The sequence below is a fragment of the Myotis nattereri genome, assembly GCF_964212035.1.
Source record: "Myotis nattereri genome assembly, chromosome: 11".
Taxonomy (NCBI): Eukaryota; Metazoa; Chordata; class Mammalia; order Chiroptera; family Vespertilionidae; genus Myotis; species Myotis nattereri.
Genome location: NC_138086.1, coordinates 9,204,072 through 9,348,250, shown reverse-complemented (window position 1 = coordinate 9,348,250; position 144,179 = coordinate 9,204,072). Strand labels below are relative to the sequence as shown.

Here is a 144,179-nt window from a genome sequence, read left to right as displayed (position 1 = left end):
CAAAAATCCATTGCCTTCCAGTATACTAACAATAAAATTTCAGAAAAAAAAATGTAAAAAATAATTCCTTTTATAATTGCAACCAAAAGAACCCAATACCTAGGAATAAACTTAACAAAGAATGTGAAAGATGTATATACAAAGCATTATTAAAAGATACTGAAAAAATATACAACAAAATGGAAAAATATCCTGTGTTCAAGGATTGGAATAATCAACAGAATTAAAATGGCCATATTACTCAAAGCAATATACAAATTTAATGCAATCCCTATCAAAATCCCAATGGCATTTTTTAAAGAAATAGAATGATAAATCATCAGATTTTTAACGAATCACAAAAGACCCCAAATAACAATAGCAATCCTGAGGAAAAGGAATGAAGCTGGAGGTATCATACTACCTGACTTCAAATTATACTAAAAGCCATACAATAATCAAAAGAGCATGGTATTGGCAAAGAAACAGACATGCAGACCAAGGGAAGAGAATAGAGAGCCCAGCTATAAAACCACATGTATACGGACAGATAATTTTTGATAATAGAGCCAGAACACACACATTGGAGTAAAGATAAGTTTATTCAATAAATGGTACTGGGAAAACTGAAAAGCCACATTGAAAATTAGGATACTGCATTACAGTTTATCCCCATGTACACAAATTAATTTAAAATGGATTAAAGACCTAATCATAAGATCTAAAACAATATATATACATATGTGTGTGTGTGTGTGTGTGTGTGTGTGTGTGTGTGTATATATATATATATATATATATATATATATATATATATATCCTATCTAATAAAAGAGAAACATGGTAATTAGTGTACGACTGCTACCCTTCCCATTGGCTAATCAGGGTGATATGCAAATTAACTGCCAGCCAAGATGGCGGCCGGCAGCCAGGCAGCTTAAAGCGAACATGAGGCTTGCTTGCTTTAGTGACGGAGGACTCCAACGTTCCCCGCCTGCTGCTGCCGGCCTCTGAGCTGCAATTCTAAGCAACTATGTTACAAATATAGAAGCTAAACAAAACCCCAGAAACCTGCTTTAGTCGCTGGGCTTCAGCCAGCAGGATCGCAACATTGTTTCAAATACAGAAGGTAAACAAAGGCCAGAGAGCTGGAGCCTCAGAGCTAAAGCTGGCCCAGAATTAAAAAAAAAAAAAGAAAAGAAAAAAAGGAGCGGTTGGGAGCTTCAGTCACTCGCCAGCCTGAAAACAGCCTTCAGCCCCTCACCCAGACTGGCCAGGCACCCCAGTGGGGACCCCCACCCTGAAGGGGGTGTGACCAGCTGCAAACAGCCATCATCCCCTCATCCAGGCTGGCCAGGACCCCAGTGGGGACCCCCACCCTGATCCAGGACACCCTTCAGGGCAAACCAGCCGGCCCCCACCCATGCACCAGGCCTCTATCCTATATAGTAAAAGGGTAATATGCCTCCCAGCACTGGGATCAGTGGAGCCACAAGACCTCCCGGCACCGGGATCAGCGTGACAGGGGGCAGCGCCCAAACCCCCTGATCGCCCTGCAGCTCTGTGTGTAACAGGGGGCGGGGCCACAACCTTCCTATCCGCCCTGCTCTGTTCATGACAGGGGAAGGTGCCCCATCCCCCTGATCAACCCTGCTTTGTGCATGACAGGGTACGGAGCCCCAACCCCCCTGATGGGCCCTGCTCTGTGAGTGGCAGGGGGCAGCGCCCCAACCCCCTGATTGGCCCTGCTCTGTGCATGACAGGAGATGGTGCCGCAACCTGCCCATCAACCCTGCCTTGAGTGTGACAGGGGGCGTTGCCCCAACCCCCCAATCAGCCCTACCCTGAGCGTGACTGATGGTGGCATCGCAACCTCCCAATCCTCCCTGCTCTGTGCATGACAGGGGCGGCACCCCAACTCCCCAATCAGCCCTGCTCTGAGCCCGACCAGGGGCTGTACCTAGGGATTGGGCCTGCCCTCTGCCACCCGGGAGCAGGCCTAAGCCAGCAGGTCATTATCTCCTGAGGGGTCCCACACTGCAAGAGGGCCCAGACTGGGCTGAGGGACCCCCCTCCCCCCAGAATGCACAAGTTTTTGTGCGCCAGGCCTCTAGCATATATATAAAAGCCCTGGGACTGAATGGCAGAATGAACAGTTGATCAGTCGCTATGAGGTGCACTGACTCTCAGGGGCAGACCCTCAATGCAGGAGCTTCACCTTGGTGGTCAGTGTGCTCCCATAGTGGGAGCGCCGCTCAGCTGACTGGGATGAGCGGCACTCCCACAGCGGGCTAATCCCCACAGGCCACCCCCCACCAGTGCACGAATCCATGAACTAGGCCTCTAATAGATTACATAAAAGAAAATATGGACCTTGGTCATAGAGAGCATTTTATGAACGTGATCCCAAAGGCAAGGTAAGCAAAGGCAATAATAAATGAATCTGACAATATCAAACTAAAAATTGTCTGCACAATGAAAGAAACTGACGATAAAACAAAGAGGCAGCCAACGAGATGGGAGATGATATTTGAAAACAGTAGCTCTGACAAAGGTTTAATTTCCAAAATATATAAAGAACTTGTAAAAGTCAACACCAAACAAATAATCCAATGAAAAAGTGGGCAGAGGACCTGAAAATACATATCTCCCAAGAATACAGGTGTACAGACAATAGATACATGAAAAGAAGTTCAACCTCACTGGCAATCAGGGAAATGCAAATCGAAACTACAATGATATACCACCTCACATTGTTAAAGTGGCCATTATCAACAAGACAAGCAATGACAAGTGTTAGAGAGGTTATGGGAAAAAATGAACCCTCATTCACTGCTGGTGAGAATTTAGACTGTTACAACCATTATGGAAAGCAGTCTGGCAATTCCTCAAAAAATTGACAATAGACTTACCATATGACCCAGCAATCCCACTCCTGGGTATATACCTGAAAAACTGTATTCACAAAGATATATGCATCCTATGCTCTTTGCAGTATTATTCACAGTAGTCATAGTGAATAAACCAAAGTGTCCTGTGGTAGGGGATTGGATAAAGAAGATGTGGTACATATACGCAATGGAATAGTACTCAGCCATAAGAAAGGATGAAATACTGCCATTTGCAACAACATGGATGGACCTTGAGAACATTTTGCTAAGTGAAATAAGGCAGTCAGAAAAAGCTAAGAATTATATGATTTTACTCATATGTGGGCTTATAACTGAAACTTATTTACACAGTCAGCAGTGTGGTGGTTGCCAGCTGGAAGGGGGTGGGGGAAGAAGGATGCCCTAATATAAGGTGACAGAAGATTTGACTTTGGGTGGGCACAGGGTGCATTATACAGATCTTGTAACACTGAAACCCTCACAGGAAAGCTATATGTTCATGTTGACCAATGTCACTGCAATCAAATTAATAAATAAAAAATGGATCTATATACCAATTTCTAATATCCCTGCCACCCCCTCCCCCCAAAAAACCTGTGATTATTGAATAGACATTGGATGAATGTTATATATTTTAAAAGCACTGTTCAAACTATTTTCATATTAGATAGTTTGGATTGACTTCAGAATTTCTAAATGTCTGCCATTCAAGCTGCCTAAAATAGTACCAAAAGATATGTAGGCTTAAACTATACAAACTACTCATAGTCCTACACGACTTATAGTATGAGATCAAGGGTTGGTTTGTTCTGAGGCTGCTCTCCTTGGCTTGTAGATGGCCACCTTCTTGTTGTAGTCTTACATGGACACCTCTTGGTCTGAGTATTTGTCCAACTTTCTTCTTCTTGTAAGGACACCAGTCACATTGGATTAGGGCATCCATAGGACTTCATTTTATATTATCACTCCTTTATATTTTTTTCTTTGGAAAAAAAAAACAAAACCAAACATTTATTTTTCTGTACATTTTCTCAGGCTATTTTCTGCATTGAATGATCTTATTTTCCTGTCTCTTTCATGTTGTTAGTTTCTTATTGTTATTTTTTTTTGGGGGGGGGATTTTGTTTGTTTTTATCAAGAAAGCATTTTATTCTTGCTTAAATATTTTTAATTAAATTTATTGGGTGTGATATTAGTTAAAATTATATAGGTTCCAAATGTATAACTCTATAATACGTCATCTGTATATTGTATTGTGTGCACACCACCCAAAGTTGAATCCCCTTTTCTCATCATATGTTTGACCCCCTTTACCCTTTACTACCCCCACATCCCTTTTCTCTTTGGTAACCACCACACAGTTGTCTGTATCTATGAGTTTTTGTTTGCTTGTCTTGTTTGTTCTTTGGCGCTTTCAGTTTTATATCCATATATGAGTGAAATCATATGATTCCTCACTTTTTCCATCTGACTTATTTTTCACTTCACAATATTCCCAAGATCTATCCGTGTTGTCACAAACTGCAGTATTTCAACTTTCCCTATGGTTGAGTAGTATTCCATTATATATCTCATGTCTTCTTTAGCCAGTCACCCATTGAAGGATACTTTTGTGGTCTCCATGTCTTGGCCACTGTGAATAATGCTGCAATAAGTATGTCTTTAAGAATAAATGTGTGTACTTTTTTTAATTTGGGAGGTAGATACCCAAAACAGGGATTGCTGGGTTACATGGTAATTCTAGTCTAAATTGTTTAAGGAACTTCTATACTTTTTCCGTAGTGGCTGTACCAGTTTATATTCCCACCACCAATTTATCAGGGTTTGTTCATTTCACTTCCTCAGCATTTGTTATTTCTTGTCTTGTTGATAATAGCCATTCAAACAGGTGTGAGTTGGTATCTCATTGTAGCTTTGAATTGTATTTTCCTATATAGCTAGTGAAGTTGAGCATCTTTTCATAGATCTGTTGGCCATTTGTATGTCTTCTTGGAAGAAGCGTCTCTGTTTAGATCCTCTGCCCATTTTTTAATGGGACTTTTTTTTTTTCTTGTTGAGATGTATGAGTTCTTCAGACAATTTGGATATTGATCCCTTATCAAGAGAGTTGTCTGCAAATATCTTCTCCCACTTGGTTGGCTGGTTTTGTGGATTTTTAATATTCTTTTTTACTGTGCAGGATATTTTTAGTTGGATATATAGTCCCATTCATTTATCTTTGCCATTACTTCCCTTGCCTTTGGGGTGAAACTCATAAATTCCTCTGCAAGACCAACTTCCATAAGTATTTTACTTTTGTTTTCTTCTATGTAATTTATTGTTTCTGGTCTTATATTTAGGTTTTTGATCCATTTTGAGTTAATTTTAGTGTGTGGTAATAAATAACAGTTTAGTTTTATACTTTTGTATATGGCTTTCCAATTTTCCCAGCACCATTTACTGAAGTGGCTTTCTTTTCTCCAATGGTCCTTTTTGGCTCCTTTGTTGAAAAATTTTAGCACATATACATGTAGGTTTATTTCTGGGCTCTCAATTTTGCTCCATTGGTCTCTGTGTCTGTTATTCTGCCAATACCATGCTGTTTTGATTATTGTCACTTTGTAGTATAATTTGAAGTCAGGAAGTGTGATACTTCTGGCTTTGTTCTTTCTCAAGAGTGCTTTGGCTATTTGAAGTCTTTTGTATTTCCATACAATCTGATTATTGATTTCATTTTTTAAAAATGAGATTGGGATTTTGATGGAGATTGCATTAAATCTGTATATTGCTTTGGGCAATACAGCTATCTTCTTTTTTTATGTTTTTTATTGATTTTTTTACAGAGAGGAAGGGAGAGGGATAGAGAGTTAGAAACATCAATGAGAGAGAAACATCGATCAGCTGCCTCCTGCACACTCCCTACTGGGGATGTGCCCGTAACCGAGGTACATGCCCTTGATCGGAATAGAAACTGGGACCTTTCAGTCCACAAGCCGATGCTCTCTCCACTGAGCCAAACCAGTTAGGGCAATACTGCTATCTTAACTATGTTGCTTCTACCAATCCACGAACACAGAGTATCTTTCCATTTATTTTTTTCTTCTTCAACCTATTTTAACAATGACTTGTGTTTTTCAGTGTACAGTTCCTTCACATCTTTGTTAAGTTTATTTCTATATATTTTATTTTTTTGTTTCCATTGTAAATTAATTTTTTATTTCTATTTCTGAAATTTAATTGTGATATATAGAAATGCAATGGATTTTTGTAAATTGTTTTTGTATCCTGCAAGTTTACTGTATTCATTTATTATTTCTAATAATTTTCTGGTGGAGTTTTTCAGGTTTTCTATATAAAGAATTATGTCATCTGCAAAAAGTGACAATTTTACTTCTTCATTCCCAGCTGGATGCCTTTTATTTCTTTCTCTTGCCTTATTGCTCTGGCCATGACTTCCAGCACTATGTTGAATAAGAGGGATGAGAGTAGGCATCTTTGTCTTATTCCTGATCTTAGAGGAAAAACTTTTAGTTTTTCACCATTGAGTATTATATTAGCTGAGGTTTTGTCACATATGGCCTTTGTAAAGTTGAGGTACTTTCCTTCAATCCCATTTTATTGAGTGTTTTAATCTTAAACAAATCTTATTTCCTATCAAATTTTTTTTTGCATCTATCAATATGATCATATGAAATTTATCCTTTATCTTGTTGGTGTGGTGTATCACAATGATCAAATTGCATATTTGAGCCATCCTGTTATCTCTGGAATGAACCCCAAATGATATATGAAATTGATATATCCTTAATGTATTATTGTATTTGATTTGCTAGTGTTTTGTTTAGGATTTTTGCATTTTATTCTTCAGAGTTATTGGTCTGTAGATCTCTCTCTTCCTCTCTCTCTCTGTGTGTGTGTAGGTGTGTGTGTGTGTGTGTATGTGTGTGTGTGTGTGTGTGTTAATCTTGCCAAATTTCAGTATGAGGGTAATTGTTGAAAAGTGCTAAATACTTGAAAGAAGCATCAAAAAATCTATAATTATTGATGATCATAGGAAATTGTGTACCATCACAATTAATCAATTTTAACTGTTGTACTCAAATAATTTTACAATTTCAGAATGATTTTTGTTTTGCACAGTTAAGAATATCATTATTCATTAGTTTTAAAAGAGTTTTAAAATATTTTTAAAACTGACCTTTAAACATTGCTTACAATATTTCCCCTTTCATAAAAAGTAGAAATTGGGAAAAACAAATGACAAAAGAACAACAGAAATCATGAAAAGTATCCTAATTTCACCTATTAGAGACAACCGCTGCTAACTGTTAATATAGTTCCCTGAGAGAGAGAGAGAAGAAGTGTGAGCAGGAGCAAGAAAGAGGATTGTTTTTAAATTGGCAATGACTGAAGAAAAAACAATGTATTGACATGTAAAAGGTATTGATATTTTGCCTATAATATTTATTGTAACAATTTTCCTAGTCAGCCATTTTTCTTCTTGATTATGTATTTGTGCTATAGTCATTTAACTTTTTCTGAATTCACATCAGTTCTTTTTCTTAATAATTTCTTCCATTGCTTTTACCTAAAGTCACAAAAGATTTTGGTACCTTGATTAGAACTGTCCTTTGGAGCAACAATTCTCTAATGTTAAGTTTCAGGATCTCTTTATTGTCTTAAGAATTATTGAGGACTCCAAAGATTTTTATTTATGTAAATTATAGCTGTCAGTCGTTTCTATGTTAGACATTAAAACCAAGGATTTTTAAAATATGTTTTTATTTATTCATTCAATAAAGTGACCATAAACCCATCTATAATAATAAAAGCATAATATGCTAACTAGACCCAACAGCCGACGACCTTCCAAACCTTATTCTGTACATCTTTCTGGACAAAGCCACAGTGGCAGGGGCCGAGGCAGAGGAAGTTAGGGGTGATCAGGCAGGCAGGCAGAGAGGTTAGGGGCAATCAGGCAGGCAGGCAAGTGGTTAGAGGTGATCAGACAGGCAAGCAGAGGGGTTAGGGACGATCAGGCAGGCAGGCTAGTGGTTAGGGGCAATCAGGGAAGCAGGCGAGCTGTTAGGAGACAGTGGTCCCGGAGTGCAAGAGGGATGTCTGGCTGCCAGTTTAGGCCTGATCTCACAGGGACCCCTGCAGGATTGGGTGTAAACTGGCAGTCAGACCTCCCCCAAGGGATCCCAGATTTTGAGAGGGTGCAGGCCGAGCTGAGGGACCCCCTCCCCATGCACGAATTTTGTGCACCAGGCCTCTAGTAATATATTAAAACAAGAAGCATTTTTTTGTGTGTGTGTGAAAAAATAACATTTTTTAAGATAAAAGTATTCAGGAAGAAAAGTTTCATTATTTTATATTTTTGCAAATCTCCTCTTTGTCTGCCTTAATAGAAAGTAACCAGAATCTAATATTTTATTTTGTAATCAGTCGGTTGCAATATGATGTTTTGGTTGATATATGGGAAGAAAATTTGCCTCATGTAAATATCTCAACGAAAGAAAAAGAGTATTATAATAGAATTAGAGGCCCAGTGCACTCGGTGGGGGGCGGTGGGGGGGGGGGGTCCCTCAGCCCGGCCTGCACCCTCTCAAAGTCTGGAAGCCCTCAGAGGATATTTGACTGACGGCTTAGGCCCTCTATCTTTGGGAAGCCAGCCTAAGCCATCAGTTAGACATCCTTAGTGCTGCCACAGAGGTGGGAGAAGCTGCCGCCACCATCGCTGTGTTCGGCAGCCTTGAACCTGACTTCTGGCTGAGCGGCGCTCCCCCTATGGGAGCGCACTGACCACCAGGGAGCAGCTCCTGCATTTATCACCTGCCCCTCGGTGGTCAGAGCGTGTCATAGTGACTGGTCATTCTGCCTTTTGGTCGATTTGTATATTAGCCTTTTATTATATAGGACTAGGGTCCCAGTGCACGAAATTCGAAATTCGTGCACAGCGGGTGTGGTCTCTCAGCCTGGCCTACACCCTCTCCAATCTGGGATCCCTCTCCCAATCCAGAACCACTGGCTCCTAAGCACTCACCATCCTGCCAGTCTGATGGCCCTAACTGCTCTCCCCTCCTGGCCTGATCCCCCTAACTACCTAACTGCTCTCCCCTCCTGGCCTGATCCCCCTAACTACCTAACTGCTGTCCCCTCCTGGCCTAAACCCCGTAAGTGCCCATCTGCTCTCCCTTCCTCTCCATGACTTCAGACCCCTGCGCAGAAGTGCTGAGAGCTCTCTGCCAAGGCCCTGCCCCCATCCTGAAGCCCCTCTCCCGGCAGGAGGCATGGCAGGCCTGCACACACCTCCTCGGGGGGGGGGGGGGCACTGTGGCCCGTCCTGAAGCCCCCCTTTGGGCCGGGCTGTGCAGTGGGCCTGCAGGCACTTCTGCCGGAGAGGCTGCCGCCAGCAGCAGCCTCATGTCCCAGTGGCTCAAGTCCCCACCCCCATCCCTGCCCACCAGCTCCTGTGCACACGCAGCCTGTTGAACAGTCGTAACTGGGGCACCATTAGGACCAATTAGCATATTACCTCTTTATATATATAGATTTTCAAATAATTATGGATTTTTTTTTTGATGATTCAACTACACAGATATGCAAAAAATACCAGTAGTAGTTTCTTAAAGGTTAGTTGAAATGAGAAATCAGAAGCCGTATCAGTAAATTCTGTGCACTGTTGCATCAAAACCCATATTGACCCCTCTGGCACTTACCACAGTCTTTTACTCAGACATGAGTTTTTAACATTACTCATTAGTTTTTGAAAAACGTGGTTTCCTAAGTTTCACAGATCTTCCAAATGTTGACACACTGTATTGTAAAATATTTTTTAAATCGCATTCATTGCTGTATTGGCCAATTTAATTTTAAAAACAAACAGATTTTGAGTACAGGATACAAGCTTTTAAAAACTCTAAAATCTGTTTACAAGCTCAAATGTTATTATTGGCAACAAATACCAACAGCTGTGTTACTTGAAGTGATAGACTTACTTCATCCATTTTCAATATAATGCCTGCCAGATACTCAAATCTGAGTAATCATAGTTTGTCTATTAGTAATTCCTTCAAGTAACAAATGGTGCACCATGAAAAAAAGTGGCTTTTACAGCTCATAGCTCAATCACACAGTGTTTTTCCTCAAGATAATCATTTTATTGCAGCAGGTAGTATTCTAATTTTGTCAGTTTGTTTTAAAATACCTGTACCTAAGGGTTGAGATTTAATACTATTAATAATTATTACTGCTTCATCAAAGAAATTCTCAAGTGAAAATGGCACCATCTTGTCATTTATATGGGGGTTCATTCCAGGCAACCACACTGCAGGCAACTCTCTGTTTATGGCATCAGCCTTCCAACTGTCTCCTTGCTTCTACTCATTTCTCACAATAGCAATAGTCATCAGAATGATCCTTTTAAAATGTAAATAAAACTTCCAAAGCATTGGCTATGCAAAAGCAGAATAGGAACGTTAAGTGGGAGAATGTGGCAAACACTACCATATCGTCACCAATGAGGCCACATGTGAATATCATACACGCTCTGATATGACATGACAGGATGGCCACTTCACTTTTATGACATTACTTGCCAAAAATTGTATCTTCAGTCTAATCAAAAGCAAAACATCAGATGAACCTAAAATGGGTAGCATTGTACAGGATAACCAGGCCTCTACTTCTCAAGATTGTCAAGATTTTGAAAATAAGGAAGACAGAGAAATTGTCATAGACCAGAGGAGACTGGGTAGCTATGCCAACTCAAAGTGATGTGGTTCCTTGGACTAGGTCATCGAACACACTATTAAAAAAGAGTGTTAATGGAAAAACTGATGAAATCCAAATAAGTCTGGAATGTGCTTAATAGTAATGAAGCAGTGTTGGGTTATTTACTTTTGACAAAGATACCATGTAAAAAGATATTTATAATGAGAAAAACCGAGTGAGGTCTATATGGGAACTCTCACTGTTATATCTAAAACATTTCAGTAAATTTAAAATTATTTCAGAATAAGTGTTTATCGGGGGTGGGGAGGGAGAGTAAGGTTGATCATTTTACTCTTCTGTTCAAAATATTCCATTTTGCTACTCCTCTCACTTAGAGGTAAAACCAAAGCATTTAACAAATCCTCCATAATCTGGCAACCCACGAACTTTCGATCTTTTTGTACATAACCTCTCCCTAGCTCACTTTGATTCGGAAATTCAAGGCTCTGTGCTGTTTTTCTAACACAGTAAGCATGTTATCTTCCTTAGGACATTTTCACTTTCTTTTTTTCTTCTTCTTCTGTCGGAAACATCCCTCTCCCGGAGAGCAGCATGGTTTATGTCCTGGCTCCCTTCAGGTCTCTGCACAGATTTCCCCCAACAACAAATGTCTTCTTTGACCCTTATCCATAAAATAATAGCCATGTGCCCCACTCTGACATTCTTTATTCCATCTACTCTGCCTTATTTTTTATATGCTATAGCATCAACGGCTCATATATTTACTTATCCACTTGTTTATTATTCCCTCCCCCTGGAAGGCAATCTTTTTTATTGATTAATTGATTTCAGAGAGGAAGGAGGAAGAAGAGAAAGATAAAAACATCAATGATGAGAGAGAATCATCGATCGGCTGCCTCCCACACGCCCTTCACTGGGGATCTAGCCCACAACCCAGACATGTGCCCCCAACCGGAATCAAACCCGGGAACCCCTTCAGTCCACATACCAACACTCTATCCACTGAGCCAAACCGGCTAGGGCCCCTGGAAGGCAATCTTTATGAAAGTAGGGACTTGGTTTTGTTCACTGCTGTTCCTCAGCATCTAGAACAGAACCTAACACACGGTTACTTGTTATTCAAAATAAATAAATACACGTATTTAAGATGCATTTTGAATAACAAGTCAGCAATGACGTGTTCATAATTTCGCTTCCAAATAAGAAATGCAAATAATATATACTTGTTTTGCCATAAAGCTGACAATCATTATTTCCTGGGAAAACCTGTAACTTATTCTGACATTGTATCTTTAATTTTGTATGTTAAAATTTTTATGATATTAACTAGTAGGTTTTTTTTAATGTGTTTTCTTAGCAAAACAAAAATAGTCTAAATAAAATCTTATGTTTGTTTTCAAAGCTGTTCCTGGAAATTTCACTGGTCTAAGAAAACCAAACATTTGATTTTAACTTCTACATAGTACAAGGTTCTAGAGAGGTTCAGGAAAAAATATACTGCTAAATGTCAGTCTGGGACTGCATTTCAATAGATATAAACATTAATTTAAATATTGCTGATGTGAAATAGCAAGTTGTATATATTGTAATTCTGGTAGCTTCTCTCAAGAATCAGGTAAAAAAAAACAAAAAACCTTTCAATGAATCTTATCTTCTTCAAGGACATATTATTTTTATCTATCTATAGAAGAGGAAAAATAATCTAGAATTTTTTCCTAATACAATAATTTAGTTGAAATACATGTTTGTTATGTTTACCTAATTTTCCCTATATGAATATGTAGGTCTGCTGTTTTAAATATATATATATATATATATATATATATATATATATACACACATATATATATATAATCTTATTTTAATTCACATTATCACTAGATAAATGATAATCTAAGTAAAAAGTTCACTATATTGGAGAAAAAAAGTCCTTCAAGGTCTGATTGCATTGTCCTTTACTAATTATGTCTAACAATTTATTCAAATATTGAACACTTTTTTAAAAAAACTAAGCTTTACAACATTTATAAATAACAATAGAAAATGAAAAGCTATGTTATTGCATTTTGAATTACCATATTTCTTTTGTTTTTCATGCCTCCAAGCTTTTTTGTTTTCAATTACAGTTTACATTTAATATTATTTTGTACTAGTTTCAGGTGTAGAATATAGTGATTAGACAATCATATTCTTTACAAAGATTCACCCTGATATTTCCAGGACCCACCTGGGACCATTCAGATTTAATATAATATTATTGACTACATGTCCTATGCTTTACTTTACATTCCCATGACTATTTTGTAACGACCAGTCTACACTTCTCATTCCCATCAGCTTTTTCACTCTGTCCCCCAACCACCCTCCCCTCTGTCTGTTCTCTGTATCTATGAGTCTATTTCTGTTTTGTTTGATCTTTTACATTGTTCTTTAGATTCAATGAGCAAAACCATATGGAATTTGTCTTTCTCTGATGTACTTCACTTAGCATAATATTCTCTAGGCACATCCGTGCTGTCACAAGTTGTAAGATTGTATTATTTCTTATGGCCGGATAATAATCTATTGCAAATAAGGACCACCACTTTCTTTTATTAATCCTCACCCAAGAATATTGTTTTTATTGCTTTTAAGAGAGAGAAGAAGGGAGACAGAGTGTGAGAAAAAAATCATTGATCGGTTGCCTCCCATATGTGACATGAACAGGGTTTGAACACACATACTAGGTATATGCCCTGAACAGGAATCCAACCCACAACCTTTTGGTGTATGGGATGATGTTCCAACCAATTGAGCCGCCCAGCCAGAGCAGAACCACCATGTTCTTCTCCATTCCTCTGCTGATGGGAGCCTGGGGTGCTTCTATATCTCGGCTATAATAAATAATGCTGCAATGAATATGGGGATGCATATATTCTACAAACTAATGTTTTGCATTTCTTCAGATGTATATACCCAGGTGTGGAATGACTGGATCATAGGCAGTTCCATTCTAAATTGTTTTGAGGACCTCCATACTGTTTCCATAGTGGCTACACGAAACTGCATTCCCACCAGCAGGGCACGAGGGTTCCTGTTTCTCCACATCCTTGCTGATACTTGTAGTTTGCTGATTTATGCATGACAGCCATACTGACAGGCGGGAGGTGATATCTCGCTGTGTTTTTTTCTAATCCTTCTTGTTGAAAGTATTACAGGTGTCTCCTGTGGTGTGTGTGTGTGTGTGTGTGTGTGTGTGTGTGTGTGTGTTTTCCCTATTGACCCCCTCCACCACATCCCCACTCCTCCCAGGCCTTCACCACTCTATTGTCTGTGTCCATGGGTTATGCATGTATGCCTACCAGTTTCCCGATTAATCACTACCCTCCCACTCTTCACCCCCACCTTCCCTCTGTAATTTGTCAGTCTGTTCCATGCTTCTATGTCTCTGGCTCTATTTTATTCATCAGTTTATTTTGTTCATTAGATTCCACAAATGAGTGAGATCATGTGATACTCATCTTTCTCTGAATGGCTTATTTTGCTTAGCATAATGCTCTCCAGGTCCATCCATGCTGTTGCAAATGCTAAGAGTTCTTTCTTTTTTTTACAGAAGCATGGGAGTCCATTGTGGAAATGTACCCAGTTTTTTTATTCACTCATCTGCTGATGGGCACTTGGGCTGTTTCCAAATCTTAGCTATGGTGAATTGTGCTGCTATGAACATATGGGTGCATATATTCTTTCTGATTGGTGTTTCAGCTTTCTTAGGATATGTTCCTAGAATAGGATCACAGAGTCCAATGGGAGTTCTATTTATAATTTTTTTAGGAAACTCCATATTGTTTCCCACAGTGGCTGCACCAGTCTGCATTCTCTTTTTTCCACATCCTCGCCAACACTTGTCTTTTGTTGATTTGTTGATGATAACCATTCTGACAGGTATGAGGTGATACCTCATTGTTGTTTTAATTTGTACTTTTTTGTGATTAGTGATTTTGAGCACTTTTTTATATGTCCCTTGGCCTTCTGTATGTCCACTTTGGAGAATTGTCTATTTAGGTCCTTTGCCCCTTTTTCAATTGGATTGTTTATCTTCCTTTTGTTAAGTTGTATAAGTTCCCTATATATTTTGGAAATTAACCCCTTATCGGATATATCATTGGCAAATACCTTCTCCCATGAAGTGGGCTTCCTTTTCATTTTGTTGATGGTTTCTTTTGCTGTGCAGAAGCTTTTTATTTTGATGTAGTCCCATTTCTTTATTTTCTCCTTATTTCCTTTGCCCTAGGAGATGTATCGGTAAACATATTGCTACAAGAGATGTCTGAGATTTTGCTGCCTATGGTTTCTTCTAGGATTTTTATGGTCTCATGACTTACATTTAAGTCTTTTATCCATTTTGAGTTTATTCTTGTTTATGGTGGGCATCAGCAGCAGGCGGCAGAACACAGAACATGGCAGGCATCAGCTGCAGTGGGATGGTGGAGCAGGTGAATGGGGGCGCCAGACCAAGGCAGGGCGCAGGTTGCTGTCATCAGGACAAGCCTCTGAGGGTTACTGAAAATTCTTTTCTCCTGCACGCCGCGGTTTCACCCAGCGCTCTCACCTGCTGGCGGCGCTGGCCCCACTCGCACCCGATGCCAGCACCAGAGACGCCACTCGCACTTGCTGCTGGCGCCGATCACTCGATGCCATTAGTGGATGCGAACAGCGGCTGCTGGTCCCTATGCCCCTCAGGGTTTCTCCACCTCTCCCTGCCCCTGAGGGGTAATCAGGACCAGCAGCTGCCTCTCACACCCGTTGCTGGTGACGGCCCTACTCCTACCCTCTGCCAGCTCTGGATCTGCCACTCATACCCACTGCTGGTGCCAGAGCGCCCACCATTCCTTTTAAGGTGCACGAATTTGTGCACTGAGCCCCTAGTAAATGATAAAAAGCCTTCACTGGATGCTGAGCTTTATTCAAATGTTATTTTTTATTTTTTATTGTTTTATTTGTAATCCACAGGTAGTTATGATTGAGCTAAAAGGATATAATGTTCATTTTTATAGAACCCATACACTTAAAAACAAAGCATATTGATTTCCTATCATTCCTGTTTCCACTATCCCCACTTCCCAGATAGTTGGATCTAGACTCTGGGTAATTGTGACTTGGTAGACCTGACAGTACTATTTTATATATGGAATGCATATGTGTTTTAATGAAATAAAATTATTAGGGCATTGAAGAAAGTTCTGAGGTTGGAAAAACAATCAATAAATGCTCTCCTATAGAATAACTCTATTGATACAACCTAGCTCATAACAAATCCTCAACTTTACATGTCAATGTAAAAGCTTGTGAAAGAATTACATCATATAATTTTATATGAATTTCCACAATTCTCTGTAAATTAACTGTTTTTTAAGTGGAAGTTTGTATCTTTTGACCACTTTCACCTCTTTTTGCCCAATCTCCTACCTCAGACCAATCTGTTCTCTATATTTATGAGTTTAAGGTATATGTCACAAATAGCAGGATTTCCTTCTTTGTAATAGCTGAATATCTCTCTCGTGTGTGTGTATGTGTGTGTTCACTAATTTATCAATAAAAACTTGGGTTGCTTCTATGTCTTGGCTATTATAAAAGGCCTGCAATGAACATTGGGGTGCAGATACTTTGGTGTTAGTGTTTTTATTTCCTAAGGTAGACACTCAAAAGTGGAATTGCTGGATCATATGGTAGTTTTATTATTATTATTATTTTGAGGAACTTTTATATTGTTTTTTACAGTGGCTACACCTATTTTTATTCCCACCAACAGTGCACTGAACTTGCTTGTTCTCCACTTGTTATTTCCTGGTGTGTGTGTGTGTGTGTGTGTGTGTGTGTGTGTGTTATAATTGCCATTTTAACAGGTGTGAGATAATATCTCATTGTGGTTATGATTTGCAGTTCCCTGATGATTAGTGATGTTGAGCATCTTTTAAAGTACCTTTTGGCCATTTGTATGTCTTCTTTAGAAAAATATCTATTCAGATCCTCTGCCTATTTTTCAATCAGTTTAGGGGTTTTGTGTTTTTTTGTTTTGCTAATGACTTGTAAAAATTAACTTTTATACTGTTGTATTTGCCTCCAATCAATGTAGCATCTTAAATTTAACATTTTAGATCTTCCTTTGCTCAAGACAAGCTAAGTGACTCTGCAGAATAGACCAGAACATAGAATGGTTATACAAAGTTGTATGTGAATCTGGGGCTGTGGGTTCATTTGGTTCCAGCCTTAGATCAAGATTGCGGGAAGTTCATTTGCTGGGATGTAATGCATATTATATCATCCTCAGTTCTTAAAACAAAGGTCTGAGGTATTGTTTTCTATCCCCTGTCCTATGTCCCCACTGTTGTTTGAGAATAGAATAAAAATAGCTGTTTTGAATCACTAAGGATTGTAGTTTAAATTATGACACATGACTTCAGAGCCATAAAGGAGGGAACTCAGATTTGAAGCCAAGCCAGAACCCAAACTAGATATTTGCTGAGTGAATCAATCTGAAATATCTCCAATCAGGAGCCACTAGATATCAATATAAGCCCTAATTATGAGAAGGTAGCTTTAGGAGACCAGGTGGAACAATTCAACAATTTCTAAACATTAGAAAGTGAGAATTGGAATTATGAGAGGAAGACAAATAGGCACTCAAGAGAGAGAGATAGAATAAGAATTAATAGCACATGATAAAGACTATATTAAGAAAGATAGCCAATAAAATAAAAATGCAGAACATGAGTTCCCATCAAAGAAAATAAAAATAATTAAACAAATTGACAATGACTTTAAATGTTTGGTTTACTCAATCATTACCCTGGGAAAATATTTAATTATTTGAGAAAAAAGAATTTGTTCAACTTTAACTATTAATGACCATTAATAGGAGATTGGTTAAATAATGCCCAAACCATGAAATTGTTTAAAAGTGTTTGTTGGAAGACAATCCTCCGGTATCGTTTATGTTTCTGCATGTCTTGCAGGAATGTTTGTGTAATGAATATCCTGGGAAGATAGAGGTCGTATCTTCCTCTGGTGCATAGGCCATGCTTCTTTATTCTTGGGTATATTAAACATGAAATATTACTGAGCAAAACACACACACACAAAAAAAACAAAAACAGGTGTGCTTACTGGCAAATAAAAATGATTTGGGTTCTCTAAGCTTGGGACACTCAGCCTTCTGCATATGCAGCCATTTGCCTATTCTTCTTTGTGTTACCTGTGGGGACAGAAACACAGGGAGTTGATATAAATGCTAATAGCATGGATATTGCTATTGCTGTTAGTTAGAAAATTATTTGTCTCTAACCCAGGAGTTAAATATGTTCTACCAGCATCCATGACTTTGTGGTAGGCTAGCTTTTAACTTGCAAATAGAATAAAATATCAATCCCTTCATAGTTGTGGACATTGTTAAAAAGTTAAAGTAAGTTTCTATGATATGACATGGGAAGATCCCCAAGACACTTCTAAGGAAAAATATGTATATATGAATGCACACATGTATCTCACACAGTATAAACCCATATTTGAAAGAAAATTCTGGAAGGACATACATCAAATAATGAAAAGTGAATATTTATCCATTGGAAGGGAAATATCATTGGTCATTGGAGTTAGAAGTGGGTGGGACAATGAGTAGGGTACTGAGTAGAAGAGTTCAAGCAGTTGTCTCATGATCCATTCAGTCTCCTTGGGGGTGAGTGAAAGAAAATACAGAAAAGTGAATAGATCTAATCTCCTTGTCACTGGGCTTACATGTATAATAATATTGCTAGGAGAAAGAAAACTTATCCGCAGAATTGTCTTGGCAGAATGTTTCTGAGAAAAAGGATTACTACAGTAAATAAATCCAGAATGTATAGATTTATAAGACATAAATCCTTGGATAATGTGCCATAAATTATAGAACTCTCCTGGGTATAAAATTGATAATGCTACTGACTAGTCAGGTAACTCTTCAAAACCTTATTTGGAGGCCTCATATATTATTTTGGGCCAGAGAGAGCATGTCAATGTGGAAAGAAGGGCCTAGGAAGTCACGTGGAATCCCAGCCTTCTCTATTCAATCTGTGCTTTGATTTAGGGTATCCTTAAAATTATCTGTAAAGCTCGATATTGGATAACTGATTTGTATGAGTCCATTTTGTTAATCAATACTTTACTCCTCAGTCTACTACTCTCCTCCCCTCCTCTACCCAACCATTGTACTTTTATTATTTTGGCAAAAGTCACCAAAAATCCAATGAATTATTTCCAGTGTCCTCTCATATAATTGCCTAGTGAAAACTATCACTTGCTTCTTTTCAAAGTTATTCCTTGGATTCAATTCATTGGAATTTTTCTACTTTTCTGATAACTCATCATTTCATTAGCATTTACCTTATCTAAGATACTTTGCATATATTTTCTATATAATACTCATAACACCCATGTAATCTAAGTGTTGTCTACTTTATTATCTGTTTTGCAGAGCAGCAAAATGAGGATTAAAGAATGCAATAACCTGCTCAAATTCAAAGAGAGTCTAGATTGAACTCCAGTCTTTATGGTTCCAATGCTTGGGCATTTAACACTTCTTTCCCACCTTCTCCTCTCTGACCTTTAAATGTAGTTTTTCTAGTGGTTAGGGTTGATTTCTGGGTTCTCTATTCTATTTCATTGGTCTTCATGTTTGTTCTTGTGTCAGTACCAGGCAGTTTTGAGAATAGTGGCTTTGTAATACAGCTTGATATCTGGTATTGAGATCCCTCCTACTTTGTTCTTTCTCAGGATTGCTGCAGCTATTCAGGGTCTTTTTCCACTATGCTCAATTAATATTTGACAAAGGAGACAAGAACATACAATGGAGCCAAGACAGTCTTGTCAATAAATGGTGTTGGGAAAATTGGGCAGATACATGCAAAAAAAAATGAAACTAGACCACCAACTTACACCATACACAAAAATAAACTCAAAATGGATAAAGGACTTAAACATAAGACAGGAAACCATAAAAATATAAGAAAAATATGCAGGCAGTAAAATCTCAGACATACTAGTATGCCAAAGCAATATCTTCACTGATACAGCTCTCTAGAGCAATGGAAACTAAAGAGAAAGTAAACAAATGGGACTACATCAAAATAAAAAGCTTATGTACAGCAAAAGAAACCATCAACAAAAGAACAAGAAAGCCCACTGCATGGGAGAACATATTTGCCAATGTTATCACCAATAAAGGTTTAATCTCCAACATACACAGGGAACTCATACAACTTAACAAAAGGAAGATAAACAACCAAATTAAAAAATGGGCAATGGACCTAAATAGTTACTTTTTGAAAGAGGACAAAAGGAAGGCCAAGAGACATATGAAAACATGCTCAAAGTCACTAATCATCCAAGAGATGCAAATCAAAATGACAATGTGGTACCACCTCACACCTGTCAGACTGGCTATCATCAACAAATGACAAGTGCTGGCGAGGATGCGGAGAAAAAGGAACACTGGTGGGAATGCAGACTGGTGCAGCCACTACAGAGAACAGTATGAGTTTCCTCCAAAAACTGGAAATGGATCTCACTTCTAGGAAGATATCCCACGAAACTAGAAACACCAATCAGAAAGGATATATGCACCCTTATGTTTATAGCAGCACAATTAACCATAGATAAGATTTAGAAACAGCCTAAGTGCCCATCAGCAGATGAGTGGATTAGAAAACTGTGGTACATCTACATAATGGAATACTACACTGCAGTAAAAAAGAAGGGATTCTTATTATTTGCAACAGCGTGGATGGAACTGGAGAGCGTTATGCTAAGTGAAATAAGCCAGTCAGAGAAAGATATATATCACATGATCTCACTCATTTGTAAAATATAATGAACAACATAAACTGATGGGAAAAAAAACAGATCTAGAGACAGAGAAGCATTGATCAGACCCTCAAACCTCAGAGTGAAGGTAGAGGAGGGTGGGGGTAAGGGGGAGAGATCAACCAAAGGACTTGTATGCATGCATAGAAGCGTAACCAATGGACACAGACACCAGGAGGGTGAGGGTATGACTGGGGGGTGAGGGGCAATGGGGGGATAAGGACACGTATGTAATACCTTAGTGAATAAAGAGAGGAAAAAAATAAATAAATGTAGTTTTCCTAAAATGTATTTTCTTGCACTTCCATTATTGCTCCATGTTTGTGTTTCTCAAACGTTTCTGGATCAAGAAGCATTTTGAGAGTTTGCTGAAAACTTTGGACTTATTTCTTAGAAAGGTGCATATAGAACTAAATACATATTTCACACTTTCTATGGGTTTACGCTAAAATCTGGCCATGTGAAGAGGTGCATGTCTACATAGTCACTCTGGTGATCTCATCCAGTTGGGTAGCTTCCCCTCAGACCTATTTGTGGCGACCTTTTTCAGTGAGCACATCCAGTGCCCTGACTTATGTCCTCTAAGTTCCACCTCTGTTCTCAGCAGTGAATGGGGTAGATAATTCCATGTGGGCTCCTACCTATCTCATGCTGACCAAATCCAACATCAAGTAATCCCTCACTAGCTTTCTGCACCAGGGTTTCGAGCAAGAGCAGCTTGGAAGTGTAGGGTGTTGACACCTTCGAGGGCAGCGTCAGCCAATGGAGTAAGAGTTCATAGTTTAACGTTCCTGCCCATTCTCCTTCAGGGGTACATTTCTGAGAAGCATCCTGTGACATTTTTCTGCTGGTATTAGCATAATTGAGTCCTACTGCCAACAGTGACAACCTCAACAGCACTCTCAAATTGGCTTTTCCTCCTTGCCCATCTCCCTCTCCCTGATCCCTCAGTCCTGCTCTCTATATCATCTCCCAAATAAACTAAATATTAATTCTTGCTTCAGACCCTACATTCAGGGCAATGCTATCCAAATTAAAACGATGCTCAAATTACTTCTTTTAGTACTGAGCTCTTTTTTTGAGAACCCATCTCTCACGTCAATCTGTCAATATTTTCATTTCCATGGGTATGGGGCCCTCATTCTTAGCACATTCTGTCCATCTAGTGTTCTTTATTTTAGTGACATTATCATAAAGCAGTTCTTCAAAATAAAAACGTTGGTATAATCTTTGACTCACCTCTTCCTCATTCTCATATCTATTACTGAGTTCCACCTGTTTGATCATGACTATGTCTCCTGAATTGTTCATTCCCATTATTTTTAACCCCACTGCCAAAGACTTGCGGTCTTAGCTATTAGACAGCCCTTCGCGAATCTAAAACAATAGCATTATATCAGGCCTCACTTTCTCCCTGCCCTCTCTCATTTCCAACATATGATTTTCCCAAATGACTTCTCTAAAACATAACTCTAAAATGACCTTTTTTTCTCTAAATTATTGTGCAGAGAGTAAAATCAAAGTTACTTGGCATGGCACCAAAAAAAAAAAGAAAAAAATCCAGAATTTTGCCACAGTTTATCTTCACACTTTCTACCCTGCTTCTATTATATAAATTATTTTTCAGACACAGTGTTTGCTCCTCACAGCTTCATATATTTGTAGATGCTATTCCTTCATCTTAAACTACCTTTTCTTCTCCCTTGTCTTCCAGGGAGACTTGAAATCATCCTTTGGAAACTGGCTCAAATATTTCCATCACAATTCTTTTCCCTGCTAAACCTCAGTCATTTATAATCCCACACCATTTTCACATTTCCCCAAGGCTGCTCACAATGCATTTTCATAATTGGTTCATATATTTAGTTCCCTCAGTCTACTGTGTGCTCTAGAAATGCAACAGTCAACTCTGATTTACTTGGTCATCCCATTGCCTAGAAGAAAGTTGCCACTTAGAAATGTGTACCAAACTTAACTGAAAGGTACTGCGAATGTCAAGAGGGAATTAGACGTTGAAGAAAAGCACCGGGCAAAGAGAATGATGAACTTAGGAGAGGATATTCATAAACAGGCAATTTGAGAGATGTGACGAGTGATGAATGAAAATGGAGCTCAATGAAAGGAAAGCCAGAGACATAAGAGGAAAAATGTCCTCAGATAGAATTCAAAGAGAGGAAAGATACAGATGATGCAGACAGATGTTCAGGTCCAGGGATGTTGCTACAGTTAAAAGAATGTGTAGCCCACAGGTTAATAGTGTTAAATTTTCTAAGTACTGTTGCTGTTTATACATACTTCTGTATTATTGGGATTAATTTAACATTTCAAATTATTCTTTAAAAATTATTGTGTATGTGAAGGTAACATGTATACAATAATGTCAAGTGATTTAAATGATAATTTCTACTTTGAAAATATTTCACAACTGGAATTTTCCTTTTGAGGATCTTGATTCTCCAGCCTTATATCTAAGAGAAGCTGTTGAGCATTAGTTTCTGAATAACTCATATTTTACGTGATCTAAGAGCCAGAAATGGAGCTCTACTAGTATGAGCAGGTATCTGGCTGCCAAAAAGTCCCTGAAACTTTCACAATTAAAAAATCTCAACATGCTTCATCATACAAGTAACTTCAGAGGAAATAAATTTGATTTATAGTATTAATTTCCTTTTCTAGACTATAGCAGGCAAGTAGAAAAGATTTGAAACTTTTAAAAATTTTAATAAAGAAGATATGTAGGAGAGATAACAGGTCTCTTATGCTATTCAAACTTCCTGAATTCATATGAAAAAGGACTTCCCAGGGTTCTAATAAAAAGAACCTTTTCCCTATGAGTGCAGTGTTCTTTTTCACCGCCCTGAAGTGATATGTTAGTCTATGTGTCACAATTTGAAGTCCTATGAATTCTTTTTTTTATATATGCTGCCAATATTTTCTTGTGTGGTGTAATTATACTCATCTATGCTCTACCTAACCATGTCTTCTGTCTATCTGGGCTATTTTGCTATGGGTTTCTCATCTTAGAAGAAGACAACTAGGATTCTCATACCTACATAATAGTGATATTTTGCTAGGGAAGTGTCAGCAAACCTCCTTTATTCTGGATGTTCTTCAAGGATATAGAGAGTTAAAACCAACAGGATTTTCCTTGTTTTTATCAAAATACCATAACAATTTATTGTTTTCTGGGATCTTTTTGTACTAGGTCTTACCTTTGTATGTGTAGCTTACCCAAATATGATAGAAATTTGTGTTTCTAGCTGAATTGGAAGCAACCGGAATATATAAAAGGAAATTGGAAAATGATATCAACACAGCCTTTAGGCTAAGTAGATGCTGTTGATGTGCTGGATATAAACTTAGAAAGATATTGTATGATTTTTATTATTCTCCCTTGATGAAGTTCAATATAGATTATTAATATTTCTCCTGTCAGAACTTTTTTATATAAATACCAGTTTTTTCCCTATTACCTTGTAAGAGTTCCTAGACCATAAACTACCTCAGTGAATCGATTCCACACTTTCTCAAATATGACATTTCATAAGCCAACTCCTTTAAAAATACAACACTTCATATATTTCTCAGACTACATGTCAAATCAGTATCATGCAAACATAATACTTTCACTACTTTCATGGTGTTGAGAGGAAAAAATTTAATATATCTGTGCTACATCTACATTAATGCAATGGCGCATATTGAACCTGCTTTTATCTGCCACATTTCTCAAATGAAAGCAGCGGCTGAATTTTATGCTAGTTAAACTATGAACCTTGCACACAATCTTGCCTAGGTGGATGTGGCCGTTTGGTACTATTATGGCAGAAGTCTTTATTCTGCACTTTAGACTTGAAAACTCGCCATGGATATAGCAAGCCTATCATGTGGTCATGTGCATTCCATAAAGTCTTTTGAAAGTGTGCAGCATATTTTTGATAGAATTCATAGGTCTTCCAAGAAATTAGAGTAACATTCCCCTGGCATTTTCAAAGCAGGCTGTAGAGGAGACTGTGGTCTACCAAAGGTAATGGATATGAACTTGTCAATGGTACTTATGTGGTTTTGGAACAATCTCCCAATTGTTGGCATCTCCTGATGTAAACTTAGACATCACACACTAGGAAAATGTAAATTGCACTACTTGTTTTAGGGTAAATATGACCTCTATTAGTTAGATTTCAGGTAAATATTCAGGGAGGTTTGCCATTAAGAAAAAAAAAAATGGGCCGCAGATAAACAACTTTCCATCCAAAATGTGTGGATGGAAAGGAATTATGTAGCTTAGAAAGGAATTATGTTTGAAATATCCTTATATTTTTTATATTTTATGCTAGAATCCTTGCTGTGATGATTATAAACTCCTTGTATCACCCACAGTCAACAGCATCTTTTCCTTAGCTGTTCTGATGAACTGAGTGACATTCATATTGGCAAATCCCCCATGGAGTAAGCTGAGCTCACGTGTGCCTAACCACAATACCAGTAATGACATGATTCTGAGGGGATTTGAAACTCTACCTCAACAAATTTATTTCTGTTTTTCAACATATATTCAAAGCAATACTTTGGCATTGTAATGTGATTTTTGACAGGGCTAAGGTAAATTCATCATGCTAAACTGAAATGTTTCTGGCAGATGTCTGCTCTGTAGCAGTCAAATTGTGTGTACTGTATTGTATGACAACCACAGTGCTACTTCTAGTTGTAAACCTTATTACTGTAATACTTTATTAATGTGAACTCGGAATGTAATTATGCAATGTATCATCCTACTGTATTTTTTCATGTAGAAAAACTTTTTGAAGACAATCTCTAAATTCCAAATAATGAGAATTTTTAGTGAATATGGAAAGAATATAACTTTTTCATCACAAAGCTATGCAGACATTTTGATACCTTTCAAAATCATATATTTTTTAAATTTAAGAAGGCATAAATTTAAAATGTTTTTTTCTTATTCAATATTAACTTTGCTACCCATGGAGATAGTCATTTGTCCTAGAAAGAGGCATTTTTTTTTAAATTTAGGTATAATTAACAATATACTATTATATTAGTTTCAGGGGTACAACATAGTAATTCAACCTTTCTGTGCATTAGAAAATGACCACCATAATGTCTACTTTCTATCTGTCACCATACACGTTGATACAATACTATTGTCTGTATTCCCTGCGCTGTATGTTACATCTCCATGACTTGTTCATCTTATAACTGGAAGTTGTGCCTCTGGTACCCTTCACTTACTTTGCCCATCTTCAAACTCCTTCTCCCCGGGTAACTATCAGTTTGTTCTATTTGTCTATCAGTCTGGTTTTATTTTGTTTTTTTCAGGATTTATTGTCTGTTTTTTACATCCCACATATTAGAGAAATCATATGGTACTTCTCTTGAACGTTCCTCTTTAAAGAAGAAATGATCAAAATACCAGCACTGCACATTGAAATGTTTAAAACAGGTAGGTTTGGGGATAATCTCTGTCTAATTATCTGTACCATCTATATACTTCACTACAATTGTCATCATTTAGGTCAAAGAAACTAAAAAAGTGTTTTAAAAGAAAATGTAATCCAGATGAATGGCAACCTTTTGATTTCATAATATAGGAAAACCTCAGCACGTGACTTCTTTATTCTAAGACATGTTCATTCACTAAAAACAAAATGCTCAAGGAATCAGAACAGACAACATTTTAAAAATCTGGCCAATTTAAGTTTTCATATTATGCTTTGAATTTCCATTGCCTTGTCCTCCATACTTTCAACAATTAAGAAATAGTTTCATGATCAGATAAAAGCCCTCAGCTCATATTTTATGATTCAGTTGCCAGATGCAAATCAGAGTTCTGTCTGGGCAGTTGCATTGCACCAGCCTCTACCAGGAGGAACAAAAAGAACCCATGTGGCTTCCTTTTGCCCTGGTGGCTCCCCTTCTTCCTTATTATTCTTGCTGTGAACAGATATTTTAAAGACCTCTTTAAAATTTTATTAGTACTTGCAATGTGAATTTAAATATTTATATTTTAACATAAATATTTTTTAAGAAAATAGAATTTCATTCTATAATCCTTTTGCTTTTTAAAAAAAATAAAATAAAATTGTTAAAGTAGGATTGGGTCATTTTATTAGAACCAAAGAAGCATGATGTGTGATGCACAGAATTTAAGACAAATTAGGCAGCCTCTTGGGACCAGTAAACACCCTCCCAGACTAACGCACACCTGGAAGCATGCCCAATTGAAAATTTGAATCAGGTGGAGCAAAAAGACAAAGGCTGACAAAATATAACTTCGTAACATTTACTCAGTATTTTAGAGCTGCTGGAGGCCAACCAAAGAGATTTAGGTCATACATTACCCAAGACTTATGACTGGACTCCACTTGCTTATTAAGCCAATTAGAAAATAACTCAGTAATCAGTAACTGGCTAGTGATCTCTCCATTTTCTTAAAAATGATCAAACCATTGTGATTATAGTGCAGTGGAGATGGCTCTTCTCTTTTAGTTATTATGCTAATTGTTAACTACTGTGTTGTAGTAATACTTCTCTAATTTTACACATTAAGTTTTTCATTATATGTATGCATATATGTACATATTCATTCATCTTTATATCCGTGTATTAATTCAACAAATATACAAATGAACATCTTTTATATGCCAGATACTCCGGAAATCCTTTGTCTATGTTTTTTTTCCTCCTGTTTTCCCTGGGTTCTTTCCCCCACCCCCTGACTTAAATATATTAGCATACTTCCCTAGCTTAGTAGAGAACTAGGAGATTTTACTCTGCATGCATCTTACTAGTTTTCTTACCTGAACACCATGTATACTATTACCCCCACCATGTAAGTCCTAAATAGAACTCTGATGAGGTTTCCTAATATTGGTGAAACTGTTTACACGCTCTTTCAAATTCATTATCTTGCTTAATAAAACCATGACATTTGTAGCCTGAAACATGAATGTACTCAAAAATTTCTCTAAACTTTACTTTTATTTAACATACATACAGTTTGTTTTGTGTGAAAACACTAGGCATATTTAACACGCCCATTCTCCTAGGTCATTTGTCTGTTTTCTTCCAGAAATAGGTTTAATTTACTTCTCCCTCCTCCATCTGCCCTTATAGTCAGTGCCTTAGTTTAGGTCCTCACAATTTTTTTTAATTTAACTTATCAACTTATATGTTTATTTTGCTCCACTTCTTTTTTTATTTCCTTTATCTGTGTGACATTGTTTAATGAATTTATATAGGTTTTAGTAGTACAATTCTATCAAACATTTGCATATTGTATCCTGTGTTCACCACCCCAAATACATGGTAAGAAATACATGGTCATCTCCTTCCATCACCATCTTTTGTGTAAATGAATGCACAATCTTTCTACTGCCTGCCCAAGTTCATTCTTAATCCCCGCTAGTCTGTCATTCATACCACTGCCCCATCAAGATGTAAATTTGATCTCACCACTTCCTTGATGATAATACTCAGAAGGCTTCGCACTGCCTACAGGTGAGAGCTCAGAAGCTGTCAGCAAGGCCCTCATGGTGCCGCCTTGTTGTACTCAGTTCTGCTTCTTCCCATCACCCTCTACTCTCTGTGCTTCCCCAGATACTGCAACTTCGGAATGTACAAATCAATATTATTCTTTTCCAAAACCCAGATTGACTGTATAGTTCTTCTGGGAAACCTTCCTGCATCTCCTAGGAAGCCTTGTTTACTCTCACCTCTTTGTTCTCATAACAAGTATACCTGTCTCTACTACAACTCTTTAATTCTTAATTCTATCAAACCAGTGTGCTCTCTCTCTCTCTCTCTCTCTCTCTCTCTCTCTCTCTCTCTCTCTCTCCTCTCCTCTCCCTCCCTTCCCTGTAAAATGAGAACTCATCAATGGACACCTTGATGTCACTATTCCCAGCATATAGTATGACACAAAAAGGTGACTAGTAAATGCTCATTGACTAACTGATTGAATATTTGAGGTGTCAATTAAAATAGTGTCAGTTTACTAACTTAGAGTTGAACTGGATGTCTAAGGTTGATACTGGACTTACTTAAGTCTAGAACTATTTAACTCTAAAGGCATATAGATGTCATAATAAATTGTTTTATTTCTACTGGTTATATTCATACAGGGTCACCAAATAGACATTTCCAGAAGGATTAATATCCAGGCTCAATTTTCTACTATGGGACTGCTTATGGGGATTACGATGGTTGAATCATTTCAGGTTATAGAGAGCAAAGAAAAACCTCATCATCTCTAAGGATCCCAAAGCTTTGTAAACTCAGTCATAAACTTTGGATACCCTCTTTCCTTCCCTCTCCCAACCCCAGCTTGTTATAGTGTTAAATCTTAGCATAGAAATGTGTGAGCATCAAAACTAATGGCTAAGCAAATTTCTGGAGTGTCTAATGTAGTTCTTGTGATACTAAATTTGACTAACTGTTCATGTTATAGAGACAAACATCTAGGAGACCACCAGGATTTCCATTATTTTAATAAATCTTAGAAATACAGGGTAAGATGATTGATTCGGACATTTACATTTGTGTACACACAAACTCAGCTTTCTTACTACCTCGTCATTAATCAGAGTAATGGCAGGAAACAAAGGGCTTGATTGAAGAGCATGTAATGAAAAGGACTGCTTACAGAGGAACAATCAACCGTAAGGTAGCCAAAAGGGGATATGGAGTGCGGGGAACCAGCCACAGTGGGAAACTTCTCTGTGCCTGAAGGGGCCAGAGCAGGAGCTGTGGCTGTGGGAGAGGGCCCACTGAGCAGGAGCACCTCACATGCAGGAACGGAGCTGTGAAAAGTCACTGCCTGGCAGGGAGTGGGGTAGGAAGCAATACTTAGATGTCGCTCTATCCTCCCACCTCTGGTTTCCTGTCAGGACTTGCCATCAGCCAAAGCCACCTGGAACTCAGAACGCACAGGAGCCTGGCACTAAGCAGGAGAGACAGAGGACTGGCCTGGAGGGAGAAGTGGAGCATGATCAGCAAACAGTCTTGGGAAGAATCTCTAACTCCACATCCAGCTTGAAAACAAAACAACAGCAGCAACAAGCAAACAGGTCATTGATAAATACGCATAGGGCAGAGAGAGATTGTGGGTTAGCTGACTTTGGAATCAGCGCATGCAATGAGATAAGCAGCACAGTAGCTCTGATTTTAGTCTCCCTAAGAACCCACAGCAGGATACCCACTCTAGGTAGGAGAGATGGGAGGTGAGACTTTAGATCCACATGCCCCCACCCCAGCTTCAAGGTGAGCAGATGTGACTAAATCTATCTATTATATTAAGTTATATGTGAGATAACTTAAGAAGTATACTATTCCAATGGAAAGATGTGAGAATAAAAATCAGGTTTCTCGGGCCTATCAGGAACTGTGTTACTTTAGGAAATGGACTCAACACAATCTGTCCCAGTTTTTTCATCTGTAAAATGGAAGTAAAATATATATATATCCTAGATGAATCATAGGGTTGTGAAGCTCAAATAAGAAAATGGATATAGTTTCCTTTTGAAAAGTTAAACAAGCTCTACAACCGTCAAGCACTATCACTTTTGGATGCTATCTTACAAAGCTGGTCTCGGAGTATGTTTGCCAATCACCACATCCTCTCTTTTTAGCTATCTTTCCTCTACACATGGAGCACTTCACTTAACTCCAGCTTAAACATCACATACAAAGAGGAGATAAGCAGTAAGAAAATCCCAATGTGTTGCAATATCGCTGCATATTAAAAAGAAAGAACTAGATTCTACTGAACTCTGTTTGCGTGGTGCATATTCCCCTTTCCATAGGTCCTATTAACTTCAAAGGGACCTTCGTGCATGTAAATGATTATATTTATTGGATGTGCCAACTCCTTTTTATCCTCTGGGCACAATTAGAAATATCATAGGAAATTGAATGTTAGAGACTTGGACCCATATTTGATATTCTATAAGAAATGTCCCATAGTTACAGATGTTGAAAATCTTGCCCAATGGTACAGTTGTGAATTTCTAGTATTTCTTCTTCTATAACCCTTCAAATTATTTTTTCTTGGCTTTTAGAAGATTCCTTTTTATGTTGAAGGAAAATATCTTTAGGTCCAGTTAAACTAGTGATAAAGTATATATACTTGTCATACAACTTGGTATAGTCATAACAATTTAGACTGCATAGCTCTCTCTTTCACAAAATCATTCATGCTTCCCTGAGATTATATCTATAGTACTTACGGCAATTTTGTCCCTACTTCAAGTTAACTCTGGGAAGTGCTGGTAGAGTCTGTTTCTAGGAACTAAGTATCTGGTGGCCCAGTTTAATATCCACTAACCCACACTGTGATTTCAGTGTTCATTGTACATTCGGGCCACTATCAATATTCTTGTTAGGGTAACTATAGACTGAGATTTTCTCCAGTTGAAATCACCATAATCAATGGAAACAGATAATAGGTGTATGGAGAGCTACACTTTCACACTGATTTGTTGCCTATTCTCTTTATTTTTAAAAAATGTATTTTTCAGCCAGACTGGTGTGGCTCAGCAGTTGAGCACTGACCTATGAACCAAGAGGTCACTGGTTTGATTCCAGTCAGGGCACATGCCCAGGTTGCAGGCTTGATCCCTAGTAGGGGGCGAGCAGGAGGGAGCTGATGAATGATGTTTCTACTAGTATCTCTCTCTTCCTCTCCCTTTCTCTCTCTCTAAAAATCAATAAAAACATATTTTTAAAAAAAATTTATTTTTCAGTTACAGTTGACATCTGATATTAGTTTCAGGCGTATAACATAGACATTTATATATCCTACTAGAGGCCTGTGCACAAAAATTTGTGCACTTGCGGGGGGGGGGGGGCAGTCCTCAGCCTGGCCTGTGCCCTCTTGCAGTCTGGGACCCATCTGGGGATGACCACCTGCTGGCTTAGGCCCGCTCTCCAGGGTATTGGGTTCAAGCTGGCAGTCAGACATCCCTCTGGCAGCCCAGGAGCCCTCGGGTGATATCCACTTGCCAGCAGGGAGCAGGCCTAAGCTTCAGTCGGACATCCTTAGCACTGCTGAGGAGGCAGGAGAGGCTCCCACCACCACCGCTGTACTGGCAGCCATCAGCCTGGCTTGTGGCTGAGCAGAGCTCCCCCTGTGGGAGCACACTGACCACCAGGGGGCAGCTCCTGCATTGAGCGTCTGCCTTCTGGTGGTCAGTGTGTGTCATAGTGACCAGTCATTCCCAGTCATTCTGCTGTTAGGGTCAATTTGCATATTACCCTTTTATTATATAGGATAGAGGCCTGGTGCATGGGTGGAGGCTGGCTGGTTTGCCCTGAATGGTGTCCCGGATCAGGGTGGGGGTCCCGCTGGTGTGCCTGGCCAGCCTGGGTGAGGGACTGATGGCTATTTTCAGGCCAGCCAAGCCCCCCCAGCGGGGACCCTCACCCCATGAAGGTGTGGTCATCCTGAATGAGGGGCTGATGGCAGTTTGCAGGCTTGCCACAGCCCCCAGCCACCCAAGCTCCCAGTGGAGGCTGGCTGGAAGCAGGTATCTGGGATTTATTTATCTTTTATAATTGAAACTTTGTTGCCTTGAGCGGAGGCCACAGCCGGCCAGGGCAGGTGGGAAGCTTTGCTTCCTCCATTGCTGGGGCAACCAAGCCTTCTGCTTGCTCCAGCGCTATGGCTGCCAGCTGCCATCTTGGTTGGGTTAATTTGAATATAGTTGCACTGATTGGCTGGTGGGTGTGGCTTGGGGTGTAGCAGAGGTGTGGTCAATTTGCATGTTTCTTTTTTATTAGATTAGATGAAGTGATCACCCCAATAAGTCCAGTTGTTTGTGCTTTTTAAATTCAGTTGTATCAAGGCATTTGATGGAATTGTCTTTAGAACTAATTCTGACGATCATCTTAATTTCATTATCCCTTCTTATCAGTGCATATAAAGACCTTACAAGTGTTATAGACATGGCTCCTTAGCAATATTATATATACGTGCAAGAGAACAGCTTAGCTCTTTGTTTTTTAAAGGGACAGACATGAAAAGGGAAAAATGAGAGAAGCCTCTTGAATGAAGTATTTAGAAATATCATGAAAGAAAATGTATGCTGTTAAATGATGAAAACCTTTACTGGAAATGTACCTGTGTGCGATGGGTGGTGTGAAGAATAAAATGATTTTTATAATATTTTGATAGTATGACTTACAAAAGATTCATTTCAACTAGCCTTGTAGACAAACAAATAAAACTATTTCAAATTAATTTGGATCCACTTTACAGTATTTGTAAAAGTAAAGAAGGAGTCTAATTTTAGTAAATATTTAGAGAGCAAAACAATACAAAGCATATATATATATATACATATATATATATATATATATATATATATATATATGTATATATATATATATAAAATTTCTAGTGAAAATGTGTGTAAGTAGGTTTATTTTGAAAGGAAAAGTTTTACTCCCAGTGTCATAACCAATTAAATTCTCCAGGTAATGATCCCATTTGCATAGTGAGCGAAACCCACAAGTGGGAATTTTAATGGGCATACCACCTGAGTACAGTAATTGAGAGTGACACAACTTGAACTAGTTTTGTGCTTACCCCACTGAAAATTCTACTCATATTATTTTTAATGTCAACCTACAAGTCAAATTTCAATATGATGGATTTGTTCTTTTTTTAAGCACTGAGTTTGAATAAAAGAAAAGCTTTAATTCTGTTATGCATTGCATATCTTTGCTTTAACTAATCTGTAGTTCTGATTCTCATCATTGCTTCATTTTCTTAATTGTATTCATTAATGCCTGAATAATTAGGTTAAAAAGTCCTTAGCAGCCAAATGGTTTCCGGGTGGCAATTTAACATCCTTTTACCAGAATATGTATTACAGTTAAGTTGGTATATTCATTTACTGGAGTGTAATTGTGTAAATATGCTCAATTATTCTTTTTGAGGATCTAACAAAATCTAGTACAACATGTATTCATGGGTATTTCCCTCCTTCGCTTCAAGAGCAGTGAAACACAGTTCCCGCAGAGCTGATCACAGACTCCTTGTCATCTGCAGTTGTTACTTTTGAAAGGTTTTCTCCTTACCTCTCACTCACTGTTCACATCCTTGAAAGAACTGCATTCTGATTGAGGGATCCACATTAAATTATGTAATAAAGGTGATCTCAGGACTCTGAGAGTCAGAAACACAGTGTGCACTGTGCTTTCGAGGTTTTGAGATGACATTTTAAAACTTTTGTTTCACTCCAGAGTGCTTGAGAGACCAACTATTTGTAGGTGTTTGACACCACTCAACCATGTCTGTAATTGGCATAGCAACAAGCAGACAGGCTCTGTACATCTTTACACAGCAACCTACCAGGTTAAGAAATGTATTGGTTCAATATGAAACAGCAGGCTGTTTTTAGACATAGTTACTAGTGCACAAGCTTTAATATGGCTTTGCTTCATCCTATAATGAGATCTTTTGGTTCCCTGCTCAACAGGCTTTTATTCCTTCGCAAAAAGCTATGAACTATGTCAAGTGAGTCAGCTGCCTTTGTACACTCTCTTTCTTGGCTTTGGAGCGCAATTCCTTTGCTTCCTATCCCTTTATGCATCAGACAGAACTTAAGAACCTTTTCAGTTTCCAAGCTAAACTTAGAATTTGTTTGAGTTTGCTTTTCACCATTTTCCTAAAAATTACATTCTCAACCGAAACTCACACAAAGATCTTCCTGGAAGTGAACACTTGATTACAGAGTTATACTTGTTCTTTAACACATGTATCAAGACTCATTAGTAATGTGCCAAAGGATGGTTGTCTAAAGTTATTTCTTCATGGTCACCTCACAACCAAATCAGGAATCCTATAGTGAGCACCAAGGTAAGTAAGGGATAGAGGGCGTAACAGCCAAACAGACAATGGGACTAGAACTAGTCGCCAAAGTCAGCTGGAAGCTACTCTTGTGGACACCTGACAGCTGAGGCTGTAGCCCTTGTGGAAGATGTCATACTATTGTCCCAGTTCAACAGAGAACGGGCCAGCACAGATTTCTGCTTGCCTGAAGATCCTGCTTGCTAGATGGGGCTGGGCTATAGCTTTTCTTACATTCCTTTCACCTCCAGATTAGCTACTGCCTTCATCAAAATTTGGTCATTTATACAATACTTTCATTCCCAGTCCTTTAAAGTAGAGCAGTGGTTCTCAACCTCCCTAATGCCATGATCCTTTAATACAGTTCCTCATGTGGTGGTGACCCCCAACCATTAAATTATTTTTGTTGCTACTTCATAACTGTTATTTTGCTACTGTCATGAATCCTAACATAAATATCTGATATGCAGGATGTATTTTCATTGTTACAAATTGAAGATAATTAAAGCATAGTGATTAATCACAAAACAATATGTAATTATATATGTGTTTTCCGATGGTCTTAGGCGACCCCTGTGAAAGTGTTGTTTGACCCCCAAAGGAGTCGCGACCCACAGGTTGAGAACCGCTGAAGTAGAGAGAGCAGCCGTTGTCCATTTGGGGGTTTTCTGATGTGAAGATACATGGTAGATTTAGTCACCAGTGATAGTTTTTGGAGAGAGAAAGAAAAACCCTCCACATTAGGGCTGATCAAAATGTTATCCCTCCTCCACAACCCCTTCCATTTTAACCAAAATCTCTACAAGTAATTTTAAATAAGCAAGTAAATATTAGTAGCGTCACTGTTGAAACTAAGAATTTTCTCATGGGATGTGCCAAACTTCTTCCATGGTGTGAAACCTCCTGAGGGAGATAGGACTCTCCTGAGATGCCTGGAGAAAAGTCGCTAAAAAGTTCCCGCTTATAGTGGGCCATGGAAATGGTTAAAAAAACCCTCCTTGTAGTAACTAATCTTAGGTTTATTCCACACTGTATTTATATTGTTAAACCAATCAATATATTTGCTGCCTTTGAAAACAAAAACGGTATGCTTAATTACATTAGTGCAAAGGAAGAGAAAAATTGCTATTTTAGTATTTGATGAAATTTTATCACGCATGACAGGTTAGATGTAACAAAGCTACAGACCTACAAATCACAAGTAATTGTATAGGACATAAAGTTCTTGAATAACTTGAAAATTAATATTATTAATAAACTTATTCATCAGGTGGTTGGGTACATCTAAGCATTTCAACTGAAATTCAAGAGAGTAAGCCACGAATCCTCTGGACTTGAGTCTTATTTGTTTTAGGCAGTGACTCTGACATTTATAGCATTAGAATCTAAGGCACTGATAAAATTTGTATGGATGAAAAATGGGATGCTATTTCATAAGTTTTCCTTGGTTACTCCTTAAACTGTTCAGAGAAACCACTTCTTCAGGTAAAGAAAATGAATACAGTTGCTATACTGTCAGGACACACAAATAAAGTTATTATATTTCTAAATGAAAAGCCTTCTCCTGCGTAATTTTGGAGAGGTTAAATACTACCTGTAAAAAAATTCTTATTTAAAAATTGTGACAACTGAAACCCCTAAATGAGAATATTTCTGATGATTTACTTTTGGGTAAAATTCATTAAATCTAATACCTAACTTCATAGAACTTTCATGTTTAATCTAAGCAATGTAAAAAAATTACCACGCCCTAGCTGGTTTAGTTTAGTGGCTAGAGCATCAGCCTGAGGACTGAAGGGTCCTGGGTTTGATTCGGGTCAAGGGTATGAACCTCAGTTGCAGGCTCCTCAGGGCTCATGCAGGAGGCAACCAACTGATGTGTTTCTCTCACATCAATATTTCTCTCTGTCTTTCCCTCTCTCTTAACAATCAATGGAAAAATATCCTTGGGTAAGGATTAAAAAACAAAAACAACACCTTAATTTTTATAAGTTGAGAGATAATTCCAAAACAAATATATAAAAACAAGTTACTAAAAAAGGTACAAAACTTGCATTTTGACCTATTATGGAATACTGTTTTGAAATCAATATGTCAACTGTGATTTGCAGTATAAGCTTAAATGATATTTTTCATAGTTCATGATGGGTGTGATTTACATAAGGAGACTAGAAAATCTTCAAAAAGGGAATGAACATGATAAAAGCCTCAGGTTTTAAAATTACAGTTGAATTTTTTTAAATAGCAATTAACATATCAATTACATAGGACAGAACATATCTACAAAATATTCTAAAGCACAAGAGAGAGGTCATATTTTTATTTCAAAGTAATGTATTCAGGATAATACAGGTCAAGTGTAAAAATGAGATTGCTTCTACATTTAAAAGGAGACTGAGTCTATAACTGTAAACTATATCACTTAGTCACAATGGCCATATAATTCAACAAAACATTTTACATACAGAAATTCTAAAACATATTGAAATTATTTTCACAATTTGTTTCCAATTTATTATTTAAAAAGTAATACAAGTGATACCATTATAATTATTTAATAGGAAAGGAGTTAAGGGAAGACTAGATAATATAGGCATGCCATTTATACAGCTTTGCTAGAACGCTGTCGTTTAACCCTCTCCCAGCCTGTTCCCCAATGACCAATGGGGGGAGGGACTGAACAAAGGCAGTTTGGATGCATGCCCAGCCAGGTCTGGGTGACATGGGAAGGTGCTTAGCTGTCAGTCACACCTGGAAGCGAGTCAGTGGCCGGAACAGGCATGGCCACAGCAAAGGCGTGAGACCTGAATAGCTAAACTCCTAGACAAGAGGAGTTTCCTCTCGTGGCTCCCTTGCCTGATGTTTGTGCCTGACCCTTGTGCAAAGGGCCATGTCCCTGCACTCACCCACGTGGTCCACGGCCATGTGGGCTCCCCATGGAATAACGGACTCTAACCAGCCTGATGCTCTGCCAGAACCAGCTGCAACACGGTCGTTCCGCACGCTGGCTTTGCTTCTGGCTCTATTGGGACCCCAGCGGCACCTTTCTCAGGACTGGCTGAAGGACATGGGAACTGTGGAGCCCAAGGAAGGTAACTCCCTGCAAACAGAGCCTTTTTCCGCACCCCGTTTTTCTGTGGGGGCTCCTGACAATGCTTATTGCAGAAGTACCCCAAGAACCCCATTCCCACGCGTGACAGGGCAATCTGGCCCACTAATTTCCCTGGGAACACCAGGTACTTTATGGAATGACTGCAAAGTACACAACAGAGGAAAAGGGCTATGGGTATAAATATGAAAAAAAATTCTATTAGTGTTCCCTGTTACAGAGAAACATTATTTTAAAAGTGCTCATATTTTTACTGCAAATTATAGCAGAATATATTTAAGTATTAGACAAACCACTTAGTTGAAAAATTTTGCAGGATAACAAGTGAAATATTTTAATAATTTTAGATCATTAGAATGCTCTATAGGTAAATACACAGATGACATACATCCTAATATATATATACCTAAGGTAACTCTGGGTACATGTAAATATTCAGATTCTGGTTACTTATATTTGACATAACAACTAAAATACAAGGAATAGAAAGATAAGGAAGAGAAAGACAGATTTTTACTAGAATTCTATTTAAACCAGGCACTTTAAAGTTGTGAGTGTGTGCATGTGTGTAAACGGGGGCGTCAACTATTTTTTAAGTACTTTAGGTAAAGATATAAGTAGAAACTAGGTTTCATCTCAACAACAACAACAAAAAAACATAGGTAGCATTGCTGTGCTTTAGATTTAAAATTTCTCTTAAAAGGCTAGGTTTGCTAAAAAGCTTCCTAAAAATATGCACTTGTTTTTACTCTTAATTTGATATTCAACCAGAAAAATTAAAAAACTATTAATCCAAAGTATATTTTCAAAATTTCTACAAGAAATTACATTACATCAAACCAAACTACAACTTCAAGAAGATCAAATTTAGGAGACCACGTAGTGTGAAAATTTCCTCTTCCTCTTATCTGCCCAACACAGTCTCTATCTCAAGAGCAATATACTCAGTCATATAATTGACTTATTTCAGTACACTTAAGGTTTCATAACCTGCCATGTTAGTTCAATTTTACATAAAATCGCAATACTGAAATTGGTCACAGTAGTGGATGTCAAGACTCCCACTGTACTAGAAGAATGGCTTACTGTTTATAAAATACAACAATGCTTAAGAAACAAACCAAAAAAAACTCCATGAACCCCCTTAGAAAACAACACAATTCTCAAGTAAAAAAAAAAAAAAGAAAAGAAAGCTTTTGAATTAATCAAAACAAAAATACTGGGAGTTTAATATTAAAAAATCTCCTAATTTAAATGCAATTTGTCAAAAGTATTTCACATTCTTTAGAAAACATGGTTTTTAAATAAGGCCTTCTGTTTTTATCCAAAACTTTATCATAACTTTTAAATTATGTGTAAAAAATGTATATTTTAAATTTTATAGTGTTTTTTTAAAGCTATAGGTTTTACAACTAAAGAGAATACATACTTAAGGTCTTTTTTTCTTTAACTGCTTAAAAACACACACAGTTCAGGCTATTCACCTAAAACTTTGCCCTAAATCCAAATAATTCATTCCAGCAGCAGATGAATCACTCATTCTAAGAGGTTTCCTCAAATGTCACATTCTCCTTGAAACTTCCTGGACATTCCAGCAGATATTAGTTGTTCTTTTCTGTGTATTGCACTCCTATATCCTTTTGAGTTTCTCTCTCTCATCATCCCCACAGTATGCCTCGTGGTTCATTTTTTACTGGTCTCGTTCCTCCGCTAAACTCTATTCTCTCGTGGGTGGAAGTTGAATGACAGCCATCTCTGCATCTCGGCAGATGACACACAGTAGGCACTTGATGCCTGTTGAACAAATGGCGAAAGGGGAGAACAGGGCATAAAGGTAAACTGGGGGCGCCCAACTGCTATTTGGATTTGTTTCCCAAAGTTTACTCTAAAGTAAAAATGTTTACTGTTAACCATTAATAGATACACATGAAAATTAGTCTGCTTGTAATACCCACGAAGAAATAATACATTTGGAGCAAAAGCCTTCTGATAATGATGAAAAGAAATAGAAATATGTATGAAAAGGAGGAAATATTTAGTTTTGTTTTTGTTGTTGTTGTTTTTTGGGGGAGGGGGGTTTGGTCAAAATGTCCCTTAGTCATTGAATCCTATTAAAGAGCTTCAAAGTAGTTAAAATTTCACATATTAAACCAAGCAGATTTGGTTAGAGGGGAAAAAAGGCTTTCAGAGATTACTAAAATGAGTTAACAGTGCAAATACTAGGTTGCTTATTTCATGAAATCTTACCATGTGCTTTTTTTCTTCCTTAAAAGGAAAATTTTAAAACACTCTCCAGTTTTAACGCAAACAAAAGATAAATATTTATGAAGGAAAACAGATTCCACAGCATTCCATACAGATTTCCAAACAGTCTGATGATTCACAACAGGCGTCCATGATGCCACAGTCCATGTCACAAGGGCAGTTGCAGTCATCCCCTACTTCATCTCCGCAGCAACAGCAGCAGGCCTCTGAGGTACAGATGCCACAGGAAGCTTGTCCCAGGACGATGTTGCAGAGGGTCAGGAATTCACAGAACAAGCAGGCGAGGATGCAGTGGACACAGCAATCTTCATTTTCAATCGGGAAGAGGCCGCAGAGTGGGAAAAAGGAACACAAAATACAGAAATCATCAAGAGGCTGAATAATAAGTTGGTCAAAATAAGTAATCCAGAACCCAATGATATGCTTTCCTGGAAAGCTCAAAAATAAACTTAAGTTAAATTCTAGATGAACGAACTTTAGAACTAAGACTCCATATGAGAAAAAAAAAAAGGTTGTAGCTGTCTATACATGCACGAATGGATGTGGGTGAGATTATTACTGTCAGACACTATGCAACAACCCTTGGTACTAGATTCCCCCCTTCTGTACATCCATCTTCCCTGTATCCTACTGCTCTCTATAACAGAGGCTAAAATGATTCCATGACATTGAAGTCTTTCAGAAATAAAAAATTCCTTCAACTGCTCCACTGACCTGCTCCAAAAATTGAGGGAAAAAAAGGCAGATTCAGTATATTATTGGATAATGGAATCAATAGTTAAATTGGAATCTATTCAACTGGGATCAGCATGTTTTACTGGCCAATAAAACTGACTCAATTTCATGGTATCAAATATTTTTAGTTTCACAAGAACTGAAGAAAAACTGAGACTTCTGTGTAGGTCCAACCATTGTTCCTGGAATCCAAGTTCTTCTGCCCATTTCTAACAAAGGATTTGTCCCTTAACAACTGTGAATGATGACACAGGGACGCCGCTTTCCCGCTGCCAGTGTGGCAAAGTCTTTGCATTTCTATTATTTCCTGAGACATCTCTAATGATCCCTCTTTAAAACAATCTCTAGCAAATTTCACCAACTGATATAAAAAGGCCAGATATCAAAGAGATCATAATCTAGAGATTTCATACCCCATATTCTAAACTTCTTTCCTTTAGAATAGTGATTTTCAATCTTTTTCATGTCATCGCTTACATAAACTACTTACTAAAATTCTGCCGCACACCAACAAATACATTCTTTTGCTGATCTGATTAAAAAGTAGGTATGATTTTGATTCATTCACACTGGACTGCAATTGTTGTGTTGGTTGTTGTCATTTTTTTTTTTTTTATACAACCTAGGGGAAGAAAAGTCAGTGCCTCTGACTAGTCAGGTATTGCATGTTTTAAAAATCCCTGCAGCGCACTGGTTGGAAATCACTGCTTTAGAGTTTTGTGGCAAGTGAGAGAAGCAGCTGAAGAAATTTCTATTTCTGGGGGACTTTAACATGCGTCATAAAATTATTTAAGACCAATGTTATAGGACCTTTTTCCAATTTCAGAAATACTTGTGCATTTTTACCAGGACTATTTCTGGGTTTGTGTGTTGTTGTTGGTTGGTATTTTGTTTCGCTTTTTCTGCATTTTATACAATGAGAGCTTGAGGAGGGGATTCTGCTTCCAGCAGCAGCCATGCGGAGCCGCCCCGCCCCATCCCAGTCACATCCATTATGTTTCAGTACTGGCTTGAAAATTGGGTGCCGCTGAAGGAGTTTCAGGAAATTGTGTGACCATCCCATAATAAGCTCCCCAACTCCTTGAATATGCCCGTTCCTCTGTAGTCTCTCACTTCAGAGTCTCTAACTTTGTAAAAGTGGGGAATGTGCAAACACAAGGTCATATTCTAAATGCCAGGTGGCAAAGCAGGGAGGGTCCGAAAAGAATTCAAAAGAGAAACTCCAGAGCTGTTTGTAGAATTTAAGGCTTCAAATAACGCCACAACCTTTCCTTTCATTCCTGGGCCCACTCTGACATACAATGGTCTGTACAACAACAGGAAAAAAGATCACAGAGTTGTGAGGGTGTGCAAGTTTCTCTCCGTCTTCCCTAAGGTTTTAGTAGTAGCCGATCCTATCAGGAGAACGTGGAGAGCACCCACATGAATCCACATTCATAACCTTGGAAAGTACTGGGTTTCTACAGCGTGGCTGTGGTTTATCTCTTTATAAACTTTTATCCTAATATCTAAAGTTATATGTCTCTGTACATTTGAGCTTTTATAGGAATCATATTATTATTATTATTATCATTTGTAAAATATTTGAAATGTTATAAAGAGCTAGCTTTATTATCATTATTATTATTATGAAAATAATGTTGAATTGGCAGTAAGCCACACTTGTGATCTTAACCTTCTTTTCCTCTGCTGGATGCTGTATTTCAAGACTGAAAGAAAGAAGCTATAAAAACTCACTTGAGCCCTAACCGGTTTGGCTCAGTGGATCAGCCTGTGGACTGAAGGGTCCCAGGTTCGATTCCAGTCAAGGGCATGTACCTTAGTTGCGGGCACATCCCCAGTAGGAAGTGTGCAGGAGGCAGCTGATCAATGTTTCTCTCTCATTGATGGTTCTAACTCTCTATCCCTTTCCCTTCCTCTCTGTAAAAAAAATCAATAAAATATATTTTTAAAAAAACTCACTTGACACTGAAGAACCTTTAATTGAGTAATTTTAAAACAACACCATAGAATTCCTGTGAATAGCATTTTTGTTCAAAAGTATGTGTTTCAGATTTACCCTTTTTTAATGTAGCTACAGTCCACCTATTTTCCAGGTGTATAGTATTCCATTGTTCTAATGTATCATCATTTATTTATCCATCATACTATTTATGAATACTTGGTCACTGCCAGTGTTTTGGTATTCTAAACATGACTGTTTGAAATAATTCTGTGCAAATCTCTTAGAGCACAAATGCTAAGTAAGTAGCAGAATAATGGCTGGGTTACAGGGTGTGCATATGTTTAATCTTATTAGGTAATTCCAAATTTGTTTCCAAATGACTGCTTCAAAATGTATTCCCACCAATCAAGTATGAAAATGCTCACGGTTCCATCTCCTTGACAATACTTGACACTGGCATAATCTCATACATGCCAATTAGTTGAGTAGGAACGGGTGTCCCACTGTGGTTTTACTTATGCACTAAGTTTGGACACCTTTTCATGTGTCCGTGCCATTCGTGTTTCCTCTGCTTTGAAACGGATGTTCAGCGTGTTCATGCTTTCCACTCACTTTTCTATTGATTTGCCTCTTTTTTTTCCGCATTGATCTGTAAAGTTTTTAATAATCAAGATATCAGGCCTTTGTCAAATATAATTGTCCTTTCTCAGTATGTGGCTTTCTCAGATGACAAGAAACAGATGAGTTAATTTTTAGACCATAAGAAATTGAAGTTATCAATAGAAATCCAAATTGTTTTGTAATTAGCTGGAGATATGGGGCTGGATGGCTGAGGAAGTGAAGGGGCAAATGGACAAGTCTGACAAATTAGTGAGAAGAAGAGGAGGCATTACGAAGATTTGGGAGCATAAATAAATAAACAGTTTCTGTGTCTGATTCCGAACAAGGGAGCCAGCCACGCCTATATACAGAAAGGAAGAAGACACCAGTAAGTAATCAGGAGGAACAAACTGAGTGTTATTGGTGTGAAATCAACAGTCTTGGATGAAGAGAGGTGGAACTGGCATTCCAAACTAAACAACTCATTCCATTCATAGGATATATTACTTAGAAAATTAAAATATCTTCCAGATTGTAGACAATAATGACAGCTGTCATACAGAAATCAGAAGTCCTAAGCCAAGAATAAAATCTCTCCAAATTCCTACATTTAGCCAACAGATCTACAAGTTAATTTAGTCTGTTACTGTCTTTGTATTTTTAGTAAACAAAGAAATGTTTTAAAAAGTTCTTAGCTCTATATAGATCAAACACTCCTTTTCTAGCCTGTCTTCTATAACACATGATTTCTATAACTAATAGGTTTGAGTGTGGTTTTACATACACAGGAAGCCTAGCATTAATGAAGAAAAAGTATTTATTGGCTGTTGTCAGAATTAAAATAGGTGTTATCTTGGGACAGTGTTTTCATCACTCTTTCATTAAAAAAAACCCACAAAACTATTTAAGAAACTTACTTTATACTGAACTCTTGTTTTAAGGTCTTTATAAATATTAATTCATTCAATTCCAATAATATTCCTAAGCAGCAGTTATCCCCATTTTATCAATACAGAGAAAGATTTATAGGAAATTTATGAAATTTATCCAAGTCATAGAGGCAATAAGTAGCAGCTGCCTCTCGTAGGGCTGGGTCACTCCTAACATTCACTTAATCTTCCTGGGGGGGACATCAGTTATAAATCCAAAACATTCTGCTGATTTGTCTTGTTGATTTGTTTTTGGCCTTGAGTCAAGTCCCTTTTCCTTTCTAAAGATGATTCTGAATTTCAGTTTTAATGAAGAGTTGATAGTAAATGTTAACCTTCACCAAGTAAGAGTAAAGTTGATGAATTGCTGCCAGTCACATTGTCAAAACAGACATAAGAAAGAGATGTCACAATCAAAAGAAAGAACACTGTCTAATTAAAATATAAAAATTAAGGCCTAAGTTATATGAACAAGAACAATGTTGCTATTACATAGGAACTCTAGTGGAAAAACTAGAGTGGTAAAAACGACAGAGGTCTCAAAATAATAAGCTCTTTATGTAAATATTAAAACTTACAAAAAATAGACAACTTATCTAAACACACCTCCTATATAATTACTGGAAAAGCGCTTGGGCTACTGTGAAAAACCAAATCTATTAACAGGTCCCTGAAAAAAAAAAAAAACACAAACCAAAATGCATTCTAGAGATTAAAGTGATACGAAACAAAGTGAATTTACAGAGACATCTACCATAGACTTTTATTTCCTGTACTTTATAAGTAGAAAACACCAACTATAACAACCAAAAGGAAAAAAATGAATCCCTAATATTATCAAATCAATTAATAATCTGACTTTGCATTCCTTGCCAGAAACATCTTTCTTTTCATCGGTGTTCTAGAAAGAGTTTATTTGTGACTTGGGGTAATAAAAGTTAAATAAACTAAGAAAAAAATAGTTGTTACAGTTTCTACCACCTCCATCCCCACCAACCCCAGCAGAATCAAAAATCATAAAAGGCATTAAGATGTTGGTTTTATTTGAAGCAAAGAGAGGATTATAAGAATTATCAAACTAAGACTTAAATAGAAAAACAAACTATAAAAAAGATGATTCCTCCACATCCATGAAGTTCACTGTTTGAAATAATTCTTTGCCCCATTACTGAGGTTTTCAGTTTTTATGGTTTTATTCAGTCATATGTGCAGTTTAACCTCTGAGAAACCAGCTAGGTTTTAGGAAAAGGTCCCTGTCCCAAATCGGGCCAACCAAGAACTGCACAATTTAGTGGACGACTGAGAAGAGATGGACAGCTACTGCAAATTTAGAGGGGAAAAATTCATACCAGCAGCCAAGTAGCTAAAAAAAAAAAAAAAAAAGGATGAAAGGAAATCTTCAGCACAATGTTTTATTGTTTAAAAAAGTTATGAATCACTGCAGACACAAACCCAAACAAAATCTTTACGTTTTATAAAAGGTCATCAGTGTTAAAGCCACGTAGCTGGTCTATCTGGAAATAAGCTACTAGCTTCCCAATACCAATGAAGGCAACCACTGAGACCTAAGCAGCATCTCAGATGACAGACGAACATATCTGTGACTAATCCAAGGGGCTTTGTTGTGTTTAAAAATGAGAGTGAAGATTCATTTCTTTAAGAGCATGTTCATTTAATAACAAAATGATCCCTAACTGATGCACCCAATCGTATATGGCCCAAACTGGGAAAATATGAGGAAAACAGTTTGTTACAGTAAAAGAAACCCCGACCTCGAGCCACCAGAAAACTATCTGAACAGAAAACTATCAGCTCTAGTCTAAACAAGCCTCTAGCCCTAGCTAGTCTGGCTCAGTGGATAGAGTGTTGGCCTGTGGACTGAAGGGTCCCAGGTTCGAATCCGGTCAAGGGCATGTGCCTGGGTTGCCGGCTCGATCCCCAGTAGGGGTGTGCAGGAGGCAGCCAATCAATGATTCTCTCTCATCATTGATGTTTCTATCTCTCTCTCTCCCTCTCCCTTCCTCTCTGAAATCAATAAAAACATGTTTAAAACAAGTCTATATTTCGTTAGTTTCCTTCTTTCAAGATGTGGTATGACTTGCTCTTAGATTTCTTTGAACAAAGACACTAAACAATGGAATACAGGGAAGTCAAAGAGCAGTGAGTTCTGAGAATAACCAACAGTCCCTTTTTGAGCAAAAAGAAAAAAAAATATATGCAGATTTGCATGTGTCTTATCTTGACTAATCTCAAGTAGCATTTCCGAAGACTTAGAATGCTTGAAAACACACTCAATCAGATCCCTGTCACGTAAACTATATATGGAGACACAGGTTCATTCTCCTTTTGAAGAGGCCAACAGTATGCCAAAAAGCAGTACAGAGTAGACCATGAAGTCATTAGGAAATGCGTAATTAGTAATTTAGGAAACTGCACTGAGAAAAAAACCTGACTCTGTAGCTTCAAAACTACAGAGAACCTTTGGGCGTTCCCATGGCTTTAGTTGCTAAGGCTCCCATCTGTCTGGTCAGGGGGCAGGGGACTCTGGTGCAGAGAAGCCCAACTGGGTGAGGCATTCTTCCTCCCAGATATTGCTCCATGGTGACTGTTATTGCTCAACACAAATAGAAAAGCAGGCGAGGGGTAGGTTTCTGTGGTCCTGAACCCCAAACAGAATGGCTAAGTTGTGTATGGCCTCTAGGAAGAGCCAGCTGTGAGGAACGAGACAGACATCTCCAGGGAGTTCTGCTTCTCAAGTGTTCGTGGGGGCAGGAAATAGTTCCTAAGACAGCACAGTAGCTCAGCTCCAAGTAGCTCCCTGTCTCTAAGCCAGAGGACGCCCAGCATCTGGCACCGGCCCTAGCATGACCTGCTGCCTGCATAACTGGAAATGCACCTTCCACACAGAACCCTCTGGCACACTGCTTGTTAGTCAGAAAGCCATCACCACTTACCTGCTGAGGAAAGTGAGTTAGGTCAGGAAGTAAAATAAAGAGAGCTACATTTTACACTGCAAAACAAAGATGGCCACACCTGGCCCTCGACGGTTTGGCTCAGTGGATAGAGCATTGGCCCGGAAACTGAAGGGTGCAGGGTTTGATTATGGTCAAAGAGCACATAGCTAGCTCAGTTGCAGGTTCCCCCGCCCCGGTCAGGGTGCGTGAAGAAGGCAACCAATCAGTGTGTCTCTCTCACATCGGTGTTTCTCTCTGTCTCTTCCTCTCCCTTCCACTCTCTCTAAAAATCAATGGAAAAATATCCTCGGGTGAGGATCAATTTTAAAAAAAAGAAAAGATGACCACACTTGGAAAAAACAATAATCTTTACTATTATATTTCATCTCCACAAACTCAAAAGAACCTTGGGAAAAAACTGCACCATCCTCCAAGGCCCCGCCAAATGACTCCTCAGTCAATTTCCTATCACTTGTCCAAATTGTAGAACCCATCCTCCTCCTACGCAAGGTGCACTTGCATTTTAAATTACAGGAAGTGGACAGCACAGCTTCTTTGTTTCTCTTATTCGTTTTTCCTGCTGCCTGACCGGCAGCTGATTCATTAAATATTCCAGACTCCCAAAGAGTTTGGTCCAGTAACTGGGGCATGACCTAACTAGAGCACTGATTCAAGCAGTCTTATCTGAAGAGATGCATTTTACAAAGTCTAGGAAAATGACATCTATACCAAGATACCTTGTGTTTCCCAGGTGCTTTACACAGAAATCTGAACAGGAGCAAAAGCTCAGTTAGTAGAGATGTTTATGTAAAACACTCTACAGACCAGCCGCCGTGACTCCGTGGCTGCGTGTCCTCCTGTGAACCAGGAGATCACAGTGTGATTCCAGGTCGAGGCACATGCTCAATCCCCAGTAGGGGGCACGCAGGAGGCAGCTGATCAATGCATCTCTCATCATGAATCTTTCTCTCTCTCTCTCTCCCTTCCTCTCTGAAATCAATAAAAATATATTAAAAATAAATAAAACACTTTACATGCTGAGAGGGGGTAGACAAGAGGGAAAAGAAAAGCTAAAAATATCAATGGTACAAATAATCCCTACATTTGTTGAACCTCTGCAATACTTTATGATTACAAATTTAATAGCTGGTAATAGAACTGTTCTCATAGTGTTATGGTGAGGATTACAAGACACAACACATATAAAATTCTCAATAAAATATTTATCATGTAAGTACTTACTAAATGTTATTACTGTGATAGCAACAAGAAAACTACCAATGTTTCTTTCATTCACTCTGATTACCACAACAAAATAGGGCCATTCTGTCTTAACCTAAGGAGGGTTATAAAAGGCTTGAACCTAAAAGGAGAGAGCCATGAGGCCACTCTAAGAGAATGTGCAGCTCAGTGGAGGAGAAATCTGCTCAGAAGGAACTAGTAAGTCTTGTGTCTGGCTACAGAATATTTAAAAATAATAATTTGTTTCCATATTTAAATTATTACACAATTATCTTCTCAGGAAGCTAGAAAGCAAAATAGTAAGACCATACTTTACTTGAACCTATTCAATGCTGACGGTATTAAAGTTGGCTAGTTGAAGTATCTCTAATCCAAAAAGTTTTATTAATAACAAGGTTAAATATAATTTTGGATAAAAAAAATACTTTAGATATTGAAAGCATTTTCCTAGGAAGAATAAATGTCTAACAGTCTACTAAAGTTGGTCAAAATACCATCTATGGCTAGGACAACATATAATAGGTGAATCCTTTACTTTTAGTGAAAATATATATATGTATAAAAATGATCTAAGCAATATTTCCCAGAAGCTTAGTTTAATATTTTTCCTATTTTTATTTTTGCAACCATGTTTATTTCACAAATCACATTTTAGTTTCACCTCTTAATTGTTATTGTTTAAATACTGTGCAAGTGTACATTATAAAAATAAATCAGCTTTTAAAAAAGACGTATAGTAAGCACTAGGGTAATCCTGCAAAAGGTGGTGATAATGATAATTATAAGTTAACAACCCTTCCATATTGGACACTATTTATTTATTTATTTTTTATTGAGTTGTAACTAACCAATAACATTATATTAGTTTCAGGTATACAGAATCATGATTTGATATTTGTAAACACTGAAATGATTACCACAATGTTTAGTTAACATTCGTCATCATATATAGTTACAACTGTTTTTTTCCTGTGATGCAAACCTTTAAGATCTACTCTCTTAAAAATTTTAAAATGTATAATAAAGTACTATTTACTATACTCACAATGCTGTAAGCTATATCTCCATTGCTTGTTTTATAATGGAAAGTTTTTATCTTTTGAAGTTTGCTAATTTTGCCCACCTCCAACCCCCACTTCTGGCCACTACCAATAATCTATTTATATCTATGAGCTCATAGTTGTGTTTCCTTTTAAAAAAATCCTATGTATAGGTAAGATCATATGATATATGTCTTACTCTTTCTGACTTATTTCACTAAGGATAATGACACCTCAAGGTCTATCTATGTTATTGTAAATAGAATTTCCTCATTTTGTTTGTTTGTTTTATGGCTGACTAACTATTGTACATATGTACCACTTCTTGTTCATTCATCCATTGATGAACATTTAGGCTGCTTCCCTATTTTAGTTATTGTAAATAATGCTGCAGTGAGAACGGGGGTGCACATATCTATGAGAAATACAAATAATTATAGGACAATATTATGAACAACTGAAGTCTGGAAAAAAATGGATACATTCCTAGAAATGTATAATCTTCAAAAACTGAATCAAGAAGAAACAGAAAATCTGAACACACTGATTACAAGCAATAAAAGCAAAGAAGAATTTTACCAAACATTCTTGAAATATATCTGAAGAAACTCAAAACACTAATTTCAAAGAATAAATGCACTCCTATATTCATTGCAGCACAATTTATAATACTAGTAGCTAAGCTATGGAAGCAACCCCAGTATTCGATACAGACGAGTGGATAAAAAAGCTGTGGTACATATACAACATGACATACTAGTTGGTCATAAAAAATAAAATAAAACGTTTCCTTTTATGACAGCATGGATGGATCTAGAATAGTAGTAAGCTGAGTGAAATAAATGAGACAGAAAAACACCAATGTCTTATGATTTCAATGTCTTTTAAGTCCACCTGATTAAGACAGATGTTTCCTAATTGGTTTTCTGTCTGGATGATCTATCCATAAATTAAAGTGTGATATTAAAGTTTGCTATTATTCTATTGCTGCCTATTTCTCCCTTTAAGTCTGTTAATATTCTGCTTTATGTAAGTAGGAGCTCTTATGTTGGGTGCATAAATATTTACAAATGTTATATCCTCTTGTTGGTCTGACTCCTTTATCATTATGTAATGGTCTTCTTTGTCCCTTCTTGTAGTCTTTGTTTTAAAGTCTGTTTTGCTTGATGTAAGTATTGCTATACCAGCTTTCTTTTGGTTCCCATTTGCATGGTATATCTTTTTCCTTCCCTTCACTATCAGTCTGTGTGATCCTTATAGCTGAAGTGGACCTGTTGTAGGCAGCTTATAGATGGGGCTTGTTTTTTGTTTCTTTGTGTGTGTTTTTGTTGACCGCTTTACAGATGGCCCCCCTTTTTAATCTCTTTACCCACTCTGTCTGTTAACTGGAGGGTTCAGTCCATTTTCATTTAAAATATTTATTGATCGGTATGTTTAGATTCCTCTCTATGTGTCTACTTCTATGCATCTACTACAAGTTTTTGCTGTGTGGTCAGCATAAGGCTTACATATAACAACAGTCTATTAACACTATTTGATTTCTTTAAGGCACCATCACAAGCCTCAGATAAACAGGACAGTGTGACATTGAAATTATAAGGTATGAATACCTCCATCTTAATTTACTGTACAAACCATTTCAGAGCTAAGAAAAATCTATGAACATGCTGTTTGCAAGTACTCTAAAACTGACAAAAGCAGATAAACAGCTTTCTCAGAGAATAAACATTTTTTGGCCTAACTATATTATTTTAAATTACAGAAAACAAGATAAAAATAAAAACCCTCCACCGAGCTGTTTCCCAACCCTCTTCACTGCATCAGGGCCACCCCCCATTGGGGTCTTCCTGAGTCACACAGCTCATCACTTATGGTGGCAATTCAGACAAGCCAATGCTAGAATACCCGGCTCCCCTCAACGCACAGAATCCTATAAGTGCCTGTGGTGGTTGTTGCTGTCCATATATTTGGTTTCGGTGAGGCTTCTAACAACAGAAAAACAGCATTCTTGAGGGCACAAAAACAAAGATGTTTGAATTCATGTCACCCTGCCATCTTCATAAGTGGCATGACAGCCAAGTATTATCTTACTTCTTAGGATCTAGAAAATTAAAACCTGTTTCTAGCCTTGACTGTGTCACGAACTGGCTAAGTAACTTTGAACAAGTTCCTTGACTCAGTGTCCATATGTATATAATGAAGGGACAAATGATCTCCAAGTTCACTTCAAGCACTAAGTTTTTATGATGATATAATTTAATTTCTATAAACAGATTTTCAAGTCTGGGTAAGGCTCTTTTTTTTACCTTGAATAGAACCATTAGTTGTCTTAACACAACATTCAAAGCACAATTTAGAAGTTAATTAATGCTGTGCAAGCTGGTGTGGCTCAGTTGGTTGCACTGAAAGGTTGTAGGCTCAATCCCTGGTAGCGGGTATACAGGAGGCAGCTGGATCAATGTTTCTCTCTCTCTCCCTCTCCCTCTATCTCTCTCTCCTTCCCTATCTCTCTCTCTCTCTACCTTACTCTCTCTCTAAAAATCAATAAAAAAATTTTTTAGAAAATGGTTAATTAATGCTAAATACAAGATGACTTCAAGTTGGCTTAACCCTATGAGCAAATGATGAAATGGCATGTGTCAGGTGAAGAGAAAGCAAAGGTGGTCCCAGGCACTGAGGTAACTGTGCAAAGGCAAAAAGGAAGAATATGATTGTTTTTTGTTGAGGCAGAAAAAAACAGGTACAAAGCCTGAAATCTGATATTTCGGAAACGAGGGGGCAGGGACACATTAGGGATGATATGGTGTCAGTGGGTCAGGCGGGATGACTCTGGGAAATATAAAGGAGGTAGTGTTACCGGGAGTTGATAAGACACTGGATGAGGCAGTGGTGGGAAGAGTAAAGTGTAATGCCCTGATTTCTGGAGCCACTTACCACACAAGACATAGAGAAACAAAAAGAGTTTGGTTTAAATTTGTTTAACATAAGACATAGTAAATCCGAGGGTTCTCAAATGGAGATGTCCAAGATGTGGCTGGAGACAGCGGTCTGGAGCTCGGGAGATAGACCTTAACAAGGGCATTGGAGGTAGCTCAGATTCTCACAAGGGACTAAAACGATTAAGTTACCCAGGTAGAACGTACCAAGTGAAAAGAGAAGAGAATGCAAGGGGACGACACATTTAAGGGAAAGACTGAGGAAGAGAGGTAGGCCGGGGAAAAGGAGTACACCACAGGTAAAGGAGGAGCATGGAAGTCAGAGAGAAAAACAGTTCAGGCAGATTATGTCAAACACTGTTTAGCCAGAGAAATTTTAGTGATGTGATAGGGATGCAAATGAATAACAGAGAGATGAAGAGTGATGGGAAACGGGGGAAGTAGAGACTGCTAAGGCAGATATACTTTTAAGAAATATGTGAAGGCCGAAACCGGTTTGGCTCAGTGGATAGAGCGTCGGCCTGCGGACTGAAAGGTCCTAGGTTCGATTTCGGTCAAGGGCATGTACCTTGGTTGCGGGCACATCCCCAGTGGGGAGTGTGCAGGAGGCAGCTGGTCGATGTTTCTCTCTCATCGATGTTTCTAACTCTCTATCTCTCTCCTTTCCTCTCTGTAAAAACTCAATAAAATAAAAAAAAAAAAAAGAAAGAAATATGTGAAGAGAAAGCAAAGCCCGAAGAAAAACTACTAGGGATGCCGAATCAAGGTAGACATGCGCACAAACACTTACACACTCTCAGCACGGACACTGCTAGATAGGAAAGACTTGTGTACGTGTGCTGTTCTCTGGAAGAGAGTTAAAACGGGAGATGAAAAGGGCTACTCCACAGAATGAGTGGATGATAGGACCTGCAGTAACAGGATGCTGCTACAACAAGAAAGCAGGCATCTCTTCCTTCGAAATGGGAGGTAAAAACAAGTTCAGATTTAGGTAAGTTTGTAGGTGGAGCCCGAGGTTGAGAGACCCTGAAACATGGCTACATGGCCTCTTCTCTCTGTGGAAGAGTGCAAGCTTTGGAGAGCTTCGGATTTTTGTTTGTCATTGTTTTTAAATACTGTGTTGCTCTTTAGAGAGAAAAGAAGGGAGAGGGGAAGAGAGAAATATCGATGTAAGAGTGAAACATCGATTGGCTGCCTTCTGCACAGCCCCTACCGAGGATCCAGCCCACAACCCAGGCAAGTGCCCTGACCCGGAATCCAAGAGGCAACCTTGCATGGGATGACGCCCAAACAAATGAGCCACACCGGCCTGGAATCGGGGAGCCTCGTTTTAAATAGAGTAGCAACAAAATGCAATAGGCACTGTGGAAAATGGGAGAGGGTAGGTCTGCTTGCCTGCACAGTTCACAGATCAGCCCAGTACCCCAAAGAGAACCTGCCACAGAGCAAGCTCAATAATGATTTGCTGAATGTGTAAGGGAGTCTGAGCATCTAGCTCAGACCTGAGACCTGAGAGCACATATCGTAAGTGATAGTGATTTTCATGGACATCAAGGTTTCTTCAGTAGTGCTTAGCTGCTTGGTACAGACACAAGTTGAAAAGACAGACAATCTAGATTTTTGGTTCTGAAAGGTAGGTATGCCATAATGCAGGTCTCGGCACATTAGGAGATTCATCAATAAATCCAAATATGAATAAGAAAGAAAATGTATGGGAGGACAGATGCATATTAAACTGTATATATACTAGTGCCCCAGTGCACAGATTCATGCACAATGAAAGGAAAGTAATTAGAAGGTGGCCGGTGGGGTGGGACTGGGCAAGATGGGCTGGACATACACTGGAGCCAACCTCCCACAGTCCCTCCCCAGCAGGCCGCAACTGGGGCAGCGCCACGGCTCAAAGAGTGTCTGTGAAGTGAGCAGGGTCCCTCTGGCAGGTGAGGTCCCTCAGCCTGGCTTGTGGGGATCAGGCCAAAACCAGCTCTCCGACGACATCCCCCAAGGGGTCCTGGATTGCGAGAGGGCAGTTCTTGGGTGATGCACCCCAAAATCAGTCTCCCTCCTCTCTGGTTTCAAGTTGTGTCACCCAAGAACCACCACTGCCAAGTCACTGCAACTAGGCAGCTCCTGCGTTGAGGGTCTGCCCCTTGGTGGTCAGTGCGTGTCATACCTACTGGCCCATCAATGGTCAGATGCTCACTTAGCCTTTTATATACAGTATATAGATATTCAATTGAGATTCAAGAGCCAGTATGTTCATATTTATTTATGACTAAAAGTGTATTCTTTTTTTTAAATATATTTTTATTGATTAAGATATTACATATGTGTCCTTGTCCCCACATTGCCCTCTACCCCCACCCCCCCGCTCATGCCCTCACCCACCCCCCCGTTGTCCATGTCCATTGGTTAGGCCTATATGCCTGCATGTAAGTCCTTTGGTTGATCTTTCCCCTTTACCCCCACTCTCCCCTACCCTCCCTCCAAAGCCCGACAGTCCAATCAATGCCTCTCCGTCTCTGGATCAGTCCTTGTTCATCAGTTTATGTTGTTCATTATATTCCACAAATGAGTGAGATCATGTGGTATTTATCTGCTCTCCAGTTCCATCCATGCTGTGGCAAATGGTAAGAGTTCCTTTTTCTTCTTCCTCTTCTTAAAGAATACCTTTCAGCATTTCATATAATGCTGGTTTGGTGGTGATGAACTACTTTAGCTTTTTCTTATCTGTGAAGCTCTTTATCTGACCTTCTATTCTGAATGATAGCTTTGCTGGATAAAGTAATCTTGGTTGTAGGTTCTTGCTATTCATCACTTTGAATATTTCTTGCCACTCTCTTCTGGCCTGCATGGTTTCTGTTGAGAAATCAGCTGACAGTCGTATGGGTACTCCCTTGTAGGTAACTGACTGTCTTTCTCTTGCTGCTTTTAAGATTCTCTCTTTGTCTTTTACTCTTGGCATTTTAATTATGATGTGTCTTGGTGTGGTCCTCTTTGGATTCCTTTTGTTTGGGGTTCTCTGCGCTTCCTGGACTTGTAAGTCTATTTCTTTCACCAGGTAGGGGAAGTTTTCTGTCATTATTTCTTCAAATAGGTTTTAAATATCTTGCCCTCTCTCTTCTTCTGGTACCCCTATAATTCTGATGTTGGTACGCTTGAAGTTGTCCCAGAGGCTCCTTACACTATCTTCATATTTTTGGAATCTCTTTTCTTTTTTCTTTTTCAGTTGGGTATTTTTTGTTTCTTTGTATTTCAAATCTTTGACTTGATTCTTGGGATCCTCTTGTCTGCTGTTGGATCTCTGTAGATTATTCTTTATTTCAGTCAGTGTATGCTTAATTTCTAGTTGGCCCTTTTTCATGTCCTCCGTGGTCTCACTATACTTATTGAGGGACTCATTAAATTTATCGGCTGTTTCCATAAAATTCTTGAAAAACCTTATAAACGTGGCCTTGAACTCTATATCCAGTCGTTTGCTTTCCTCCATTTCTGCCATTTGTGACCTGTTTCTTTGTCTCCGCATTTTGGCTGCTTCCCTGTGTTGATGGAGTGGCTTTGTGTGCTAGGTGTCCTGTAGGGCCCAGTGGCTCAGCCTCCCCAGTTACCTGAGGTGGACACTCTTGGTGAACCCCCTTGTGGGCTTTGCGCACAGTCTTGTTGTAGCTATGCCTTGGTTGTTGTAGGATCACTGGGAGGAATTGACCTCCAGGCCAATTGGCAGTGAGAATCAGCTGTGTCTGCACTGGGAGAACTTCTGTGCTGGAGACACCCTTCTGGGGCAAGACTTGCTTCAGTGGGGCTTTGGTGCTCACTGAGACTGCACCCTGAGTGTGTCCCTTATGGATCTGAGGAGTTGTGATCTGGATGGCCCCCCTCTGACCACTGGGCACAGTGGCTCTTGGATCTAAGGAGGTGCTAATTTAGCCTCTGCCTGAGGTTACACAGCAGGAGCTATGAAGAGAACTGCAGATTCCCCTTCCTTTTTTGAAGTTTGGAGGTGCCCTGATGAGGCTCAGCTGTGAAGCAATGCAAGCCGCTGTTGGGCCTTGGGCCTTCTCTTGGAAGTTCTAGGTCTGTCTTGCCCAGCTGCAGTTTGTTAGGTAATTACAGGTTGCAAATGGCCAGGGCATTCATATGCAAAAGCCTCTGCGGCAGCCTGGGCGGGGCGGGGCCTCAAGGAATCAAAGGGCGGAGAGAGCAGCTATTGCGGAGCCTCAGCCCTGCCCTGAGGAGTCGCGAGTCCCAGTGTCCCGGCAATGGTTGCAAGCACCTCTGAGGGAAAGCCACTCTCAAGCTCGCCCGCTGCCAGACAGTCCAGTTTCTCCCCGTATGAGTCCTGGGTTCCCAGAGACTTCCCGGAACCGGATTTCAGAGCCATCGGGAGCTTGTGTCTCCCTCTGGATTCAAAAAGACAGCCGCGTCCTCAGGTGCCAGCCCCTTTCTGCGCGCGCGAGCCCCCCGTACCTCTGCACTCCACCTCTGCAGCTCCTCTGGCTCTCAGTGTGCTTTTCTTTTCTTCTAGTTGTAGAATTTACACTCAGCCAGCTCCCCTGTAGTTCTGGATGATGTCCACCTTGTGTTTTTGATGCATTTATCAATTGTTGCGGGAAGCAGCAATTTCCTGGTGTTTATCTATGCTGCCATCTTAGTTTCTCCAAAAGTGTATTCTTTAAAAAATAACAAAAAATGGCTCAGCTGGTGTGGCTCAGTGGATTGAGCATTGTCCCATAGACCAAGAGGTTCTGGGTTCGATTCCCAGTCAGGGCACATGCCTGGGTTGCAGGCTTCATCCCCAGTAGAGGGTGTGCAGGAGGCAGCTGATCGATGTGTCTCTTTCATTAATGTTTCTATCTCTCTCCTCCTCTCCCTTTTTCTCTATCTAAAAATCAATAAAAACATATTTTTTAAAAAAAATAAATAAAAGGTAACAAAGAATGAAATGCAATGGTATTGCTCTACAGAATCTAGTACACTGGTCTGGGCACATGGCAAACCCCTTAATTAACACCTGTTGACTTGATGAAATTCATTTGTATGGCCTGAGGCGAAGACTACTTTTGGCTTCACTTTTATGTCTCCTGTCACTCCACAGGACACAGTTTCTAGGAGATATCGACCACAGATGTTGAAAAGTTCTTTCTAGAATAACTACTCTTCTGTCATTCCAAAATGCAATTTCTGCATCTCTCACTGAGCATAATTATTATAAAAAAATAAATTTTGACTTCTAGTGTTAGCTTTAAATTACGTTGTATTACCCAGGAGATCCAGTTCCTCCAGTTTGATGTCCCAATAGAAGTTAGAGCAGAAATTTCAGCAGGTTTAATATGTCTTTGGAAAACTTCATATTAATCCATTTTGCTGTTTTCTTCACCTTCCCCTCCTCCCAAATCTTGGATTTCTCAGTCCTCTCGGAGACAGTTATTGTTTATCTGTATGAATAATTTCCCATCAAAAACTGGGAATATGATTCATTTCCCTGAGCAAACTGTTTTATACTTACTCAATTTTCTTCTTCTAATTGCCTCTTATATCCACTGAGGGAATGTCTACCCCCTTCTATTTTCCCTTTGATCAAGAGTAAAGAAGTAGAAAAGCCAGGAAAAATTGCCAGGTCCCTGGGCTGAGAAGGGGTCCTTAGGCCACAGCATGTTGCTCACATCAGTTAAAATCCCTTTGGAAGACTTGCCTGAGAGCTCTGAAACAATTTCTCACCAGGCAGAGGGCTTCTGATACAGTTCCTCAGTTTACTCCGGGGCCTACTTATGGAGAGTTAGAAGATTACCCACATTGTGGCAGTTAAAAGCCATGAAGGTAATTTTCTCCATGTCTCTGCATCTATGCTTTGGTAAAAGCACATCATTAAAATGTAAACATGACAACAAGAGTTAGTAATTTGCTATTTAGCATAGTTGTTTTTCTCCGTTAAGGTGCAAAATTGGATATGGCCTTTATTCTTATTTCAATTTCACATGAGAGAAAAGTTATTTAAAAAAACTGTGTTCTTTGCATTATGAAAACCACACACAGAATGTAAGTTTATAAAACAATTACATTACAAAAGATACTACTTACACTCTAAAGCAGGGCTAGAGCAGGTATTTTTGTTTTGTGTGTGTGTGTGTAGCACACACACAAAAATATTATTTGTAAATGCATAAAATAAAACAAAAATAATTTCAAGGGAAACTAAATTATGTTGAAATAGCTTTCATAATATGAAAAGCTGAGGTAGAATAAGTATGTGCTTTTTAAAAACACATTAACAACAAGATCTGTGGTGATCTGATAACTACTATAATTTTAAAGTAGTGATTAGCATAAAGGGTATTTCATGTTTTCTTCAATAACTGTAACATGATAGGAGAGAATCGGTGACAAAGTAACAGGTACTACTAATGCAACTGAAGGTTATGGCTTACACTTAAAATTGAGGAAAATGTTACATTTCATTTAAAGTGTAGGCGTTAATAGAATTAAGTTGTTGTTTTTTTCTCATCAAAGTCACAAACCCCTCCCAAACCTAAAACCCGCTGACTAGAGGATCATATACGAATCTTTCATAGTATGCGCAAACCTCCTATATAAAACATTTCATCTTGCAAGAGGGTTTCAGAAATATGGCTACTTTATACCAAAAGCTCCTCTATCCTAATTTATTCTATACTAGCTGAGATTTAAACAAATTAATTATAAAATATTTTCAAAAGTGTAATAGTTTAATACTATAATATATAAGTATTAAAATTAGTAAAAACATTTCTCAGTGACATTAATATTTCTCTTTCACTTCAATTATTTTTAGAAGTCAGGCAGGTTCATTTTTATTTTTTTTTGTTAATCCTTACCAGGGGATATTTTCCTTTTTTTTTTTTAAGATTGAGAGAGAGAGAGAGAGAGAGAGAGAGAGAGAGAGAGAATATAAGGGTAGAAGGGATGGGAAGAGACACAGAGAGAGAAACACCGATATGAGAGAGACACATCAATTGGTTGCCTCCCGCACGTACCCTGCCAGGGATCGTGCCTGCAACAGAGACATGTGCCCTTGACTGGAATCACACCCACAGCCTCTCAGTCCATCAGCCAATGCTCTAACCTCTGAGCAAAACCCACTGGGACAAAAATAACTTTTAAAAACCAAGTAATGAAGAAAACATACGTATTCTGAAAGAAAAGAAATCAACTCTAGTACGATGACAATATAATTCAATCTAGAAAAAAATAATTATTCAAAAAGTCTTCCATATTAGAGATTTTTGGAGCTATTTCTTTTAAGCTATGTCATACTCTCAAACACACAAACTCAAATAAATCTACCTGAAAACATTATTATTGAAAATGTCATGAATCACTACCATTTGGGTTCTCCTAAATTGTAATAAACTGTTCAATGAAATCAGGCAAAATATCTAACTGAAATGAATCAGGATGGAGAGAAAGTATGAAAAAGAGAGAAATGAGAGGAGGGAGAAGTGGGAGTGGGGGTAGATGAGGAAGGGGGGAGAGAGACAGACAGATGGATAGACATACAGAAGGTATACTTGGAGTAGCAACTAGGCTTGGAGGCTAGATCTTCAAAGATGAAAGCTTCTCCGAATAGCGCACAAAACATAGTCCTAGACGTGCAGGGCGCCCTTTTGTTCCTTCTCCTTCAGAATCTTTTTTAAGACTCTATGTTCAAAGTTAATTTTTCCCTAATTATCTATTCTTAAACATTTTTGTGCTATTTCGCCAGTTTGAATATATCGAGACAACGGAAGGGACACACACACAAAAGGAATTGAAATAATGTTGAAGGAAAACACTGGAGGTAAAGTAAGAAATGTATGAAGGCACTGAAGACAATTATTTAAAAAGTATAAAATATAATATTACCAAAATAGTTTTAGTAAAAGACAAAGGAACATGAATATAATCCTGTTACGCTTATTTTGAATTTTCTCTTTCCTACCATCCATGGGCTGAACACATGGCATTTGGACAGGAATTACAGTATGGATGACACAACAGCATTTTTTCAGTTCATCAGCTGATGTCAGCATTTATATTCTTCTATCCTCAAAAAGGGAACTAATTCTTTCAAAGGTAAGACACGTTAGCTAAAGTGATAAAATGTAGGTAAAGTAAAATACGAAACATAAAGAAGATGTTCTGATTTATTGTGAGCATCTGAGATAAAGTTTTACTGTGACTGGTCACCTCAAATATTTGAAGACAAAAATTATACTCTGAACAATACTCTGATACTATTTTCCGTGTGTACACGCTTGGTCAACTACAAGAGACTCATGAGTCATCAGCCAGTTTTTGTCAGAACATTCAAAACATCCTGAGTATCCTGTAGCTCGTTTTCAAAACTTCCTTCTTTGAGAAGTATAGTATTAAGCAATGCCTCATGCCATTATTGTAACTATGAAGTAACTTTTTGAAAACCGTCTAAAACACAAAGAAACTTTCATATATTTAACATCATTTCAAATCAATAACTACAACAGAGAGCACTTTATAAGATATCTCCGTCCCTCTCGCCTACTCAAGGACATCTTCTCCTGTATCATCAATATCTTCCCTTCATGAGCTCATTACCAGCAACACTCAGCCAATAAAATCCTATCCCTAAAAGCATCCCCCTGTAGCTCGCAGCCCTTCACTATTCTTCAGGAAAACTTCTTGAACAGAGTAGCTTACACTTGTAACCTTCCACTGCTCTCTGTTCCTTCTCTCTGGAACCCACTTCAATCAGGCTTTTGTCCCCATCACAAAAACGAAAAGTATGAAGGTCACCAATGATCTTCATAGGACAATGTCACTGGTCACTTCTCATTTATCTTATTGGACTTCTCATTTGCATTTGATACATGATCATTCCCTCCATCTTGAAACACTTTTTTTCTAAGCTGTCCCTTTTGTTGGTTCCTTCTCCATTGTGGCTTACTCATCCTCATTTTTTTCATGGTTCTTCCTTATTTTCTGACCTCTACGTATGGGAGTAGTTCCAGGCTCTGTTCTTGGAATACTTACCTTTACCTACTTCCTAGACAGTTCTTAACTCTGAGTACATATTAGAGTGAATCACGTGGGTAGCTTCTAAAGGAAGCTGATGCCTTGGCCCCATTCCAGTGCATTCTGGGGACAAAACCCAGAAGTTCTTATTAAAATATGCAGGATGCCAGGGTTGAGAACCCCAGTGCCAGGTGACCCCATCCACTGGACATTCTGTACTCTGAGGATTCACAAAATGTGCTGCAGATTTTTCCTCTAAACCTCAGACTCCTCTATCCAACCACCAGTTCCACACCATCACTTGAGTAGATCGAAATGGGCAACGCAAATCCAACATGTTCCAAACCAAACTCCTGATCTTCCTCCCAAGCCCTGTTCTTCCCACAGTCTCCCTTTCTCTGTTAATGGCAACTCCATACTTTCAGCTGCTCAGGCCAAAGAAGTTGGAGTCATCTTTAACCCCTGACTTTCTCTCACACTGCAATCTCATCCTTCAGTTGATCTTACTCTGCCTTTAAAGAACATCCATGTGCAACAACATCTCGCCACTGACAGCTGGTCCAACCCTATCATCTCCCATCTGAATTCCTTCCTGCAAGTCACGGAGCAAGGCCTCCCTTCTTTTGCCTTTGTGCGCCTGTACAAAAAGCAGGTGACGCTCAAAAATGGTAAGTCCGATCAGGTAAGTTATCTTCTCAAAAGCTGCCTTTGCCTTCCTACTTCACTCAGATCAAAATCAAAACCTTGACTCATTAGCCCCCCTATTATCTGCTCCCTTTTCAGTGTTCAGTTCTTAGAGATATTTGACTTTAGAATAAGATATCAAAGGTAACCAATGTCTGTGGTTATTTCCAGAAACAACAGAAGAGGAGCAGTATTCTGTCACCATCTTTCTTAAAAACTCTTGTCAGATTCTCAAAGAAGCCCATGAACCAAAAATGATAAAATCGCTGCATAAGACACAACCACAATTAATCAAAATTCCAATTTATTACAGGCTGTCTTAACCCTTTCAAGCTTTTTAATGTGGCTTATTCTTCACTTCACAAGCAAGCATAAATTTGCTTTAAATACATTTTTAAATTAAGCTATAGTTTTCTATTTCTCTAAATTATGCAGTTATGTACTAATTCATCTTTCCTATACTTGTTTTTTCTAACCCTTAAAGTGCTTGTTTACTTATTTATGTTTTATTTCCTTCCTAATACTACACTATGTGTAAAAGCTATTTTTAAATTCAATTAGGGGCCCTAACAATCTAAAGCATGAGACGCTATCAATTTCCATCTACTTGTGGTCCAAAACAAAGTCAGAAATTTGGAACTCAGAATCATAAACGGCTGCCCTGTCAATGCCTTCCATTCAAATGCAATTACTGCTCCTGGAATGAGGTGGGAGTAGGACGTGAGATAGGCTTTTAAATCATTTTAAAGGTTACATTTCCTCATACAAAGTTATTCCACAGAAGTTACTCAAAGGCTTCTAAGATTAATCAACCACTCAACCCACACAGAGTGGAGTCATCTAGGTTAACCATTCAGTAAAGACTTCCCTGGTTGCTCAGTTCTCTTGCTTTGATAATAGCTGTGCATTCACATAATTCAGTATATTGAACTCTGTATCTAAACTCTAAAGAAAGAAAATGCTGGCTTGTCAAGAAAATATATTATTACCTTCTTAAAAATCTTCAAATGTTCAAATGTTCTCTCTTTCCTGAATTCCTTCTTAAACACACTCAAACCTTTCCCATGTTAAAACAAAATAATACAAAACAACCTCCCTGACCTGGACTTTGGCCTTTCTGGAGCTATTGTGTTTCCACACGTTCCACCACCCATATTATTCTGGATTCTCCATGAAAATAGCTCTTAACTAGGTAGCAGAATGACATCCACACTGTTAAATCCAATAGAATTATTTCAGTACTCACCCTACTGAAACTGTCAATAATATCTGGTGCAGTATCTGGTACAGTCCTTTTTTTAAAAATATATTTTTATTGATTTCAGAGAGGACGGGAGAGGGAAAGAAATATAGAAACATCAACGATGAGAGAGAATCATTGATCCACTGCCTCCTGCATGCCTCACACTGGTGATCGAGCCCGAAACCAGGTCATGTGCCCTTGACCGGAATCGAAACTGGGACCATTCAGCTCGAAGGCCGGTGCTCTATCCACTGAGCCAAACCAGCTAGGGCCAGTCCTTCTTAAAACACTTTTCCCTGGCATCCATGACATCCCTGACCTTTTCAATTTGTTTCTTCTCTCACCCTGATAATCGTCCTACTCTCTTTGCCCTTTGACCTCTCCCCTAGACGGTCTTATTAGTGACATGGCCTCACTCTGACTTACTCTGACATCATCTGAGGAGAAAAGTCTACTCAAGCTGAATGCACATTCCCACCCCACCAGACTGGCTAGCCTCCAGTGATCCCTGAGTCATGCCCTTTTCATCCATCTGACCTTTCCTCTTAAATCTCTATTCAGGAAAGCGCATTCAGATTACATTTCAACATCCCTTCTCTGAAAACAAATAAAAATTAGTATGCTTGCTTCTAACTCCCTTGTTCAAGCTCCAGTGTATATTTTTATTTTCAAATGGTCTTGGATTGTGTATCACACTTGAAATTGAACAGGTTTAAAATGCCAACTCATGGTCAGCCTCAAACTATATTCAGCTATTCCCCATAATTTCCTAATTTCTATATTTTCCCAACTAATTGAGCTTGAAAATTAATGACAGTCCTGTTCAGATGCATGTCTGACTGCTGCTCCACTTCTCCTCAGAGTTAGCCCTGGGCTCAGACCCTTCACTCAACCCTGAAACTCTAAAAAAAGCCTTCAGAATCTCCATTACCCACACTTGGCACAGCTCTTTGTATTGAAAACAAACTTTCATTCTACAGAAGCGTGACTGCCCTAACTACCTATTACTATTTGGCCTAATAAAAACATCATCTCAACCTTTCATCACTGTACAAAGAAAAAATTAAAATCTTAGAGTATTAATAGGGTCATAGGATTTGTTCCATTCTTTCCATTTAGCCTACTGTTCTGAGGCTGGGTTTCTAAACAGTCTCTTCACTCTGATGCCCCACACCCCAAAGCTTCCTGGCCAATCTATCTGTAGCTCCATTGTTCTATTTCTTCCCCACCCATCTCCTGAGTGAACGCTCAGCTAATATAAATACTTTTGGGCACTGGCCTAAAACAGCTTGTCTACAAAACCATAAAACCAAAGGTGGAGTCCCGACATAACTGATAGCATCTATCTCTTCTTCAACATGGCCTGCAAAACTGTCGGCTATGATCAGAGAAGCACTCAGATTTGAGGCAGATTGGGAGGTGTTGCTGTGTTACAGATGTTAAATTGTATGTATTTCAGAACCTTAAAACATCTTTTCTTTGCTCCTCATCAAGTGAACAGGTATAACAATAATTTACTGTCAGGAATAAATTATATAGTTAACCTATTTTCCTAAAGGATGTGCTTTTAAATATTTACTTCCAACCCTAAATTAACACTTACCACTTATACATACTTTGGATAGAAAATTGTTTATTTTTTAAGAACAGATGATTAAATGTTTCAAATAAATATGATTTATAATTGCAGAATGAATATAATCTGACATATTCAACTTTGACCATGCCTGCTCTTCCTACACATACACACACCCTACTCTTTGTATTACTGTTGTTCCATGTAGTTTGTTGGCTGAGCAGTGAAATGTATTAAAATCCTAGTTTCCAATGAACTGGCAAATATTGCATCAGAAAACAGAATTCTAAAGATATTCTAACATGGAATAGAAGACACTGTGCCTCAGAAAACACAACAAAACAGAACAACATCCAAGCAAAATAAGTATTTTGAGGAATGCAGCAACATTATCTTGCAAAGTCCCAGAAAATTGGTTTCTGGGACATCAGATTATTATACAATGGTCATATGATAAAGTCCTATTTATCCTTCTACTAAGATACTAATACTTGTACAGTTACAGGCAAAACTGAGAAGTTTGTTTGTTTTTTTATTTGTTTCTTTGTTTATATTTTTATTGGAGGGAGAGGGAGAGAAACATCAATTGGCTGGCTGCTTCCTGCACGGCCCCTACCTGGGATCAAGCCTGCAACCAGGCATGTGCCTTGACCTGGAATCTAGCCAGCAGCCTCTCAGTGCATGAGATCACACTCAACCAACTGGGTCACAGGGGCCAGGGCAACACTGAGAAGTTTTTATGGGGAAAAATGAGTAATATTTTGTAATACTACTAAAACTAAGAATGGATCATTCAATTTCAATTTTCTAGTTTTTTTTTAGGATTTGGGAATGCATATTTGAAAAACATACAGAATAATGAGAACACTTAATGGGGTAGTAGGCAGGAGTTCTGAGTTTTAATCCTGCCTCATTTGAGTTTCTCCCTTCCTTAAGCTCAAATATTAACACTCCCCTTTACCTCTCTTTGAGGATTTCAGCTCTTCTGAGGTTTCAAACATAACATCAAAGAAGAAGTATAGATGTTGTCCAATTTATATTCCTTTCTTACTTCGGCATTTACTGGACACTCACTATAAACCAGGTACTAGGCTGTGTGCTGGAAATGAAGAGATGAATAAGACAAAGTCTTTGCCTTCAATGAGATTTTTAGTGCAGGAAGACCAAAAAAACAGGTCAACTTTGGTATTATTTTGTATGTGGCACGTACTATAGGGACCCAAAAGAGGGACAATTAGTCTAAAATTGGGGCATCAGGATATGATGCCTGAGTTGAGGTCTGAAAAAAATGTGCACAGATCAAGAAGGCAAAGAAAGCTATGAGAACATTCCGGTCTAAAAAGAAGCAAAGGCACTCAGCTGTGTCACTTAACCATGTGTGCAGGGACCTCTACGCCTTGCAGCAAAGGCACAATTTCAAGTTCAAGGAGTTAGGTCAGAGTTTGTAGATGATGCGGAAAGAAAAGGAAGCCGTTAGGTCAAAAATATATATTTTTACCATTTTATACCAGTGATTCTCAAGGAAGGAGGGGGCGGGACATGTGTGAACTACCTAGTGGGCTTTTCAAACTGTCCTGCTCCATTGTGGTCCATCCCTTTGATGGCTGTGCACCCCATCTGGATTGTCTCCCATAGAGTCACGGCTGTCCTCCTCCTTACTGAGGGTATGAGGCCTGTCCCCATGGTATGTTGTGAAAAACAGCTACACTATGAACACAAGGGTAAATATGCTGAAAAGAAGGGAGAGAGAAGTCTAAAAAGGAGACAGAGAAAGATCACAGAGATTAGAAGCCAAGAGAATAGTTTAAAGAAAGGGAAGGAGAAAGAACCAGTAAAATCAAAGGACTGGGCTTAAGTCTCCCCATATGTCCAAAGACTTCCTAAAGAGCTTGTTAGCATCACAAAGTCAACACGTCTAAAATCAATTCATCAGCTTTATCTATGGTAATAATTCTTACATAATTGAGCTTAAGAATTTCTGCGGTATGGAGAGAATAGAAAGTATAAGCAATGGTTCTCAACCTTCCTAATGCTGCGACCCTTTAATACAGTTCCTCATGTTGTGGTGACCCCCAACTATAAAATTATTTTCGTTGCTACTTCATAACTGTAATTTTGCTACTGTTATGAATCGTAATGTAAATATCTGATATGTAGGATGTATTTAGGCGACCCCTGTGAAGGGTCGTTCGACCCCCAAAGGGGTCACGATCCACAGGTTGAGAACCACTGGAATGTTTCAAAAAAATATACTGTATACTAGATATAAAATGGTGGCCCTCGAAGAAGTCATATATATCTAGCTATATAGCTTCCAAATACAGGGCATCCCAGGCTGCCTGTCACTGTCTTTCTTACCTTTCCAGTCTCATTTCTCCTAATTTAGCTTCTTAGCAACAACAAATGGTTTATGGTTCTCTGAACAAAATTCATGATGTCATAAACTCCTTCAGCCTTGAATGCCTCCCTCAAATCCCTAACCTAATCGTATCTTTCAGGTCTCTATGGAGGCATTGCCTTCTCAAGGAAGCGAACATTCCTGACCCCTCCCAGTGTGCTCCTTAATGATGATGATGAAAACAGAAGCTAACATTCCAAGGATTTCCTCTGGGCCAGGCTGTGTTTTAACTCCACTAAATGCAATATCAACTAAACTCCTCTTCACAGCAATCCTATGAAGTAGGTACTAACAATATCCCCAGTTTATAGATAAGACACTGACACATAAAGAGGTTAAGAAACCTACCCTAGGACATATCACCAGTCAGTAGTAAAGCCAATTTCTGCACCCAAGCAGCCTGGTTCCAGAGCCTGTACTCTAATCACTAGGGTATACTGCCTCTATGTGATTCGGTATTGCTATGTATACGATATTCCTGATTCTCTTGTTCAGCATCTGTGGGCAATGAGCTGCTGGGACTGGCTATGCATTTCTTTATAAATACTAAATCTGTCAACATGAAGGGTCTATTATCCAAGATTCCTGAAAAGCATAAAATCTCTTCTAAAAATATCTTTGTTGAAATTGAATTTTTATGAAACTGTATAGCTATAGCTGGGACACACCTAAAATGTGTTAGGATTTGTCATTCCTATGATAAGTAGCTTAGAATCTAATGAAAACCCTTGGTCATTTCAATGTCATATACTATTAATTATTTCAAAGGTCAAGAATCTTAAAACATTTAATCTTAAAACTACATCTGGGTGATACAATCAGAAAAGTAAAGTATTTTGAAAATATTTAATTAAACAAAACAAGAAGAAATCTACTAATTAAAAAAAACCTTTAAATAAAATGTGTATTTTCCCACATGGTACTATTTTTCTACTATATATGAAGTACTTTTTTAAAATAACATTTTTTTAAATGAACATGTGCACACATTCTATTTTTCAGTGCTAATTTCACAGAAGAGTAGGATAAAGTGATTTGGAATAAAAATTTTATCACTTACTAACTCCTGGGAAACTCTTTGAAGCTAATGTAATGGGCATCGCTGTAAATTAACAACAACAACAAAAAATTCAGACACAGTCCAGTCTTTCAATAATTTAGAGTCTTATAGGGAAGAAAACAAAAACCAGGTATAGGTGTGAGAATTGTTTTAAAAATTTAGTAGGTAGTGCTTCAAAACAAATCTATATAGTAATAAGAAGACCCCTGTCTCACGCACAGTTGTAATACCAATATCTGATGTGGTGGTGGAATAGCCAGTAAACTCGCTTTCTCTGAGGATTTTATAAGCAAAAATATGAGTAGTTAGTAGCACAGGCTATGGAGCCAGAATTGTCTGGGTTTACATCTCAATTCTATCACACACCAATGGACTTTGGTGGCTTCACTTAACCTCTCTGTGCCTCAGTTTCCTTATTCACAAGTTGATAATTATGTATTGTTCACAGAATTACAGTGCTGTTGGGAGGATTAAATGACTTCATGTGAGCAAAGCAGGTAGAACAATACCTGGTACACAGAATGAATCTAAGTAACTAACTACATAAATCAAGACAACTTAAAAAGGAGAATCTGATGGAGCACATGTCAGTCTATGTGTACTCAAGCCTTAGTGTACCCACAGTGAAAGACAGATTAAAACATGTCACCAACCCACTATCTCAATCATGGGGCTGGGCCAATCCTTACCTTTGTATAAGCAATGGACCGCCATATCTTAGCGGTCTTTTCCAAACTCGATCAGCAAGTTTAGTGCTCTTACTAAAACACTGTGAAATGATTAAATATGTAATTCCATCAACGGAACCACAAAATGCCCCTTTACTTGTCAATAGTATTTATGTGCAATACATACAAAGTCGCAACCAGGAACACCATTTATTCTGAAAAAAACACATGATCAAACTGGGCATGGTTAGCTAATTTTGAAGTTCCCAGTTAATATTATTTTGCTACTCATTTGCTCATTTTACTGTAAGAAGAAGAGACATAAGTGATGAAGACTAAAGAAAAACGTAAAAAAAGAAAAACATAGAACTGAGAAAATTTTAGCTATTAAATCTCCCCATTGTTATTGTATTTTATTGACAATATTACAGGTGTCTCGCATTCTCCCCTTTCGCCCCCCTCCAACCTGCCCCCACCCCACCCCACCTTAGACCTTCACCACATTAATGTCTGTGTCCATGGGCTATACATATATGTTCTTTTTGTCTAATCTCTTCCCGAACCCCACCCCCAACCACCTCCTCTCTGAGACTGTAAGTCTGTTCCATGTATCCACACCTCTGGAGCCCGTTCAGGACTTGCTGTCCTGGAATCCAGATGCTATGTCTGTTCATCAAAACCCTTCCTGGTATTGCCCTATTCTATTCCAAGTTATGAGATTTCTTCTCAACCAAGGACCCCAAACGTTCTATACAGCAAGAGACCTGTGTGTAGAGTTTATGAGGCAGCATTGCTGAAAGAACTGAATCATAGAATCTTGGAACTGAAACTTACTTTGGGAATTCCTAATTCACACCTTTCACACCATTTTATAGAAAAAGCATCCCCCAGGAAACCCAAGTCCCCTAGCTAGCTGGCAGCAGAGCTGAGGCTGTTTTCCTTTGAATTTGCCATCTACCAGTCTTATGCTTGTTTGTTTAACTACAGTGCACTGCCAAGGAAACAGACTTAAATTTAAAACTAAAAATCAGAAAAAAAACAACACAATTTCAGGTCACAACCTTAAATAGTAGCAAAGAAAATGAAAACACCAAACTCTGAGTAAAGATGTACCTGGACAATGGCATTTTCATCTAGATCAAGCAATCAAAATAAAATAAACTTACAACTGGCTAAAAGCTATAGCTTAACAGCAAAGCTATAAGTAGGACACTGTACAATATATTTAGTCATCTTCATTTGTGCTTCATACTTCTCATGCCCCCAAGCCCCGTCTGGGACAGAACTTGTGAAAATGTCAGGATTACGAGGGACTCACCATCCATATATCTGTGGTGAACCATAAGCGTGAGTGTATATGTAAGAGGGAGACACAAAGATGGAAAAAGGAAGAGGGTTTATAGAACTATATATCATTTATACATATTGATTTTCCTCTTTCTTCATATGTTGCTTATGAAGCTGCATTCTTACATCAGAAATAGATTCACACATGATATTAAAAGTAAGCAAATAATAAAAACTTTTATTAAAATGCCATAAGCAATTTCAAGTGGGATTGATATGCAAATATTACTATTCTTTATAATAAGTAAATAGCAAATGGAAAATAAGAGGTTTGGGACATAATAAGCAAATTCAAATGCAAAAAAACAAGTGGATTTCAATTGCATCCAATTATTTCACCCAATCACCTAAAAATGAAGATCTTCTCAAGAAAATTGCATTGCCTTTCCAACTCCTTGGAGATCCAGTTTAGTTAACAGCCTAACTATGCTTCAGAGATGACCATGTAGCTAACATGTCAAACTAATTTTAAAGTGTCAATCATGTTCCCTTCAATCTAATTAGTTTGGAAAGTAGTGTCACTGACCTGGAACCATGCAGACCCTTTATTATCATATTATTTGATCAACCTAACACTTTACCTCAGTTGAATTTGAGACACCTGTAACCAAAATGTAATATCCTTTCTCCCATACATTACTGGTAACTCTCTGTACAATTTTCTATTTACAACTCAATTTATCTCTATAAATAAGCACGGCCAATTTCACAGAGACATCCGCAGAATTTCCCTTATTTAAGATTTCCTGGCAATTAAAATACAAATGTAAAGGGAATAGCAAAAATATATACGTGTCAGGTGGGATATTTGAGATTTTTTGAAGCTCAAGAACGGCTAAAAGTGGGAAAGAGGAAGAATGGAATAACTCAGATATGCCAGGAGAAATCTGGAACCTTCAATGTGGGAGACGACTATTCCTTTATTACTATAATACAGCAAGCCATTTTTATATTTAAAAAAAAGTCTGTACGTTATAAACCCAATGTCGTCACATGGGTTTATGTTATAATAAAGAAAAGGTTTCTCAGGTTCATCATATTTAACCCGACTTTAATCTGACCAAGTGCAGGATGAGGCCCAGTTGAAGGAGGTAATAACTAGTTCCTGAGAGGAGCTAAAGGCCAGACCACAGTGAGCCTGGAATGGGGTGGGCGGCTGGAGGATGCTAGTTAGTCAAGCAACAGAGATCACCTGGCCCTCTCTCTGGCAAGAAAATAAAATGACCAAATCTTTTTCCAGCTTTGTTTTGCATATCTAGGAACTGATTTGCAAGCAGGTGATCTTACCTCTGAACCACAGAATGACATATTAAGCCAGGAACAGAAAAAATCATCACAGACGTTTGTGTGCCACCACAACGTCGTGTTCATATTTTTAAATGTGGTATGAAAAAAGTACGGAACAGGGGTTCCCAACCTTATTTGGCCACGCCCCACCTAAGCATCTCTAAAATCCTGATGCCCACCCCTCCCCCCCCCCACACACACACACTGTAACATATCATTCACGTGAAGGAAGCCTAGCAGGCCATTCACTTGGTCTAAACAAGCTTCCAAAGAACATGGCATCCATGAAAGAGAAAAAGAAAAGAACGAAAGGACAGCTGAAGTACTGAGGAAGAAATCACTAAGCAATTATTTTAAAAAATATCATAATATGAAGTGATGTGAAGAAATAGCAAATAAAGTTTCAAAACATATAATAGAGAACTTAAATACATAAATATGTCACAAATATATATTTATATCCTGTATATGAGGCCCCTAGAACCATAAGAAATGCAAAAAAATCAGTTAATATCTCATTCTTGAATTGCCCCTTTTAAAATCAAATTGCCCCCCTGTGGGGCATGGGTCCCACCTTGGGAACTACTGGTCTAGAAGTTATATTTAAAGTAATGACCATTCCCTCTAGCAGACAATAAGCAGGATGTCAGCTGCCCAGGCTTCCTTTCACAGCCTGTGTTCTCCTTTGGGGACTGAGGTTGCATTTTACCAAAATCCCCATTTGTCTTACAGATAAGCGAGATTCTTCTTGTATGCTTGCTCGAAAACATAATAATTAGTGAATATGATTTCACACATGGTCAAGCAAAATATGTATGTATCTCAAACTTACCTTCAGGTGAGGAGCCTGGCTTTTGGGAAAAGACTGCATTCACTTTACTCTTCTTATTGATATCACTATTTACAGACAAGCTGGACTGAATTTTTCTATGCATTTTTTGGGAAACAGGTGCTGAAAGTCTTCGATTCTCCACAGACACATGTTTGGCTCCATGGTGAATTCCATTTCCGTTGCTCAGACTTTTGTGGCAGTTCTTTGTCTTGTCTATGTCCTCCTCACTTGGTTCTTGTGCTGAAGTTTGAAGCTGAGGCAGGCGCTGAGGTTGGGCTAAGTTAAAAAGTAGGAAAAGTTTATCAGGTAAAAAAAGAAATTAATATTTTTAAATAATCCAAATACACTCAGTAACAGACTGTTTTAAATTTTATCCATGATACTAAAAATGAAAGCAAAAATAAAGTAAAATACTAATACATATGGGTATAATAATGATTGGAAAACATCCTATCCTATATAATAAAAGGCTAATCTGCAAATCGACTGAACAGCGGAACAACCGGTCGCTATGACGTGCACTGACTACCAGGGGGCAGAAGTTCAATGCAGGAACTGACCCCTGGTGGGTCAGTGTGCTCCCACAGGGGGAGCACCACTCAGCCAGAAGCCGGGCTCACGGCTGGTGAGCACAGCGGCAGTGACAGGAGCCTCTCCAGCTTCTGCGACAGCGCTAAGAATGTCAGACTGATGGCTTAGGCCCGCAGGGAGCACAGGCCAGGCTGAGGGACACCCCTCACCCCTGAGTGCACGAATTTCGTGCACCAGGCCTCTAGTATAACAGAAATAATAAAGAATAAATGTAGAGAAAATATCCTTACTAAAGGGGAAAATGAGAAAGGGAGTCATCAAAAGTGACTTTATGAAAGAGGCATAAAAACAGAAGGGAAAAATGTTTTGTTTTTAAGAAAATTGAAGTTAGAAATCTGAAAAAACAATTTGACACTCATTCAGAAAAAGTGGATTCTTGACTGGCTTATTTCACTTAGCATAATGCTCTCCAGTTCCATCCATGCTGTTGCAAATGGTAAGAACTCCTTCTTTTTTACCACAGCGTAGTATTCCATTGTGTAGATGTACCACAGTTTTTTAATCCACTCATCTGCTGATGGGCACTTAGGCTGTTTCCAAATCTTAGCTATGGTGAATTGTGAAATAAGCCAGTCAGAGAAAGATAAATATCACATGATCTCACTCATTTATGGAATATAATGAACAACATAAACTAATGAACAAAAATGGATCCAGAGACAGAGAAACATTGATCGGACCATCAAACCATAGAGGGAAAGTAGGGGAGGGTGGGGTTAAGGGTGAGAGAGCAACCAAAGGATGTGTATGCATGCATATAAGCCTAACCAGTGGACACAGACAACAGGGGGGCGAGGGCATGAGTGGCGGGGATGGGGAGGTAATGGGAGGATAAGGACACATATGTAATACCTTAATCAATAAAGACATTTTTTAAAAAATTGAATTATTTTCTATGTACCAGGTCTTCTTTCTGGTGCCAAGGACACAGAAGTATTATCTTGCCATCCCTGATAATGGTTAACTACTCCATTACCTTTTGAAATAAAAGGAAAAGAACAATGGATTCGGGTATGAAAGCTGGACAGTATAGAGAAATACTGTGGGGTGCAGCGTTCGATGCCCACTTCCCAGCAGACCATGGGGCCAACAGTGCAGCAGTGAGGTTTTCATTAGAGAAGCCCCTCTGAACGTACAGGCACAACCCTTAGCTGGGTAACTCTTGGGAGGATCTCTGTGCTGACAATAGATTTTTCATTTAAATTAGCCAAAATGGATTCTGGGTGTTGAAGCTTAGAGCTCTGATCTCCCCCCAAAAAAGCTATCTGTTTACACTGGTTAAATAATGAAATTATTTACTAATATTCTTAAGCAATGCTATCAATGAAAGCATTTCTTCAGTTAAAAACAACAGCAACAGCAAAAACATTCATTGTCAAAATTTACTTTTATAATTTCCTGGAATTTCAGATTCTAAAACTGCTGTTATAATTAGTCTTTTTAACTTATGATTATGAACAGTTAAAAAATATAAATTAAGTCTGAATACTAAGAATTCTTCAACTTAGAAAACATAATGTATGAAAGCCACAAAATATACTGGTACATGGCATTGATCATGTCTAAAGGGGACTGATTATCTGTGATCTAGGGACTAGCTAAGACTTGGTATATATTTTTGACAAAGAGGACAGTTTGCATTTGAGTAGGACTTTAGCACACATTGTTTACTTCTGTCTTTGTTCAATATCAAAATATTCTATTTATGAATGTACAGATTTCAAGAAAAAGACAAATTTCTTTTACTTAATAAGCATGGTTTCACATCAAGTCTATTAACATTAATACCTGATTTATAAAACTAATATATGAATCCCTCTTACCATTTTTCAGTTATTTAGTAAAGAACAAAGGAGAATAATTGTCAAAAATTAAATATCTGTGAATATCACAAATTAATAGTAAGATATATCAAAATATTTTTTTTCTCCTAACTTCTGATGAAAAGAAGAGGTTACTTCTCTACGTAAAAGCTCTACACACCCTTCTTCTAACTAAAATTGGCAGTCCAGGCATCTGCAAAAGGAGAGCTATTTCTTATGGGTGAGTAACCATTTGATCTAGAGATTAATTTGCTGCTCCTGTAACTCCTTGTATCAAGGAGAATGACATCCTAATGACTGCTATTGAACAGAAAGCTAGTTATACATATTTATTTAAAGGGATGCCAAAGAAGACAGTTAAAGAGAGTTAAAACTAATTTGGTGTTCTTTTCAGAGCACTTTCCAGTAATCTCGCCAATAAATGGAATGTGTTGGGCCACTTTTTCTCTGAAAATAACTCAAGCAATCTGAGAGCTCAGTTAAGTTGAAATGTCATTGACCAATGCTGGGGAGACTTCTTATCAATCAAACATGTACTGTCATATTCCATACTCTAAGATAAATTTAAAATCACTATGTACTGGTAATAGTTAAACGTTCTCAATAATTAAAAATGAAGATGGTAAAAGAGAACTATATCTTGCCACCAAATTCTAAAATGGACAGATCCTGTCTTTTTCTATGAAAACTGACAATATGCAAATTACTGGATATGGCTGGAGTGATATTCTAACACATCCTTAATGATTTGCCTACATTTCAGTTTTCAAGATGATACCTATTTTGGTTGGCAGATAAAGAATAGTACTTTAATTTTTGTTTCACTGTCACCAGTTATTTTTACTATAGTTTGTATTATGATCTAGTAACCAAGTATTATCTCTTCATTTTAATTTTTTCACATTAAAACTTTCTTAGTTTTATGATTTTCTCAGATGCATGCACTATATAAGTCAGATTAAAACTGGATAAATCCTAGATATATTAGATATCTCAACAGACATTTATTTTCACTTCCATTGATAATTTTTCATGGATGTCATTTGAATCTTACAGTAAAATTCACCTGAAAGTCAGAAACATGGTTTTATTCTTGGATAAAGAACAAAAACATCTGATTAAAAAAAAAACATAACTACTTGGCTTTAGACAGATTTCTTTTTCTTATTGTGTATAAGTTGTGTATGGCTTTAAAAAAAAAAAGCAACATGCTAATATGGGAACGACAACACAATGCCTCTTAAAACACTAGTGATGCCTAGGGACCCGCGCTCTCCCTTTAACGATCCACTGCTCTCATTCAGCTGTCTTTCTTTTTTCAAATCTTTACATATGTGACAGCTCTCAAAAGTAGACCATAGACCATCTGGCATTGTCAGAGGTGTAACTTGTGCAAATTCAGCTCTATTGGGAGCGCACTGCTATCTTCTGCCTGCGTTATAAAGGGACAATAGAATGTAGAACTTAAGATTTGTTTTGAATTATTCATTTTTAGCCTGTATATTCAAGAAATTTTACAAACTCTGCATTTTGTACTACATAATCGCATGCGTTAAAGGTACAAAGAAACTTTTTGACACCTTTTTTCTACAGAAAGCTGGCATTTTGTTTGATATGTGAACATTCGGGCATCGGTTATATCATTCTAAACAGGCTGGAGGCTTCTACAAAAGACCCCATTTTAAACTTACTCTATATGGGCAAAAAAATGTATTCTTGATATTCAGTAACAAATGCAAAACACATCAAAAATTTAAATACCAGTTATATGAACATTCAGCATCTTCAAACCTTGATAGCATTGGTAACCCGATTATCATATGTATTGTAAAGAATTTTTTTAAATCATTGCTCATACAATGCAGCATGATTGTAAGTTTAAGATCCATAATGAATAGTTACAAATGTCTTAAGAAACCTGTGCTTTCTAGGTTCAAATGTTTTCAATCAGGAAGGAAGCCAATAGAATTAGATCTACTGATTTTCAATAATAATAATAAATATGGGAGTAATGAGTCAATAGCATGAAATTCTTTTGATAATTTTTTTTAAATGTGTGATAGTGTAGCTTAGTAATAACTATACTTGGAACTGTGCCTACTGGAGAAGCAACAAAAGCAACATTTTTCCATGGCATATAATCTATTACCATGTGCAAATCATCTGCAGTTGCTGGTCTCTTTACATAAAATTTAATAAAACTACAAAGAATTATGCCATTTATTTCAAAAGGTCGTTGTACAAAAAAAGTAAAAATTAAAACCTTAGAATTTAAAATCATCAGGAACAAAATGATCTAAATAGAATATTTGGGGGAAGGGGAGTAAAAATGACTTGATGCAAATTGAAATTATTTTTCCCAAAGATGGTTATAAGCTTTTACTGGGTACCCAGTAACTCTGCTACTCTGAAGTCACTATGAGACAGAGACAAACACAAACACACACATAAACACACACACAATGGTAGAGATTTTATTTATATACACACATATATAAAACAAAACTTTTATTATGTATATATATAATGCATGTATGTACAACAATATGCACAAATATAATAAAACTATATTACTGTATTTAATATTGTAATGTAAATTTAGGCTAAAATAAATGTGTTAATGCACAACCCTGCTCATCAGCTTGTTGCAAACCTTTCTCAGTGGGCAGATGCTGAGTGGCCTCTGCATCCTAACACCTACACAGTCCGGAAGCTCCTGGCATTTTTCTACCTCCGTCTCCTTAGTTCCACTCCAAGGGCTTCCAGAAATTTTGTATTCACCTCTTGAACTTCTGAACTTTCATCAGAGACTGTATCCCATATTCATTTTATTTACTGTATATATTAATATATGAAAAATATTTTGGAATTGTGACTTTTTGGGAACGTTAACCAATTTGAGAATACCAGTCCAATTCTGTGACTGTATGACTGGGAATGTGCAGGATGGAGGGGATTGTCTTATGATGACATCATACATCTAATAGTACTTCAACAGTAATTCAATTTTCACTATTGCAGACTAAATCACTGGTGGCAGGGGTAGGAGATACTTCTTCCCAAAACAAGACAATAAAACTTAAGAACTTGTTTGGAGAATCAATCATTTTTCTGCATGTGAAAAAAAAAAGTATTTAAGCATGTTTAAGTCAAACCTGGAAGGGGGAGACTACTAGCTTTCCCACAAATCTATTCTCCCCAGTGTTCTGGGCTCTCGGCTAACCCGTCCCCGCTTTCCTTGCATTTGGTTCAGTCATGTATCCGTGTGAGCTCTAAGTAATGAAAGCAGAAATTACTTCTGCCACTCCTAGTCCTTGGCCTTCCGACTTGAGTGTGCTCTGTCTATGCACTCTTTCTTACCCTTGGCAGCAGCCCAGCTGTGACCTTACCTGAGGGCAATGTCTTAAGGGATGCTGGAGAAACCAGACAGCAGGCATCTGCCCGTCAGCGGGAAGGAGAGCCTCTCACGGACGAGGAATGATCACCTCGTACTATCACATAAGAAAGAAACCCTTCTTTAGCCATGAGATGAATGTGGGGATTCACTGTGAGCACACTTTGATAGCTTCCACCCAGGCCTTCTAACAACTATGCATGGTCTCTATACGTATACTTAAACTACCCCAGCCCAAGTGACCCAGAAACACCACAATCACTAGAAAAAAAGAAACAACACAATATATTAGTAGCAGAATGAAGGCCACCACCAAATCCAAGACTGTGGTGGAACTCAGCACGCAGCAGCTCCGCTGTACAATGTAGGAGCTGATTACCACTGCAGGAGGCTAAAGCAGCATGGAGTTTGGAGGAAAGGTACTCAGCCCTCCTGAGTTAGAAAGTTTGAAGACAACTTTCTAACTCCCTCAAATTTCTCTCCTCGCCATGGCTGGGAGGAAGCCAGGCAGGTGGCCAACCACCCCGTTTGCTTAGGACAAAGGGAGGCGCTGGGACGCAGAACTTTCGGTTTCAAAGCGAGGACAGTCCCAACCAAAATGGACGAGTTGGTCACATATCAGGACCAAATGTACACAACTGCTTTCCGCAAACAACAGACGGTGGGACACGCATAGGCTCTGAACAGGACTTATTATGGTTTGAATTCTAGGACCAGTGATTCCTGGTTCTGTGAACTTGAGAAATTTACTTCATCACTCTGGTCATTTGGATCAGCACTGGCAAATGAGAGCAAATGCCAGAGCCTTGTGTGAATGGGTTAGTTTCACTTCCCAGTTTCATACCATGTTTTTGCCCTTTCCTACTTTTCTGCCATTTATTTCTGATTTACTATTTGGCTTTCATTTTTTATTCTATGTTATCAGGGTTTTTTTAAATGTTTTTTTCTATACAGCAACCCAAACCTTCTTGTAAATGAACAAGTGTCAAATAAATACACAAACATTACCTTCATTTTTTTTCAGAAAAAAATCATGACTTGATAGAAAAATAAAATCAAAAGATTAAGAAATTCAGTCAGACTTTTTCTTTTAAGATTTGCATGTGTTACTGAAAAGTCCCTGTACAGTAAACCAATGATAACAAAAATCTTTATTTTATCTTCTCCAAGTGTAACTTTAATGCTTGTTTTTTTTTAATTTATCTTATTGTTGAAAGTATTACAGATGTCCCCTTTTGTTCCCCATCGACCCCTTTTAGCCTAGCCTGCACTTTCCCACTCCCCCCCGCCCCCAGCCTTTACCATGCTATTTTCTGTGTCCATAGGTTATGCATGTGTATTTAAGTTCTTTGATTAATCTCTTCCCACCCACCCAACCCCGCCTTCCCTCTGAGACTCATCAGACTGTTACATGTTTCTATGTCTCTGGATCTATTTTGTTCATCAGTTTATTTTGTTCCTTAGATTTCACATATGAGTGAGATCATGTGATACTTGTCTTTCTCTGACTGGCTTATTTCACTTAGCATAATGCTCTCCAGGTCCCTCCATGCTGTCTCAAAGGGTGAGAGATCCTTCGTTGGTCGTAAATGTACCGCAGCATTTTATCCACTCATCTACTGATGGGCACTTGGGCTGTATCCAGATCTTAGCTATTGTAGATTGTGCTGCTATGAACCCAGCAGTGCATACACTCTTTCTGATTGGTGTTTTAGGTTTCTTAGGATATATTCCTAGAAGTGGGACTTAATGCTTGCTTTTATCCTCAAATGAATGACAAGTTTGGCCTTATTTAATGTCAGCTACTGTATATTATAGCTTCTAGTTAATTTATCAGAATTACATGAGTCATATATTTGAGAATAGAATATTGTCAGTTTACGTTAGCAGATTTTATTATGGATTGCTGTCTGCAAGTTTTATTTATATATTAAAAGATCATACCAGGATTTGTATTTGCTACAATATCCTTTGTTCTTTGACTTAACTGTCAAAGTTGCCCTCTGCTTAGATTTATAGCTCTATAATAATTATATCTAAATGAATGTAGTATATATACCTATATTTTACAGAAAATAAATAGCCTAAAGAGTGTTTTTGTATGACAGAAAATGGATTAATTCAATAAAAAGAGAGCACAAAGAAATAATCTTCCAGCAACCTGTTGTACATACTGAAAAGTTTATAACTTGGTAACTTTACAAGGGATAACATCTCAATCATCTTTTGAAGAATCGCTCCTGAGTTTTCTCATAGGTAATAATGGGCATATTCAGGACATCTATTTTTTAAGATATAAAAGGCATTTCTTTTGTTTTTGAATGAATCCATTCGTGGGCAAGCAAAGTGTGAAAAGTACTTAGTGAAAATCAGCGGCCATCAGTCCTTGGGCCACAGGTCCCATGTATGATAAGGAAGACCGGAGCTTTAGGGTAACTGTAGAAAGCTACTCACATGTCAGTCTACTGGACTTCCTATGGCTTTCAGTAGCTGCTACAATAACACAACAAACGCCATTCTAGCTTGCCAAGGTAAAAGCCCACTGAAGAAAATAGGCAACTTTTAGTACAGAAAGCTGTTTTTATCTGCAAGCAGCATAGCCCTAACCAGCAACAGTCAAATAAGTAAATTGAAGAAGGTACTGCCCTCTGTGCTGACAAACTTCAAAAAGCGTTCCTTGCCTGCGAGCAGGCCTTGGTGAGCAGAGCAAGGGCTGAATTGCCTCTCTGCCATTCACAGATACACAAGCAGAAGCAACAGCCCTGGCCAGTGACATGGAACCATGAAAGTTCATATCATTGTATATGTTAGCTGAGTTTCAGCAGCCACATTTTTTCTCACTGATTAGTAAATGTGAAGAGCTGAAAAATGGAATAGGGAATATTAGGGAGGTGCAAGACCTGTAGAAGCCTAATGTTCCAGGCTCTCTCAAGTGCCTCACCCGCCCACTGCCCATCGGTGTTCATACAACTCATTCACAAGGGATACAGCCTGAGGTAGGAGTCGCCATCCTTGGGTCAAGCTTGATCACTCACAGAGGTAGATCTAGTGACAGGAAGCCATTAAATTGAGACTAAAGGAGGTGCAGGGAGCTCAGAGCTCAAAAACCAATGTGGCAAGCAATGGACTACAGTCAAAGATCATTATTTGCCACAACTTTTGGTGGCAGTTACCAGAAAATGAAGTCCTCTACCACCATGTCCAAAAAAAAAAAAAGAAGGATATTGATGCTAATAAAGATGTTAAAGAAATTATAGTGCTAGAAAAATCCCTAGCTTAGCAAATAAAGGCTCGTGACTTCCACCCTAAAGCAATCCCTGAATCTAAGTCCATATTACCAACAAGAAAAGAACCATTAAAACCCCTGCGAGAGAATCCTCCTGAAGCCCTCTCAGAGATGGCTGTGAAGTACACCCAGCAAGAGAAATCTTAGCAGATAATCCTGGCCAAGTTTAAGGAAGAAACTCAGTAAAGAGATGCTGATGGTAGTTCATGGCCACATCATCTTTCACACTGTCCTTACCCAGGGAATATGGATATTCCTTAGACCAGCACTACACTTGAGAAGTTACAGTGCGACTACCTACTCTATACTTCCTTCACCATTGTCAATCCGATATGTTTTACGCCATAAGTTGCAGGATCATAAAGAGCTACATTCAAAATTGATCAAGATCAGATTTTTCAATCATTTCAGGAGAAGAATACCATCACCCAGAGTCTGGAACAATGACTGCATAACACTAGCTCTAGATGGGTCATCTGGATGTGGCTTTGATTTGTCTCTCATTAGGGAGAGGCAAAGTATACATATGTTTGTTGGAAGGATAACTTGGACTCATTAGGCAGGAATATTTTAAAAGTATATGTACAGACACAAAAAGTGTCTATGCAAACACACACACAAAAATCAGTGCTGGTTAGCCAAGAACTGGACCATAATAAACACCTACTCTTCATTCATCCAACATCGTACCCTTTATTCTGGTAGCAGTATAAATTTAGTGACAACAACTCTTCAAAAAATAAAGTGCTTTTAGTTACATACATTTTGTACAGAGAGCTTAACAACACTGGGGATTTGCTGACTTGCCTTTGTTATATAGCGAGCGCCTTAAGGACAAGATTCCGTCTTCTTAGAGTTCCATCAACCTTATCAGGCACATACCTGCTGACAAAGAACCTTGTGCAATGTTCAGCACCCAGTGGACACCCAGTGAAAATTAACTGATGATGATGAATTATACCAGCTTTTAAGCTGTCATTTGATCCCACTATATAACAACCTTCCTGAATAAATCAAGCAACAGTTTGGTATTCAATACCATTATAAACTTCATCCTTCACCTTCATGAGCCTAGGGAATTGCTGTAAAAGCATAATATGTGGATAGTGGAGTTACAGAAAGGATTCAAAAAAATTCTTTCTGTTATAGCAAGGGAATTAAAGATTAAGTTATAGATAGCACCGTATGTATAGGGAAATTCACCAAAAATACTAGTTAAGTGATATTTTTGTAAATAGCAGGGGAAAAAAAGCCAGTACCATATTATATATTTAAAAGTCCCCCCCCCCCCCCCGAATAAAAGTAAATCCAACTTCATGCATAAGTAAAACTGGTATCTCCTTGAGGTTAGAGCAGGGGAAATGCAGATGAAACCTCAGAAGATATGGAATCAGACAGAGGAAAGTATGAATTGCTACCTTAACAGTTAGAAAGTAAATTTATTTCCAGTAGCTTATTCAAGGTAAATCAGAAGAAAAGTAAATTTTGTTCTTATGAATTCCCCAGAGCTTTAGTATAGCTCACAACCTTCAAAGTTCATTGGTGAGTATTTGTTATTAGAATAGCTTTTCACTCTTCAATAAATTCCTTTAAGATATGGTCTGACACTAAGAAACCTTTGTGCTTTAGTCCTAATAGCAATTCTCATTATAGATGAAATTTTTCTGACATAATTTGAAAATTTACGATTCCAAGCAAAGCTTTAAGAATTGACTCTAAGACAGGGATGGTCGTAATTATCATGTCCAACCTTGATAGGTAATTCTGACACCTTTCCAGCATAAGGAAGTAATGAATAAGCTGCTTATCGGATATAATAACAATATCCAGAAAACTGGTGCAATAAAGTTTTCCAAACCTGCAGAGATATAGTCACATATAAATATATTAAATTATTTTATTATAAATTGCAGCTTAAAGATAATAGAAAGCTTTGCAATATATAAGTAAGTAATAATAACACTATTTGCTCATTATTCTCATCTTGTCTTTTCCTGAGATGAAATCTCTCCCTCTTGCCTCATTACAGGGCTGCTTTAAAATCTGAGGAATGTGAATTTTAGATTGTCTTCATCACTGTATCATGGCTATTTTAACCTCTGTGGGAATAAAATGTTACCCAAACTTCAACACCAGGAAGTGGCTAACCACAAAGGAACAAACTCATTAACCATATTTAAATATTAATATGAGTGAGACTATTTGTACAAACATTTCTTCTTCTAATTTTGCATTAAAACCCACTAAATCTATGGGGGTAAGTTTGTCTGCTAACGAAAGTCATTATTAAATACTAACGGCTTGGTGCACAAATACGTGCATGGATGGGGTCCAGCCAGCCCTCCCGATGGTGGCCAATCAGGCCAGGCCGGTGGAGGGAGGGGCCACGGACAGTTGGCCAGCAGGCCCTGCCCCCAATCAGGGTGTTGGGAGCCTATTGGGTGCGGGGCTGGCCATGGGGAGGGGCCGATCAGGGCCCAGATCAGGCTGGTTGGCTGCAGCAGTGTGTGTCATAGCCACCGGTTGTTCCAGTCACTGGGCTTTTACATAGATAGATTTGTTGAGTATATGCTATAGTGCTGGCCACTATTCCTCCCGTAAAGGATATTACAGTGAACAATATTTACAAACACCTTGCCCTCACAGAGCTTACAGATATTTATTATCTCACATAACAAGAAATCCAAAGACAGGCCATCTCTAGTATGATTAATTTTGCAGGTTCAATGTCTTCACTGTCATCCTTGGCATGTCAACTCTCCCATCTGACTACTCTCTCATAGCTATAAGACTCTCTGACACAACTCCAGATATCACATCTAGAGATGATTAGAGCCTTGATAAATGAAGGTACGCTTTCTAACCATCTCTGTAAGAATACAAAAATTCCTTTTCCAGAAAGCCTCTAGGAGACATCCCATTGGTCAGCACTGGGTCACATGCTGACCTCAAAGCTCCTCCTTCTCTGCCCCTAGAACAAAAATTGTGCCAAGATCTGCCCTCTCCGCAGGGCTATATGCTCCTCTGTAGCGAGAAGCATGTCATTCACTCATTTGTATCGTCACTCAATGAGCATTCAAGTGTTATATCCAAGTGCCCAGCACTTTTGAATATCTGCTTCAGCACCTAGAACAGTGGTCACTTAGAAAAATCAATAAAGGAACAATAGGAGGAAACAATACTATTCAACAGCTTGCCATTTCAATCGTTTAAATACATCCTAATAAGTACAAATCACTAACCTAGAAAAGTAAAAAGGGAAATACACACACAATTGCCTTTTCCCACACCTCCCGGTAATGGCTTCTGTTTAACCTAGATGATTTTTAGAAGCTCTAGACAAGTATCTTCATCCTCCAAACCCCAACAACTCTCCCACACACACTGTGCAATTAAAAAGCCAGTTATTATTTGGAATTCAACTGAATTGGAAAAATGATAATGTCATATTTATTCATCACCACAGATCTTGTTTATTTCATCAACATTTAGAAGATTATTACTCTATTTGCAACAGTAGACAAAAAGTTAGAAATAACTGGAACCAATAAAAGACCAACAACCAAAACTATAAGAGATCTTAGCAGTTGAAGAAAAAGAGTAGGTAGAAAGGTTCATTATAAATGAAATACGTTTGTATGTGTTACTCATTCTTTTATCAAATATTTATTGAACATCTACTGTGTATCAGACATAGTGCTAAGACTAGTTAAATAGAATAAAAACATTAAATATGTACTAACCAAACAGTAAACAGGATATACAATCTGAAATAATGGTAATGCTATAAAAGTGCAACTATCACAAAGAATAGCAAGGCCAGCTATGTTGGTCTGGATAGCTAGGAATGGCATTTCAACAGAGACCTGAGGGGAAGAGGCCTTCAAAGAGAATGAGTAACAGGTTTCAGGCCAGACTAACAACACCAGCCATGCCCTGAAGCAGACCAGGTCAGCATATTTATTGAACCTGTTGTAAAGCCAGTGTGGCTACAGAATACTTACATGACCATACATTTACTGCCCAATTAAAATGATAACTATTAACAAATATATTAGAAAAGCATGAAATGTGCTCCTGTAATCCCTTCTTGTCAATATTCTTCCAAATACTGTGCTTCTTTACCATATAAACTACTACTATAATAAGTTATTTACTTACAAGACCACTCTCGGATAACTGACCAGAAATCAGCTTAAATAAATACAGTCAATCAAGGCACTCCCAATAAAAGAGTTCTTAGGAAGTTACATAAAAGGGCCATCAGTAGCATACAAATGTAAACTATAATCACAATTTGCAATATTAAGAAACATTTATAGAAATCTTATCCCTTAATTACTTTCAAAAAGAGAAACGCATCCATTTCTCTGCAATGTACAAATCTATTGATATTGAAATTGGGTAAAAATTGTTCTGAAGCTAGAGAAAATAGCATGAATTATTTGATGTTCTTTAACAGTAAAATGAATGGTTATGAGGGAATCTTGCTATTATTCTTATGAATCTGCTCCGATTTTAGAAGTGAGACTATCACTCTGTTTCATATTTATCTTCACATTTTTTAATTCCAATGTCCTAAATCAGATTCCTTTATTAATTTAAAACACAATTCTCTACCAGTAGCTCTCAACCTTGTTCCAACTCCACAGGATTTATTTGAACAACACACACTCTTTAGTGATACCTTGTGTAGTTTCAAAAAATATACTCCCTCTCCGGGGATTACCTTATCTCTTGCCTTGTGCACTACCCTGGAGAATCATAATTCTAATACTGGAACTACAGATGGATAGAATGCTGACCAAGAGCAATTTTTATCATAAAGGCAAATACTTAGGGGAGAACAAAATGAGCAATTAGACAGTGAATTGAATAAGTCTGTCTACCTGGGGCTTTAAAAATTCCTATTAATTTCTAGTAACTATTTTCTATTAATATAGCTTTTCCATTACCACACAAACCACATTGTGATTCACAAATTGCAAGTGAGAACTACATGTTCTCATTGATAATCAAAGACCATTTTCAAAAATATAGCCCTGTTTCTGCCACTAACTACCTGGAATCTTCAGAAAAACTATTTACCTGTTTCTGCTTCAATTTGTCAACTAAAAAAACACAGAGGTTGCCTTGACCGGTTTGGCTCACTGGATAGAGCGTTGGCCTGCGGACTGAAGGGTCCCAGGTTCGATTCCGGTCAAGGGCATGTTCCTTGGTTGTGGGCACATCCCCAGTAGGGAGTGTGCAGGAAGCAGCTGATCGATGTTTCTCTCTCATCGATGTTTCTAACTCTCTATCCCTCTCCTTCCCTCTTCCTCTCTGTAAAAAATCAATAAAATATATTTAAAAAAAAAACAAAAACAAAAAAAACACAGAGGTTGAACACACTGATCTCTAAGGCAGCTTCCCCAACTTTAATATTGCAAGAGGATAGGTCCATGATTCATTGCCAACATGTGGAAAATAATCTGCAAGGAATCGACGTAAGCACCCACCTGGTTGGGGTCTTGTAAATTAGAATCTAAGCCATCTAGATAAAAATCTATTGACATAATTATCAAAATTTTCTTCTTCTAGAGCAAGAAGTATAAGAGGGTGGAAGGTGTGACACTTTAGATAGGAACATTCATTGGGAAAAAAGATTAACCAGAAGGAGTGATAACAGTGATTGAGCACGTTTCTGTCCACCCGCAGACAACAATTACTCATTTAACAAGGTTCATAGCCCCTGTGCTCTTAGCCAGGTGTCAGGGGCGGAGGGCTGCTACTAGTGACAATGGCAACCTGTAGGGAGTAAGATTAAATAGGTTCCATTTTTTTTTCAAAACAGGAATATTGGTGAACAAAAGAGAATATGAAAATAAATATTGTTCTCTATTGGTTGGCGATGTCTGGATCATGACCATCAATGCTTAAGGGGAAAGAGGACGGGACTGTGTATGTGTCTCATCATTCAGGCAGTCGATTTCACTGAGCACCCTGTGGTCAGCGTGCCTCTCGCTCCCATGCTCTGCTATGCCAGGTGCCCAGGGTCTGAGCCTCTCTGGATTAAATTCTCCAGAGCATCACTTTCTTGTGCCTTGTGAGGGTCGGTGTAAGAGTAACATGGCTGCTCAGATTGGGGGCAGGAGGTGAACCAATGTTCTAAGTCTTCTTGCACCCAGACTTTCAAATGACATATTTCTCTAATCTTAAATTCATCCCAGTTTCCACATGCCTTATGCCTCTAGATTTGAGCCTTTTGGTACAGTACCATAGTGTGTCACATTAACAGTTAGGTTCGGACTTCTGCTACAAAGTCAGTTATTATTTCTCCATCTACTTTCCATCTTTCAGAAAATACTTAACATTTATGATTCGCCATTGCTTCATTTTCTATTCTCTCTCTCCTTAAATTTAAGTATTTTAAAAATTATTATTAACCTACTATCATTTAAGTGTGATTTCTGAAAAGAATGGAATATATTCAATCTTCCATGGTGAAGAAAAATGTTTCTTTCTTCAAAAACAAACAAGAAAACTCAAGAAAATTTGGCAAGATGTTACTTATTAAATGAGTGGTTGATACACTGATGTTTGCAATGTTCTTTTTAATATTTTAATATTTAACATTTTATTATATTAAAATTGGAAATTAATTTTCAATTAAAGAAAGGTCACCCTGACCAGTGTGCTAAGTGGTTAGAGCGTCAGCCTCCGCACCTAAGGGTCAAGGGCACGGACCTTGGTGCAGGTTCCCCACCACCAGGGCATATGCAGGAGGCAACCAATCGATGTGACTCTCTCACATCAATGTCTCGCTCTCTTTCTCTCCCCCCTCCCCCTTGCACTCTCTCTAAAATAAATGGAAAAAATATCCTTGGGTGAGGATTACAAGTATAACAATAGAAAAATAAAGAGGGTCTAATGAGTGCAGTGTCTCATTTGTTTCCTCACGTTTTTGTGGGAAACTCTCTTGATGTGTTTTGTGGTTTTTGTTTTTAGGATCATATAACTACTCAACTCTTTCCCCGAACTCCTGGATCACCAAGGAGAGAATCCAAAAGGCCACGCTCTACTTTCCTCTGCCAGGTTCTTTCGTGTAGTTATCCCTGGACCAGCCTGACAATGCAATGAGAGAAGAGTCTCACTCTTGCCAAGGAATAACTGAGGGTGATACTGTCCTTCTCCCTTTAACTTAGATAGCAGTTATTCTCATCACTGTGCATCACTCATATCCACCTAGATACTTAGTCCCTCTACCAACCTCATGAAGTAGTGAGGGCAGGGAGTACCTCCGTCTATATTCTGAAGATGCAGAAGTTGAAGCTGTAAGAAAAACGTGGCCCAATGCCCCATGGCAAGTAAATTTTAGCAGGATTAGAATATAAATGATAGCATTTCACACCTCACTACAGACACACAGCCTTTAGCTAAGCACAGGTGTTACATGCTGCCCTTTGACTATGTCTGACCAGGAGCTGGCTAACAAGTAAGACAAGCTTGTGGCCATTATTTCATTTTCAGTTTTCTTCCATATGCCTCTTTATTATTATTTAGACTATGGTGGTTAAGCTAATTGGTGTGGCACATGTGTTACCTTCCTGTACTAAAAAAAGAGCACCGTGCTATGCTTGTACCTGTCGTCTGTGACACCTCCAGTTCTTCCGGTCTTCAGACACAGTCATTAACAGTAGGTGAGATTTTAAGTATTTTAAAATTGTAGGGCATACTAGGATGAATTGCATCAGGCCTGACTGGAAACACTTTCAGTTGAAGCAGCCCTTATGAGGACTTACAAAAATTAAGTTGCCTGAATAACAATAATTTTCCAAGGGACTGAGTTTTAATATTTGGCCCCAAAATATACCATAGGGATTCATTGTCGCTGAGATACATGTAATAATAAGCCTTTCTTAGAAATAGACCATCCGCAAATATGTCCACATTTATATTAATATGAAAGGAAGTAAAAACAACACTATGCCAGCAAATAAAAGGGAAAAGAATAAAACCATCCCCAAATGTTCAAGATCATACTTGCTCCCCAAGAAATGCTATTCTAAGACTATAAACTACCCATATTTTCAATTCGTTGCAATTCAGTGTTTGATGCACTAAGATGAATACTCAATTATGTCATTATTACTGACATATGATAGATGCTATAATCGCATCTACTCCGCCTACCAGAGCTGTAAGTTCTGACGCTGTGAGAATCCTATTTTGTGTTTTAGGTCCAAGAAGTGATAGTGGGCTTTTGTGAGTTTTTAGTAAAAAACAAAATTAAATGCGGAAATGAACCCTCCCACACGTGTGTGCTCTTTGCACATTAAATAGGCACTCTTCGAGCAGTTCCATTTATATGTTTTTACTTTAACACTGTCGATGTCATCAGAAAAACAAACTAAATTAAAGACTTCTTTCCAGTGAGTGTTATAACAAACCCCTGGTTTAATTTAGGCTTAAGGGGGACAAGGAACTGATCATGTACCCAATGTTTATCCAAATAAACAAACCTGAAAAAGATTTTCAGCCAGGAGTGATGGAATCCTTGACTAAGTAATGGTGGTGTTGGTCCCTCTTTCTCAGGAAGAAAACTTCTGAACATACTTGAGATAGCAATGATAAACTGCACCAGTTTCAGAGTGCAAAACATGAGAAGGTACAGTATTTTGTTTATGTGTCTCAAAACCCCAGGAGTAGGTGGTAAACTGCTTGCATCACATTTTATACTACATATACTGTGTATATTATAGACTATTTTCCACGACAGAACTGGAAGCTTTGATGGAACTCCCTCAAGGTGAGAATGATTAGATATTCTATAGTGCAAGAACAATTTCTTCTGGAATATTTATTCCTGATAGCAAAGTAATTCCTTCTATAGAGGCAGTTTTTTCAATTTTACTTAATAAAATCAATTTATTCCAAACTCTGTTCCTCCCTCATAATATATTTATTCCACAACTCTAAGTCTTCTTACTCTGTGAGTGCTGATTTTTCTGGAGAAGATCCATTATTCAGTGTTTTGTAAAAGAATAATTCTTAATAATTAAATGGCCAAAGCCTTTTAAATGCTTCAATATTGTGATACTGATTATTATTACACAAGAAATTTATTATTATTGTTTTATTGGGTGCAAACAATGGTGCCCACAATTATATAGAACTAATGTTTTCCCAGCAGGCCTATAAATATGTGTTATTCTTCTTCTTTTAGTAGCTACTCCTAAGTGAGCAAACTATAAACTTTTATACAGTAAGAATGGTTTAAAATTGCCCCTAATAAATCTTCTCAGTGTTATGCTATACTTCCATACCATTGAAAGAAATCGCTGATATTGCACAAAGTTTTGAAATACACTGTTCTCCAAAGTATATGCTTCATCAGCAATTTATTTTAACATCCACATCTCCCTCTCAAAGGGAATTCAAACTAATTATGTATTGTCCCAAATGCCTAGATACCACTGATACCATATGAATTCATATATTATTCAAAAAGCTGATCTTTTTTTTACTTATTAATATGACTCTTAGGTAAACTGTATCTCTATTATAAGAGACTTCACTCCAAGAACAAACTCTAGCCATAATAGTTAAGAAAATATTCTTTCCAATATATCTGCAAACACTTGATCAGAAAGCTACTTATTACAGAGATTTTTAACTGAAAGAGACAGCTTACTCCAATTCTAGATAGAATGTCAAAAGAAGATGAAAGAAGCAGATGTTTATAATTCTTCAGGCAAAAGGACTTTTATTCTTAAAAAGTAGACTCATATACAACATATTAGTAAACCTTGATTTTGGTTTAAAATATCAATGTTCCTAATATAGTAAGTCCTTATAGCACATCAAGTTTAATTGTGCCACCAACCTGGTGCCATTTAACGAGGCTCCAAGTACAAATTATAATAGTTATTTTCCCAATATTATGAAACAGATGACATTTATACCTTCAGACCACAAAAAGAACAGCAGATGCTAAGATCCTCTGTCTTGGAATGAAACCAAGTTTTCATGGAGGCAATGAGTCAATAGTTCTGAAAACTAAAAAGCCCTTTTTCTAAGATATCAAGTACATATTAAATATATTTAGAGCAGGAATTGCCTTGAATTACTCACAACAAAGATGAAATTCTAAAGGAGTATGGTATATATTGCAATTTTCCCAACTTTTTTTCTGACCCAACACAAAGGCAGAACACAGTCACATCATTAATAGTGGTAGAATGGCAATAATTTCCAACTAGGGAAATATACTATAGAATTTGGGGCTTTAAATTAGGTAATACTTAGGGAAAACTGCCTACTCCCCTGCAATTTCAATGCAATCTCTAGGAGACCACAAAGTCTCTACTCTTCCCTCTATTCCCTTGATTTGAGACTCAGGATATTAGCCATGCAGCAGCAGAACCGGTACTTGACTTTCTGAGCTCAGTGTCACCTGTAGATAATACTTATCCCATCTGCCGGAAAAAGTTGCTGATAGGCCCAGTTAAATCACCAATTTGAAAATTTTCATTAACTATAAAACAGCTGTAAGTCGATATTACTAATAAAAAGCATCCTTTGGTATGAATGAACTGGAGACTGAGAAAATTAGCTCCTTAAAAGAAACAAAGGTAGTCACTCCACATTTTAAGGCAATTTACTACAGCTTAAACAATTCAAAGCTGTCAGTCTCCTACAGAGAAGCTAAACATTGTCAAAAGGTACAGATTTTCATTTATTCAACAATTAACATGTAAGTATTAGGAACAAACTCTGTGCATGGCCCTGGGCTACGCACTGTGCAGGCTACAGAGCAGAATGAGATGCCAATCCTGCCTCTATGGGGCCTTCCGCACAGTGACAGGAAGAGGCCCGTCACAGTGTGCACTGTAATTTTGAAATTAACGAGTCCTTTAGGAGAGATGAAGATAAGCACCGTGAGTCCAGGCGAGGGGGAAATCACAGAAGGCCTGCCCGTATGTCAGGAAATGTGAGGAGACAAAGAATGTGAGTGAGGCTTGGGAGAAGGAACATGCTGGACGCACAGTGGGAAGAGCCAGGGATGCATTTCCGCGATGGCAAAAGTTGCTAAAGGGAAGTAGTGGAGAAAAAAAAAAAAAAGCACAATTTATTTGATTCCCACAGCCAATCATCCAAAATAGTCTACTGGAAGTTTACTGTGGTCCTGGGATGATGCTAATTGCTGGGAATGCAACTTAAAGCCGGCAGACATTAGTCATGGAATAGCAAAAATAAATTTAAATTGTGACAATGGCTAGGAAGGAAAGGGTTCTATGGGGAATAAAGGAACTCATTTTAGATTGAGAGGTCTGGGAAGGCCTCTTTTTGGAAGTGACAATTAAGTCTAGAGGGAGAGCTGGTATGTAAAAGCCCAGAAACAGAAAGAAACGCCGGGCACTGCAGGCACTGAGAGGCAGCCAGTGCGGCTCGAGAAGCAGAACGCGCGAGGAGAGTGGCAGAAGAGGGGTGAAAATTCAAGCAATAAACACATCCTGTCAAATGCTACAGACAGAGTGAGGACTAAGAGAGGTCAACTGAGAAAAGTGATGCATCAAGCTCAAAGACTATTTTAGTTGTATTTAACCCTTGCAGGGCAGAGATGAAGATGGGCTAATATATCAGCCATGTGCCCCAGAACTGGTGTTAATATACCCAGATACCCAGCAGCTGGTGGTAATATAACTTTAAATGTCTCAGTGATGAAGGAATTAGAATATAATCTGAGTCTTTATAATACAATGTTATAACAGCAAAAGGCAATGATAGACCAAAAGGAAAAGGAGAAATTAACTAGAAATGAAAATATAGGTGAGTAATAGAGATGACTTGGTTAAGATTAGAGAACACACATTTATACTAGAGCTAATCCTCTGTTATATAACACTAGAGGCCTGGTGCACCAGAGTCATGCACTGGCAGGGCGAGAGTGGTGTTGGTCCCTCTCGCAGTGGGGAATGAGCCTAAGCCATCAGTTGTGACATCCCGCCACCGCCGCTAAGCTTGCCAGCCATGATCCCGGCTTTTGGCTGAGCAGTGCTCCCCCTGTGAGAACGCACTGACCACTAGGAGGTAGCTCCTGCATTGAGCATCTGCCCCCTGGTGGTCAGTGCATGTCATAGTGACCTGTCATTCTGCCATTCGGTCGATTTGCATATTAGCATTTTATTATATAGGATTTTTTTTCTCTGTGTTCCACAGCCCTTAGAACCTCAACTGATGGTGGGATCTGTTACCTTCATTTCAGCATAAGCTTGGCAGATATGGTATAAGGTCATAGAATTTAGGAGATAATGAAAGATCAATTGATGTCCTCCTAGATCAGTGGTTCTCAACCTTCTGGCCCTTTAAATACAGTCCCTCATGTTGTGACCCAACCATAAAATGATTTTCATTGCTACTTCATAACTGTCATGTTGCTATTGTTATGAATCGTAATGTAAATATTTGATATGCAGGATGGTCTTAGGCAACCCCTGTGAAAGGGTCGTTCGACCGCCAAAGGGGTCGCGACCCACAGGTTGAGAACCGCTGTCCTAGATGGTCATGAAAAAAGCAAGGCCGATGAAGTTAAGAAGGAGATAAATTAGTAAAGGGAAAAGAACAAAGCAGATCAGGCGTAATTATTAAAGTGCAGAAGAAATGAGACAGTGAATTGCTGATTTCAAAATCTTAGAATGGAGCACAACTCTGTGATAAACAAGGTCCAAGGCGTGTCCATACTTATAAGACGGCTAAAGTAAAATGGATGTACGGCCTTTAGAGTTATAGAAGACAAGAATCAATGTGATTTCAAATAAATTTTTAAAAATCTACATCAAACACGGGGAAGCCTTGACTTAGAGGACAATTAGGATACTACTTAGGGATCACATAAGTTATGCCAGAAGGTGGAGAGGCATGAATAAGGAGTCACAACATCACAATCAACACCACTTCACACAATGGCTCATTTAAGCTTCTGCCATCTGATTTTCAGTTTCCACGGGAAATAATGTACTACCAGCATCCCTTTACATCAACTTTTTAGGTACTAGATGGCAACTAGTTCAAATTTAATGTTGAAATAATCAGAAGATCTTGTAGCCTGAAAATGTATACCCTGCTTGAATTAGTCCAAGCAAATTTGGACTTTACGGCAAGAGTCAGTATTGCTTAAACCTCTATAAAATGTTTTTATTAAATACATATTTAATTGGGAAATAATACTTGAAATTTAATATAAAAATAATTCCTTTTGTTTAAAAATTAAAAGGCAAGTTTATAAATATTTAAATAAAAAATACCGAATGGCTTTTCTTCTGTTTCTTTCAAAATGTAAAGTCAGACCAAAAATCAACCATCTTAAACTAGCGAAAGTTAAAAAAAAATACTGAAAACTTAAATCTGTAGGAATATGGATTTAATTTTACATTGCTAATAGTAAATATTCATATGCAGATCTATGAGATTTTTGAAAATTTACTGAATATGAGAGAAGTGCAATAAGAAGGACTGAACTCAAAGAAATTGTAGGAAAATTATAATTACACATGATCACAGTGTTCCATGGGTGTGTTATTGTCACGGCTGCTGCCTACATTATTAATCACCTTTGTGATTATGACAGCACCTTCGTAGGCTGAAAGAATATGGAGAATATAACCTGCAAAGCTAGGCCTTTACATAGATGATACATTAATATATTTTTCATAAAGACAGGAATGATGGGCAGCATCCATAGATGAGATGTGTGGTCTTTTAACAATGACATCGGCATGAATCAATTATACGTTACAATTTGAGATGGAGGGAATCTTTTTTTTTCCCCCCTTAAATTTCCCAGTCCAAGTTCTCAAGAACCATGGAAAATGTATTTAATTAAATAATGTTCCACAGCAGAACCAATTTCTCCACTCACTCTCTCCCCTGGTTGACTGAATGCAATTTAACCCCCTAATATCAGCACTAAGGGTTTTAAAAGAGATTTCTCTGACTTTTGTGTCTTGCGGTAGAACTCAGGGATCTGGGAAGAATCCAGCTTCTGGTGGAGCATGGATTTATCACCAAGTCCTGAAGGACTCCTTAAAAGAAACTCTGGACAAGTAGTAGTATTAACTCCCAGCTACACTACGGCAAAGGGATAATGGAGCTTCTGAGAGGAGTGCAGAGGGACTTGCACCAATGCTTCTCATTCAGGTGCACCCCCTCACCCTCCCGACTGAGCCTATGGAGCTAGCACAGTCTCACCCCTCTGTGGCTGCAGAAAAGTAGAAACCACTTCCTTCAAGAATTTGCCACACTGCACGTGCTCCATATAGCTACACAAACTACTCACGCTTGTGACTACAAATCAACTGATTTGTCAAGCCCAGAAAGAACTCTTCATTCCTGAACTTCAGGAATTTACAGAAAACAATTATGAAATGTGAGCAAGATATTCTGAATCCTCAGTTCCCTCACTGTCTCCAGCCAGCGTTAGCTTCATGGGCACAAGCCCTGTGCTTGTGCTTAGAAAGGCCTTGCACTCCATTTCATGTTCTACTCTTCCCATCCTAAAATTTATAATTTTTAACAAGGGGCCCTGCATTCTCATTTTGCACTGTTCTCCACCTCCAAAATTATGCAGCTGTCCTATCTTCTGCAGAACCTGAAGGAAATGAAATCTCCTGGCTTATCTGTGACCTGAAACATTTCCTACAAGTGACTGGGTTCAGATGAGGCTTTGAGAAGCTGGACCTCATTCTAGTAATTTGTGCTATCTAGGAGAATTTTCTTTTTAAAATATTATTGCTTTTAATATAATAATATAATCATATAATTCACCTCGTGGGCAAAAAATAGAGAACAAAACAGAAGAAAGTGCACAGAATAATAACTGAACGTCTTTTTCACCAATAAGTCCCCAATTTTACATAACTCCCTAGAAGTAACTATTGTGAAGAGACATACATCATCCATTAGGAAAAGCACAAAGACACACACACACACACACACACACACACTGATATATATCTTTTCTAAAAATCCCAACCTTGTATGGTTACTGAACTAAGTGGTGAAGACCCTTTAGAATCCTATCTAATAAACAGGGAATATGCTAATTGACCCTAACACTGTCACAAAGATGGCAGCGCCCACAGCCAATAAGGAAGGAATATGCTAATTGATTGCCCCACCCTCAAAGATGGCAGCATCCACAGCCAATAAGGAGGGAATATGCTAATTGACTGCCACGCCCTCAAAGATGATGGCACCCACAGTCACAAGATGGCGGTGCCATCCCCTCAGCCCCACCAGGGAGGCAGGCGTGTGGCAAGGCTGGGCCCTGCCTCTGGAGACCTCCAGTCCCCTCAGCCCCCCAGCCACCCAGGGCTGGCCCGAGGTGCAGGCAAGCCTCGGATGGTGGCTGCCCAGCTGCCCAGGGCCACCCAAGGCTCAGGTAACCAGGGCCGGCCAAGCAGCAGCAGAGATGTGATGAGGGGTCGCCTTCCCAATTGCCGGGTCGCCTCCCGCCCCTGAGGGCTCCTGGACTGTGAGAGGGGGGCAGGTTGGGCTGAAGGACGCCCCTTCCAGTGCATGAATTTTCATGCACCGGGCCTCTAGTCTTATAATAAAGAAAACCAAAGGCTTCAAACAATATATATTATCATTCATTCTTTTCAGGGTCTTCAGCTCCAGAGAATATCAAATTACTATTCCATTCATCTACACCAGGTGACTAATCCAAGGGCAAAGCAACAAAGAACTGGTTGGCTTATAAACCATTACAATTTAATGAGGAATCCAAGAGATTCACTCATACACACACACACACACACACACACACACACACCATAGATAAAGCCCCAGATTTACCTGTTTTGGGTCATGTTGATTAGGCGAAAGATCTAGATTTTTATTTCCCCACCTGCTAAATATGGTAATTTTTATGAAGCCTCCAAAACCTCTTCTAAATCTAGCACTCTGGATGTAGGAGAGGTTATTTCAGTCGCCCAACCTCATGACCATACCTTGGCCTAGTCCTCACGTCGGCTTGTTCCACCTCAGAAATCTTAAATTCATATTTGTAATTATCATAATCCATTTTCTCTTTCCACTTACCCCATTCTCTTACTGTAGCTAGACCCTTTTTGTTTCTTAAAGCACAGAAATCTTTAGGGACTGTCACCCCCTCTGGTTTTCTTCTTATTTGTAATACCCTTCTTGTGTTTACTTCCTTCCTTACCCATCCTCTCTACCACCTCTCACTGCAAACTCCCTTTGAACAATACTTGGCCCCATTGTCCTTTTACCACAACTACCACTTGTCCAAACTAAAAATCTTGGCCTCCTATTCAGCAACTGCTATTCCCATAACCCATATGTCCTACTGAATTGTACCCCTGCTTCTTGCAATCCTACCCGCCATTACCTCAGTCCAAGATAGCTTCCTTTCTCAACTGGATTAATGTAAGTCTCCCAGCTGGCAGACCTGCTTTCAGTTCTTCCCATTCTTGTTTTCTAACAATTGCAAGAGTAATCACCCTAAATATAGCCAAACTACAATATTAGTTTGATTAAGTTGCTAACCCCTTCAACACTTTCCATCTTCCTTTAATCCATTCTTTCCCTCCCATCTCTCTCCAAACCTAATCTAACATTTTACATCCCAGCTTACACAAAACTTCACCAATTCTCCTCAAACTGGCCAGTTTATCTCCTATCTCCAAACTATAGGTGTGTTGTCCTTTTCACTTAACACACTCTACTCCCTCACCCCCATGCTATGCTTGGGTTGGCTAACTCCTTTATGTATCACCATAGACATCACTTCATCCAGAAAGCCCTCTCTGACCCCTCCTTCATGTAAGGATATGTGCTTCTCAAATGTGAATATACAGTAAGTAGCCTACACTTCCCATCCTAGCACTCATTACCACTTTGAGGTGAACTGTCTGTCTCTTCCACCAGACTATAAATTCTGAATGCAGAGACCACACCTGTAATGTTCATCACTGTGTCCCCACCATAACACTCTGTCAGCACACTGTAAGTAATCCCTCTTAAGGTAACTAATTTTTTATTCAGTTTTCAAAGTTACATTTCGATTGCTAATCCTGAAAGTTCAATATCTACTTATATAAAAACCCTGGGTGGTGTAACATCACAATGGGTCTGGCGACCAAGCAGAAGGAAATCAGTCCTGCAGGGGTTGTCTTGGAATCAGCTGCACCCTCCCCTAAGCTGTTTCCTGGAGCTGGTTCTGGTGAGGGCGGGGTTTGAGGCAGGAACCCGCCCTCAGAGCGTGGAGGCATAGCTATATAAAGTGTGCCACGCCAGCACGGCCAAGGGTGAACCTGAGTGGGGGTGGCTGAAAGGCTTAGAAAAGACAGACAAGAGAATGAAAGCCGGGTCTCAGTGGGACACTGCTTCTCTGAGAAACAGCGACCATGCAAACAGCCGTGTCTTTATTTTATAGCAGATGCCACGAGGCAAAGTAAGGGCGTGACCAAGATGTTTACAACATTCTCCTGGGTTTCAATCCTACTCAATTTCATGCACCTGAACTCTATCAAGCCTACATCACTCAGGCACATGGGGCCACCTGTTCGGACCATAGGTTCAACCTTACAACTATAGCTGTTGGCTATAATTGTGCTGGGAGGGCCTTGCCCTCCAAGCTGGGACTTGCACATGGCAATGAAAGGACCGTGCCCTCTCATCAGTCCAAGACTTGAACCTGTCCAAAACACTGTAGCAGCTCCCCACAATAAAGTTTTAATCTACTTATATAAAAACCCTGGGTGTAACATCACGGCCAGAAGTGCATCCAACCGGAAGGAAGTCAGTCCTGCAGCGGCCATCTTGGAAATGGCTGTGCACTCCCCCAGCTGTTTCCTGGAGGGCGAAGTTCAGGCAGGAACCCGCCCTCAGGGCGAGGTTTCAGGCAGGAACCTGCCCTCAGAGCAGAGCATGGAAGTGAAATGATTTGTAATGGATCTATTATTAAAGCTAACTTTGTAAATACTATATCTATAGATCAGTGGTTCTCAGTCTTGGCTGCACATTAGAATCACCTGGGAATCTTTTTAAAATCCTGATTACTGGGCCTCATCCTCCAGAAATTCTGTTTCTTTGTTACTAATGTTGTGGCCCCACCCCATAATAAAGAAATAATTTCTGGAGGATGAGGCCCAGGAATCAGGATTTTAAAAAGATTCCCAGGTGATTCTAATGTGCAGCCAAGGTTGAGAACCACTGCTATAGATAATATTAAAAATATATCTAAACGTGCAATTCTTTGTGTCCAAAAAATGAGCATGTTCAAAAATTAAATGAAGGAAATTTGGATATACTCGATGGAGATTTTCACACATATTTGAGTGATGATTCCATTGATTCCACAGATGATGCTAAAAAGGAAAATTTTCCCATCGAATTTCTTAATAGTATTACTCCTTCAGGAATACCATGTCATAAATTAAAATTGAAAATGGGTGCAATCATCTTGCTATTGAGAAATCTCAATAGTAAGTGGGGTCTTTGTAATGGTACCAGATTTATTATCAAAAGATTACGACCTAACATTATTGAAGCTGAAGTATTAACAGGATCTGCAGAGGGCGAGGTTGTTCTGATTCCAAGAATTAATTTGTCCCCAAGTGACACTGGCCTCCCATTTAAATTGATTCGATGACGGTTTCCCGTGATGCCAGCAGTTGTGATGACTATTGATAAATCACAAGGACAAACTCTACACAAAATAGGCATATTCCTACCTGAACCTGTTTTTGCACATGGTCAGTTATATGTTGCTTTCTCTTGAGTTTGAAGAGTATGTGACGTTAAAGTTCTAAGTACTTCATCACAAGGGATGAAGCACTCTGAAAGTGTTTTCACTCTTAATGTGATATACAAGGAGATATTAGAATAAGTTTAATCACTTTATCAGTCATTGTTTGCATCACTGTTCTTTTCATATCATGTTTTTGTTGTTTTCATATCATGTTTTTGTCCTTTTTATATCATGCCTCTGTTGTTGTTATATCCTGTTGTTACAGTTTATTTATTAATAAATTTATATATTATTTTCATATACATTTTACTAATTTCCTTTCATCTCTCACACTTCTATTATAGAGAAAGGGCAAATAGCAATATTAAAATATCTCCACTAATTAATTCCCTTTTTAAAAAAAATATATTTTATTGATTTTTTACAGAGAGGAAGGGAGAGGGATAGAGATTTAGAAACATCGATGAGAGAGAAACATCGATCAGCTGCCTCCTGCATACTCCACACTGGGGATGTGCCCGCAACCAAGGTACATGCCCTTGACCGGAATTGAACCTGGGACCCTTTAGTCCGCAGGCCGACGCTCTATCCACTGAGCCAAATTAATTAGGGCAATTAATTCCCTTTTAATGTGCATGAATTTTGTGCACTGGGCTACTAGTAACAACATATTCTCCAAAAGATAATTTATGTGCAAATTCACAGTATTCAGATCCAGGAAGTTTGAGGTTTGAGAACTAAAATTATCTAGACCGCAGTATTTATGGTCTTGATCATTGAATGTAATTTATTTATTCTGTGGTTAGCAGATTCAGAGTGATCTCAAAACTAATTCCCAGGCCTCAGCTATTCCCTGAGGCTCGAAGAACTCCCAAATGGGAAAACTATAAATCTGGTTTCCTCACAGAGCTTTCACCCACTTGTACTTCAATACCATCTCTTCTCCCCCAATAAAGATCAAACAGTTTTCGGAGTATCAGGAAGATTCTGAAAATATTTGACAGAGTGTAGAAAAATACAGATTGGAAATTTAATGAGCCATGGTTCATGACAAGAGTGAATGGCAAAGTAATAAATTAGAATAATAACATTAAAAGTAATAATAAGAACAAAGGTAACAATATACATTGTACTTTATAGTATACAAAACATTTATAAAACAATTTAGAAAGGCAGAGAAAGATATGAAAAGGAAGAAGGGAGAGAAGTTAGGAGGGTGGGATGATAGGATGGTAAGGGGTAAGCAGAGAATGGTGAGATGAAGAAGAGATGGAACTAAAGTAGTCTCAAACATTTTTCTTACATATAGGAAAGAAACACAAAGATTTAAGAGTGCAAAAAAGGGCCTCGATAAAATGTCATTCCTACCCACTTCTGTAGACAATGAATGTTACCCAGCACACTGCTAACAGTTGCCAGAGAACTCTTCAGAATAGCTGACCAGTGAATAGCAGTCAAACTAAGGGCTTGATTGCTTTAGTTTCATTAAGTCATCTATAAATTCTGAAATGACATGAATAAACCATATGTGGCTTCGGAGTAAGAAAAGGGGTAGAAGGAATAAGAAGAAAAATGTAGTGATTTAGAATCTTTGTTATAGGACCTTAAAGTCTGAAATAACGGAAGCAACATGTATAAAACATCTCTTCCCTCCCCTTATTAATTCAATACACTTCAGTCATCCTTTATTAAGCATAAATCATGTAGTAGCCACTGTGCTATTTGTTGTGGACATAAATATCTATCAAAGGTCTCAGAAAGGCCTGGTCTATGTACCTAGCATGTCTAGATATTTGTGTGTATACACACACACACACAGCCTTAAAACTAATATTTGAGTTCAAGAACAATAATAACAAAAATGGATAAATTCATGAATATTTGCTCACTAAGCTCTGTACTAATAAAGTGCACAATATGCATTTTCTTGCATAATCCTCAAAAATCACAATGGGGCATAAAGTATTGGTACCCTTCACCTTAAAATGAGGAAGTAGAGTTCAAAGACATTAGACAACTTGCCCAATATGTATAATCATAAGACATCCAGGTTCTGAGTCCAGGCAATTAGTTTCCATTGGTCTCCAGGACCCTGAATTTAAGATGTTAAAAAAAAAAAAAAAGATGGTCAATACTTCTCTCCAGCTTCTTGGGCAGAACCCAGATTGGCATGGAAAATGCACTCTGAGAAAGAAGAATGTCAGGAAACCTGAGCTCCATTCTAGAACATAGCCTAATGGTTGTCTTTGACCAAAAAGATAAATATAGGAAGCCATCAAAAATGGTTTATGATTAACCATGAGTTGGATTTATGAATAATTGATGGTTAAAAATTGCTTTTGCTAGATGGGTGTGCTCAATGGTTAAGCATCAACCTATGAACCAGGAGGTCAGGGTTTAATTCCTTGTCAGGTCACATGCCTGGGTTGCAGGTTCAATCCCCAGTAGGGGGTATGCAGGAGACAGCCAATCAATGATTCTCTCTTATCATTGATGTTCCTATCTCTCCCTCCCTCTCTTTTCCTCTCTGAAATCAATAAAAATATTGTTTTTAAAAGAATCCTATTTAACAGCAACATCAAATAATCTGCAGCACAGTCACACAACTGTTCGGTCAGAATACTGAAAAACAATTTTTTTTCTGAGAGACAAAAGAAGGGAAATACACTGAGGTGAAAGTAACATGACTTATTCCCAAGATGGGCTCCTAAAATGGATGAGCATGAAGTATTAGACAAAGAATCTTAGATAACCTAGGAGATGTCACACAAAAACTACATATCCCAGTCTTACTGGGTGTTACTTATCTGGTGGGGCTTGTTTAAGGTCTCTTGTATATACACTTAATTCTAAAGAAAACCGAATAATACTTAACCTAATGTTCATTCAATCAGGAGAGCCACTGAAAAATTTAATCCCAACCTCTTGGTGTTCGTTCCTTACCTTCAAAGTAAGAAATGCCCTAACTATATACACTGAGTGGCCAGATTATTATGACCACCCCATCAGTACAATGAAGTGAATTAGTTATGCAAATAATAATAATAATAAAACCTTGAGAGTATTTGCTTAGAAAGTTTTCAATATTCAGTATTTTTGGAAGTGTCAATGAAGCACTGATGGGGTGGTCATAATAATCTGGCCACTCAGTGTAGATTGTACACCTGAGGATTTGCCTTTCTTTCAATATTTGACAATGAGGAGGTGTTCCCCAAAGTGATGGAACAGTATTCATTAAGGAGTGATCAGTGGCAAGTTGGCAAAGGCTAGGAAGAGAAATAATAGTATTTCTAACAACGGAGTCTGTTGATGTTGAGAGGATGCCAAGAGAAAGGTTTCAAGCAGTGGGAGGAGTAAAAAAGCAAGATGCCTACAAAGGAGGCGAGTGTGGATTAGAGAAAGAGGGCTTGCATTCTACTACCAATTAAGTGCTTACTATTATGAGAGCTAAAAACTCTGCAAAATGAATAAATGGGTTAAATAGAATGGGGATTACCATTTAAATAGAACGTTCTAACTTTGCTTCAGATCTTGGGAATTCTACAAAACCACAAAGGGGAAAATTAGGTGAGCAAAATAGTTTAATTTGAATTTATTTCAGAAGAGAAGCTGAGGAAAATTTCTGCAGTTAAGTAATGACATTTTGAATTAGGGGACGTTTATATGAAAGCAATGTCCAAGGATAAAGTTAAATAGTAAGAAATTTCAAAAAGACCTAGAAAAATCTGAGCTAGAGACCTGAGGCACTTTAGAAAGAGGAACAAAGAAAATGCAAGCTCTCTCTATATATAGGAAATAATTAGAAAAGTAGAATTTGACCTATATTAAAGGAAAATATTACACATGCCTATGAGTAAAGCATAGGAAGACACACACAAACACACACATTCCTTCCTACCTTAAAAACCTTAAAAACCCCCCTAAAATCTTAATCATAATGCTACTTTTGTTCCTTTTCTAATCTAATTAAAACATGAATTGTTGCCTATTGCCTGTTATCAGTTTATCCACACTGTGGGTTAAATAGAAAAATTAATATTAATTGAGGATGCCATTTTTCTGCAACATTTATTTAACTAAGTCAGAGGCACAGTGATTATTAAAACAAGGCATAATTCCAAATTATGTACCGTGTCATATATGCTAATATGACAAGAAAAGCCAAAGTCTTAACTAGTGTTCCCATTGAAAGATGCCCTTATCAACCCCAAAATGTAATCCCCATTCCAGAAGTTAAATTATACAGCAAAATATTTTCTCAGAATATGAAAGCCTTGTATACTGTAAAAAGAATAAAAGTTCACAATGGAAAATCTTTCTAATTATAATTTCCAATTATAAAGTCTTCTCACAAAACTTCAATTTAGTTTTTATTTATTTACTGATATGATTTAAGTGTTTTGTGTGTTTGCTTTCTTTTAACAAACTTGAGTGGTTAGGATTATCTTTTTAATTTAAGTTTCATAAGAAAGAGAATCTCAATGCACATTCCCTGACCAGATTGTATGCATGGCCTATTTATTCAAAATGTTTGATTCCACATGGATTTCCTCTTTTATTTATAGCTTCCAGAAAGAATTCTAATAAATTAGCAACTCAAGGGCAACCAATTAGGGCTCCAGGCCCTGAGAGCACAGTACCTCAGGCCTGCCACCTGCAATGGTCTCTAGGACCAGGGAAGGCAGACAAAGCCTGAACTTCTGAGTGGAGCAGGAACCACGTATGAGCCACAAGTGGGTGGTCCAGTGAGGTCAGGGTTAAAGTTCACAGAATAATTTGGAAATTATTCTCAGCTTGGATCTCCTTTATGAGGCCTGAGAATACACCCTTTAATTAGAATACAATTTCCAAAGCAGCCACTCCCTTGACTTTCCAGAGCTCAGTTATTCTCAGAAAAGTAAAAACAGCCTCATCATACTGACAGCTAACAGTCCCCTATAAATTATGCCTTAAATGTCCAACAGAGCAGGCAGCAGGCATCCGGGACAAGGAGATGTTAGCTGTCAGCCCTCGCTAACCACGCTCAAGAATAGGTAAAGAGAAGTCATATTAAACAGAGCCACTCTCCTTCGCTTCTTGCTTATGCAGCCGAGTTGTCCCATGGAAGCTTGGAAAAAGAGTGGGTTGTACATTTGAAAACGTTCCCACACCCCAACTGGCCTCACTTTTCTGCTGATCCCTCCATCCAGTTAACCTCACACTACAGTGGGAACACTGAAATCAATTCATGAGAGCAGCTGTCTGCCTCTTCCATGGTGCTCGGGGCTCCACACAGGACTCCTGGAACGGGAGCCAGTCTGATCCTGACTCACCACAGATGTTCCCCTCCTCCCCCACGCGGCTCTGAGCCACAGACTTCTTTCCAGGGCCTATTGTTATTACGAAAGATTCAGTGGGCCCGCAGAATGTGCCAGATGTTGAACCAAGAGGAAAACACACATCTCCCTAACTGCAGGGTTAAGAGTGACAAACATTAAATTACATGGAGATGGCCAAATACTCTATGGGAAAGGCTAAAGAAGGAAATTCGGGCAGCTTTGTAACACTTCATATTCAGGAGTTGGAATAGCAGAAGCTATCACAATATCAAACTTTCAAATACTCTCATACTTAAGTCTGGGTTAAAGATGACATAAATGTTCCATTTCGGCAAATCCAGATATCCAGATATCAAATCTTTCCTGCAGACCCAATAAAATCGCCTTTGTCAGGAAAAGTGTGACCAGGAAAATAACGAAAAGGTAGTTTTTTAAATTTGTTAACAGAATTCAGAGTCCAATGTCACCCACAAATACATTTAGAAATTATTGCCAGTTTATGTTTCAGGAAGGAGCGGCATTACTGTCATTGGCCATTATCTTTTGAAGATCCATTCATCTGTTGGTTTTCCCAGCACAGCACTCTCAGATGGGGCAATACATCTCAATCAATCAATCTCTCTCTCTCTCTCTCTCTCTCTCTCTCTCTCTCTCCATTCCTTCAATGTGTATTAGCAGGAAACTACACAATTGTCCCCAAATGCTCCAGTGTCCCATGATACAGGCTTTGTCATCTCAATAAAAAAACGATTTCATGCAATTTACGTTTTATCACTGTACACTTAATCAATATCGACAATAGAGCACTTCATTTTAAATCCATTTCATTTATGGTATGAATTTCTGTGACTATAATAAGTTTTATCAAATAGCACAAAAAATTTTAACACATTAAATATGACTCTCCAAATCCTTATGCAATAGTGGTTGTATTTCGGTTTTTGTCTTAAGAGTTCTTATTCACGTTTTCTTTATGTGGGTCTTGGGAAGGGTGAATAGGGAATTAAATCAATTAAATGAAACACACACACTTAAAATTCTGTGACTATGAAACAAAATGAGAAAACAATCATGCTCCCCAAGGTGGAGATAAAATTGTTTCTGAGACCTCCTCTAGCCCTCACTAACTCTCTGGTTGTTAGGAAATCATAGATAAAATGTGATCTTGTCAATATCTTAAAAAACTATGTTTCATAATAGCAGAGTCAACATTTAAATGGAAGACAATCAATATAAATGTTTTGGGAATAAATGTTCAGTTGAAATAATGTTTATTTGATTCTTTGGAAAAAGCTATATAAATTTTGCTGGTCACTAATTTTTTGCTGTTTTTGTTTTTCATCCTCACCAGAGGATATTTTTTCCATTGATTTTTGGAAAGAGTGGAAGGAGGGGGAGAGACACACAGAGAGAGAAACATCAATGTGAGAGAGAGACATATCAACTGGTTACCTCCTGCATGCACCTCAATCTGTGGACCAACACTCTATCCATGAGCAAAACCGGCTAGGGCACTCCTCACTAATTTCTGAGCCTAATTTCCTTTCCATTCCATTCTCTAAGATGAAAATTTGAAAAAAGATAATGTCTCAAAATTAAATTAAAACACATTCACTTTTGGAGTTTTTGTTTGAAATCTTTATATTTCCATAAATAGTGTTTTTATTGTTACTTTATGTTTTCTACTAAGTTGGTTTTTTCCTGTTTCTGCTTTCTTCAGTTAAGGACAGATAACGGGCATTCTAGAGAGGAAAAGAAACATTCAAAGATTCAAAGTAAATGAAATATGTAACACAAGAAAGGGTCTATATAATGAGGTTGTCTGAACTGAATAATTAAATTAAAAATAATGCTTGATTTCCAGAAAAGAGTTATTTTTCCTCTGTCTGTGCTGGGACTAGAATAAGACATGGCAATGTGGTTACAATGAAGGAGAATTCCAAAACATATATATTCCTATGCTCTTCCAGGTGAGGCATAGCCGTGATCTTTATACTTATTCATTTACTACAGAGAACAATTCATTACATGATCAATTCATCTTGAATCCACCTGAGGGAACTCAGTGACCCGAACCTAAGCCCCCGAGGAGAACCTGACAGGAAATCAGCATTCTGAATAGCACCCAAAAGATACTGCTATTTCCATACATTCCCAGAGTAAAATGAAAATATGCCATAGCTTTTGTATACATTTTACACGGCAATCTTAGGAAGAGGAAAACAATTTTTAAAAAAGAAAAAAGGAGAAGGAGAAGGAGTGATAAACATTTTAATTATAAAAAAAAAGTTTGGAATCATTTGACAGGGACAAGAACAGGGACTAAAATGGCATTACCAAAGTATTAATTATTGTCCTTCAGCTCTGTCTTTATCTTTTTAGTTTCACAGTCACTTAGAATTGTCTGACTTTCACTTAGTCACTGCTCAAATAGGAATTAAATTTTGTCTACATCTCTCTAAGAACTGAGTCCAAAATTTATAGCTCAATAAATTCTTCATTTCTAAAGAAAGGATGAAAACTGAGAGTATTATTTATATCTTAGTTATAGCCCTATTATTGTAAAATTCTAATGAAAACACTTTCAGATAAATTCTGAAAATTCTGATTTACAGATTTTCAACAAAATAATACGGAACAATTAACTCAGAGCATAGTATCACAGTCATATCCCCAAATTGCTGCAATTTGCTCTAAAAGTACTTACTTCTGATGAGTTCATCCTCTGAACAATTTCCCCAAATGAACTGGTCTTGCATCTCTCCATGTGTGAAGCAGCTATTGGTGGCATGAGTTATATCTCTCTCAGTATTTTCTTTTTCACATTTATCTGAATAAAAAAAAAATATACATATGTTTATCATCATTAAATGTTGCATATCTTTCTCTACTTTTTTCATTTTATAGATTTTTTTTTTAAATTCTTCTAAGTCTGCCAAAATTTAAGAAAATGGGAGCAGTAACTCTACTGACTGCTGCATACATATTGACTCAATAACATTTTTATTGAGCACCTACTACATGCCTAGCATTGAAGAAACAGAGATGTCTACAGGAAAAAATAATCTGTCAAGATTATTGTAAACAAACTGTCAGAACATAGTAAGTGATCAGCCATGACAGAGAAACGTGAAAAGGTTATATCAAGGATGAAAACGAGTAAGTCCACAGGGAGCAGTCAGGAAAGCACCAAAGGAAAGGAGAGTCCAATAAGGGGTAGAGATGAAAGTCAGATGGCAGCTGAAGGAGAAGTGAGGAGGTACAGAATTCTCTTCATAGAAACCTGGGAAAGAGTCAAGGATTGTGCTATAAATTCTCAGAGAGGAAAGGTGTTTAGGATGAGAAATCTATATGTGGATTTATGGGTTCTCAGGGGGAAAGCCAGTAAGTAAGGAAAAGGAACAGCTTATTGGAAACATAGCAATGGTCTTTAAAAGATTAGTGGGAATTCTCAAAGTAAAGATGGGAGAAAAGCCATTCCAGGTGGAAAAAGAGTGTGGGCAAACGCCAATAGCAGACTTGGGCAAAGGTTCCAACTCTGGACTCAAGTACTCTAAGAGAGGCATTAGGAGATAAGTTACGAAAGGTCTGAATAGAGACATAGAACAGATCTTTTTAGGTGAGAAATCTAGATCTAATTTAAAAGCAAGAAAGGTGAGTAAAAGTAACCACTGTAGCTTTATGAATTGCCTAGTCAGTCACCCTTTAGGAAGATTAGTAAATTCGTACACACTAGTGGTTCTCAATCCTGACTGTACTTTTACTCACTTGGGCCTCTTTTTAATAAACAGATTTCTAGGCCCCATCACCAAAGATTCTATTTCAGTTTAGGGGAGGGACGCTTAGGTTATCCCACTGCACTTACACCCTTGAAAAGCACTGCAGCCCGGGAGTAGCGGGGAGAGCAGAGCAAGGAGGCAAAGGAGACGTGGCATAGTCCAAGTAGAAGGTGACGAGAGTTTAACCAAATGGACAACAAGATGGGAACGGCGTAGATGTGAGGCACTAACCAGGGGCTTGCGCAGATCACTGGGAAGACGGGATTAGTGTGGATTTGACAGAAAACCTGGAGACCAGGAAAACAATGTACGAATTTAAAACATTAGATGCACAGAGTAGATGTTTAGGGAGTGTGCTCGGCAACGGAGATACAATGAATTAGGAGACGCAACCCCAGCCTTCATGCAGTTTACAGTCTAGTGGATGAGTGTGGTGCTGGATATTGGAATTTGCAAATCACAGATGAAGTTATATCTAGAAACGGTCATTTTCCTAAACGTGGTTGCTGAAGCCGACCAAAGGATTAGGCTCACCTAAAGAGTGGAATACATGGAAAGAAGTGCCTCAAGTGGGGTCTGCCCCATGAGAAAGGATCAAAGAAGGAAGAGAAGCTACATGATGTCAAGCCCTGGAAGCAAGGAAAGAGATTCAAACAGAAGTTGTTAGTCAACTGTATTAACATTCCCAGTGAAAGGGAAAAAAAAATCTGCACATGTACCATGGGGATTTCACAACTATTAAAAAACTCTGTTACAAAACACATTTCAGCACATGGAAACAGAGGAACACCGACTTAGGACCAAATCCAGAGGCTAAGAACCAAAAAACCAAAATCAGGTCTTCAATGCTTAGTATTTGTAGTAAGCAAAACCACATTCAGATGGCAGTAAAATATAAATTAGGAGCATGCTAAACCAATATGTTCTAGATTTATGTAACATTTACTCAGCATTATCACAGAGAAAATGTAATCTTCCCGAGATCTGTTATTTTCAATTAAAATCTTTACTTTTTTAAACAACTCCAGATATCTTTCCATGGCTGCAGTCAACTCAAGGCCTTTCTGAGATGATCAACAGAAAAGGCTTTTGTATAAACTCACTTGTACGCGTGAAATCTCTCATCAGCAGAGGCCAACCTAATTTGCTATTACTGTTATGTAGCTGACGGCCGCCAGGTGTCGTGCTAGTAGGCTTATTCAATTAGTAACTTTAATTGAAGCTGAATGAAATTAATTATATAATTTTGAGTTGTTCAAATATAATTCCATTAAAATTAATTCATGAAACCAGGGCATTATGAAGCATTGCTGACTAAAAGGTATGAATAGGTATGAGTAAAGCCTCTAGACACACTTGACTTAAATTTGAATCGTGTCCAATATTCAAGTGCTAAACAGAGAACCTCTCAATTCTCCACTGAGTAAATGCAATTGTCACACAGATTTAGTACTGACCCTCTCCTAAGAGGAAAATAAAGTTCTTAATGCTCTAAATATTTATTAAGAAACAGTTGATCGCATGTGTTATTGTTTTGTTGCATTTTTTTTGTTGTTGTTTCCTTATTTGTGAAACTCTAGAATTAGGTGATCCCAGAATCCTTCTCAAACTAAAAAAAAAACAAAACTATCATTGTCATTCTCTAGCTTATTATGTTCATGAAATAATAAATAATATGTAATTACTACTAAATCACAATCATCAGTCTATCCAACTTTGCCTCCTTTAAAAACTAAATGTCTTGACTCAAAATGTCAGGCTTTTGCTATAATCCACAGCACCCAGCCCAAAGCAAGGCTCAGAAAGGATTCCGTGTATAAAATTTAAATTGGCATTGCCAATTCTCCACTCTATAAATGAAACTTCTGTGAGCACTGACTAGCCTATGACTTTCTAATGTATGTACATTATTTTATGAACATCCCTTTAATATTTAAGAAATACCTATATGGCAGCCTCATAAATGGTGCACAGTTACATCCAACATTGATTGAAGAAATGTGGGGAGAGAGAACGAGATCTAATAGATAAACACTTGTAAGATGGGCACCATGATGTCCAGCCACAGAAACAACCTTACTACAACCTCCAACAGGTCAGGTCAGCCACTACTCATCACAATGACAAAAGAGCAGTTTCTGATAGCAAATCTCTGAAAATCGCTGCATGTTTGCTGGGTCACATCTGTATCACAGAAGCAGAGGCCATGGTCGTCAGGTTTAATCAGTTCCTTTCTGGATTTGTGGACGTTTATAGATGCAATTCAATTACCCCAGGGGCCTGAAAGACAAATCCTACAGGCAAGCAAGTGATTTCAATGATGCATGAAATCAGTCTATGCCTTTCTACAAGATTTCTATATATACCTCCAACAAGCATTCCTACACAACTTCGCAATTTTCTCTTAAAAGGAAGACTTCATCATCTCAATTAGGCTAATCTAAGTCAACGGTTCTCTTTGCCTTTTTTTTTCCCCTTTCTTGTAGCACTCTTTAAACATAAAAAATGCACAGAGGTCTCAATTTGGGTAGTGTGGGGTACGGGGATGTCATTATCATATATGGCCAGATTATATTGGTTCTAAGTAAGTTCTTCTGCACTAAACAATTAGAGAAAACTTAGAAAAGCCTGTCAAATATTGATAATATATATATATATATATATATATATATATATATATATATACCTTGCTTCTTGTCACAGTATTCCAAGTAATCAGAATATATAATTTTATCTAGTCACTAATTAATAGAGATATAAATCAATTGTACTAATAGATGAATACATAATATGTTTTAGATATATTAAAACGAAAAGCAAAGACACTTTTAAAGTAGCACTAGACCAAAATATGCTTTCATATCACTGGCATTTGCTACTGAAAGGCTAGCTCCCAGGCATTCTAGTTTGCCTACTCTAAACACAGAAGTGCAGAAGAATCTTTGGATAAAGAAAAAAGTGTCGTCCCTGCTACAAATGTTCTAGCTGGGAAAACCAAACATACCTATAAAACAATCAAGCAACTACAAAACAAAAGGTAATGAAAGCTGACCTGGGTCATAATTCTGGCTCCAAGACTGACCAGCTGTGTGGCTGGGGCTGGGCCTCATTCCCTTAAAGGGGAAATGAGGGCATGGAGCTGGATGCTTACAGAGGCCTTTCTTGGCTCTAAAATTCTGTAAATCTGACGCGGCACAAGACCTAAACAATAGGGCCAAACTTCATATCTATACTGAAGGGCGTTCAGAATGGAGTAGAGGGAATGACTGAAAAGCCTTTGTAAGGCATTGAATTTGAGTTAAAAGTGACAAGCATGAATTAAGCAAAAGAATCAAAGAAAAAGAGTTCTAAATGATGAATTTAAATTCAATATTTCCTATTCAGAAATGACTGTCTTGCGGGATCAATACTCCTTATTTTTTGCTATTTTTCTTAAGAAGGGCATGAATGGTAAGAAGCAATCTCTTTCCAATCTTGCTTATTCTTGCAGAAGGAGCATGAGAAAGATTCAGGTAAGTAGAATTTACATTTAGTTGAAAATTCTATAATATATTACCTGGTTGGCATTACCCAAACTTAAAACTTTGAAAATTTCACTTATCTCAGACAGTTAGGGAATAAAATAACTGAAAGGGGATTAACAAGAGAAAAATCTAACAGCATTAAAAATAAGTAACTTGGATAGTAATATGTGTAAAATACTATATGTGTCATATAATAGCCACTCAGCTGGTATGCAGTTGTTAAATAAATACAAATAAAAAATGCAATACCTCCTTTTGTTGAAAGAATACACTAATGATTTTTTGCAATTACAGTGTTAGCAATTTTCAAAGGACTTTTACATACAATATTTATTTGATCTTCAGAACTATGAATGATATAAAGAAGAAAATGTTAGCTTAATTTTACTGATGAGAATACAAAAGTGGGTCTCAGAGATAGATATTCAGTTGGAAACAGGGTGTTAAAATCCAGAATTGGAAAGGACCTTTCAAGTTCAGCTAATTTAATATCCTACCTAGTACAGAAAGTCCCACTGCAATGCTCATCCCTTCCCCCAAATTATAAGGAAAGGGAACACATTCTGTTCTTAAGTCAGTTCGTTCATTAGCAACTTATTCTTCATTTGGAACATACATCTGTTGTCAGGTAATTTGCAACTAGTTGCAGTACTGCCCACAATAGGTAGAAACAGTAAACTAAACTTTTCTGTAAGACAACCCATCCAATAAATTACCTCACTAGCTAAATGTTTTTTAATTAACAGTGAAGATGAAATTAGCTTGTCAAAGTTACTAATGAACTTTCAAATGCAGTATAAAATTCTGTGTAGTCCAAGGTTTTCCAAAAAAAATAAGGACAATATTGTCGTTTAAAAGTCCAGTTATTTGAATCCTTCCTGATAATAACAAGGCTCTCATTAGGTTCTCTGGGACAGAAATACTATCCCTAAAGTGTACTTTGCACTGGAGAAATGGTTAAGAGCACAGAATCTAAAATTATGGTGTAGTCCACCATTAGAGATATGGATCCTGGGAAAGTTCACCTTTGTCAGGTTCTTCATCTGTACAATGGGAATAACAAGAATTACCTACATCATAAGGTGGGTGTGGAAATAAATGGACTCATGCCTGGAAAGCACTGTCTGGTATGGGCTTGGCTCACACTTGCTATTACTAAGTGTTATTGCAATAAGCACCTTTTTAAATCCTACCATAAATTCGTCAGGGAGAGGCAGTTGAGGGCAATGTCTATTCCACAATCCTTAAGTGAAAAACCATAGAAGAAATCTGTTTCCAGACTGAATATAAGGAAAACACCTGCTTCCTCCAAGAAGATGTATATTATTTTTTTCCTTATGGACAATGAAAACCATATTAAAGAAAACACTTCATTTTGATTCAAATTTACAGACAAAATTGAGTAAGTGGTTTTGACCCTACCGTCTAAGTTTGTACATTTTGATTTTCCCTCAGTTTCAATCTCCTAGGCTACCTATATTTTCATTTTCCTGTTTTAACCTGTTTTTAAATGTAGTCTTATAAGCCACCTCAAATATTTTACTAAGCTAGGCAAAGGAATGTGTAAATGCAAAAACTAGTCATCAAGTACACTTTCTATTGTTATCCTTACTATATATGCTTACTTCCCGAAAGACTAATATAAATGACAGCACTTAGCAGATAGCCTTATAAGATATTATAAAACCTCATAAAATATAATCAGTGTAAAATGCCTTTATTTCTTATAGAAAGGACTATACACAGCTTTCTCTTTGCTTACATTTTGGGCCTTTTGCATGATCGATCTCATCTACTTCAATTAAATAGTTGATGATAATTTAGAGCAGGTTAATTTGCTATCTATATAATATGTATATTCTTATTGTGCAATATATATTCATATCTCTTTTATCTGTAAACAAAGTTGGTTTAAAGCAATTTTAACAGGGGTCACCTAAGACCATCGGAAAACACATATATAATTACATATTGTTTTTGTGATTAATCACTATGCTTTAATTATGTTCAATTTGTAACAATGAAAATACATCCTGCATATCAGATATTTACATTATGATTCATAACAGTAGCAACATTACAGTTATGAAGTAGCAACGAAAATAATTTTATGGTTGGGGGTCACCACAACATGAGGAACTGTATTAAAGGGTCGTGGCATTAGGAAGGTTGAGAATCACTGCTTTAAACCATTTCATTTTTGCTCTTCCATGCAAATGACAACATTATTTCAGATGATCTATGTGTATTCTGGTTTATGAAATCTCAGGCAATCTGAGACCAAAATATCTGGGAAACATTTTGTAAAAACTCTGGGTCTGTATTTCCCAGAGGCTCAGAACAACGTGGACATCTACAAATGCTTCCCAAATGTAACCTTTAAAAAACCAAAGATAAGGCAGCATTCAGGAAGACCTGAGGCTCTGGAATTTTACTTTTTCACTGACCAAAAAATAAATAAAAAGTTCCTCAAGACAAATGACCTTTAAGAAAACCTACCTGCTTTGTCTAATGTTCTAAAAAAGATTAAAATCTCATTGTCCAAAAAACATGTTGAGTTAATCAAAACAGTTTTAACAGTTGAATAACATACACATAAAATGTCATAATTTTATAAATGTAAGAAAGTTATTCTATCACAGACATACTATAAATGTTTTTAAATGAATTAAATGTTTAGATCAATGTAATTTCATCAATGAATTGTTATTACCAATATTTTGAAAAATAAGACAGCAGAATCTAAAATGCATTCCTTCAAAGGGCTTCTTATGCTTTTAAAAGCTGATAGAGCCCTGGCCAGTGTGGTTCAGTTGGCTGGAGCACATACACCAAAAGGTCACAGGTTTGATTCCTGGTCAGGAAATCCAGGTTCAAACCACCCCATGTCCAATATGTACTGGAGGCAACCGATCAATATTTCGCTTTCACATCTATGTCTCTCTCTTCATCCCTCCCACTAAAATAAAAAAAAAAAATATCTTCAGGTGAGAATTATAAAAAATAAACAAATAAATAAAAGATTATGGTGTGTTTAGATCCAAAAGAATAAAAAAGAATGACTTGGATTCAACTAGTTTACAGGTTGGGAGTGGTTAAAGAGGAGTGGGTAATATATACAGCAAAGTGAAAAACAATTACAAAATTACATGCATATGCAATTGAAAATGAATATGATAGGTACAAAATGCAGTATTTGTTTAAGTAATATCTCAATAAACGAGGGCTCTAAATAAATGAGGGAAGGGAGGAATTAGGCACTTTCCACTTCAAAAAAGTAGTGGGAAGGCTAACTGACAGCAAGCTGGCACTGGGGACCAGGACACATTATGTCAGTCATCTTAATCCCCTGCACCTTTTACATCTAAATCTAAAGTTCTTATCTTCAAAGTATCTTTTCAGGGTGGCTGACCCTGAGGCATATTAAACCCCTGCCTTCTCAATTACAGGTTCAGTTGTGCTCTTTCTACCAAGTGCACTCATGCTAAAACCAAACACAGACTCGTGGAATTTGGAGTTCCATGGGCTCATAAAGTTCTCTGGTAACACAAATTCAGATAAAAACATTCAACATCCAACATCCCCCAGAATAAGCCAAGGAGAGTAACGATAAATACTTCCAGGAACAGGAAAACAGCCTCAGAGACAGTTTATTCCAGTTGGGAATACTTAATTTTTTAAAGACTTTCTTCACAATCATGTAAAAATCTACTTCCCTATAATTTTCCCTGATTCACCATATTTTGCTCTTTGCAATTCAAAGTCAAGTCTAATCTTCCCTCTGTGTGACAGCCTCACATGAGAAAAGATCTCCTGGTTTTGTCTTTATCTTCTCTTTGTTAAATACCCTCAATTAGATCAATGGTTTTTCAGAGCCTTCACATTCTATTCACTCTTACGGGCATGACAGTCTTATCGCCCTTGTCTAGAAAGCTATCATGAGAGTCTCCTTAATGCTTGCTGAAATCCGGCTGCCATATCTATGGCAGTTCCCTGACTTTGCAGCCACTGAACTCTACTACAGACAGAAATGGAGGACTCGGCCATCTTCCCCCTTTTAAAATGACACCACACATTCTTCTGCAGATCGCTGCTTTAAGTGCCGCAATTTTTAAAACTATTGCTACCTCTCAGTTATACCAAGTGATTTTACCAAGAACACTTTCTTTCTCTCTGGTTAATAAGAATGAAGGACAAAGGAAATCAAAAGTGAACCAAAGGGGGTTCATCTACAAAGGCATTTCAAAGGTGCAATTTGAATCTTATCACACATAAGGTAACAATAAGAGAATTGGAAGTATATTGAAATGTATTTCTTAGACTTCAGAATTATGAATATGGATTAGAAGTCAGGAGATGTGAGTTTCCCGGTAATTTTTCTAAGGTCCAAACCTGGAAGCCCCCCCTCATTAACTCGCTAACTCAGCCTCTTGCCTTCTGGATCATCCCTCTGGGATGTTGTCTTCTCTGGTTCAGTAATCTGGTTCCGCTACCTCCAAGAGAATAACCTGTAGATCCATGACCCTAAGCCTGATTCCTGTCCCGACCTAAAGGTTTAACGTTCTAACTCTACACAAATGTATCTTTAGCAAATCAAAATCAACATTTCCTAAAATTCATCTCCACTTCTCTTCAGTCTCTGCCGGTTTCTCCAACTGTGGTCTGTATCTTGGTCTATCTTGGTCAATGGTATTCACCGAATCATTTTTAACTCTATTTCCCCCTTATTTCCCCTGCCCTAACATAATCAAGTACGACATCCTGCTAGTTACAACTTCTTGATTTTTCTCAAATCTGCACTTCCTTTTCCATACCCACTAAAAATGTTTCACTCCTGTTCTCTTCCAACCACAAACACTCTCCTACACAAAGACTGAGCTCAAGTATTTTGCATATTTTTGAAAAACCAAGTTTATTTTGACATTCTACATATGTTAATGTGGCAACTCCTATACCTTTTTCATACTCTATCATTTCATCTTATAGTTCAGTAAGAGATAAATAGTACAAACCCTCAGAAAACCCTACTAAAACCCTACAAGTTTCTTGGGTGATGGAAGAAATAAGAACAGCAAAGGAAGGTCTGTGTTCGTGGAGACCCAAAAGATCAAAGGTTGGCCCACCATGAAAAAACAAAAGGGCTACGTCTTGGAATAGAAAAAGTGATTAGAGGAAGTTGGTTCCTTGGCACTCTGCCACCTACCTTCAGACTAGGTTACCTGCTCAACCAAAAGCTGCCTGCCTTCATTTTAGTGCTCAACTCTGCATAATCCCAACCAAAATCACTCACAAACTGTGTACTCTTCAGCTGGGAACACTAGAAGCCCAATCCAGACAAAAACCAACTTCTTTTTGCTATCCTAGGTCTCTCTCAAGCTCTAAGTTTATACGCTCCATGGTGTGCCAGTCAGCTGGCAACTGGCCATAAACTAATCTCTCATATGGTTCTTGTGGTAATAGTGAATTGATACTTAGAGAAGGGACTGCAATTTAATTTGGTTCATATTTATACCTCATCCGCTCTCTCATCTAGTTTATAAATTCCTTGTGGGCAAAACTATGTATTAAACATTTTTAATCTTCAAAAGACTTTGTACATTGTAGGCACACACAAAAATAGTTGTTGACAGGGTTTCTCCTTCAAGTAAATGTGTTGATAATAAATTATATGTGCTAGCATGAAAAATTATCTCGGACTCTATTTCTGAAACTACTAAAAAATCAGACACACAAAAAAAGCACATGCATATGAATCATCTTACTTCAGAACACGTGGGTGTGAATCTGAAAACAGAAGTATACTGCAAGTAGAAACCACAAAGGAAATTAATGTTAAAATAACTCTTCATAGTTTCTACTTAGCGAACCCTAAGTAATTAGATTTATAACCTAGAAAATATGACTCAACTTCAAAACTTAAGGCTGAATGCTTACCTCAGGGTATGTACACTGTTAAAAAATATATGGGAAAAGTTTAAGTAACTTCAGTAAAGTGTTAATGCAAAGGGGTCTGAGAGGGAACAAAGAGAGAGATAGGGAGCAAAAGGGGAGAGAGAGAGAGAGAGAGAGAGAGAGAGAGAGAGAGAGAGAGAGAGAAACATCCAAAACACTGGTGCATAAGCATCAACTGATCAAGACACAGGACAAGGTGCAGCACCTTTAATCCTGATTAAACAAGTCACCCAAGTTAAACTGTCCACATTTAGAATTTAGTCAGTGCTGAACCCATGCTCCTTTAATACAAACTGAACATAGACTTTTGGAAATAAAAACATAAAATTCATATCCCTTGCCTTTACAAAGTAGAATAATTACAGTCAACTCAGAAAGACAATTTGGTTGTTTTTTTCTCTTTTTTTGTTGTTGTTCTAGTAATTTTCCATTTGCCAATGGCATAATTTTAGATTGTGTCAATTTATGTTTCCATAATTTTCTCTAATCCTTTATTATCATAAAAATACAATGCTACTGCTCTGGCCAGAATGGTTCAGTTGGTTGAGCATCATCCCATGTACCTAAAAGTCACAGGCTCCATTCCCAGTCAGGGCACATACCCAGGTTGAGGTTTTGAACCCTAGTCGGGGTATGTGCAGGAAGGAGGCAATCAGTTGATGTTTCTCGCTCACATAGATATTTCTCTCTCTCTCTCCCTCCCCACTTCCTCTCTCTCTAAAATCAATACAATGTATTTTTAAAAAATTACAAAGCTACTAAAATAATTGCACACTGTTATTAGACCTTTCCATGAAATCACTTCAACAAAATCCAGGAAATAAGGTTGAAAGAAACAGGCAAGTCCCTTACACACCCAAAAATTCCACAGTTTTCCCAGGAGCCCTGTAAAGGTCACTCAATTATATATATTAAATCCTTGAATGTGAACTAACCAGACAAGGCCAGCAAGGCATGATTGTTGCTGGCCAGAAACCTTAACCCACAACACTTGTGGTTTCTTTGGCTTCCCAAGCAGCCTGAACACAAGGTCAGTTAAGCACATGCGCACTCTTCCCACACATGTGTGACCCTCCTCCCCACTGCTACCACCTTGCCAACCTCCAACCCTGCACAAACTTTAAAACTCCATTCTATTGCCCTAGCCGACTTGGCTCAGTGGATAGAGAGTCAGCCTGCAGACTAAGGGGTCCCAGGTTCAATTCCGGCCAAGGGCACATGCATGGGTTGCAGGCTCGATCCCCAGTAGGGGGTGTGCAGGAGGCAGCCAATCAATGTTTCTCTCTCATCATTGATGTTTCCATCTCTCTATCCTTCTCCCTTCCTCTCTGAAATCAATAAAGAAATATATTTAAAAAAATAAAAATAAAACTCCATTCTATTTTCTTCCATTCCTAAGCTCCTGCGTGCTCCTTGCTGAGAGGCAATCAACTGTCCTGATCATGTCCACTAAAAATTCATGCCACTCATTCTTAGCTAAGCCCTCAGTGTAACTGAGCAGCCTTGTTTACCCCAGATTGAATCCCTCCTGAATTCTTCATTCTTCTAGATCTTTTCTACACATCTCAAGTTCCTTGAGTCATCCTAACCCCCTTAAATATTCTTTTTTCATATCTAATTTTCTCTAGATTATCACTCAGACTTTTCTCTCAACCCCATTTCAAAGGGGAACATTGCCAACATTCCTAAGAATGGTCTCTTCATCTCATTCCTTCCCAGAATTCTACTCTCACTTAAAAAACATCTACCGAGCCACTGCTCCACTCCATGCACTTTCACCGTTAATCTCTCTCTATCCCTGGCTTTCTTTCTATTAACGTGTGATGAGCATGTTCAAAATCTATGCATCCAAAAGAAGCCCTCTATACACTTTGTTTCTTCTTTAAAACACCACAACTCTCTCATCTTCCATGACCACTAAACATCCAGTGCTTCTGTGACCAATTCTAATAGATGCTTCTTCTGTATTATTTTCCTTCTCCTCCCTAAGGTATAGTCATTCCCTCAAATATGAACCTCAGTCCTCTCTTTCACTCTTGTGGGAATCCATCAGCTACCTGGCGATGAACTCTTTTGATCTTGACCCTCACCACTCTCCTAGTTACAAATTCCCTTTTTCAATGGCCTCCTCTTATCATGGCTAGGATAAGTTCTGTGGAACCAAAATGATCAAAGAAGACGCAACAGCTACTCCTACATTTCCACTCAAGCTGAAAACTAAACCTACAGATGACCTTAAATTTCACCATCTCCCATATTAAATAATTTGCCCAACCATATCAACTCAATTCAATATGATTTGGATACTGTGATCAGTTTTAGGAAATTGAAAGATGGATAAGTAAAGATCAATGCCCTCTCAGGCTCTCACAGCTAGGCAGAGCTCCTACTTTTGCTACTGTTCTTAAATCTGGTTTCTCAATTCCAGTCCCACTGGGAGAACTGCTCAGGGCATTATAACATCCCCCTGAATAATCACTGCCTTCACTCTTGCGTCTCCCTCCAAAATCATCCTTTGAATTGCTATCCGATTTATTTTCTTAAAAGCCCTATGTTGGTTCTGTCCTTCCCATTTTCAAGAACTTCTAAGGGCCTACTGACCACTGCCTAGGGAAAGAACATACAAACTCCTCAACAGGAAAATCAGGACTATCTCAAAATGACTTTAACCTATCTTTACAGCTTTACCTCACTCTCTGTTCCTTCACACAATCCATACCATACAACTTCTTAGTGAAGTATTTAGCATTCTGTAGTAATCCCCTCCAAGCCTTGCTTTTAATTACCCCTCTCCACAGAGCTGAGTCCTATGGCCATGCTTCTTGCTCAAACTCAAACTAACATTTCCTTGAGGTTTTTCCAAAGGCCCCATCTAGAGATGCTTTCTCTCCCATGTTCTGCCATCACACTTTCTTTGTGCCTCTATTATAGCACCATCAGTCTATTTGTATTATAGGTATGTGTGAATATATGTATTTCGCCCATCATCCTGCAAGTGCCAGGTTTCATTCGTCAATCTGATTCTCTGGGTACGTGTCATATATCAGGGTTCATTCATTCTCTCTCTCCCTTCCTTTCCCTCTCTCTAGAAAAATGATAGATGATAGACAGATAGATGATAGGTGATAGATAGATAGATGATAGATAGATAGATAGATAGATAGATAGATAGATAGATAGATCCTGAACATTTATAGAGCATCTCAGTAGGGTAGAAATCACCAATGTAAAGTGAAACAAAAAGGATATGAAAGAGATGCAAATCAATATTAAATTAAACCTCTATACAAATGCCCTGAGTTACAAACACACATATAAATACTTTTCCTATTCCCATCCTCCACCCTGTTCCTTTTCATTGCCTTTTGCTGCCCTGACTCACACTTACTCTGGACAGCAATCAAACCCTCGATTTACCCAATCATTTGTTCAACAAATATGTATTAGACCTGTTTCAAGGTTAGTACTACTACCTACCTAACTCAAGATTTTACCCCATCATCTCTTTCCTTAATATGCTAGCCACCAGATCAGCTCATATCATGCTATCCCCTAGAACTTTTTTCCATGGTTCTCAGCTCAAACAGTGTAACCTTTCCAAACACTGTCTTAAATTTAAAGGCATCTTCTTTAATCACTTCCTTCCTCCCTCCCACCTTCCCCTCTTAGGTTTGGTTTTGTTTTTGTTTTTTTCCCCCCAGCTACATCCTCTTCTTACCCATGTGATTCTTTTTCTTAGCAAAAGGCAAGTAAATATGCCTTGCTGATAAGCCTTACAGTTCTGTAACTATACTTACAAAATACACGTTAGTTCCTCTAGACATAAAAAGGAATTGGGAGTATAAGTTCTAAGGTGCTTGAAAATGCCCCTAAATTATCTTCCAAATCTAGACAAGTTTCTATAGTTTTCTAATTAAGCCTGTCCTTGCTCAAGCTCCTATATTCAAAAGTATTTCAAAACAGTTTCTATTCAACTTAGTTTTATTTTGGGTTATTTATATTTGTTTGCCAGTATAATCGTCTCTAAGATTTGTCATTATAAACATATAAAACTAAATAAAAGTTAATTCCAACAATCTTTTGAGATTTATAATGGAACTGAATATACTTTAGCACTCTATTTCTATGAGAAAAGATAGTCCGGGTTCCAAAATTCCAACTCACAAATGACAACAGCTCATGTGCAAATTAGGGATTTATTTCCTTATTATTCCAGAAAACTGGAATCATCAAAGAGAAGTATAGGGTGGCAGGATAAGAATATCTATTGAGGTGGTAGAAGAAAGTAGTAACAAATCTACCTACTTATTTTTATCTCATCCTTTTAAATGTTTATTTATGTCTTTTTTGCTAATATTCAAAACATGCTCGTATTCAGTACATATAATTTTGAAAATAAAATCTTTTGAGGATGAATTCTCAGAACTATTTATTAATTAGAGTATGTGATGAAAGTGCTGGAACACAAATAGGAAATATATATGTACATGGAGTGATATCATTTAAAGTTTGGAACTTGAAAAGGGAACTTTTTAAGAGTTTTTTGAAGTTTTTCCATTAAAAGAATACTTTTTAAAAATCTATCTATTTTTACAAATAAAGGCCTCTTAAACAATGATTATCAACTAGAAATAAAGAGCACCTGCAACTTGTAAAAAAATGCAGATTATTGAGTCTTCCACCAGGAAATTTGGAGACAATAATGCCAGTGGCCTTGACATTAGGATAGTATCTCAACACTATTGACATTCTGGGCCAGATCATTCTTTGCTGTGAGGGGCTGTCCTGTCTGTGCATTGTAAGATGTTTAGCATCATCCCTGTCCTCTACCCACTAGATGCCAGGATCACCCAACCCATTCCCGGCTATGGCCACAAAACCTGTCTCCAGTCTTTGACAATTGTCTCCTAGAGGGCATAACCTTCCCCAATTGAGAACCAGAGATAGAAGTTGCCCAAACATGACACACTTTGAGAAATACCACCCTTAATCAAAAGGATAAAATAATATGACAAAAAGTAGAAGAATAAAGATATCATAAGCATACATTGGATACAGTGAAATAAACAGGCTTCTCATAAAGCAAATCTGATTAGCCACTATAAACTCCTGACAACTCAGCTATGCTTCTAAGTCAAATCTCTTCTCATGTAATTTCAACTTGAAGATTTTCTCCCTAGCTTCTATTTTAAATTATTTTTAATTAACTTCACTGGCATTTTGCATCCTGCTATGAAAAGTCCGCCTAATAATCTCAGAGGACTCTCCCAGGAGAGAAGAGTGCATTAAATCACACATTATCACATTAAAGTATATCCCAGCACTCCAGCCCAACAGTCTTAAGTCTTGACAAATGCAATGAGGATGGGAACAGGCTCAAGTGATTCACAGTATCCAAACCCCATTATCTTTAATTCATCCATCTGTAGGGAAAAGTTATATTGATTCTCTGCTTCAACCACATTTATCACCATGACATATAATATACTTTACAATTTGTGCTTCCACCCTCGTTTCTAATGACTGTGTATGAGACCTTGGGCAAGTCACTTAAATTCTCCGGGCATCCTTTCCAAAAAGTGAGCCAGTTAAACTAAATTATTTCTAAAGAACCTTCTAGTTACAAGTTGCAAATTTATGAATGAAGTACTTAATTACTAGTAAAAGGCTCTTTTCAACTATTGGGATTCTAGTAACTATAGCACCAATAAAACAACTACTTATATTTTCAATGTTGATAGCAAAAAGAATTTTAAGATGCTTAATCCAAAACAATAAAAATGACAATTGGATGAACCATGTTTACAAGATCCATTCTCTCTTAAAACACAAATAAATTTGACCCAGATTGTCCTTCACCTATCAAGATACTTAAGACAGGGATTTTGCATAAGATGGCAAATCAAATCAATCTTTCAGAAGTTAGTCACAAATAGGGAAATGGTTTGAAATTGTACCTTTACTTTTGTATTCTCTACTAGAGGCCCGGTGCATGAAATTCGTGCACAGGTAGGGTCCCTAGGCCTGGCTGGTGATCAGGGCCAATCAGGGCCTTCAGGCTGCTGGCCGGGGCCTCCCTTCCCTGGCTGCCAGCTGCTGGCCGGGGCCTTCCTTCATCCCACACCACCCCCTGATGGTCAGCACTCATCATAGCAACTGATTGAACTCCCGGTCTCCCGGTCAAACTCTTGCGGGGACAATTTGCATGTTAGGCTTTTATATAGAGAGATAACAGAGATCACAAATCAGCTGCTTAGAGGCCATTTCCAGTCTGCAGGTGTGGTTGTTCTGCTTGGCTTAGACAATAATTGTATTTAATTAGTTGCCAACCCTTAAAAAGGAAGATATGATACATAAAAATCCACATTTCTGGTATCTTGTGGAACATTGAAAATTATTTTATTATCTTTGAAAGTATTACAGATGTCCCTTTTTTTCCCCCCATTGGCCCCTTCTAGCCCTCACCACCCCCTGCCCCAAGTTGTCTCCGCCCCACTGACTGCGTCCATGAGTTATGCATATATGCAAATAAGTTACTTGGTTAATCTCTTCCCACCCACCTTCCCTCTGAGGTTCCAAAGTCTGTTCCATGCTTCTGTTTCTGGATCTATTTTGTTCATCACTTTATTTTGTTCTTTAGATTCCACATAAGATGAGATCATGTGATACTTGTCTTCCTCTGACTGGCTTATTGTGGGGAAATATTAACCCAAATGACAAAGATGAGCTGGAGGTGAAAAGTACCTCCTCCTGGCCCCTGCGCTCTTCAGGGGCCCACAATCCCCACTGCTCCCTATCTTCTGATACCCATCCTGGTTCCCTCTTACATAATGGAGTATATGAGCTTATGTCCTTGCTCTGTAACAATTTTCAAAATGCATAGAAAATATTTTTAATGCTTTCAAAGCAATAGAATTTTGCTCGTAGAATCACAGAGAAAGGGTAGATATTTCAAAGAGACAGAGCTATGCTCCCAATAAGGAAAACCTTCATATAATGCTATTGTTGAAGGTATTACAGATGTCCCCTTTTTTCCCATGTAGAATGTGCTACAGTGTAGGTTTCTAACTAACCACCTAAAAGAGTGTAAAAAGGAATTCTAAAGTTGAGGGGGAGTTCAGACTAGAGAATCCCCTAAAATTACCTACAACTTTACTGTTCTCTATCTTTGGTCAGTAATATAGAGAGAGTCCATATGCATAGGTCATAATATCAGATGTCTTCATACATATATTTAACTTTGCAAAAGACATTGTGTTTCATAAAACATTCCATTTTTCTCACTGATTTTAATATATCGTTCTAAAATTAATTTCAATTAACTAAGCAGTCACATCCTACCAGAGAATTATTAAGCTATTCTTCAGGAAAGATAAAAAAGGACATAAGGAAAAGAATTCAAGGAAGGGCTAAAGAGTTGAGTTGCCTGGAAGTAAGCCTTCTTCACCAGTGTGCTTACCAGTAAAATCAACCTAGCCAGGGAAGCCTTCATCTTGCAGCTTTTTCCCTACCCACTCTCTTCAACAAATTTTTTCTTTCAGTACACCTTATGAAATCTGCCTGAGACCCAGTATTTTAACAAGATCCTGATCATTTTATTTTTTAAAAAAAATCAACTTTCCCTTCTATTTACAATTAAATTGATACCTATTTAAAAGGATGCTGTGATTCAAAGTAAAACTAATTTAAAAGGCAATTTTGTTGCTTAAGTTAAGCCAATTTTCAGTTAAAATCTAACCCAAGAGTTTCCACACTGATACTGTGTGTGTTGTCTGAAGCCAACATTATTCTTCAGACCATTCTAGATGCCTGCTTCTTAACGTCAGATCATGTGATACCTTACAGCATTATGTCTGCACAATTACATCAAGTATCACTGGAAGGTCTTTTAGGTGATTTTTAAAATGCCTACTATTAAAGTTGGACATGGTAAACATCAAAAAAAAATCCCAAATCAATCGTTTTTCTAGTGTTTGATGCTGATTTTTGACATAAGTAAGCATTATTTAACAATAGTGATTAACAGCTGAGCTGTGAACATAAAAAGCCCATCAATGAGTCTCTGACTACAGGGGACCTGCCTAAGGGCAGGAAAATGATTGTGTTGGCAATACAACGCCTAAATCAGGGGCTGCTTCTGGAAAACTGGTGTTTCATTCTAGTTCTCTCATCTTCTCATATTTTATCTGTTTAGAAAAAAATGACTTCCTGTTTAGAAGCAAAAAAAAAAAAAAATTTATAAACATAATTCAATATAACACCCTGAATGCCAGAGCATTTTGACTCAGGCATGGATGTTTTCTGCTCTTACCTACTGAAGGTTCAACATTCACTTCTTTACCAATTTTTGCTGCCTTTAAAATAATATGCCAAAGACCCCACTCCATTACTGTTGGGGGGAGGGAGGTACCAGATAGTCTTAAAATCAAGAGTATAAAGTAGGTTTTTGAGCTCTGGAAAGTTATTGAGTAGTTCATGTCAATATCAAAAATCTTTACATAAGAACCACCCTAAGAGGAAAATACATCAGGAGGAGTAAGGTCCTTGCTCTTTCGTGGTCGCCTATGAAAACCTGCTGTTACCTTGAAGAACAGAAAGACAGCCTGGCCTGTTTACAAGCTCGTTATGGGGGCTTCTCAGAAACAGGAGAGCTTTTTTTTCTCAGATCGTCTGTACGTGTTAACACTTCGTAAGAGCACCGAGGACCTATTTCATTCCTGGAAAGTGTGTCTTTAAAGAATATTTATTTTCAAACACAAGTTATTGAAAACGTATATATGAGCCATTCCCAAGTGACTGGTCGCAGAAACCTGGAGTACAAACCCAGGTGCAGGGGGCCCCAAGAAACAGCAAGATGAGGGGAACGCATGCGTGCGCAGAGCGCGCAGGAGGCCTGGAGCTGACGAGGACATGAGAACTGGAGAGACGCGGGGAGAACTGCTTCAGACCTCACACCTTCGAGGCCCCTCAGCGCAAAGCTTAAGAAAGAAGCAACCCGGCCATCCCGCGGCTCCGCAGCCAAAGAAGGGGGAGCGGAGCGACCAGGGATCCCGCCCTCTCCTCCGGAGCTGGTCTGGGGCAGGAATCCCGGAGAACTGGCTCTGCGCACCGAGCACCGTGCAGAAGGGCACAACTGCCAGCGGGCATGTGCCCTGGCCGCACCCCGTCCACACACACACACACACACACACACACACACACACACACACACACACACACCCCACTCCATACATGTGCGAACACACTGTAAAAAGCAGCAACAACAACAACAACAACAAAACAAGGAGGCTTGCAAGTTGCGAGCGCGCACTCACCCCGGGCCGGGGCGCCCAGGCGGCCCTCGCCAGCTTCGGCCCCCGGTCGGGGCCCCGGACCCAGGGCTTCGCCGGCGTCGGACATGGGCCGCTCCGCCGACGGCTGCCTAGCTGGCCGCCCCGCCGGGCGCAGGGACCGGGCTGCTTCTGGAGGGAAAGGAGCTGCTGCAGAAACGCGCGCCACCCCGCACCCCCCCCCCCCCGTCCCTCCCCCGGACCCCACCCCGGGAAGTTTTGATTTGAAACCAGGAGAAGAGCGGATCGCCGGCCAGCTGACCGCAGCGCAGTCTCAGGAAGTTGCTGGGGGGCTGGGGAAAGGGGGGCCCCGGGGGAGAGGGGAGTGGATTTAGGAGAAACTCCAAGGGAAGGACCAAGCCCTGTCCTCCGGGCCCGAGAGACCACCACCACCTACCTCGGCATCCTCCCACCCACAACTCGGCCCCAGCCCGTTTCTCCTCCTCTTCCGCCCGGAAAAGTTAGCGAGGCTCCGGCCGAGCTCGCAGCTCGCCCCGGGGGCCCGGCGGTGGGGGCGGAGCGGCCACGGGCCGGGGCTGCCCCGGGCTCCGGCCCCGCCTCCCCGCGGCTCCCGGTCCCTGGGCGCCCGCCTTTCCCCGTCCTCCACGCCGGCCTCCCCAGCGCTTCCCCGTCGGCCGCCTTTCATCACATCCGGACGGAGGCAGCCTGGGGCTCTTGGCCCGCGGCCCCGACCCGGCCGGCCGCGCGCTCCGTGCGCCCCACTCCGTCTGGGTCAGGAGGCCCACGCCGGGGCAGAGCGGGGTTCCTCCGCAGGTTGGGAAAGGGCTGGATCCGCGGGTCCTGGCTGCCCCTGAGTAGTTCCCCCCACCCCTTTGCACCCCACACCCCACCCCAGCCATCCCACCCCCAGTCTCCCAACTACTCCTCCCAGCACAGCCCCAGGACAGCTGAAGGTCTGGGAGTGCCATGAGGGACGTAGAACCTGGAAACTGGGGGAGGGGAATGAAACTTTGGTGGAATGCAGTCTGGTTGTTGTGTCACCTTGACCCCTAGCTGTATAATCAGAGTTGCAGAGTCTCGTTGTACAATCTCTTGATCTGTAACTCTGAAACTCCCTTTGTTCTGTTCTTTGTTTATTTGGGTCAGACTGGTTTCTGGATCTGGTAAAACCAGTTGCCGTTGCATGAATGCACTGGAGGCATCCAGGCCCGAGGCAAGGTTGAGGACGCCAGGCCCATCGCAGGCCCAGTGCCTGGACTGCTCACTTCTGTGTGGCCAGAGAAGCTGGTGATTGGAAGTAAATAGCAGATCAAGGCTCCACCTATAAAGGAGACTTTCTGATTGTAGCTTCATCTGATGAGACAAGGAGAGAATAAAGTAATTTGCAGATATAACGTGTTTAAATAATACATTCAGATAACTTTTGCTCTTTATTGAATTGTGTAAAATGTGCAATTCATTTGTTTAAAGCTAGAACTAAGTCTTTTTTTTTTTTTTTAATTTCTAGGACAAGAGAGGAATCAGAGTAACGTTATCAAAATTGAAGAAAATGTACATTGGATGCATCTTTCTAGGTGTTCCATTAAATAGCCCAGAGATATCATTTCCTTAAAAAAAGAAATTGTAATTAATTCCAATTCATTGAGAAGAACCATTTTTTTTTTAACTTTTAAAGAGTCGGTGCAACCAAACTTACTTCCAGTTGAATCTGAAAAACACTGCCTTTGAAGTTTCTGAGGATAGTTACTCAGACGATACTCCTATAAGACAATGACATGTTGCCTAATGACCTATGACAAATGCTTTTCATTATTTGTTATTCACAGATTTCACAAGTGGTGTGTATAAAAGTGCCTTCACGCTTCTGAAAACTTGTCTAAGAACCTGGACTATTTGGAACCTGCTTGATGGAAGCAGAACAATTCACAGGGTGAGCACTGCCATTAGATGATTAGAGAATAAACATGTGGGAAGCATCACTGTCTACTGCAGCATAACCTGCAACTAAAAGAGTGGGCTAGAAAGCAGAGGGGCTCAGTTGGGTGTGTTTTTTATCCCCTCACTCAGATGTTGTAGGGTGGAAATGTTAATTTCTTCCTCCTTTTTAAGTTCTTCTGGCTGAGCTAATAGTAAAATTAATATGGGACAGGTTGATTAAAATGAACACATTTATTACATATGACATGTGGGGATTCCATACAAATATGAGACCCAAGAACTCATTGGACACTAGAGGACTATATGCCATTTTGGATGTAAGGACAAGTTTGGGACTTCAAAGGGCAGGAAGGCAATGCATGTGAAGATGGGAAAGCAAGTGTTTGGTAAATAACTGTTTGTGGACCATCTTTAACTTTTTGGACACAGTAGCAATGTCAGTCAAATGGGCCTTGCTAGGTTCCTCCCTATCACACGTAGTTCATATTAAACTACAGCTAACTACGATGACCGTGCCCTTCCTAGAGCAGGTCCTCTATCTAATTTATTTTAGGCAGTTAGGAGGAAGGTGGATGCCTGGAGCCAGTCCACCCTTGCTGCTTGACACAGTCGCTGCAGGGAAGAAACATCTGCACAGCTTATGTTTCAAGGGACCTGGCGTATATGACATATGTTTGCTCCCCCTCTTAGCGCTATGCGTTTTAACCAGGACCACCTCCCCGAGAAAGGTTGTTTCTCCAGGTTAGGGGTTAACAGGACTAAGGAAGAGAATAAATCAGTAAATCCCCCTAGTGTTACAGAAATGCCATGTACTACTTATGAAGAACTTGGACTAAGACTGTTGGCAATAAATTTGGGACTTGTTGGGCCCACATCCCCAGGGGTCTGCCCACCAGGGAAAGCACCAAAGCTTAATCGCCTGGAGGCCCACTGACACAGGGCAGTCCCAGGGAAGACAAGCAGCGAGGCGGGGAGGACATAACCTTTACTGGGTAGGATAAACTCCTTCAGTCACTTCCTTGTAGCTTATCAGTAGAGCAGTGACCTTGGAATAGCCCTTGTAATGGAACACAGAGATTAACCTAGACAAGATTAAAACAGGATTTTTGGCTAAGGTCAGAACTGTAGAACGTTACCCAAAACATACCATGATGTAATTATAGAGGCATGCTTATAGAATCAAATAGTATAAATATAGATGTAACAGGACAATAAAGAGAGAACCTCGCCATGATGATCACCTGAACACTGTCCCTGTGTCATTCCTTCTTCATCGACTCCGTCCACACCTTGGGGAACCGCTGGACCTGCTGGGGCTGGCCCCCAACAAGTGGAAAGTTCTTTCTGAGTCTTTTGTTTAGTAAAACAACCAGCTTAACATAATCAACATACATATTTTGGGGTGGCAACTCTGCTTCCCCCCAATGTTAAAGTCCATGGATAGCAATAAGGTACAGTGCTCTTTAAGAAAATCATAGTAATAAATAATTGTTCATTTAAATTCACATGGAAATTAAGGTGACACAAATGGTAGCTCATTCAATAAATATTCTTTGAATTAAATTTAAACATCTTAACCTTTAATGGGGAAGAAGTAAATTCAAATAAAAACATTAAGAACAAATGAGGATTGTGTGGTAGAATCACCAAGATAGTCAAATGTTGTCCCTTGCTCTGTGGTGTGGATTTGGTCAGGTTAACCAACTCTGTATACCTTGGTTGCCTCATTAAGTGAAAATGATAAAAGCAACTTTTCATCTGATCCCATTAGAACTAAATAAAATAATTATGTCACCTGGAAGAATATCAGATTTGAGGAAAGGTGCTGAAAAATATTCACTTATTATTATACGGCAGAAGCATTTTGATGGGTAATGTAGAACATGGCATAATGACTATATCACAAGGACCACATCAAAATACCAGGAAACCATTCATTTTGCACAAATTATCGCAATGAATTATTCCATCAGCCCTATCAGTAACTTACCAGGATTGTACCTCTAGAATTTAGAGTTCAAGTCTATCTGCCTGCAAGGCTCTCCTACTTCATTAGGTAACACAGGTCTCCCCTCTGGGAGGACCTAAAAGTCCATAAGCTCGGTATCTGATACATGAGGAATTAAGTATGGACACCTCTGCTTAAATTTCCCATTTACCCCATCCCTTGCTGTATTTGTTTAGTCTTTCTGACTCATCACTTAGCTTGGCTCCCAATGAGCACTACAATGCCCTCATCCTCTCATCTTTTATTCAACAAACATGTATGGAAGTTGAGGGCCTGTCAGGGGTTCTAGGGATGCAGCAGTGAAGATGATAATGTGTCCATTGCCCTCATGGACCTCACAGTCTAGAAGGAAATAGAGGTGCAACCACTTACAGCAGTCACTGCATGGGATGCCAAGGGAAGTGGTGGGTTGCTATGATAACACCTAGCGGAGAGATGTAGTTCCATCTAGGAACCAGAGAAACATCTCCACTGACACTGAAGCAGAAGTAAAGAGGAGAAAAAATACTTCAGGCAGAGTGGCAGTGTGGGTAGAAGCCCAGAGTTTTGAAGGCAGCCTAGCATCTTTGAAGAACTGAAAGTTGATAACCATAAGAGGATAATCAAATGCAAGGAGGAGACTATGCGGGCTGAAGTTGAAGAGAAGAGCATAGTAGGGAGGAGTATTATCTTATTTGAAAAAGTAGGATGTATTATCCAAATTTCTATCTATAAAAGCCACTCTGGTATAATCTATATATGTAAAAGCCTAATATAAAAAGTGTCTCCTTGGGCGTTTGACCGGGAGACCAGGAGTTCGATCGCTTGCTATGATGTGCGCTGACCACCAGAGGTGGCACAGAAGGAAAGCCACAGCCAGCAGCCAGAAGGCCCCAATCGACCCTGATCACCAGTCAGGCCTAGGGACTCTACCCATGCATGAATTTCGTGCATCAGGTCTCCTGTGTGTAAAATAATTTGGAGGAACAAGATTGGAGCTCGGGAGCTCAATTAGGAGACAAGGGGTGTTATTGACAGAGGAAAGAGAGTTGACTAGACTGAGTAAAAGATGAAGGACCTAGAGGATCAAGGGTGACTTCCAGGTTTCTGTGTCTAGGTGGATGGTGGTAATACCACCGACAGAGATGGAAACATTCAGGAGAATCAGGTTTGGGGAAAGCTGCTGAGTTCATAATGTAGATGGTGTAGTGTCTGAGGTACCTGCATGACAGCTAATTGGAACCATCTAGTAGGCTCCTGGGCCAGTGTTGGAATATGAGCACATAGATGGCACTGTACTAGCTAGAAGGTTATGGGTGCCCAAGGTGAGTGTGCAGTGTAAGAGCAGAAGGCCTGACACACACCTCTTCCCTGGATCTCAACCCAAATGTGTCCTTACTGGCCCTTCTCCCTTTCTCCAAACTCTCCCAACGTCATAATACTGTTATCTGCCTGTCTTTGAGATTTACTGTTATTTAATTACTACCATCGCCAGTGTCCTACCCATCATTCCAGATGCCCCTGGGTATCCCATGATGGTCTCTATTAAGCCAGCTTCTGCTATGGCTCATACTATAGCAATCTGGATGGGTAAAAACCTGGCATGGGAACCAGTCTTCCACTGAAGGCATTATCCCTGACTCAAAGCCTTCTGTCATTAAATGTGCCTTACAACCATTCCTGCTTAATGATGTACACACTAATGATCATACAGTAATATTTGAACCCATTGTAAAAGGGATCTGACATGAGCTACGCAAATGAACTAATTAGAGTGTTTAGGAAGTATCCTTATGGACTACTTAACCTTCATCATTCACTCATTTAATGTTTATCAAACATCTATTGTATACCTCTACATGCTAGGCCACATGTTATGTTCTAGAGCAAAAATCAAATAATTTGATGTCTTAAGAGGAAGCAAAATTAATTTTCACGTGGGCAGAGACTTATCTGCCTAAGGAAAGTCAAGGTTACTATCATTACATAGTGATCTGAACCAGAGATCTACAAGCGAAGTGTGTAATTGTGCATGTATCCCAGGAGGTACACAAAACAGTTATCTGGAATGTGAGGAGAAAATATTAGACTGAGCATTTATATTTGATTTCTTACTTGTATCTTTTATGTTCAGGTATGTTTTATGATGTATATAACATATTAGTACAAGAATTCTTGTGTATAATTTGTAAATAAAAATTTATTAGGGGTTTTGCTTAAAAATATTTTATTATTTGCTCTGCAAAAAAAAATGGTTTAAGCTTTAAATCACTTAAGGTACATTCATTCATTTATTCCCAGATTTTACCAATGTTAATTATTAACACATACACACACACACACACACACACACACACTGACCTAATTTATGAAGGAGCATGACTTTAAGAAATTCCCAAACCCAAAAACATAGAAAACAGAAAATAACCTTAGGCCTCTAAATATCTAAAATAACCTTAATGACCTTCATATAGTACTAACATAATGGCCACCGACTTTCTCCAATACTATTTGGCAGGAGGGCGGGGAGTAGAGGGGGGATATACACTTCTAAACAAACTTTATTTTCTATTGTTTCAGCTCACAGAAAATTTAGGGCTCAGGGGCTTTGAGAAAAAGAGGTTAGCTAAGGGAGCTATTAGGTCAGAAGAAATGACAGCAGAAGAAATGACAGTTGACAGACATGGAAGATACAGGAAAATAAACACGTCATAAGAATGCCTTTGTGAATTCCGCTCAGGGAAACAGTGCCGTGACTGTCCCTAATGAGGGCCTGAGTCATTAAGGGAAGATTCAGTTGCCTTAGCACTGCATTCAGTTTAGGGAAGCAGGTCAGTATTTTTACATTTTAGGAAAAATTCCACCAAAAAAAAAAAATGTTCACATAGAAAAAAAAGTTGCTACTTGAAAGAATAATTTTTACAGAATTACATTTTTATAGCTGCAAGGAAAATGAGCAGTTGCGATTCTAGGGCAATATGTTTACCTGTATTTTCCACCTCCTAGTGCTCTGTTTGAAGAGAAGGGGTCAACTGGACAGGTTTCTAAAAGCTCATTCTTCAAATAGAGCACTTCCTTTGTTTTCTGCCTCATGTAGTGGTCCTCCCCCTAACATTTTAACTGAGAAAACTGGTTCTTCCACTTTTTAAAGATTTGGAAACTACTTGTCTTGCCCAAATGCCCCATATACATAGAAAGCAATATAAAGACATAAAGCTTATTCATTAGGTTCAATAAACATTTATTGAATGTTTATGCCAAACCATATGCTGAGCACTAGGATTTCAACAATAGAGGAACTGCTGGGAGCTCCTGTGTAAGGCTAGAGGTAAGGGAAGAGAGCAGAGTGGGAGAGGGACAGTCATATAAATAATGACTGTACTCTGTACCGGGGGGGGGGGGGGGGGGGCGGGGGGGGGGCGGAGAGGTGGCAGAGGAAGCAGCACAGAACTGTCCAGGCGTAGGTGGGGAGAGTCAGCGTTATTTCTAGGGGGAAGGTGACACTGAGCTGACTATTGCTGATGAGTAAAAAGTTTCTTTGTCAAAGAGCTTAGGGAATTCCAGATAGAAGAGGTGATGCCTGCAAAGGCACAGGGTGCTAAAGGCCCAGAGTAGTTAAATGACTTGGTGAAAGTCCTGTTGTGGGTTCATTACTGAGCCAGCTCAGAAAGCCTATGTTTTTTTATAACCAGTTTTCTTGCTCCGGTCATCTGGATGAGTCACCTAAAGGACCCCTTTATTTTTAAGTGATGGTGAAGCGAGGGCATACATGATCTTATACTTAGGGTTTCAAAGATTTCCTGTCGTAAATGCATACTCAAAGAACTGGACACAAACTCTCCTGTTGCTGAATTAGCATTCCTTGTCCTTCTCCTCCAAGCACTCAGTTGGCTGACTCCTATGGCCTGGGGCACTGGCCTTCAGGGTATTTCCTTGCTGTCACTGTCCTTCCCTGCTTGTGTTTTGAATGAAGGGAGGGAGATGTTAAGGCATCCAGTGGCACATGTCAGAAAAGAACATTATGAGTGAAGACAGAAATGAAAACGGGCATATCATATGCAATAGACAATATGAAGGCATTTTCTTGGTACATAGAAAGTGAACCTAGGTATACCAGGTATTGTGATCAACTACAAGATGTCAGGTACTCTGCTACACACTGGGATAAAATGGAAAGCAAAGCAGATGTGTCTTGGACTTCATAAAGTTTTAGAGTCTTGAGGCAGGTAGACATTAGTCAAGTAATCACACGCAAAAAGGTAAGTACAAATAGTGGTTAGTGAAGAAAAATGATGGAGTATTGTGAGAGTGTAAGAGAGACATAGAAATGAAGGCCCTGCTCAAAAAGAACTTAACAGCAGAGGAGGTAAAAGTATCAGGTAAAGCCCAGCCTGTGTGGCTCAGTGGTTGAGCATCAATCTATGAACCAGGAGGTCATGGTTCAATTCCCAGTCAGGGCACATGCCTGGGTTGTGGGCTCCATCCCCAGTATGGGGCATGCAGGAGACAGCCTATTAATGATTCTCTCTCATCATTGATGTTGCTATCTCTCTCTCCCTCTCCATTCCTCTCTGAAATCAACTATATATATATATATATATATATATATATATATATAATTTTTAAAGTATCAAGTAAAATCAAGTTTAAAATATAATGTGATTCGTACTATTAAATAGGACACAAGAGGCAGCACCAAACCCAATCTGGAGAGAGAGGAATCTGAAGAATCAAATGTGTCTGAGGAAAACCCTGAACGAGGACTTCACCACAGGAGCAGGGAAAAGAAGGAGGAAGGGCAAGTGCAAAGGTACTGGGGAAGGTGGAGCAGGCACATTCAGAGAACTCCAAACCTTATGTATCTCTCTCAGCATGTAAGCCTACATCAAAATAGCACCACACATACACATTGCTGAAGCTGTAATTCATCTCGGAATTATATTAGAGGGGTTTATGACTAAGTTTTTTACCCCCTTACAATGAGACTTTTCATTCAGTTCCCCCCAGGGGATCAAACAAAAACTCATTGGAAGTATTCTGAAGATACTATTGGCTATATAATGCTGGCAAAAATACAGCTGATGGCAGAGAGAGAGAGAGAGAGAGAGAGAGAGAGAGAGAGAGAGAGAGAGAGAGAGAGAGAATATGCTTAGAAGGTCACTTCTATTTACACCATAATCTGCAACACCACCAACAGGAGAAAAATGTTGCCCATAATGCTGGTGTCATCATCTGGTGTCATCTGTCTCTTTTTAATCTACAGCTTTTATTTTTTAGACTTTGAAGAGCAGAAAAATCTCTTCTGAGACTTTCTATAACCAAGAAGGTGGCACTGGGAAAACCCTCTAATATGTAAAAGATAAAATGTTTAAATAAAAGAGGGAATGCTCCTTATAAAGGTATGATTATAAAATAATTTCAAAATAAAAGAAAATGAATTATATAAAACAGTCATTCATGACAAAGATAGTCAGAAAGATAAGGTTGAAACAAAGTATCACCAAATGAAACTCCAGTGCTTACAACTACTAGAACAGGGCATTGGGTCTGTGCTGAGACCCGGAGCGCCCTTTCCTTAGATGCTCGCTGACAGACACTGTCTGCGGTCATTTAGTGTTGTTGTTGCTAAACCTCTCTCATACCAGGATGTGAATGCCTTCCCAACCAGAAGGATGCAACTTTTTCAGACCCCCAAGGCTTTCCTTTTCTGATAAATCAGTCCTTGGAGAAAGTCTGGGATTTTCTTAGCATCACTTTTTAAAAGCCGTTTTAAAAATTGAGTGTAATTCCTGAAGTAAGAATAACTACAAAACAAGGCTATGCAGGATTCTTAAATAAGTCACATTATGATTCTCGAACTTAGTTAACTATAAAGAACATAAATCGCTCCCCTTCTTTGGCTCTGCTACAGTCATGCTTTAAACCAAGGAGCCACATTTGTCCCCCAGGCCCTCACACCAGTCACAGTAGTCAATGGAGCAAGAGAAAAAGAGAAAACTTTTGATAGGAGAATTTGAAACCTTCATACAAAAGAAAGATGAAAACGGCAGTAAAACAATCAGCAATTTGAACTATTTCCCTGGTGGCCTTTGAGCTAAGGTTACAGATACAGGGGAAAAAATGCACATTTTTAAGCAAGATGAAATGAAAAAAATCCATTTTTTGGTCTCTGACAAGCTTTTAACATAATACTTTTGGTTTGTTAAATTTCCGCCAAAGAGTGATAACCTCTACTTATAAGACTCTTGCTTACAGGATTATGTGTAATACAAAAGCTTAACTCATAAATATATTATGGAACATTTTTACCTGTCTATGTACATGTAGTTTAAGGTATTCAGTAGAAGCCCAATGGTGATTTCAAAATATTGAGTAAAAGAGACACAATTTATTCTAATATTTGAAACATTTTCAAACTCATTTTGTTTCCCCATTTTAACTGCATAATAGAAATAATGTATGTAATAAATTTTTAAAAATTAATATATTATAAAGCCAATTTTAAAGTTAAATAATGACTTTTGGTGATTTTGGATGAGTTCTGTCACTGAAAAATCAAGCCAATATGTAATCAATTATCTATACAATCAAGTTATATCTATTATATTATAAAATCTATTATAATATACCATGTACAAATTTACATTTCTGGAAAATGACCGAATTGTCTAAGAAAATTGAATTAGAATAATTATTTAAACCATATTTCTTTTAGTACTTAACTTTATAAGTTGTAATGCAAATTTAATGGCTTATAACTTTGAAAGATTGCTTTGTTCCCCTGTCAGTTAATGTTTATATTATGTACTTACAATTATATACTATTAAGGTACTGTACATATAAAGGTTGTTATATTTTCTCTTTGTCTTGCAAATTTCTTAATATTATTAAATACAATAGCTCATGCATACGAAGGCTGGAAAGTTTAACTTTCTGTAAAATAGTACTTTACACTTAGTATCTCTTCTGCTAGGCACATTAGTAAGTATCATGGCAGGTAGCATTTTAAGATGACATTCCTGTGTAGAACCTTTTTTGAGTGTGGCTGAACCTAATGATTTTAAAAGCTCCCCTGGTGGGACTAATGAGCAGCTAAGGTTGAGAACCATGGATACAGATAGTCATACAAGATGCAGATACAAATAAGTTCAAAGGTCAGCGACTCAGATTCATTACTCATTACTTCAAGATGTCAAGGACATTTTGCTCCTCTCATAACCCTCTTTTCCCAGATTATCTCAATGTCCAAAGTGAATGTGCCAGCTCTGGCCATCATGTCCACCGTTAAACCAGCCAGAAGATAGAAAAGAAAGAAGAGCATGCCTTCTCTCAATAAGAAAACATCTCAGAAGTTGCACATATAACTCTCCCTTTCATTCAAATTGTAAGAATCAAAATACACTAGACAACTCTTAGATAATAGAGGCAGGGAAATATAATTTTTATTTTTGGATAGTATCTTCTCAGTTAGTTAAAAGTCACAAATTATATCACTACTAGAGGCCCAGAGCATGAAATTCATGCACAGGTACAGTCCCTAGGCCTGGCTTGTGATCAGGGCCATCTTCCCCAGCTGCCTGCATCTGCCCCACCACCCCCTCCACTGCCACCCACCCCCGGTTCTCCATTCACCATTGGGTGATCGATGCCTGATGGCTGGGGGAAGGGACCAAGAGGTTGGCTGTTCCCACCCACTCACTGGCCCCGCCCTCACCATGGGTGGCCATCAAGCGATTGGAGCCTGCCGGCAAGGGAAAGGGACCTAAAGGTGGTCAGTGAGCTTCATAGTGACTGGTCCAGTGGTCATTTTGGTTGTTCTGCCTTTAGGGTCAATTTGCATATTATCCTTTTATTATATAGGATAGAGGCCTGGTGCACAGGTGGGGCCCGACTGTCCTGCCCTGAAGGGGGCCTCCCAATCAGGGTGGGGGTCCCTGCTTGGGGCAGAGTCAGCCTGGACGAGGGGCTGTGGGCCGTTTGCAGGCCAGCCACTCCCCTGGCTTTGTCAGGAAGGACATCGGAATGACATCTGGAAGATGTCCAGTCTACTTAGCATATTATCCCTTTATTAGTATAGATTGGAAAGGTGAAAATGGATATAAAAAATAACATAGTTATTTCCTCATGAGGTTGAAATTTGATTGCAGTAGGTTAGGCTATAATTAGTGAAGAAATTGGCAAATGAGTTTGCCAGTAAAGTTTCTGGATTTGCATAGAGAAAACTAATCTTTCTTGCTGATTTTCTCACTACTATAATTTCAAGATAGTATTTTTAAATATTACTACATTAACTATAAATGGAAACTGTTGTCCTCCCAAATAGCAACTCCACTTTCAAGACTGTATCTAGCCAAAAATAATATTTTCTCAAATGTAAATGTATTTGCTTTGTTTTCTTGCTTCTTATCCACAGGCCAAAATCATAAATATGTGAGGTACTTTTTCTTAGACTGTCTTTTAAGTGTTAAATTTAATGTTAACTCTGTAATGGAAAATGCAGGCTTGGGTGTCTGCCTACAAGGAAAGCCAAACTTGTGAGACAGGTGCTGATGCAAAAGGAAAGAGGTTTATTCAGGTGCTATGACTTTACAGTGGTTCTCAACCTTCTGTCCCTTTAAATACAGTTCCTCATGTTGTGACCCAACCATAAAATTATTTTTGTTGCTACTTCATAACTGTAATGTTGCTACTGTTATGAATCGTAATGTAAATATCTGATATGCAGGATGGTCTTAGGCAACCCCTGTGAAAGGGTCGTTTGACCACCAAAGGTGTCGTGACCCACAGGTTGAGAACCGCTGACTTAGGAGAACAGTGGACTCCCATCTCAAAGACCAACTCTTCTTCCTGCTCAAGCCCAGGCATAGGAGGGGAGAGCTTTAATTTTTTTCTGTCCAATTATGTTGCTAGCTTTTAGCTGCTGGGCATATCCATTCATTTTCCTACCCTTGGTGCACTCAATATAAGAACCTATCCCTGTGACATCTTGGCCAGTTGGAGAGACTCCTTGACTGTCTGTGGTATCAGGGTCAGTGGGAGGAGGTGCCGGGAGCCAGTCCATCCTTGTTGTTTCAAAGGACCTGGCATATATGGCATACTGTTCTTAATATGTTTGCTCACCTTGGCACTATGTGTTTTAGCCAAGGTCTCCTCTCTGAGAAAGGTTGTTTCCCCAGGTAGGGATTTTCCCCTGAAGTTAGGGAGGGAATAAAACCCCTCAACTAAGTGCCAGGCGGGTAATTAATCACTTTAACTACGAACAATCATGCTTAAGCTACATAATCTTTACTCCCTGGAATGGAGATAAGAAACGCCCTAACCTTTGTAATAGAGATTGATAGGATTGAATCAACTGGTATAAATACAGATGTAACAAGACAGCAAGAGACAGAGAGAGAGAGACAGAAATTGGCACAGAACCTACACAGAACGTTCTCTAGAGACAGAAGAACTTCGCTGGAGAGAACATGGCGAAAGATCCTGGATAGAAACTGGCCTCAGAACCTAGAGACAGAACCTAGCGAGAGAACATGGCAAAAGATCCTGGACTGAACCTGACTACAGAAATTGGCAAGAGAACCTGATTAGAACCTGATGACTGAACCTGGCTGGAGAACCTGGACAGAACCTGGCTGGAGAACCTAGCGAGGGAACATGGCTACAGAACCTGGCTGGAGAACCTGGAGAACCTAGCAAGAGACCATGGACACAGAACCTGGCTGGAGATCCTAAACAGAACCTCTCTGGAGATCCAGACCAGAACTTGGCTGGAGATCCTGGCTAGGCTGCTGATCAACTGAACGCTGTCTCCGTGTCATTCCTTCTTCGCCGACTCCGTCCACACCTTTGGGGACACCTGGACCCGCTGGGGTTGGACCCCAGCATATGGCGCCAGCGTCATATGCGCCAGCGCCAGCGTCATATGCTGGGGTCCAACCCCAGCGGGTCCAGGTGTCCCCAAAGGTGTGGACGGAGTCGGCGAAGAAGGAATGACACGGAGACAGCGTTCAGTTGATCAGCAGCCTAGCCAGGATCTCCAGCCAAGTTCTGGTCTGGATCTCCAGAGAGGTTCTGTTTAGGATCTCCAGCCAGGTTCTGTGTCCATGGTCTCTTGCTAGGTTCTCCAGCCAGGTTCTCCAGGTTCTCCAGCCAGGTTCTGTAGCCATGTTCCCTCACTAGGTTTTCCAGTCAGGTTCTGTCCATGTTCGGTAGCCGGGTTCTTCAGCCAGGTTCTCTCGCTAGGTTGTGTCTCTAGGTTCTGAGGCCAGTTTCTGTCCAGGATCTTTTGCCATGTTCTCTCCAGTGAAGTTCTTCTGTCTCTAGAGAACGTTCTGTGTAGGTTCTGTGCCTAGGTTCTGTCTCTTGCTGTCTTGTTACATCTGTATTTATACCAGTTGATTCAATCCTATCAATCTCTATTACAAAGGTTAGGGCATTTCTTATCTCCATTCCAGGGAGTAAAGATTATGTAGCTTAAGCATGATTGTTCGTAGTTAAAGTGATTAATTACCCGCCTGGCACTTAGTTGAGGGGTTTTATTCCCTCCCTAACTTCAGGGGAAAATCCCTACCTGGGGAAACAACCTTTCTCAGAGAGGAGACCTTGGCTAAAACACATAGTGCCAAGGTGAGCAAACATATTAAGAACAGTATGCCATATATGCCAGGTCCTTTGAAACAGCAAGGATGGACTGGCTCCCGGCAAGGAGGGTCTGCAGGACCTGATCTCAGGAAACCTGGAGATGCTGCCATTCTCAATCTAATTAGGTCTCTGATATGCCCCCCTCCCAATCTGGGGGAGCAAGTTGGAGCCTGAGGGGCACCCCTGCATCCCAGTGTACCTATGTCCTCTGAGTAGCCCCCCTTCCCTACTCCGCCCACCACTCCAAAGTGGTGAGCCCAGCTGAGCACACTCAACTGTCTATGGTAACAACTATAATAGATTCTGTAAAATGCATCTCCTTGACTCTCTGCAGACAGGTTTGGGAGATACCAGTCTAGAGAAGTACTTTTAGCAACTCTTAAATGTGGTTAACAGAAACCGAAGACCAAGCTGAGGGTATTTAAGATGATTCATTTTCTTAGGTAATGGCAGGTAATGTGGGAGGACTGGCTGCCATTGGAATCCAATTTTTAGCAAATAACTCATCAGATGTGAGAATGATCTAGGTATGAAACTACACAGGGGCAAGTGTACTGATACTGTTATCAGTCAAGTCCACAACATATGTGTGGTTTGGGTCACACAAATACTTTTATTTTTCATAGACAAATGACATTTAAACATTTCAACATAAATTTATTTCCTTCAACAACATTTTTAGGTTATTTTTAGGTAATTTTTTAAGTACAAAGAGGAGTGATGGAAAAATCTAGCAGAGAGCATGTGAACCGTGTGAGTGAAGTTAACTTCAGCTATAATGGGACAAATTGCCTAGTAATAATACTGTTGTGATATTATTGTCCAAAAACACAAGCAAATCATAATTTAAATGTAATCATGAAAAACATTAGTTTTATTCAAAGTCAAGTTAAATATAGCACTAATAGTCTGTAATCTCTAACAGTTTATCATTCTTTAGCATTCTAAGGAGCCCATTGCTTCTAATTACTCTTCCATTTCAGCAATTCTTTTGTTATTCTGGGTGATTAATGTCATTCTGGTTAGCTGTGTAATTTCTTAATCCTGGTCCACACAGATTTCATGGAGCATCCAGATGGGACCTAACAGCTACATATTCTTCTTCTTCATGGACATTTCAGAACCCCACCTCATTCCACATCAGAGATTGGATAACCACACCTTCCCAAGTTGATAGGTACATTTTAGGTAGTAATTAACGTTGGGAATTGCTCAATGCATATCAGAATGGAGAAAATAGAAGGCTCTGGGATATAGGTATGAAGAGACACACAGAAAAAGAAAGGAGCAAATTGTTGAAATCAAACTTGTTAACACCAGAGATATACAAGTAGAATAAACCCTCAATTTTGCAAACTTAGATTTAATGGACTTTGGATTTAATGGACAAAATTTCTGGTCCATATGTCACATGTGAAAATGAACACCCTGTTAATTTTAAAATGCTTTTAACCAAGATTTGCTTATAATTAAATTAACACGTTATTAATTCACTGTCATTTTTAACAAATCTTAGTGAGTAAGCCATATGTTGGGGGAAAAACAACACTGCTAATATCACTGACATAAATAAATATTGCACATCTACAACTGTATTCTACATATTTAAATCCAAGTGTCACTGCTTGGAAAACGGTGTTTGGCAAAAGATTAGCATGTGGTCACACCGCATCGCCCAAGGTAATTGGTTCTGTTGTCGCGTGAAGTGACTTT

General features: G+C 38.7%; 1 protein-coding gene across 1 annotated transcript; it reads right to left on the bottom strand.

Annotated features, from left to right (window-relative positions):
• Positions 1 to 38,831: 38,831 nt before the first annotated feature.
• MDFIC (MyoD family inhibitor domain containing) lies at positions 38,832 to 128,385 on the bottom strand. Its single transcript, XM_081102603.1, has 5 exons — positions 128,336 to 128,385; positions 127,924 to 128,070; positions 108,062 to 108,184; positions 72,186 to 72,461; positions 38,832 to 40,008 (listed from the first exon to the last, which is right to left on the bottom strand). Exons 2-5 carry the CDS (start codon positions 128,006 to 128,008, stop codon positions 39,761 to 39,763), a joined length of 732 nt encoding a protein of 243 aa, XP_080958729.1. The 5' UTR covers positions 128,009 to 128,070; positions 128,336 to 128,385; the 3' UTR covers positions 38,832 to 39,760.
• Between the last annotated feature and the right edge of the window lie 15,794 nt (positions 128,386 to 144,179).

Coding starts and splice junctions, on each gene's coding strand:
- MDFIC (XM_081102603.1), bottom strand. CDS start 128,008: ATGTCCGACGCCGGCGAAGCCCTGGGTCCGGGGCCCCGACCGGGGGCC. Junction 72,462..108,061: donor AGAGGATGAACTCATCAGAA/GTAAGTACTTTT, acceptor TTTTTAACTTAG/CCCAACCTCAGCGCCTGCCT. Junction 40,009..72,185: donor GCCAGGCTCCTCACCTGAAG/GTAAGTTTGAGA, acceptor TTGAAAATGAAG/ATTGCTGTGTCCACTGCATC.